This window comes from Epinephelus fuscoguttatus, linkage group LG3, assembly GCF_011397635.1.
Source record: "Epinephelus fuscoguttatus linkage group LG3, E.fuscoguttatus.final_Chr_v1".
NCBI lineage: Eukaryota > Metazoa > Chordata > Actinopteri > Perciformes > Serranidae > Epinephelus > Epinephelus fuscoguttatus.
In genome coordinates, this window is record NC_064754.1 from 18,968,917 (window position 1) to 19,095,143 (window position 126,227).

The 126,227-nt window shown below is 39.8% G+C and overlaps 7 protein-coding genes across 9 annotated transcripts; 4 read left to right on the top strand and 3 right to left on the bottom strand.

The window, feature by feature from the left end:
• The first annotated feature begins 4,912 nt into the window (after positions 1-4,912).
• synpo2b (synaptopodin 2b) lies at positions 4,913-16,258 on the top strand. The gene is made up of 3 exons (XM_049571523.1): positions 4,913-5,576; positions 6,455-8,514; positions 13,559-16,258. The coding sequence occupies exons 1-3, from the start codon at positions 4,928-4,930 to the stop codon at positions 14,084-14,086; spliced, it is 3,237 nt and encodes a 1,078-aa protein (XP_049427480.1). The 5' UTR covers positions 4,913-4,927; the 3' UTR covers positions 14,087-16,258.
• A 1,188-nt stretch (positions 16,259-17,446) lies between these two features.
• myoz2b (myozenin 2b) lies at positions 17,447-25,865 on the top strand. 3 transcript variants are annotated; one of them, XM_049572206.1, is made up of 6 exons: positions 17,460-17,588; positions 18,616-18,725; positions 20,558-20,724; positions 21,170-21,263; positions 23,895-24,057; positions 24,135-25,865. In XM_049572206.1, exons 2-6 carry the CDS (start codon positions 18,644-18,646, stop codon positions 24,358-24,360), a joined length of 732 nt encoding a protein of 243 aa, XP_049428163.1. In that variant the 5' UTR covers positions 17,460-17,588; positions 18,616-18,643; the 3' UTR covers positions 24,361-25,865. The 3 variants fall into 3 exon arrangements, with proteins under 3 accessions (XP_049428164.1, XP_049428163.1, XP_049428165.1); XM_049572207.1 differs by lacking the exon at positions 18,616-18,725 and having other exon boundaries at positions 17,447-17,588; XM_049572208.1 differs by lacking the exon at positions 18,616-18,725 and having other exon boundaries at positions 17,464-17,610.
• A 2,564-nt stretch (positions 25,866-28,429) lies between these two features.
• Positions 28,430-61,830, top strand: usp53b (ubiquitin specific peptidase 53b). The gene is made up of 17 exons (XM_049572193.1): positions 28,430-28,880; positions 32,370-32,566; positions 32,927-33,087; positions 35,210-35,302; positions 35,436-35,570; positions 37,473-37,586; positions 37,855-37,937; positions 39,803-39,911; positions 41,789-41,935; positions 42,649-42,798; positions 42,900-43,068; positions 47,933-48,055; positions 48,192-48,918; positions 53,018-53,079; positions 54,626-54,704; positions 55,423-56,261; positions 56,668-61,830. The coding sequence occupies exons 2-17, from the start codon at positions 32,473-32,475 to the stop codon at positions 56,742-56,744; spliced, it is 3,162 nt and encodes a 1,053-aa protein (XP_049428150.1). The 5' UTR covers positions 28,430-28,880; positions 32,370-32,472; the 3' UTR covers positions 56,745-61,830.
• A 1,025-nt stretch (positions 61,831-62,855) lies between these two features.
• fabp2 (fatty acid binding protein 2, intestinal) lies at positions 62,856-64,598 on the bottom strand. Its single transcript, XM_049571329.1, has 4 exons — positions 64,440-64,598; positions 63,751-63,923; positions 63,319-63,426; positions 62,856-63,049 (listed from the first exon to the last, which is right to left on the bottom strand). The coding sequence occupies exons 1-4, from the start codon at positions 64,504-64,506 to the stop codon at positions 62,999-63,001; spliced, it is 399 nt and encodes a 132-aa protein (XP_049427286.1). The 5' UTR covers positions 64,507-64,598; the 3' UTR covers positions 62,856-62,998.
• A 4,184-nt stretch (positions 64,599-68,782) lies between these two features.
• gucy1b1 (guanylate cyclase 1 soluble subunit beta 1) lies at positions 68,783-92,860 on the bottom strand. Its single transcript, XM_049571657.1, has 13 exons — positions 92,743-92,860; positions 92,343-92,416; positions 89,500-89,600; positions 89,291-89,409; positions 83,027-83,224; positions 81,694-81,924; positions 81,388-81,504; positions 80,236-80,369; positions 77,723-77,920; positions 75,030-75,267; positions 74,136-74,276; positions 72,543-72,697; positions 68,783-70,245 (listed from the first exon to the last, which is right to left on the bottom strand). The coding sequence occupies exons 1-13, from the start codon at positions 92,743-92,745 to the stop codon at positions 70,101-70,103; spliced, it is 1,854 nt and encodes a 617-aa protein (XP_049427614.1). The 5' UTR covers positions 92,746-92,860; the 3' UTR covers positions 68,783-70,100.
• Positions 92,861-95,271: 2,411 nt separating this feature from the next.
• Positions 95,272-107,074, bottom strand: gucy1a1 (guanylate cyclase 1 soluble subunit alpha 1). Its single transcript, XM_049571656.1, has 8 exons — positions 106,559-107,074; positions 106,242-106,309; positions 105,180-105,268; positions 104,371-105,086; positions 101,353-101,838; positions 98,768-98,911; positions 96,858-97,012; positions 95,272-96,569 (listed from the first exon to the last, which is right to left on the bottom strand). Exons 1-8 carry the CDS (start codon positions 106,826-106,828, stop codon positions 96,431-96,433), a joined length of 2,067 nt encoding a protein of 688 aa, XP_049427613.1. The 5' UTR covers positions 106,829-107,074; the 3' UTR covers positions 95,272-96,430.
• Positions 107,075-118,447: 11,373 nt separating this feature from the next.
• On the top strand, positions 118,448-125,287 carry ufsp2 (ufm1-specific peptidase 2). Its single transcript, XM_049571193.1, has 12 exons — positions 118,448-118,547; positions 118,741-118,831; positions 119,788-119,971; positions 120,070-120,136; positions 120,360-120,514; positions 120,656-120,848; positions 122,115-122,261; positions 122,391-122,555; positions 122,653-122,777; positions 122,877-122,953; positions 124,328-124,452; positions 124,559-125,287. The coding sequence occupies exons 1-12, from the start codon at positions 118,545-118,547 to the stop codon at positions 124,643-124,645; spliced, it is 1,419 nt and encodes a 472-aa protein (XP_049427150.1). The 5' UTR covers positions 118,448-118,544; the 3' UTR covers positions 124,646-125,287.
• The last annotated feature ends 940 nt before the right edge of the window (positions 125,288-126,227 follow it).

Genomic DNA, 126,227 nt, shown 5'->3' on the forward strand with positions numbered 1-126,227 from the left:
TGCTAAATGTGAAATACAGTGGTCTCATTTGCATGAGATACAGTGACCTTGTTACAATTTCCATTAGTACAAAGACTCACTCCTCATTTCAAGGAGCCAGGGAGATAACCACATGAATTCAGATCGAGCGTCGTATCTTTACAGACTGTGGGAAGCAGGGTTAAATTATGTTTTCAGTGCTCAGCACAGCTTCCCCAAAAGTGATGAATGACCTGAGACTGAACATGAATGACGCTTTTATATTGTGGGACGTTCATTAACTCCACAGTGAGGCCGTGAGGTCATTAAAAACAAATGCATTCATCTTTTTTGGAGCATTTATCACTGAGGAAATAAACAAAAGATTGATATAAAGCATCTTCACTTAATAAGCAGGGCAGTTTGCTGCAAGAAAAACAAAACAACTATGACAACATAAGTGCTTTATGAAGTTAAATCTAAGTGGAAATAATGATTGAAAGTGAATATCAGTGTGTGTGCTGCAGCTGGAGTTGCTTCTCCATTCCCATATTGCTTCTGCAAACCATGGTTTCAAACTTCAGTTCCATGTACGGGCATCCTGTCAAAGAACAGCAGTCTGACCTCATCTATTTACCATACAGCGGCTTTATAATGTGTCATTTTACCCTGATTTCTTTTAACCCTGTTTCATAACTCAATCTGACAGCAAACGCTTATTAATGCAACTTGTAACTGTAGTGGTTGCAAAGTAACATGCAGCACATCTGTGTTGATTTTGTATAAGGCGGTTTGCTAATGTCTTTCGGTGAAGTTATGACATACACTGACAGCAAGCTGAAAACACGTTTTAAATTACTTTAAAAATATCTACTATTTTTTCCTTAGGGTCAGGGTCAACATGCTATAGCCACACGATGCTAACTCAGCTGTGTCCAAATGGGGTTGGGGGCAGGAGTACCCTTTTCTCCTCTCTCTTTAAATACAGTAGCATACATGAATGAGCAAGGCTGCACTATGAGCAAGGTGACCTGAACCTGAACATCTGTAGTCTGCAACAAGTGCTCAGGGTAACTCCTCCACAGTCCTGCAGTGAAACCAGCAGGATGTGAAGTCTATAATGCTGGATTTTGATTGACGAGGATTTCTTTTTGGACAAACTTTCTTCTACAGTTGCTTCAGGAGTGAATAATGTAAGTAGTGGATAATGTTTGGCAAGTACTTTCTTGCTATCTTGATCCTCCTTTAAGAAGCTTTCTTGTATCAGAAGCCATATCTCTGTTTTATTCAGCATGCTGTTGTGAATTTCATTTAGTGAGATTTTCTCTGCTTGCTTTTGGCTTTGATGGACACTTCTATATAGTAATGAATGAACAGGTTAAACTGAATACTTACGCTTAAACTTATTACACTCTCTTTGGGTGTTTTATTCTTTTCGTATGGTTACCTCCTGCACCAGAATCTATTAAACAGTAAGATACATCTCTCTAATTGCTGCTGCACCAATTTAATTCTAGTTTAGATATAACTTCAGTCAAGAAATATCTGGTTTGGCTGTATATTCAGACTCCTGACATAAATAACTAAAACGTATTTGCTGAGGCTGTTTAAAACAGGTGCATGTTTCTCATTAGTGCCTAAAGTAAGGCGGTCTAATTGTGTAATAAATGGAAACATCTAATCCGCTAGAGCTCAATCCTCACAGGGGTCATCCCCCAGACCAAAAGTTCACCCGTTTGTCAAGGATGCTGACTCCCCGTCTCCATGGCTATGAGTCAACACAGTGAAATTACTGCCATACTAGGAAACAGAAACTCCCGTAGCACCAAAGTAAGGCTTGATGATGGTTTAGTGTTAAAACGAAGTGGAACCAAGTGTGAAGAGAAGCGTGGGCATGGGACAAAGAGTCCAGGGGTCTGTAGCTCTTAGTAATCCCAGAGCTGCATGTGTCATAAGGCCTCTATATAGCAATGATATAGCAATGGAATAAAGATCCATGCAATCTAAAGCAGTTAATCCGAGGCTTCAACAATCTTCAGTTGAGCAGTGTTGCACCACATGAAGCCATTCCACCTGCTGCAGATAGAAATGTGTACATGAGCTGTATGTGTGCAATGATGCATAGAAGTGTCATTATTTTCATTGGTGAATATTGCTCTTTGTTATCAATGATGGTCTGTCACTGCTCATAGAGTTGAGCAATAGTTGCCGTATTATACTGTCCTGTTCAAATGAATAAAACTAGTTTGCAGTGCAAATGCTCAGACATAAGTAGATGAGAGAAGGGCCAGTAAATTACCATTACAAAAATATGGTCAGCTATAGTATTTAATCTGGGAGACACCTTATGGAATTATAACTGGTTCTAGTGTTCAAGTATTATAGTGTACTTATGTATTGCACATTCGTATAGTCTATTGTACAGCTCTATTTGCTTATGATTAATAATATAAAAGGGAATTTGTTGTCATTTTCTCTTTTTTTTCCCCTCTAAAAATGCATGTTATCTTTTAATATTTTCCAACAGTGGACTCAGTGTTCCTCTAAGTGTGCAAACTGAAAAAAAAGAAGAGCAGGACTCATTTAAATTGGTCCAAATTTGTAATGTAAAGATGGATTCAACTGTGAAATAGTGTCAGTTTGTCTCTACACTTAAAGCTTTGTTCTAGAGAGCTGCTGTAAAGATTGCTGTGACAATATGTTGGATATTCATTGATCTACAATGGATGCATCCTCATGTTGACCTTTACCTGACCTCTGGTGCTGCCATTAACCCCCATGTCCTCTTGAACATTACTGAAATCCAAAGTGGCAGACTGATGTGAAAGCATTTCAGGCATATGTTGGAGCTTTTCTGAATAGCAACTCTCTGGCCAAAATGTCAACCTGTAATCTTACAGTAGGCAGATTGAAATTAAATCTCCTGTCAGCATTCATGCTTCCATTAGAGGAACAACACCTCTGAAGTTGCCTTTCCTCTAGCGCCACCCTCAGGATAAAAACTCTACCCTTTTGACCCAGCTATTTTTAAGGATCTAATAATAGCATTATCATTTTGTTTTTTTGTGACTTTGCAGCAAGTACAAGCTGCTTGCATGGTTTTAGACTTTGAGTGCTGTTGATTAAAGTCTGTTGTTTCTAGAATGAATTTAGGCGTATAAATTTTCTCTCTGAGTGACTTTAGTTGAATAATATTTGTAGGAAAGACACAGGTGGCAAGAACGGTCCTGTGACCCTTTGAGAAGTAGTTTTTGACGGTTTATTTCGTCACCCTATCAGGTCTCAGATAAGCTTTTCAGATGTGATGAAGAACTGATACGCATGTGCTTTACAGCCTATGATTTTTTTGTGTTACACATTATAATCTATTTATTGCAGCTGAATCAAAGGAGTATGTTGTAGACACTTTGAAAAGATAAATTATAGAGTGTGAATGTGAAGATTTTATAGCTCGCAATGTCTTTTTTTTTTTTATTCTGGTGATCGGGGGGTGAATTTATATAACTCATGGTCTGAAGTGTTATGGCACCACCCTCTGGTAGATGTCAAGACATGTGTTTGGGAATGGAGAACTTGTGTTTGCAGTGAAATCTAAAGTGCTGTCCCTGCTTTCCAAACAGTAGCAGACAACTGAAATGGCTTTTGTTCTGAATTCTGGCTGGTCTATAGATGAATATTCTGTCTAATATTGACAACATGAACAAACATGATGTCTGTATTAAATTTAACAGTTTCATATTAGGTTATAAAAGCACCATTTTATGTTCATGTCAGTTTACTAACCTGAAAATGGGGAAAGCAGCAAAACTCTTGAATTTAATGTCAGTTTCGGCCAAAATAATTGATTGGATGGAAAAACACTGACCGTTGTTTTGCACTATTTTCTGTTTTTAGTTTAGTTTATTTAAGAAGGGACAGCACATATTTAAAGGCTATTTTTCATCTTTAGTCCCTGTAGATGTTACATAAGGCTACCTAAAATACAACAAAGCACAAAAAAACAGAACAACAAAAAAAGAAAAAGCAAAGAAAGAAAGAAAAAGAAAACAGGGCAGGCAGTTTTAAAGACTTTGAACACATCGACAAGATATGATTTTAACATGACTTTTTAGTTACAAGAATGTAAGGATCATCAAATGTGTGATTTGGCACACATTTGATGATATAAAAGGACACACAATTTTTAAAAGCACTACAGGCTGTCATGGATTTTGACACAATAACTGATTACCAGAATAATTTAAGAGAATAACTTGGTAGCCTGTTTAAAAGATTATCTGTTAACACAATTTAACTTCAGTAACAAAACAAACACTGCTCGTAGTGAGGGAGCAGGAGGCTCAGTATTTCTACTATGTATAACACAAATTGTCTCTGAGATTCAGTTCTTAAATGGAGATGCTGATTGCTGGGCTGATATTTGTTGCAGTGATAGATGAGAGCTGTGGCGGGAGAGAAATCTCTCTGTATAAACAGGAGTACGGAAAACAGCCACCCAATTGTTTTGCTTATCCTCTTGGATGTGAATGCTGTTTCCCCCCTTGATATTACATACCATTCCATTTAGAGCGATGGCAGCCCCGATGAGACTGCCAGAGAAAAGCTGCACTTCCTATTGGGGATAGGAATAATTCAGATGGTAGTTCAAAATATTACGAGGTGTACTAATGCTGACATGTCTTGATCTGAAGAGTAAACACTTCAGTGAAGGAGTTTGTTGTCATGGTTGTTAGGATTTCAGGATTTCTGCAAGACTATCAAAGTTTGACAAATCATTAAACCTAGTGTTAACACTCATGTCAGTCCAGGATTGTTTTCTGGGGTTCATTTTATACAGATACCATGTAATATTTAAAGTGTGATACATGTGTAATTATTTTCAAAGGGCTCCTTGACCTGAAACACTTTGTTTGTGTCTTAATGAAGGTGTTATTGGTGACACCCAGGATATTGTGAAACAGCATTAGAGATGGAACCAGAAGTCGAAGACCTTGACAACAACGACAACTCAGTGCCTTGGTCAGGTTCAGATGGTTCCCAGGAATTTTGTGAGTCTTATAACGAAGATGATGCCAGTGATGAAGAGTACCCTTTAGACCCTCTCCCTGCTCTCAGATCAAACACAGATCTCGAGTCCCCAGAACGCCGTCAGTCACAGGACTGGGGACCTCCAGGTGAGCGACGCTCCCTGCGTGAGCTGAGTGGAAGTGAAGATGATGTTTCATACCAAGAAGCGGATGACATCTACCTCAGTGAATCAAGAGAGTCCATTACAGAGTCTCCTCACATCCAAAGATCACTGTCCCCACACCCTGAGCGCCCCGACTCGGAGCCACACGCTGGCCAGATAACACGTCAGCATTCCCACTCATCCTCCTCCTCTATTGGCCGTGCTGCTGATATGACCCTGGCCTTGACCCTGGCCACAGAGCAGCCCCAGGACCTAGGCAGTGGGAACAGGAGGGTTGAATCTTCAGAGGAAGGAGGGAGTAGTGAAGCACCTCCTGCTTCTGTCTTCTTTGGAATTTCAGATGAGGCTGCTGAGCAGGCAGAGAAGTGGAACTCAGAGTCTGACACAGATCTGTGCAGACCGGACAGGCACAGGGCAAGGTCCACACGTAAGTATCTATCTTCTACCCTCACTTGTTAGATTCCAGTGGACATATGAAGCGGGTGGTGCAATCTCTATAGCATATACTAAATGTTTTTTTTAATCATGCATGACTTATTAGTAGACAAGATACTAATTTGTGTTTGTTTTAAAAGCAGCCTGAGATGTGAACTAACTCTTGATAATAATCTTAAATAAAAATTTCTGCCTGTCATTATTTTTGTTGTTATACGAAGACTTTAATCGATAAATAACGTTTGCAAAGCACCATGGGTTCTGGTTATTTTCATGCTGCAACGTGGGGTCTATTTGAGGTGGACTTAGAGGGAGAATTCCCATGGCTTTAATAGTCAGAGCAGGATAAGAATAAAATATGACCATATGATGAGGCTGGCAGAAACAAATTTGACAGACACCAGCAAGTGTCACCCCGGCCTGTCACCCGATCCCTTTTCCAATCGTAACTTGACGGCAATGGAAAGTGAGCTCCTCACTTTTCTTGCCTCATGGACCCCCCCTAAGTTAGCTGTAAGTAAATATGATGCTTTTATTAGTGTGCTTGCTTCAGCAGGGGTAACTTTAATATTGCTTTTACTTGTGCTAAGGTGTGCTTGCTTCAAATAATAATAATAATAATAATAACGAAAATAACATAATAATAATAATGGTTGGTTTCATCTGAAAACTGAGATCAAACTGAATTGAATAAAATCCCAGAATATCTGTCTGTTATATGACTTTACTCAGCACTGATCAGTTAAATACTGTACCTTTAAATGCCAATTGACTGACAACATATCAAAATAAAATAATGTGTATATATTTCCATCTACACCTCCCTTTTTCCTTTCTTTTTCACCGTCCCTCTCTCTTCTTTTGTCCCAGGGCTCGATCACAGCGAGAGCCAATCGGAAAGACACGTCAAGGAGACCAAATCCAAATGTAAGCGAATTGCTCGGCTTCTAACGGATGCACCCAACCCTCAAAATAAAGGAGCCTTGCTGTTTAATAAACGCCGTCAGAGAGTCAAGAAATACACACTCGTGAGTTACGGGACTGGTGAGAACAAGCTTGACAGCGAAGACCAAATAGAGGAGGAAACTGAAGAAGTTAGATCAGCTGGTTATAACTTTGTGGCAACAAGTGAATCCGAGCTTGAGGAGGAGTATTCTGTTTATCACCAGCAGCATAATTTAAGTCTGAATTGGGGAAGTGTTCGAGAAATGGAGGCACTACCAGAAACGAAAGGAAAGGGCGTTCTGATGTTCGCCCAGCGCCGCAAACGGATGGATGAAATTGTGTCAGAGCGTGAAGAACAGAGGAATAAAGCATTACCTGTGGAGACGATAACAGAACACGAACGTACAGAAGCACAGAATATTTATGACCCTGAGGAAATGTATGTGCATGCTGATCAGGCTGACTACATGGATGCAAATCTTAAGCAACATGTAGTATACCAAGAAGATATTCATCAGATGAACAACCTATCGAATGTGCCAAGACCATTGGTGCCAAACAGAACTGCAAAGCCCTTCCTTGGATTTAATGTCAGCACAACTGCTCCTGTCATGCCTGGTGGCGATGTTCCAGCAATGAAGAAGCATGAATCAAGATTCAGAGTACCTGTGCCTATTAACACTAACCCACATGTTTGGTCCCCCACTGGAGACATTATAGCCTCAAGAGATGAGCGAATATCTGTCCCAGCGATAAAGACCGGCATCCTACCAGAATCTAAAAGGAAAGCTGCTAATAAACAGCCATCAGCGCAAAAATCTGATCCTCACCTTCAAAACAAAGGGGACAGGAGGTCTTACATTGAGCCTGAGGAGGACTTTTTTAGTCTCGGTGCTGAAGCTTGTAACTTCATGCAACCCAGAACAGTAAAACTCAAGCATCCCCCTCCAGTTGCCCCAAAACCTATCATCAACCCATCCTGCCCACCTTGGATGAGAAGGAGCCCCTCTGCCGAACCCTTTATTCCACCAAGAAGTCCGGTTTCACAACCTTCTCACAGTCCTGCGGGGCCTCATAGTCAGCATTACTCACCACAGCAAGACTGGGCTCAGCCTCAACAGATGGCCAACCACTGGGCACCAGATCAGACTCAGGCAACACTTCAAACACCTGCCAGTGCCTGGGCTCCGGCCTCTTCTCAGCTTCATCTTCAGCCAACCACAAATAGCTGGAGTCAACAGCCGTCACGATCCCCTGTGAGTATGCAGGCCCGCAGTCCTACTTACAGCCCACATCAACCAGCTTCACCCGCAAGGAGTAAGTTAGAAAGTGTCCCAAACTCAGTTGCTTCTTGCCCACCACAAGCAGGGAAACCATATGTCCAAATGTCAAAAGCATCGCTGTCTTCTCCAAAGGGTCGAGTGTCAGACAGAGGTATCAATCGGGCCGGTGATGGTTCAACTATGGCGGGAAAAGGTGCAGAGTTGTTTGCCAAAAGACAGTCCCGTATGGAGAAGTTTGTTGTTGATGCTGAAACAGTGCAAGCTCACAGAGCAAGATCCCCCTCCCCCACTGCGTCCCTCCCTAACTCATGGAGGTATTCCTCCATTGTCCGTGCCCCACCTCCTTTATCATACAATCCTCTTCTTGCCCCTTTCTACCCTCCATCAGCAGCCAAGCAACCCCCTTCTACAAGCCCCAAAATCAAGCCTAAGACCAAACCAAAACCTAAAGCAGCCCCAAAGCACCTCAACTCCTTAGATATCATGAAACATCAGCCTTATAAGTTGGACTCCTCGCTATTCACATATGATGCAGCCCCTGAGGCCAAAAGCCCCAGCCCCAGCCCCAAACCAACTTCAACATCCAAGTTTGAGGCTACCAAAAGCCTCAAACAAAGATCTGCCCTTTCTCGTTCTCCTTACAATGCCTCTGAGCTCGTTGTTCAAAGCGAGCCAGAAGTCCCTGCTAAGTCTCCTATATCGGTAAGTTCCAAACATTCTTCTGCCCGCCCGCAAAACACAAGATCAGCTGAGCCTCTTGCAACTGACAAGCACTTGGATGAAAAGCACACTGTCACGCCGCCTGCAGCCCCTCACACAGGCAGCAAGCAAGCACCGGCCACCCGGCCCACAAGCGCATCCTCCCAGCATTCATCTGTTGGTGACAACATAGCTTCAGCTTATTCTCCTGCATCTCTCATTGCTAGAGGCGCACTTCAAATGGCACCTCGCCCAAAGTTCTCTGCTAAGAAGCCAGCAGTGGCGAGCAAACAGTGGAGGCCTGTTGCTGTTCTTCATTAGCTCTAATACTGTATTTGGTCATGCGTTGGTGCAGACACCACTGAGACGGTAGAACACAGTTACATCTGCCCTGCAACTCGGTAGCATCTTAACTTAACAGCTGGAAATGGTTAGACGTTTGTCTAAATGTAGGTCACATCCAAAATAGTTTACAATACGCAGCTATGAGGGTATATTTAGCTGGAAATGTGAAGAAACCATGTTGAATGTACAGCAAAGCAAAGCTAACTTAAAACTGTAAATCAGAGGAATATAAACTAAAATAAATACAGAAATAAATAATTTTGCACAGATGTGGGAGGTGCATGTGTGCTTGAAAAAGGAAATGTGAGACTAGATAACGTTGAGTGATTCTCAGGAAGTGCTAATACATGTGCAATAATGTGTGCAGAGAGCCTCGTTCAACTGAGGTCTCTAGTTTGTTTTTCTTTTGTTGATTTTCTTTTGTAAAAAAAAAAAAAAAGACTACTTGCATGAATTTTTTATGTGTTAGTGGTTATCACTGGCCCCAAAAACTACACACAACAATAACATTTACTAACATATTTATTTATTAAATTAATTAATATTCTGTCATCTGGGATAACAGGAACTCACAATTATATATGCAAAATATTCTTAATTGTTTAGTGTGTCTGGGGAGAAACTGTCAATGCACTTCTATTTTTTTGGATGCACACAATTTGCAATTCCTTCAGTCTCATTCCAAACTGACATCACAACCGCTAAAAGCACTAACGTTAGTTGTGATTCTTAACCCTGATGACTTTAAATGTTTTTTTATGTGGATATATATTCTGCAGTTATGGCCAGTTATTTAACTGTCAGTAAAGTCATCAGGCATTCTGTATCCTCATCCTTGATGTAAAACACGAGCTACCACAGAGATTTGACGATTGATCCACATTGCCAGCAGCAACTCAAAATGAAAAAAGGAAACAGTTGTCGTGTTTGTGTTTATGTCTCTGTCTTTCAAACATATCACTGTTGATTGCACTTCTTGTTCTCAGCACAACCATGCTATTAAATTTCTCTTTCTCTCTACGTGTGTACTTCCTGTGTGTGCCACGAGCCTCTCTTTTTCTGCACCACTTCTTTTTCTGAGTCACCCATATTTCCTCCTTCATCTTTCTCACTGCCTCACACGGAATTTATTCATATTTACTGCACCTTCAGCAATGCCAGTTTTCCATGATTCACTGCTTTACTGGCTGTTTTTAATGAGTTATTGCTCATATTAATATAAAATGGATAATTGCTGAAGGTTAACACCATAACTGACCAGTATGACTTCATGTTTCTGGACTGATGTATTTGTTTATTTTCACAGCATTTCCATAAGACCACCTTTGAAGCTGTAGTTAGTAACTTTTATTAAAAAAAGAAGAACCATTTGTCATATTTGCTGAAACTGTCACTATATCCACGTCATATTATATGGTAAGACAGGTTATCGTGAAAAAAATCATGTTCCTCTGCCTCCTCGTATTGCTTATAATGGCTTTCCAGTTGAAGAACTCATCAGAGCTGAGGAGTTTCAAACACAGCTGTCAATCATGTCAATCACTGCCTGTGAACTGTGTTCAAACTGTCAAATTAGGCAGCTCTGATTAAAAAATAAGTCAAGATTCTGTCACTCCATGGCCTATTTCTCGCCTCAGATGTTTTCAGAATCATATTTTGGCGAGCTGTTTAGCTTGTAAGATGAGAAGGTTTGCTCGGGCTGGTGGGTGGTGCTTCGTTTTTGTTTGAAGGTTTTCAACATGGCGGCCATGTCACAAACATTCTAATTTTACAGCTAAACAGTACACTAAAATATGTTTCTGACATTACACCCATAAATGATAAATACTGGGTGCTGGACAGAAGAACAAATCCAACAGGATCCAATAGGTCAACAGACCAGAAACTGCTTTTTTTGTAAATTGATAAGATAAAAGATAAAACTTTATTGATCCCACACCGGGGAAATTCACATGTTACAGCAGTTCAAATAGCACAGATAAAAAAAGCCAGTTGAATGGCAACAGAATACTTACAGAATAAAGATAATATACAAAAAGATTTCAATCTTTCTAATCATAATTAGAAAAATATAGAATAAAAAGTACTAAATTTGGACACAACTATACACTCAGTACTATTTACATTATACACCTTTCACTTATGCACATATTGAACAAGAATATGTATATATGAATATATTTATGGATATATATTGACAGCTCTACAGGATGTGCAGACCTGTTGTTGTATTTTCGATTCTAGCAAATGCTATTAGAAGCACAGCTAGTGGGAGGAGGAAGCTGATAGTCTATGTGTCTCATGTACTTCTGTGTGGATGTGGTACCAGTTTCAGCAAATGTAACAATAACATATTTTTATAAAAGTTACCAGCTGTATCTTTAACTCTTAATAGAAAAAGGTTTGGATCCATGACCTTGGCCCTCAAAAGATAATCTGCACACTTTTGATGAGTGGTGCTGATAGTCTATTGAAGGGAAATCCACCCTAAAGCAGAATTTACATTTTGCTATACCAATGATATCTTGAATGCAAATATGTACTGTCACAGTAAAAGTATGTTATCTGTATTTATAGAATATATTTTTTGTTATATTTAAAGACAGGCTAGATTCTGTTTAGGTTTTGAGTGTATTTTATAGTTCTTAATACTCATCAATGTAGTCATTCACTCACAAATATTCTCCCCACACCCTAAGATCACTCAGCTACACCCAAAACTAGCACAACAACCACTGAGTAACAAATATTCTAGTATGGTATATTGGCATATCACTAAGTTTTTCTGCTTACTAGAAAGACACAAACACTAGTAAACTGAGCATAGAAATATACATTAAGAAATGGATTCTTTGTGGTGAAGGTTAAGTCAAACACAATCATGTTAGCTGTGAAAACTAGCTATCAATACTGGCTAATGGTGTGCCACTCATGTTTAGATATATGGTCAAATGGTTTATGCTGAGACAGTCACATTACATGGGTGTTTATTTCTTTAGCCGTTTTAAACCAAGAGAAACAACCAACACGATCAGGAGCTATTTCCTGTTTTTTTTAGTTTTTTTGAAGTTTATGGTTTATATGTTTAAATCATACTGCAGCTGGTAAAGGTTGCTATAGATGAGCTAATAATACGGTTGTTCCAACTGACATGTCTGAACTGCAGAACAGACAATATCCCTGTCAAGTACCCCTGAATACTGATTACAGTAGTGACCATGATTTGAGGAAAAAAAGGCTGCAGTCTAGGCTAGATGTACAATGAAACCAACATGTGAATTGTCCTGTAGGGTGGATTTCCCCATTATGCACATGACACAAAGACAAGTGGGCACAGATATAGCTCCAAACAAGGTTCTATAATCTTTTAGATGTCTTTGTCGTAGTAATATTGTCACTGTGCTTGATTTAAGTTTCTTGAACCAACAGCAGGTAAGTTCTTAAGTCTTCATTTGTTTTTAATCTTTGTTAATGTCAAATGCTGCTACACAGATCATACGCACGCATATATATCATTTAAACCTGTTTAGGGGATTTTAATAGAAAGCTCAGTCCTATAGTTGGTCTATAAATCTTGACATTTTTAAGTTGTTTTAGACAAATAAAAGGTCCTGTGAATGGGCCCTCCCCAAATCTGCAGCAATTGTTTTAAGTTAATAAGTACTGGTGAATATTTTGGTTCATAAAATATGATAATCATTGCATATATTTAGGATTCAAATGATCATTGCGGGGCGGCACGGTGGTGTGGTGGTTAGCACTCTCGCCTCACAGCAAGAGGGTTGCCGGTTTGATCCTGGGCGTGGGAGCCCTTCTGTGCGGAATTTGCATGTTCTCCCCGTGTCAGCGTGGGTTCTCTCCGGGCACTCCGGCTTCCTCCCACAGTCCAAAGACATGCAGATTGGGGACTAGGTTAATTGATAACTCTAAATTGTCCATAGGTGTGAATGTGAGCGTGAATGGTTGTTTGTCTCTATGTGTCAGCCCTGCGATAGTCTGGCGACCTGTCCAGGGTGTACCCTGCCTCTCGCCCGATGTCAGCTGGGATAGGCTCCAGCCCTCCCGCGACCCTCAAGAGGATGAAGCGGTTAGAAGATGAATGAATGAATGATCATTGCTGGCCTCCATGACACCATCCTAGCAGATGGGTCACAGAAAGCGTTCCCCTTTTTTCTCCCCTGTGGGTGGCCCTGCCAAAATCAACAGTCCCATTTAACAGAAAATGCATGTGAACAAATGTGACAAAAAAATGATTGTTTCGGTCAAAGGACAACTTATAAAGCACAACTTGCAGACTAATTCCAGAGAAATAAACAGGCTGATCAGACTCACAACAATGGCCACTGGGAGGAGGGTAGTATAAGGCTGAAATGTTCACTTCTTGCTGGATGTTTTCGCATTGTGTCCCTTTTTGCCCACAAAATAAATGGATTCTTTTGCATCTTAACAGCCTCTTATGTCAGTATGCAGGGAATTTTTCCATAAAATTGAAAGTTGTTTTCTCAAAACTATAATTCAATTGTTTGCACCCACTTGTTGACAAGCACTGTCATTTAATTTCAAACAAAACCTTAATAATAAACCTTACATAAATATTACATATACATGATTATTTGTCCAGGTTTCCATGAAGCCAGAGGGTGGCAGCAAAGTCTGCAACACTGCTGTAGTACCAGTCAACTAATTCGAGCTCTTCTTTCAGGGATATGGTAGAAGCCGCTCCCTGAGTCTGCCCAAGCGACTGAATTCGATGCCTTCTCCCAGACTCCTGTCACCTGTGAGCACACCAGGAATCCAGGCGTCATTTTTACCCACACAGAGGCAAGCGTCCTTTCAAGAAAAAGTCTACAAGCCACTGTCACCATGGGAGGCGGCATCCAGAAGCCCCATTGGCTCAGTGGATGATGCCTTTGTGTTTCAGGGCCTCTCGTCATCTGTTGCCACTAATGTCAAAGCCGCAGGGCACCGTCGGTCTCTGCCAGAGCCTCCAGAAGAATGGAAGCGTAGGGTGTCCCTTGATCCTGCACCTGTCAGTGCGGGTCATTACCGAGCCGCCCCAGCTTATCAGGCACCGTTCATGAGCAGGACATTTTCACCTGAGAAACCAGCCTTCTATGGGCCTCCCTTCAGACCTGCACAGCCTCTGAGATCTGCCAGCATCGGATACATGGGGCAAAGCTCCAGTCCAACAGTGTACTCTCACATGCATAGTGCAATCCACAGAAGTTAATACCACTAAAATGAGATCAGGCATATGTACATCAGATGAATAGAAACACTCTCACATTCTACATGGTGAAAAGTGTGTTGAACATGAAAGACAAACAAGTTAATTTGGCCCCAAGAGATGGAACATGTTTGCTTTATAATGATTACAAAAAAGGGGTTGTTGATGTGTTGGCTCAAACTTTTCCAATAAGTCTGAGAGGTCTGAGACTCATGAGAGGCATGTTTTAGACAATTTATTGTGTTTGTTTTAAATTGCTGATGGCTGTGATAAAAGTCGCTATCTTAATGGTACGAGTGGTCACTTGGTTTGAAGAGCACAACGACTTACTGTAGCTATTGTGTTGTGTTGAGATATTACCCGGCTAAGCATTGATGGGAGAGACTGCAGTTGTGTCAGAGATCATTTCAGAATTATTATTATCATGTTTTATCAGTTTTTACAGACTGGTTTAGGACAGAAGTGGACCATTGCAGTCAGGAAAAGTGTTTGCAAAGTGTTAGGAGAGCTAAAGTGAACGTGCAGTTGAAGAAATGTTTGGTAGATTGCCTTTTATAAAAATGTGGAGTGGTGTTGCTCACTGAAAATGCTGTTAATTTTGACATTGTTAATTATAAATATTTAGTGAGAAATGAGGCACTTTTTCCTTCTGTTCTGTGTGTCTGGCTTTTCAGTCATGTATCTTAAGTTAAGCTTTCAAACTCACTGTGATTGTGTCATCACTTCTGCACACCTGAATGTTTCATATAGAGATGTCCAATACACTTTCACTCATCTTGTTTTAATCTGTCTTTTCTCTCACTACTATTGCGGTGGCAATGGCAAGTATATTATGAGACTTAACATTTTGTATGTGTACTTTATATGTACTGCAGTGCATTCTAAGAAAATCCTGCAATAAGTGTTGCATCTTAAAGGAATTTTTTTACCTGTGAAATGACCATTTCTATATCAGTTACTCACTCTTGCTTTGAATTAATGAAGAAAATTTGTTTTTCTCGCATGCCTCCACAGTGAACAGAGAATCCAAAAAAGGAACATTCTCCATTAATTAAATAAAAAAATGGTCTGCATTTAACAACTGCAGAACTATATAAAAACATCCATTTTCCGGGTGTGGCTCAAGAGATACAGCGGGTCATCCACTAATTGGAAGATCAGCAGTTCGTTCCGAGGCTCCTCCAGTCCGCATTTCAAACTATCCTTTAGCAAGATACTGAACCCCTATTTACTATTGCATCGGTGTGTGAGTGTGTTAAACCTGAGAAGCAGGTGGCACCTTGCATGGTAGCCTCAGTATGAATGGGTGAATGTGACTTGTAGTGTAAAAAGTGCTTTGAGTGGTTGGAAGACTAGAAAGGCACCATACAAGTGCAGTCTATTCACCATTTACCGTCAACAAACTTACAGAACTCATGCAGCATAATCCAAGTGTCATTTATTCAGCCATATGCTCAGTAATATCCAAACATATGCATGTTTGCTAAAACATTACGATTTCAAATGTCAGTGCAAATAGTCTCATGCGAGGCCGAGAAGTGTGCCTTTTCACAGGCGTGCATTTTTACACCGCATAAGCAGATTTCATACACACAAGCATGCTACTCATAGGTGTTTTATATTGTAACGTTCTAGCAAAAATGCATGTGTTTAGGAAATACTGAGTGAGTACTGACTGGATAAATAAGACTTTAATTATACTGATTCATGTGTAAGGGTTTGTAAATGAATGTCTTGATATAGTTTTGCTGTTGTGTATTGACAATGACCCTTTTTTTGGATTCTTCATTCACCATGGAAGCACATGAGAAAACGTCCTCTTCATGAATTCAAGGTAAAACACAAGCTGAGTAACTGATATACAAAAGGTCATTTTGGGTGGTAAAGTATTCCCTTAACATCGACCTTTTTCGAACTGATGACGTATATGTGAGATTTCTCAATGGACAGAAGCTTTTTTGCCTTTATAACATATATTTTTAAGTCAGGAGGAATAAATGTTGCATGCATACATTCATGGCATAACCCACCTTTGATGGTACACTGTGTGGTGTCAAAGTGTAACAGAAACACAGATTCTGCCACTGAGTGTCAGGGTTTCAGTGTGACTGATGTGGCCATGTCTCTTGTTTTCATGTTTCTGGCCTAATTGTGGGGGGCTTTAACCCTGTGTGTGATGATTTTCTTTAGTAAAATGATGGGTTTTTTGCACCTTTTAAACACAAACTGAAAAATTAAAAGATATAAAAATGCTTTAAAGTGGTGTTTTTTGGCTTTAACTCAAAAAGTAAGCATTATTTTTGATTCATTCTCTGACCACATGCTACATTTCTTCTTTTATTTAGATGTTTATTCATTCAGTCATTCATTTTCCATAATTCATTATTCTGTTGCGGGTGGCGTGGGGCTGGAGCCTATCCCAGCTGACATTTGGCGAGAGGCCGGGTACACCCTTGACTGAGGGCTGACACATAGAGACTGACAACCATTCAAACTCATATGCACACCAATTTAGAGTCACCAATTAACCTGCATGTCTTTGGACTGCGGGAGGAAGCCGGAGTACCTGGAGAAAACCCACGCTGACGCAGGGAGAACAAACTCCACACAGAAGGGCTGTCCCTCCCCAGGGTTCAAACCCCACACCCTGGGATTAAACCAGGAACCCTCTTGCTGTGAGGCAACTGTGCTAACCACTGTATACACCATATTAATGTTATATGAATAACTTGTATATTATTGTTATATTTAACACATGCAGTGCTAGTGTAACTTCCATAACAAAGATTACATCAGGAACTCCTCTCATGTGTCAACAGAGTATTTTTTTCCACAAGAGATTAAATGTTCACTATGTCTGAAGTACGACGACGGGTTTAGCTGCCAGGGTAACGACCTTGAAGCTGCTTTATAAAAATCTTTTTGGCTGACCACTATCTCAGGGGTGAGACCGGACTCCCTCTTTAAACCTCCCTCGCTGGTCTGTATATCATTATTCAAAGTCAGTAATCGCACATAGTAACAGTACAGCTTGAAGAGAGGCGTACACACAAGTAGCAGCTGTGTACTAACAGTACTAATGACCTCCCTCACTTGAAGGTAACAGCGCCTCAAGATTACATCCACCCACAGAGACATGCTGACTTTGAAGACTCAACACAGGGAAGGAAATGTGTCTCTGGAGGGGAGTCCCCGCCTCAAAGAACATCAGTGAGCATGTTGTCCATCCTCCCCTCTCCCTCTCGCTCTCCGTCTCCCTCTCTGGTAGCTATCCTTGCCCCATGGTGTTTGAGAGTGGTTTTGAGTGTTTGGCAGGTTAAATTTAGCCTATTGATGTAAGCTGCATTCCATTCACAACAGACACAGAGACACACTCACAGTTTGGCTTTAGTGCCCGGGAGTGTGAAGATCAGGGAAGATCAAACTACCTTACTGTAGGTTGACCCCTGAGCCTCCGTGTCTCCCCTTCAAGGATACAGGTTACACAGTAGGGACACCATCACAGGTACGGAGAAAGCCTCTTCAAGGTGTGTCTTGTGAAATGCGGTTGATTTAATTTGGATTGAACGTTACATTAGAGCATTTAAGAAAGTGACTGTTGTGATAAATAAATTTGGCTTGGATTTTTATGAGTTATAGGAGTCACTTTCTTATGACCTTATGGAAATATGACAGATTATCAGTTTATCAGATCTTTAGAAATGTATGGCTTTGCTTTCTCTTTAGTTTGCATAGAAATGATTTTAAAAATGTCAGATATAATAGCTGCAAAGCCAGCAGATGGGCACAACTACCGAGTTACTACTTATTAATATTTAGTATTGTACCATGGAGTTTAATTTTCTGCAGAAAAAAAGTGTGATTGCAGGATGATATTTTAAGTATTATGTGTGATATTTTTGGGCTGCTGGACATTTGGTGTGTCCTGCTAGGCATACAAACCCAGATCACAATATTCACCCTTGACCTTTACGCAGGTGATTTATCTTGTGGCAACATTAATGGGAGATACCACAAACGTTAACTCATGTACTCAGATTTGCTTCAGTGGCAAGGACGGATTTAAGAATTACGTGCGTTCTACCGATGCAAGTACAATGGTGCTTTAGTATTACGTAATACATTGTAATCTATTAAACGAAACCTCTTCAGAGAGATGATTGTAACATGACGAATACTGACACGGCAGATTTATTTGACGGATTGCCCTCTGAATCATCTTTAAATTCCAGTAGATCATGACAGCAAATGGGAGATATACTTAAGTCTAACAAAACTATATAATGCTGGTGTATTATGTAACAGAAAACAATACAACAACAATACAGACTGAGAATTTCCCCCCCTTACAGCTGATGGAAGACGGCTTTACATTCACACAACAAACATCAAACTCTGTGTTTAGCTGTATCCTGTCAACATGTGGACTCGCACTGCACTGATGTTCTTGGGGTTGTACCATTAGGGATTAAAACTCCTCCTTTATGACTCAGGCAGAAAAACTACAGCCTGTGTCCTGTATGTGTTTCCAGTACTCCTGCCAACCTTGCCAAAGCCACAATGTCACAATTCTGTACAATGCCAGCTGAGGAGAGGAAGAAGTGTGCAGCAGCTATTTGCCAAGAGGTCCATGGTACCGATGGTATGATAAGAGCGGACAAACACACTGCTGCAACAGAATATCCATTGTGATCCGGGTTCAAATGTCACGGCTGCACTCCCGCACTTGCCATAAATAAGCTAATGGGGTGATTTACTACCTATGGTGACTAATCTTTTGTCGTTGTCCTTTTGAAAAGTCTATTTCTGGAGAGGGGAGGGAAGTTGTGAGGGCCAACTGTGTGTAGCCGTTTGGATAACGTGACGGTTTGTGACAGCTGGGGTACATACCGTCTGTCGTGGTGGATGAGGAAGCATCACGTCCATCCAAAACTAATTCTCAAGTACAATGATAACTCAGTTTCCATGACAGGGCTTACAAAATGGAAAAGCTGAATTTTCTGACACCTTTGATGTCATTTATGGACCCTCTCTTAAACCTTCAGCTGGCAAACTGATATCAGCGTATATTTATATTGTGTATGCAGCACTTTCCAGCTCTAAAACCAGGGTGGGATTAACCCACTATCCCAACCGTCTGTAACGACTCCAGCTCCCTCCCAAGTTAGTTTGTCGTAATTTGATGATACGGAATTTATAGCATCAGATGATGCATTACAGGCATTAAAGCAAGATTTTTTTGACACAGGACCTTTCTAGAGGACGGCCTAAATATGAGGTGAAAAGGCCATGTTGAGGTGCTCACTCTTTCAGTCTATATTGTGCTTTTATATTCCCAAACAAATGCGCAGTTAAAGCCTAGTGTGTAGGATTTTGTAGCATCTTGCAGTGAGGTTGCAGATTGCAAACAAGCAGCAAGCTCTAGGGCTGAAAAATGAAGCCAATGTGGAAATGCCAAAAGCTGCAGTTCCTCAAATGGCCACTTGAGGCTGGCTCCAGAAGCCAATCAGTCCCCATAGACCATGATGTTAAAATGTCCAACTTTACAGCAGAAATAAACATGTTTACAGCCTCATCTCTATAGCTAATTTTTTTATGATACCTGTATGGTGGATGATTTTTTTTTATATAACTCACCTTTTTACACATTCTATTAAGGCTTAAAGTAATGCATTATTAAGGGTGTGGCCTCTTTGAATGACCAGCGAGGCCTCATCACAAGCAATGAGTCAGATCCACCCCTTGCTCCTCCACAGCTCCACCATCTCGTCCAAATAGCTTCTGGCTCCAAAAACCTAAGGCGGTGATGGCCAAAAAACTGAACTTGAGGCTTCAAAATGGGAATCTATGAACCGACGGATGGCGTCACATTGGCTGTCCGTTATTTTATATAGGCTGTGACTGCAACCAACCCATGTGTCAAGCATGTAGAGGACCTACTGTGGCCAATGTGAAAACACAAATGGCGCTCTATGGAGCCAGTGTTATTTGTTTGTTCTGGGCTACTGTAGAAACAACTACGGACAAAGACCCGCTCCATATGTAGATACATACAGCTCATTCTGAGGTTACGAAAACCCAACAATTCTTATTTTCAGGTGATTTCTAAACTAAGGAAAACATAGTTATAAATATTACATACCATCCCTCTAAATCCAACACATGGAACCTTTCATCAAATCATCATTCATGCCACACCATAAACTCTGGGACCCCCAAAGCAGTTGCCCACCTTTTCCCATTGCTATCAAACCAATAACATCAGTGACAACCCTTTTGATTGGTTATCCTCTTTAAAAACATACCTTAACTAAATGATACATATTGGCCTTAGTGTTTCAGCAACTGTTAACACACACTGACTGATTAACTGATTGATTGGTTTGTTGATTCATTATTGTCTAAGCCTACTAAATCGACACAGATTATTTTCTTTTTCTTTACCTTTATCTTTATGTATATTTTTTTCAACAGGGGACACAATGGATCTCGGAAAGAAGCTCAGCACCCCTAAAGACATTATGCTGGAGGAGTTATCGTTGCTTTCCAACAGAGGTTCCCGGCTTTTCAAAATGCGCCAGAGGAGATCCGAAAAATACACATTTGAAAGTATCCAAAACGAGGCAAACGCACTGCTGAATGTGAGTCGATTCAATTCTGTCTTCTTGCACATTTTTGATTATCACTATCTGGAGTTCTGGCATCAGTGCTGTCTGCAGGAGAAAGTGTAAAATTGTCTGTGTATTACTCATTTAGCAAAATTATCAGGAAATATGCTCTTCAAAAAAAAGTGTTACAACACATGGGTGATAAGAGAGACATGTGCCTCGTGCCTTTTACATTGTCCAGCCAAATAGTTCTGAGAGGCTGTGTAGGCACTTTGCTGAGGAGCTGCTCCTCTTTATCAGTGCCTGCTGATGTGTTTCTGTGTCCGTGTGTATGTGCACGCGATGTAGCTATAAGTGTGTGTTTATGCGTGTGTATCAGTGCATGGAGGAGCAGCTATAGATGTGCCAGGTTTACATTTTGTTACGCAACTGGTAACCAAAGCATAACACATGTAATGTTTTTTATTCTGTTTCGCAGAATGACATTTCAACAGAGAATACACACACTGTGGAAATTAAAGTGGATGCACCAGCTGAAGGAAGTACTGAAAATCCAGCAGTCACTGTTACAGGTAATTATATTGTTCAGCTAGTGAGGCTGCTTATGATGAATCCAATATGGAGCATTAAGCTTTACAATGTAAATCAAGATTTAAAGGTCTAGTGTGTGGGATTTAGTGGCATCTAGTGGTGAGGTTGCAGATTGCAATCAACCGAACCTTCTCCCATGTGTCAAGCCTGTGGGGAACTAAAGTGGCTGACACTGAAATGTGAATGGCCCTATCTAGAGCCAGTGTTGGGTTTGTCCATTCTGGGCTACTGTAGAAACAATAGCAGAGTCCCTGGAAGACCTGCTCTGTAAGTAGTGCTTATTTTCAGGACACTATACACTAATGGAAAAAGTATTACATCCCATTTCAGCCAATATATCCCCCTACACATTGGACCTTTAAACATTAAAATATCAACCATAATCATGGGTAAAAATAAATGTGCTAACATTATCATCAGACCTGGTCATTCAAAGAATTCCTACTGTATTTCTTCCGCTGTCAAACTGTAAAAACATAAAAAATAAAAACCTAATCTGTTACGCTGCACATTCAAATAATAGTAACTGATTATGTAACGCTATCCTAATAATGACAACTGATATCATACAGTCATAACAGCTGGTCTTGTTTTGTGGCAACAAGCTTGAGTAAACAGCATGGATGTAACTCTAATTCGTAACACATCCTGAGCAGCATTAAATGCTTCATTTTATTTTGTTATATTATATTTTAATAGGCCAGCAGAATCCTGTGCCGATTCTTAAATGCTCCAGTAGGGTCTCATCCCATGTCGACACATTATATGATGAGTACCCACTTCAACTATGTGCTATTTTAAGGCCCCAGATCTCAATGACAGACAACTCAGTCTGCCTGTGTTCTCTAAGCACAGTCTCTATTCATAATCCTATCCACTCTTTAGCCACACCCCACCACCACCACCACCACCGCCCCCACCCCAGAAAACAGCTCAGCATTAAAGCTGGAGATTGTAACTTTTACTAAAATAACCTTGTCTCGTATTTGCTGAAACTGTCAGTATATCCACACAGCACTAAATGAGACAGATAATCTGTGTAAAGAAATCCTGTCCTTCTGCCTACTCCATTGCCTCATAGCAGAGACGCGTGTTTTATACTGCATGTGAATAAAACAACCAATCCAAGCTAAGGACTCTCCAACGTAGCTGTCAATCATGTCAATCACTGATCGTCAACTGCAGTCATACTGTGTTGCCTATTTCTTGCATCCAGTGTTTCAGAAACATATTTTAGTGCACTGTTTTGCTGTAAAGAGAGAAATTTTGTGACCCGGCAACCATGTTGAAAACCTAGCATTGGCCACTGGCCAGAACAAACTCCAAACTACCATTTTACAGCTAATGCTTGATTTATGCTTGATGCATCTGTGAGGGTTGGGAGTATCCGCACTGCCGAAGTGATGTCACTCCATTAGACACAGCCCTTCGTGGGTGTTTCGTGTAGTGGGTTTTCACCTGGCCATGCACATCTAACTTTTTCTACCTATGTGGACAGAGAGGGGTGGAGAGCCATGCTGTAGAGATGAGTTTTCGCTACACCACTCCCCACAGTTTGTTAGACAACACATTCTTACTCCGACCTCGTCACATATTGACGTTTGGTCATGGACTTTTCACGGCCACATACGACGTGCAAGGTACTCTGGGTGCGTTGGTCGATGACATTCTGGGACACCGCGTCAAGTTCAGCCTGTTACACGCATTGTCTTCTTTCCAAATACAGGTCCGTTTTCAAAGGAAATGTAACACGTACATACACTCTCTTTCAAAATAAATGCACTGAGTCAGTACAACACCGTGAATTGATGTTTTTTTCTTTCAACAACAAACACATGTGGTTGGGTTTAGCCAACAAAAACACGTGGTTAGGTTTATGAAAAGAGAACAGGGTTTGGCTTTACAATCTTACGGGACACAAACACCGCTCTCTAGGGTGAAAGTCGGTGTTTGTTGGACCCAGCCACAACCCCTCCCAGTTGTGTGACCCACCCCAGTCGGACTTTCATCGCCTTAACTTTTGTCCTTGCATTTCCCCCTGACGCTGCTGAGCACTGTTAAACTATAATGGCAACCAGCCACATATCATGCCAACATTAAAGGATGCTTTTTTTCATTGGTTTCTGACACTGCAAGTCACTGCCTAGCACAGGATTTCAACAACTTTGGAGTAAGACCCGGCTCTGTTAGAATGTCGGTTTTGCTGTGGGGAGAAACTGCACAGAGCATAAAAGATCCAAACGTACCTCATGTCCTTGCTAAAAGCATAAACAAGCCTTAAACAGTGCACTAGAATATGTTTCTGAAGTCAAGGATCTGCAGTGACAGAATCTTGATTTATGTTTGATCTGCCCGGTCTGACAGTTTAACAGCAGTTCATGGAGTGATTGACAGGATTGACAAATGCATTACAGACTCCTTCACTCTGTTTGGTTGTTTTCCAACAGCCACAGTAGATTGTAGTGAATGTCATTAGAAGCAGTAGGAAGAAAAGTTACTTGTTGTATATTTAACCTAAAAACTGCAACCCAAATCCTTGTGTTGCAATACTGGGACAATCCTCTGCAATGTGATTTCATGGTGCGTCTCTGTTTCTGTTTGCTCCATGACAGAAGTGACTACAGAGAAGGTAGATGCCACACCTATGCCAAAGTCCTACCACTCCCCGTGGGATCAGGCAATCCTCAGCAACCCTGACCTCGCCGAAACTCTGAAAGTGACAATGTCAGCACCAGACCCACGACCAGACCTTCCTGAGTACAAATGCTTTAACCGGTGAGAAAACTATGAGCACATTTTAACAAGCAGAGCACAACAAGTAGGCTGCCACTCACACTTGATGTCAATCACAGGGTTGCCACTCCTTTTGGTGGCTTTGAAAAAGCTCCCAAAGGCATCACATTCAAGCTCCCCGTGGTGGACCTGAACCCGCCCAGCTTCCCAGAGCTGCAGGAGCCGGGGATGAAGCGACCCACCTTCAACAGGACAGCCCAGGGGTGGATATCTGAGGGCACCCATCTGATCCTACCCACTATTACCTTGGAGCCCATCAAAATCCCAGAGTCTGACGACCTGTAGGTTGCTTACTGTAATCTGGCAACATGATATTGGCTGTAGTGTTCTGGCCCCCACCTCTGATGACAGCAAAATGGTCATTTTGTAGCGCAGTTACAATTCCTAACCAATATTTTGGGTTTTTCCCATTCAACGGACACAAAATGTTTCATGCATTTGATGACTAGTGTGTTTCCACTGATACTGAAAGCAAAACTGTAAATTTTATAAATGTTTAGCTGAATTGATGAAAATGTAATGTAAATAAAGAATGCAAAGTATTTATTGATGGCACCCAACTGGAACATGCAGTAAGTTGTATTTAGTGCATATAAGTGAGCAGTATTTCAGTTATATCTACTTCAAAAAACTGCATTACAGAAAAATACACACATAAAGTATGATGTTCTTGCTATCCATATATTATCATAAAATCAAATCTTAACCTAATGGGTAACTTCAGTATTTTGTACCCCTTTTTCCAAGTTTTTGTATCTGAATGACGAATAGGAGCAAAAACTTTTGAAATTCTTCCAGTAGTGAAAGTGGAAAAACAGGCTGCAATGTAACCACATGGGGCAATTGTGCACCATCAATTTACGTCCACTGAAAGAGCTTGTTTTTGCCATTGACAGGCTCAGACTGTTATTCTAAGTGTCTAACCACATCATGGAAAGGATCCCTACAGAAACAGACCTCCTTGTTAAAGAGTAAGATCCATTTTGTTTAACCAGGCACAGCCATGAAATCACCAAATTCACCAGACTCCATTTAAAGTCTACAGACACAAAAAAAACCTCACAAAAAACATCTTGGTTCATCTCTCCATTGTTCCAAAATCACCACCTCTAGTTTGGTTAAAATAAACCTTTAATTCGCTGGCTCTGTGCACTCTAAAATTACTGTTTATTTAAAGAGTCTGGTGGGTTGGTGATGAAGATTTTGGGGCTGTTTCTGATTAAATAAAAAGTAACTTTCTACTTTAACAAAAAGCTCAGCCTGTTTCGTGGGTGCAGCCCTCTCACTCAATATTGGACCAATTTAAAAAAATGTCGTCCCCATTAGTCACTTAGACACAGAAACATAAAACTGAGAGAGCTGGACTTTGATCTGCAATGGCATGGAACTGGTCCTTTGACTTTATAGGCAAATACATTTCATAACACACAGATCAATACAAAATGGATATAGCCACGCCTTGTTTGGAGTGGAAGAACACCGAAGAGTAGATTAAAATGTTTGTTCTGCATCGTTTTTAGACACATATGCACTACAAATGCTGACAACAGCAATACTGTGTTATTGTGTGATATTCTGGTGTTGAACTCACTGTGTTTCTGAAGAACTTGGCAGAAAACAGTCGCTCTGTGTGCCTTTACTTCCACAGTTTAAGTGTATTGCCTCCTCAAACATACTGTCTATTGTCTCTCTAATGACTAACTCAAAGGTACGCTATGCAGGATTGTTGGTTACCATTTCTAAACACGCTCACCAGAGCAAAGTAAAAGTAAAATCCAACTCCAGATTCACTCTTGCTTGCCATTTTGCCTCACTGTATTTGTGACTTATCGGCGTTGTGTCTCTTGGATGCCTGCAGCTGGCACAGTCTATCTTTAATACACACCTTTTTTATGCTTCTGAATGTAACTGCACATCCAGTTTAACAAACTCTGTATTTCAGATGACTGGAAAACATAGACGGGGAGAAAATTGAATTCAAGGCCAGTGGGGACTCATGAGCAAACCTAATGCATGAATTTCATTTTCCAAAACCTCAACAATCAAATGAATTTGCATTTCTATTAACACAAAATGGTTTGTGAGTCAAATGTGCAGAGGGGATTTTAATTTTTTTCAGCTGTGTCATTACTGTCACGATAAGAAATGTCCATTTGGATCATTTCAAATGAATTAATACGGCAGCTGTGTTTGTCTCACCCACTCCCTGAAAGATTGAGCTATTTTAAGACTTAACTTTGAGAGAGTCTTATGTAAGCAATGTCACAGCAGTACATGTAGAAGGTGATGTCTCACTTTCATGATAGTGCACAGGTATAGAGGAGAATACATGTCAGACATCCCAACATGTAAATCCTGTTTGTCTGTGATAGAAATCTAAAAACATGATAATAATAGACCTAACTGAACTCAAGTTACTGTTTAAACTCTGAATGCCCTCTTAGTCACTGATTTATAGTTGCTGAGAGTCTATTTAAGTCACTTTTTTTCCAGAAAGGCTGAACTCCACTCTGGAAACTGAAAAAAGAAAGAACAAAATGGATACAAAGAAAAAAAATCCTGACTCCAAAAATAAACTAAAGAACAGTAGAGTTTGACAGCTCATCTGAACAGAGCTCAGCTGTGCAACATTCAGAGGGTGAAATATGAAGCCTAAAATAAAAAATACCAAAAACACCTCACGCGTCTCAAGGGAGGTTTCAGTGCTATTGCTGGAGCCAAGATGGGATCAGAGAAAAGCTATATACAGTTAGACTGTACCATCCCATCGACACATGCTCCACAGTTTTCCCATATATTCACTTCAGTATATAGCACTGCAGAACATATCAGGACCTGTATGAAAATAAGTTTAGTTTCCCTACAGTCAAAGCGTATCACTGAAATAAAGGATGTGCCTGTTAAATATTCACAAACAGATTTCATTCTTGGACTCAAAATAAGCGAGAACTTCTCAGTGTAACAACTAACGACGAGTCAGATACACTATTTTTCACAGGCTGGCCCACATACTGAAGACACACTCACACACACACACTGTAAATTATCTACTAGGATCCACTGTGTGCATTGTATTTCAAGGAGGTGAGAAAAGCAGGAGGTGATCAACATGGCATGTGGCATAAGGATGGTAAACAGTGCGTCATCACATCACTCATTTTATCCTTAATCTGATTATTTTTGGGAATTTAATTATTCTTGCACTGAATAATGAAGCTTTGGACATTTTGGGCAGACCCACTTAAACAGGGATACTTAACTTGCTTTCCTCAGGGGCCACTTTTGCAAAATGACAGGAGGCCAGGGGTCATTTACTAAACAAACATTAATAATATCTAACAGATAAACAAATGAATAAATGAGGCAAATCCAGTTGCAGCAGCACCACCCAGGTCAAGTGTGTGCAGGGGCGTTTCTAGGATATGAGGACATGTGGGGCTTAGCCAGTACCTCTGTTAAAATAAATAAATAAATAAATAAATAAAAATAAATAAAGGTCTATTTTGATATTTCTGTGCACTCTGGCAGCTTCTTTACATTTGAAGTACAAAAATACAAAAAATAGAAATTAATTTATTTTCAGTGAATTAGAAAAAATGGCTGGTGGGGGCATCAGTGGCTTGGTGTTTAGATCAGGTGCCCCTATGCATAGAGGCCCTGTCCCCTGACTCTCTCTCCCCCCCTCACACTTGGCTGTCCTATCCATTAAAGGTAAAAAGCCCCCCCAAAAAAAATCTTTAAAAAAAGAAAATGCTCAGTGGGCCACCCTGCAGCATATCACGAGCCAGGTTTGGCCAATGGGCTGTAAATTGAGTATCACAGCACTAAAATTTATGTGGGAAAGAAACAGACACTCCAATCACTGAGTGTCATTTCTGCTGACTGTGGCTTGTGTGCACCATCAGTCGTCCTGTCTGCACGTAAAACCTGCTCAGCTCTGCAGGCTCTCCCTTCCAGGCCCTCCATCTGCCCCGATTTTTGTGAATCCGTGTCCTGTTTACTGCAGTCACAGAGACAGAGATGGTAGATTAAGAATATTATTGCTGTTTGATTGAAAAAAAAAAAAGCTTAATAGTGAATCAAATGATGAGAAAGAGGATGAAAGCTTCTTTTTTCAGTGCATGGTAGTTGTGGAATATTTAAACATTTGGTATTTCACCTTTAATCCAGATATAAAACAGTGTTCTGTTGTGTTGTTTGACATTTAAGTGAGAGCATTCACAGGAAATAAATAAAAAAAAATCACACACAGGCAGGGTTTAGTCCCCACAGTGCTGCATGATTATGAAACCAGTGCAGTCATGTGATGTCTTCTCTCATCATCATCATGACAAGTTGGAAGTCTGACCTTCCGCCAGCACACAGTTTGCCATGCAGGGATTGAAGATTGCAATACAGCAGCAGTGCACTTGAGGCTACACTAGGGGCGGAGTTTGACCTCTCAAGTCTCAAAACATCACTAATCCGCGTCGGACATTCACATGCACAGGCCATCACTGGCCCCGTTTGTGCAGGAAAAAAAGGGGACGATTTTTTTTTTTTTTTTTTACCGAAATAACACTGTCCCGCCCGGGTGTGTGTGGCAGCAAACAGCGGCTCGGGCTGCAGCCTGTGTGCGTGTCGGAGGGATTGGGAATGCTGCACTATGACAGATAGTGCGTTACATGCGTCTGGACATATCTGCAGTGTTTTCTAGCCAGTTTTATTTGGAGCATTCGGGGAGAAGTGTTGGGGATTTTGCGCGTTGACAGCTGGACCGCCCTGCGCCTTCATTGGAGGCAATCAAGTATCCGCTTCCCTTTAAGGTGAGTCGGCACAGCACTTGTTTTGTTAATGCCTCAATGCAAGTTGCCGCATATTTATGCTACAGTAGCTGACCGGGCGCTGTTCCCATGTATACAGTTCACCGCGGTGCAACGCTGGCAGCGTGTCTCCTGCTGTGGGAGCGCGCTCGACGAGGCTTTAGTTTTTTTTCTAAATGCAGGAAATCTCAGGATGATCATGCAGTCCCGTTCAGTAAATGTCCTCTTTATGAACCCGACTGCAAAGATGGGCGCTTATGTCAGACCGTATAGGCCTATACGGGCATCACATGTTGTCAGAGAGGCTGGTGCAGAAACACATGTGGGCACTGACACCAAATAGAGCCTTTACAGATGAGTTTACATAATGAAAACGCTGGGATATTTATAAAATAGGTCATTTAAATGACTGCAATCAGTCATTGCTTGATCATAGGAATTACACATAAGCCTATTAACAAAATAAAACACAAGATATGCCTGTAAAAGTTTAATATCCGGTTGAAAAATCACAATTTTTGTCTTTCTCGCCTATTAATCAGAAATACTCCCCTTATGTGTAAAACATTACACAAGTCAACAAACCAGAGCAGCATCAGATTAAGATAAAAATAATGTAGTCTCCTGTGGGACCTCTGTGCACGTCAGTATAATTAAAAACAAGGCTGCAGTTGTGTGTTTGGATGTTTCAGTGGTGGGGTTACCCTGCTGTTTACATTTGTACTCAAACCTGTAGCTTAAATTTCATGTAATTGAGTTTCAAAGAAGAAGAGCTTTTGTTTGTGTCTGTTATCAGCTCCATAATGCAGCTATTTCTTTTGTTGACACATTATCATATCCACAAAGAGAAAAGAAATAGCTGCGGATCAAAGCTAATAGAAATGTAAGCAATGCAGCACCACTTAAGGTTTTATTAGAAAATAGTAATAATAAAGTTATGTAATTTTTAAAAAATGCAAAAACTGTAATGCTTATTGTTGTTTTGTTCCTTGTCATTCTACCTCGGCAAATAATCTGTCAGCAGTGAAGCAGCAACAGGGTTAATTACAAATAAAAACAGCCCTAAAGGTGTCTGAACATCCATAAGCAAGGCAGTAATTATCACATATAGTAGGAGGACATAACCCCCCATTAACTTTCAAATAAGCAAAAAAAAAAAATCCCCCCATACATTGATAAAAAGTGATATAAATTATAGGTTTCGCAGCCGTCCATGCATGGAAAAACAGATTTCAAACCACTGTAAAAAAAATTCAGTTATTGAAACAAAAATCTGAAAATACACATATTGCATCTAGACAGCATGGAGATGTTGGTAATTTATTTTAACAATGATTGATTTGCTCCATAAGTGAAAAACTGATGTTTAAAATCGCCATTTTTACATTGACTCCAATTGTTCACATTAGAGCAAAATTCAAAATGCTGTCAAAAATTCAGTTTTTGAGATAAAATTCTGAAATTTGCCACACATCATCTACCATGACTCTAGAATTTTGTCATTTTTTCATGAACATTGAATATTTATTTAGCAAGAATTTGCATGTATATGTTTACAGTACCATTTACAGTCAAACATTTTGATGCACTGTAGGTCCAGTTTTTGATAAATCAAAAATCTGAGAAATGTAGTTTGTGTAGGACAGTCTGAAGATGCTCTGTAGCAAGTTTGGTGTCAATTGAGCAAAAATTGTGGGAGGAGATAGGTTTAAGAAGTTTTACAGTTTTTGAAAAGAAAAACAGAGTGATGAACTTCATAATTTTTGATAGGTTTAAATGTACAAAAGTTTCTTCAGTATTGGGGCTACAGTTTGATGAACGTTGTGAAGTTGTAGCACGTATGGTTGATTTGTTATGAATTTTCAAAGTTTTGAACTTTAGACGCTTGCTGTAGCGCCACCATCAGGACTATTGGCTTGAGTTTACAGCTGAGGATATCTGGCATGAGACTGGACCTTTGTGCAAAGTTTGGTGAGTTTTCACCCATGGGAAGTATGATTTCCTCAGAAGAAGAAAGAAGAAGAATACCTAGGATTACAATAGTGTCCTGGCAGCTTAGCTGCCCGGACCCTAACATCAACAACAACTATGACAGCTAAACACAAACCACTGTGCTAAACAATCATTTATTATAAACAAAATTCAAAGATATTCAGGGCAACAGCAGCTCAGTAGGGACTTGGCTTGGGCACCATAGGGTCGCCGGCTCAAGTCCCAGCACTTACCAAGTATGGAGCGTGGACTGTTAGCTGGAGAGGTGCCAGTTTGCCTCCTGATCACTTCTGAGGTGCCCTTGAGCAAGACACTGGACCCCCAACTGCTTGGGAAGCCTGTCCAAGGCAGCCTCCTCGCTCTGACATCTCTCCATTTAATGCATGTATAGGTCCTGTTTGTGCATGTGTGTGTATTTCGGGCCCTGAATTTCCCCTTAGGGATTAATAAAGTATATCTTCGTCTTCTTTAAATTGCTATTATTATTACTACTGGTTTTAGTATTACAGTGTACTGCAGTGGTTTGTCCAAGTGGTGTTGCCGTACCCCAAGAGAACACAGCCCGCATATTCAACTAATGATAATGTCTCAATGGCATTATATATATCAGACATAGTCAACAGATAGTCTGAGTAAAGTGTCAGCAATTTATGCTGTGCTGCGTGTGTTATTTATGTAGACAGTGGTAGCTTTTACAATTGCGTATTCGTATAGTATACTGTATAGTCGTACTTGCTTATGATAAATGATATATTATAGTGGTAAATGAGTTGAGGGGGACGACCCCCAGACCCCCTCCGGTGGATTTGGTCCTCTCCCCCATGTTGATTCCATGGCTACAGCCTTGTCCATAAGTCACCAGGTTCTCTTTCCTCCATAAGCAGGTCTAAAAACAGTTAAAATGTTGTCGTGGTCTTACATCAGCCGGTGTGGTGGTCACAATGCAGATTGTGGAGGCTCATGTTTCAGTGTTTCTGAACAAGTAGATACAACAGCAGTACATAGTGTGGGAATTAATCTAATTGAGTGTTTATTTGGCTGCTTTATTCACAAGTTTCTGTCAGAATGAGGAAAAACTGCTCGACTTGTGTTTATGTGCTTTTTTGTTCGTGTTATGCGAGGGTGTAGTTTTAATTTCAACACTGCTGGGACACACATGGTTGTTTGGGGATCCTCAGCTAGAAAAAAATGAGTTTTTGCTCTCTGGTGAATTTTTATGCACCAATTTGTGGTATAAATGTCTTTAATTATGTCAACGTAAAAGTCCTTTGCTACTTTCATATTTTTATTGGTGGAGACAAATGCGCAGGCTCTAAATATGGAGGGGGAAGTAGTATCCCCTGCGAAATCTCCATCTATGATGTTATGCAGTTCTGCAGCACAAATGCACTACTTTTGAAGCATTAGCTGGCTTTTCTGCTTTTAAGCCTCGCTATAGCTGCACTGTGGATTTGTGTTAGCACATTTATATTTTACCTCTTCCTTTCCATCTGTCCTCAGACATTGTCCAGTTGCCAGTCAATGTCCAGCAGCACATGGCTGAGGCTGCCTTGTGGCTGATCCTGACCATGCTTTCAACTAACCGCTCTGGAGGTTGGTGGGGATGAAATGGATGGAGCCCATGGCCAGACCAGCGCACCAGCTCCCACCTCCAAGCATGTCCGGCCGCAGCAAGTCTCCCCCCAACTCTGGAGAAGGTAGAGGACATGATTCATCTGGCGTCCAACCAAATCAGTCATTTGGATTAGTGATGTAATGAAAACTGAGTCCAAGATGAACTGAATTTCCATCCAGGGTTGCTTATTATGCCTCTAGTGTCATGCAATAATAATCACATTTTGAATCAGACATTAAAGGAAATGCACTGAAGTAAACAGAATTTAACATGTTTGTATGTTTAGTATGTTTTAAATGGGTCATCCATGTTTTTGAAGTTACGTTAAGGCTCCACATGGAGTGTAAATTGCCTAAAAGGGCACACAGACATAGACTGACACCTTCTACATGTCATAACCTGAGGGGTTTTCTTTCTTTCTTTTTTTTTTTGTTTTAATCAGTTGCAGGCTCTAACTCCATGGCATGGGTGAAGATGTTCAAAAAACCTGGAGGAGGTCTGAAAAAATCCTACCAGCCTGGGAGCATGCTGTCTCTCGCGCTCACCAAAGGCCTGCTGAATGAGCCCGGGCAAAATAGCTGCTTCCTAAACAGCGCTGTGCAGGTGAAGAACCATTTTCCTCTAGAACCTCTAAATGGCTGAAAACATACTTGAATTAAAGGCAGGTGCTGTTAGCACCCAGGTGTCCGTAGCCAAAAATGCTACTGGGACCCAGAGTGTAAGAAGAATACATAGTTATTTATGCTTGGGTGTATGTATTCCTGGGCATCCTAGCAATGTCAAAATTGGCTACTAGCCTTAACCATGACCTCTTTGGCCTAACCCAGGGGTCAGCAACCTTGGCCATAAATTCCACCTTCACAAAAATGATAATGATCAGTTTTGGTGGACACTGCCAAGGAGGTATTGATTTAACTATATGTTTTTATTGAGGTTATAGTTTACAGTTGTGTTGGACTGGACTGCATTACATTAAAAGGTGTTACTAATGCTTTGCCTCATTTGCAAATATGAGGGGGGAAGAATATTACAAAGACATTTCAATACAGTGCAACATTACTAATGGCTCTAAATAAGCATTCATTGATATCTTTTACCACAAGGTTGCTCCTCTGCAGTGAGCTATTCATGATTACTGTATGTGCTGCTTTAACTTTGCAGCGTTGGTGATGAAGACACACACACTATTAAATTCTCTGTTTTCCTTGTTTGGATTTGGGAGACACAAGACAAGCGACCTCCACTGAGGTTTAGCAAAATTTAGAGGAAAAGGCGCCAGGTTGTAGACGTGTGATGCACATTTTAGTTGACAAAAAAAACAAAGATTTAATCTGTGTATAGGCTATGCATTTTTACAATCAGAGAATGTGAAATCACTTTAGGCCTAGAACAATGATGTATGAATATTAAAATGGTAAAAAAAAAAGACAAATCCACAGGGAGCCACTGTAGAGAAGCTAAAGAATCACATGTAGCTCCAGAGCCACAGGTTGCGTACCCCTGCCCTCACCCTAACCACCTCCGACCTCAATGTGTCAACATGATGAGCACTAGCCAATCACAAAGAGGGGGCCGTAGTAACACGTTGTAGGGGTGGGTATAAATAGCCAAATAGCTGCAGTGTAACTGTTCTCAGCTGGGTGCAAATAAACACTACATATATTTAAAATAACTTCACTTGACCAAAACCGTCTCAGTGGTCAAACAAACAAATCAGCACCTTCTCCTTAAAACATTTGGCACTCTTGTCTTATAGCTTTAAGACACTTCAGTGTAAAGGTGAATGAATCATGTTCTCGCCACTAGAGAGCAGAAGCACACTCCAAAACAAATTCAGCATCCTTCTCTTTTGGCGAACATTTTTGGAATCATTATCCTAGTGTTACGTAGTCAGTAGAAACAGCAACATGAGTGGAGTCCTTTTTGCCACCGGCCAACATTTGCTTATGTTTTTTTAATTATTTGGTCTGTCAGCTCCTGAATAAAATATCTGTCTCTAGCTCGATTTTATTTATATTTGTTTTTTCAGATTGTTTTGCTATTTTTATTGGCAGAGTCTTGATGACGTGTGTGAGCTGGATGTGTTTTTTTTAACGTGTGGGTTGGCGAGAGATGCTGGGACTCAGCCACATGGACCAGAAAACCAAAATAATGAGATGAAAATGACTAAAAGCTGAGAAAGGCTGCAGAGTTGAGTGTTAACTTTAAGTGGGTTTGGCAGCACTATCAACCTTTTGGTATTACACAGAGTAATTTCATTCAATGGTTATATCAAAATTTTGTTTTTAATGGACCTGATGCACCAGGCTGACTGTCAGCTGTTACTCAATGTCAGGCTGTCGGTGAGCGTCCCTCGCCCTAGTTTTTCATTGCTCTCTAGCGCACAGTAAATATCCTTTGTTTTTTTAACATAGTTGCGGTGCTAACGGGCTAATTCATCCTGTTGGTTTCCCTGTTTCCCTTTTTCAGTGACGGATACAGACTACCGCAGAACATATGTGCTAGTTGGCTGGTGGCTGTAGTCTTGGCGGTGTGTTCAAGTGCAGCTCTTTGGTGGAGGAGATATGAGGCGATGCATCAGTCGGCCTTTGTTGACGCTAGTTCTTTGACTTAAGTTTATTGTGCCTGGGCCTTAAGATGTTTGATTTGAGCTCATGAAATCCTTGAAATGAGTTAATGTGCGTGTCTCTATTTTGATGTTTTTGCTGTTGTTAAACCTTCACAGGTGCTTTGGCAGCTGGACATCTTCAGGAGAAGTTTGAGGCAGCTCTCAGGTCACTTCTGTCTCGGTGATGCCTGCATTTTCTGTGCTTTAAAGGTTTGTATGTCTCTGCACTTTGAGCTAAACCTGGCATTATTTGAAGTATGGTTAAAGATATATCTCATTACTCGTTGATACTGGTTTTAAAATTATTATTATTGAGTAGCTGATCATTGTTTTTCCTCTCCAGAGTATCTTCAGCCAGTTCCAGCAGAGCCGAGAGCGTGTGCTGCCCTCCGACAGCCTGCGTAACGCCCTAGCCGAAACTTTTAAGGATGAGCAGCGCTTCCAACTTGGCCTGATGGATGATGCTGCTGAGTGCTTCGTACGTTGACACTGTGTCTTTTAGCGTTAAATCAAAGTAACATCCAGTGGAAGACCTTTCCGCAGTAACTGTGTATTAAATAATGTTATGGTACTTCCTCTTCCCCTGTGACACTGAAGGTAAGAAGCAGAGGCCACTGACAAAAGGTCCTGTGTAATCACCTGATTTATCTTCCACTGTATGTTAATTCTGAATTCTGGCCTCTTGCTTTGTAGCATATTTAAAGGGACACCAATTTTCAACCAGCTTTGTATCAGAATAATGCAGGTATTATGTATAAATTAACTGTTTTAAACTTCTCTCCGTCTAACCAGTACCCAGATCCCTCTGCTCAGTCAGTAGATTTTCACTGGCTCGAGGGCTGTTGCTCGAACTACAGATTGCACTTCCTCATTTTGTATGCCCGCTGCAACCTTGGACATAAATAGTTTTGAAGTGGCTCTCCCTCTCTTCAACTAAGACTAAACTCAGATCAAACTGTAAAACTCTACTGGTCTGATCAAATATAAACCAAGATTCTGTTACTGTTTTGCCTATATTTTGCCCAGTGTTCTCAGAAACATATTTTAGAGCACTGTTTAGCTGTAACTTGAGAGTTTGTGAACAGGAAGTTGGCCCGATACTGTTTCCTGTATTGTGGAAACAGGTGCTGAAAATATTGAGCTCAAACGGTAAAACTAAGCAGTGTTGGTAACACGTGAACGAAGATTCTGTCACTGCATTGTCTATTCCTCACCTTATCAGAAATATATTTTGGCTAACTGTTTAACTATAATTCAAGATCATTTTTTACCATGTGGCTACTATATATTTTTGGATGGGCAGCTCCAGTGGCACAAGGAAGTTACAGTGGGCCCCAGCGCGCACCATTATGATGGGCCCTAGTGCACACTATCATGCACATATCGTCTTGAGACTTGACATTGGATAATATCAACATACATATTACCCAGCAATCCTCATTGCATATCTGTATATGACAAAAATACCTAAGAAATTATTAATTTAATTTAACAATTTTAATAGCTGATTTTTAGATATAGAATAAGCATATTATTTTGTTATAGATGCTACTGACTATTTTACAAAAAAAGAAAAAACCTGACAGAGGTGGGTTTGCCTCTTTGAAGGGTATATATAGCAAATCACATTGTTTTTAATTTAATGAGAGTTCTTTTTTGAACCTGGGCATATTTTCAAGGTGGCAGTCACTCATAAGGATCCATTCTCCACCCAACCCCTCTGTCTCTATGGGCCCCCCACCTCACAGGCCCCAGTGCAACTGCACTGCCTGCTCTGTCTATATTTACAGCCCTGGGCAGCTCACGATTTGTCACCTACCAGCAGGAGCGTTTATTGGTGCCGTGTTGCCCCTGTGCATTCTGGTAGTCGAAGGTTTTCTACCTCTTGAGCAAAAACAAATGCCACAGTCTGTTTCATCTGCTTTCTCTGCTCATATAGCACCAATTTCAAAAGTATTTGCGTCTCTCTACTGCATAGACGGCCCAGTTTAGTGAAGAGATCGTCACTTCTTTCACATTCACTTTTGTGTTTGATCTTTGTCATGGTAGATTGTTTGTACAGTTGTTGTATAGTTGTTTATAGAGGGCACATGGTGCATGGTAACTCTGTGTTTATTGAACTCATGGGGGGAAAAGTAGAGACCTCAGTAGTTCAGTATGACTTCACATCACAAGCTATGAAAAAGGGACTCCATTTTAAAATCTACAGCCGTTTTGAGTCCAAATCTAACTGAATAATATGTTGATATTTTAAGTGTGTCACATATATGTTTGTGTGTGTTTAACTGATTAATTTACAGGTTGTAAGGAAATAATGCCGTGCAGCATGTTTGTTTGCATTGTTTAAATGTTACATTTGTTCTTATCTCTTACACATTAGGAGAACATCCTGGAGAGAATTCATCTACACATCGTCTCAGACACTGCAACTGATGCTTGTTCATCCAAATCCTGCATCACCCACCAGAAGTTTGCAATGATGCTTTATGAGCAGGTAACTAAGTTATTTGATGCTGTCATTTTATCTGCTAAAAGAACAAGATTTGAACAATAATGTGAGGTACATAGGGGCAATCACTGTGAAGTGGAATAATACTAAAGGGGCAATCACTGTGAAGTAGAATAATACTAAAGGAAATCCTCTCACATCTGCTCTGATTGTTAGAGTCATTGTTAACTGGTCACAGGAATGTGCACAGGTCTTTAGTAAAACTGAGCATGAAATGTAGTCTTAAAACTTACTTACAGTATTTCTTTTGCAGTTTGTGTGTCGCTGCTGTGGTGCGTCTTCAGACCCACACCCATTCACAGAGTTCGTACATTACGTGTCAACCACTGCTTTATGGTGAGTGCTTGATTTAGTGCCATGGCTTTAAAAAATGGGATACAAAAATCAGGCCACAGTGTTAATCCTGATTTAAATGTCAAAGTATTAAATATGGTTACTAGAAAATTAGTGATTGCAATTGTAAGCATCTTAGATCAATTTCCTTCCTGTCCTTTAGCAGCCTCACTTAAACATCCAGTGCTGATTATTATCAATGTGTCTATCTTTAAATATTCTCGAATCACTTAAAGCTAAATGAACGTTTTGTCTCATTTTTTGCATTTCTACAAGCTTAATGATAGTTCTGTCATCTTGAGGTGAACAGAAAAAATGCAAAGTGACCCTGCTTGGTTAACCAGTGATGTGTGGTGAGCCACATATAGTATATTTTCAAAGACTAGTCACGGGCCAGTAATAATCAGTCTGTTGGCCACAGTTTGCACCCACACAGGACTTTGGATGTGCCTGCATTAGACCAAGCAGTGCTAACAAAATGTAAACAAACCGCAAGTCTACCATTGTTGTTGTTATCGCTTCTGGCTCATATGCATTACATAAAGCAGATAAAGCAGATGTCCACACAGATAAACAGTAACTGAACATTAGAAAGCAGTTTAAAAGATCTCTGTTTTAGTGACTTAAAACTCCATTTGTGTGTGGACAAGAGGCCAAAACATAAAGGATATTATTGGTTTTTAAAAATAGCTGTGTATGTGTAGACAGGGCCTAACTATCACCTCAATAATAAACATATGGTTGAATTAACACTTTTCTGACAGTGTCAAAATATGTGCATATCCAAATTTAAACCATGTCATATTGATTTCCAGAGTGCAGTTTCTGTCTGTTACAGATGCACAAAAGTTGTGGTGACAAAGTGTACCCCAAAACTTCCCTAAAACTTTAAAAGCATAATCCCAGTTAAACACCTAGGCCCTTTTACTACCCTGGTGTGGCTACATATTTTGACGGGTTGTTGACTACCTCAGATTATGTGTCCATTCCTCAATGACCCTCTAAGTTATTCATATTCCTTTAGTCTACACGGGTCATCAGATCAAAAGAATCAAAAGGGTTTGTTAATACAAGTTGTTAGTATTGTTTTAACAGGATTTAGTGGGCGTGTGCCGTAATCCTCGAGTGCTGTAACTCAGTCTCTCTGTGATGCTCTGTCTGTCGGAGCTAGATCACATGAATGATTCATAACTGATATATTATCTGAAGCCTCATTTTTAAACAAGTAATGTTCATACGGGTTTAAATAAACAATTTGATTGTACTTCCATCTTTGCTGAGCAACAGATTTGTGTGAAAGGAATTGAAGTCCTGTCCCATGTGGACGCCTGTCCCAAATATAGGCCTGTTGATTTCAGCGATTTAACCCTTTGAAACCTGACAGCAAATTAGCCTGATTTCCTTTAAAAACACGGGAAGCTGGCAATGAGCAATGAAAGAAGAGATGACCAAAAAATTTAGCAAGATATTAGTATGAGGAAAAATAAACACAAGAAAATTAGTTTTAAAAAAAAAGTGTTTAAACATAATGATAATTCTGAAACATGATTTTAAAATGTAAAAAATAATTATTATAAATAAAGTTTTCCCTTGCTTTTTCCTACTTTCTCCTATTTTTAAAAATAATTTTCTAAATATTATTATTATTTTTATAATTTGTGGGTCATTTCTTATAAAGTTGCTCATTGCCTTTTTTCCCATGTTTTTGAAAAAAATTACACCAATTTGCTTAGGGTTCAGTGATTCAAGCAAATAATAGCCCAGGCTATTGATAGAAGTTTTATGGTATCCACTGAGTGAAAAATATAATACATTTGTATTTGGGACCAACTTTCATCTGTTGATTCAGTCTCTGTTTTTATGCATAGCCAACAGGTTGATCGCATGTTGGGGAAGAACGAGCGGCTCAGGTCAGACATGTTTGGAGAATTGCTGCAGGCAGCAAACAACACAGGTGGTGACCTCCGAAGCTGCCCGGTAAGTGATTTATTGTCACTGCTCATTTCAATGTAACAAATCAGACAACTTTACAACTTAGTTGCTCAGTACCTCTCCCTGTTCTGCTGCTTTGTCAAAACAACTGAATTCAACCATAACTAAAGTAAACGCTAACACGTAACACGGACACAAAGATGATTGTTGCAGCTATGCAGAGTACACTCTGTGCTTTCTGCTGTGACTCTGCACTTGAAGTGGCCAGAAGGAGACGGTGCCAGACTAGTGTTAGGATATAAATAGCAGTAAGGGGGTATACTGTTTTTCTCTCATCTGTATTTGTTACCGCTGTCTTCCTCCTCAGTGTGCATCAGTTGTGTGAAGCTGAGTGCTCTGTTCCCTTAACCCATTATTCTTCCCTAAAAAATGTGAGCTGTAGCACAGGTATAATGATACTGATGTGCAGACTGTCTGATTCTTTTTTTCGTCTTTGCAACAGTCCTTACCATGAAGCAAGAAGTCACAAGTTTTATTTCAGTTTTGTCTGTGTGTGTATGACAGAGATAAAGTCGCAACCTAGTGCTAACATTTGGGGAAATGTGCTCATTTATTTATCGCTGAGATTTAAAAACAAAGCTGCACATTTTATATCTTCCCCCCGTGTCTGCTCGGCTGCTTTCTGTCTTGTTAGTTTTGTTTTATTTATTTCGTGTAAAGCACTCTGTAACGGTGTTCCTCACTGCGTTCTGCCTTTTGATTTTGTTCCTGTATCTTAGCTTTTTTGTGTGTGTGTGTGTGTGTGTGTGTGTTTGTCGTATCAGTGTATCTTGTTACTAATGAACTTATCACAGACACATCCAAGAGTTGTTCACGCTTATAAAAAACAAGCTGTCAGTTTTGACTTAATTGGGCCAAGCTAATGTTTGCCAAGAAACAGAAATAGAAAGGCTCAAACTCGCTGCTCCTTGAAATGTCTCACTTTCTATTACTACACATCTTAAATACAGACATACCATTTGAATATAAAGCAGATTATGAAGTGTTGTGACACTGGCTTGTTGTCTTTGTGCTAAGATACATGTAGGCTGAATACAGAAGCCTACCTCTGTAATGAACACACATTGAAACTGACTTGAAATCCGTATTTTGTTTCCCCAACAGTCCCTGTAAAGGAACTGCTCTGAGAAAGTTCTTGTACTGTTGACGTAGGCTGAACTGCACCAACAAGGATTAACTTCTTTTAAGCCTGATTAAATCATGGTTAGAGTTTAGATTATGTTGCACCAAACGTAAAAAAAAACGAGCGTAAAACTGAGAAATATTAAGTTAAACTTGTCTTTAAATGTCAGTTTAGTTCTTACTCTAAATCTAGATTAAATTTAATTCTGCTGCACCAAAACTTTAAACTGTGATCCAGGGTTAACTTTAAACCTGCAGTTGCAGAGATTTAACTTTTACAGTGGCTGTCTTTTTGAGTTCCTCGAAGAACATTGAGAGACAGACTCAACCCACTTGACTTTAATGATGATGATGAATTCTTGTAAAGATACCGGTCTCTTTTTTTTTCACTGTGCTGTTGTCCCTTTTTTTTGTCCTCTATGATTTAGCAACATTGCTTCATTAAATCAGCCAGCAAGTTTTTCTCAAAGGAGGTAAAATTTGATCCTCTCTGCCGAAGTACCGAACAACAATGTGAAGTATATTGTTGCACAGTTACCCCCAATTCAACATTAATTTTTGATGGTGCAACTGCGCTCTGCTTAATTTTAAATCTAGATTTACTGATTTTAAACCTGATTTGAATAAACTCTGATTTGAGCTAAATTAATCCTTGTTGGTGCATCCCAGCCTTAATGTTTTCCATGTATGTACATTGTTATTAATGTGGACCACCATATGTTTTCCTTCATATTTTGCAGAGCGACTGTGGTCAGAGTATCAAGATCCGCCGTGTGCTCATGAACTGTCCAGAGATCGTCACTATTGGATTCGTGTGGGATGCCGAGCAGTCCGACCTCACAGACGATGTCATTCGGTCACTTGGCCCACGTTTGAACCTGTGTGGGGTAAGCAGAGATGGAAAGTAACTAAGTGCATTTACTCAAGCACTGTACTTAAGTATAATGGACTTTAGTAGTAGAAGTATTTTCATTTTATGCTAGTTTACACTTCACTACATGTCAGAGGCACATATTGTACATTAACTTCACTACATCTATTTGGCCATGTTAGTTGGGGGACTTTCCAGAACCAGGTTATTAATAAAAAATATAAATCAGCTAATGAATTATGATGTATTTTATACACCACTTCTGTATGAGTCTATACATTGTTTTTTATGGAAAATCTTGCATAGTATATCTTCAAGTAAAAGATCTGAGACCTTCTTCTACCACTAGAGCTGGAGCAAATCAGGACCACGAAGTTATCTTGTAACTTTATTGTGTTATCCTTGTCGTCTTTCACAATGTATGACCTTTTATATTTTTGATGTCAAATAAATCAAATCCTCAACCAAAGAAAATAGATATTTTAGTCCTTTTTGCACAAAAAAAAGTCACTCGTACAAAATGACAGTGATCCCAGCTGTCAGATATTGACTGATTTATTATTGTTGTCCAAACGCTAGTAATGATAAAGGTCAGTCTTTTTATATAAAGACTTCAGCAGCGTACCAAACACACTCACACTCACACAAAGAGTTTACTGTCAAAGGATTTAGCATCTGCCAAAGTGCAACACACAGAGATCAAACTTGTCTCATTTTGCTCTTTTTCAGCTTTTCAACCGCGTCACTGATGAAAACGCCAAACGCAGCGAGCTTCATCTGGTGGGAATGATCTGTTTTTCGAGTAAACATTACTCAGCCTTCGCCTATCACACCAAATCTTCAAAATGGATGTTTTTCGATGATGCTACTGTAAAGGAGGTCAGGAGCGCTACACTATTAATCCGCTTTATCCCAGTTCAAACGTCTCTGACCTGTTACTGTGTGTTACATGCTCTTATATCACACTTTGCTCTGCCCAGATTGGATCCAAGTGGAAAGATGTTGCCTCTAAATGTATCAGGGGACATTTCCAGCCGCTTCTTTTATTTTACACCAACCCTGAGGGATCTCCAGTGTCTAATGAAGATGCACCGAGACAAACCACCATGTGTCCTCGGTACAAAGCCCAAATAAATGGTGACGTGACAGGTAAGACAATCCTCTGATTATCAGCACACCTGAACCTCACACTTCTAACAGGCAATCAAAAGGTGTTTATTAAAAAATGTTTGAAAAATGAATATAGTTGGGGCGTTGGTGGCTTAGTGGTAGAGCAGGCGCCCCATGTACAAAACTGTTGCCACAGCAGCCTGGGTTCAAGTCCAGCCTGTGGCCCTTTGCTGCATGTCATCCCCCCTCTCTCTCCCCCCTTCACAGTCAACTCAACTCACACTCACTACTACTGTGTCCACTTAAAATCCACTCTGTGGCCAGTTTATTCATTATTGTCTTACATCAGGACACTTCCTCGTGCATTGCTGTTCACTGTAAACAAACCTTATCATGGATTAAACTGCTTAGACCAAAGGCAGTTGCAAAAACAAAAAGTAAATTAATGTCTCACTACTGTTTGTCAAAAGCTTTGGACTGCATGCATGACATGACACAGCAGCAACAAAATCAGATTCAATTACATCGTTTTTCAAGGACTGAATCTAGAACTTGAGCCGAGTAAAGGCTGGCTGTGCAGTCAAGGAGAAGTCTGTTATTTTTCATAACACATGTCAGGGTGGATTAACTTGATTTCCCCAAGCCTGTATGCCTCTAATTAAAAGTAAAAGTAATTTTTGTATTTATTTTGAAAGCACTGCTATTTTTAATTAACTCCTCTGTCAGATGCACTTTCTTCGGCCACCTTGGGATAAAAATGACTTCACTATTCCGTCAAATAGTAAATCTGCAGTTAATAATATATACATATGTTCATTAAGAACAGTGATACAGTGATACTTTACATCGTGACTGTACGGTATATATACTCCAATCAAACTGAAATATTACCTGTAGCAATAGTACAGACACTTTCCACATGCACTCTACAATCAGAAACAAGTGCTGACCCACACTATGGCAGCTTACAACCCACTACCATAACAGAATTATAATAATGGCTCAGTCCAGATTACCCCAATTTTATCACCCTTATTATTATAGACAGAAATAAAGGTTGTGAACTGAAGTGTCATAAAATTATCCAATAAATTAACCCTTAACGGCCTGTGATCATGCCACCGTGATCAGATCACGTGACGTTTCAAAGCACCATAACAGACAGAGTAGGACACCTGTAACGCTGCTGTCAACTTTGTTTGAAAGTTGAAAGTTTGCTGATTTGAAACTCTCTTACAGTTGGGTTTTTTTTTTACGTTGATAGACCATGTAAAACCAGAGATATGATAGTTTTAATTTGATGATACAAAAATATTTATCCGTGCGTAAAATTGGGATGAGATGGGATGGGCAGGTGTTGTTTTCTGGAGTACACAAAAGGAAGTCCAAGAGTCTCAGTGACTACGGTTACATGTTCAAAATATTCCAGTTTTTGCACTTATTCCATAAATGACAATATTCTTACTGAGCTGTTTACATCGGTTAATGAAAATGAATATTCTGCTTATATTCTCATTCACATGCAGCCATGCATCCTCCAGTTAATGTACCCTAACATGTCACGTATCATGTCAAAGTATGGAAAAGTGGAACAGCTGATTTTTTTTTTCCACCGGTGGCTGACTTGTTTGACTGTGTGAACACAGTCTCCATCTTTCATTCTTTCTACCACCTTGTTGAAAACATTGGGGTTGCGATATTTATACATATCCAAAAACCTATCGATGTTGAAATCTGTCATAATGTTTAAAAGGAGATGTGTTTCTTCTTCAGACCAAAAATGTTGGCTTTTCTTTTGGGCATGCATCTCCACCTCACAGCCTTGCAAACTGCTGGCAAGTTGGTTTGTATACAACATATCCATGACAATGCACAGAGACAGCCATAGACAGGCAAGAGACCGTGTGCCGTAAACTGCCATAAGAACACAGATTGAGAGGCATTTTCTGAATGCGCTGTATGCATGTTCAAAGAATTCTCCTAAAACCTGAATACTACCAGCATATCCCACATGTCTTTATCGGAAAATGCGTTATTCAGAACAAGGTATAATTCGATATATCCAAATAGAATATGCTGTTTACATGATCTGTATCAAATCATATTTAGAATAACAGTGGAATATTAGTATGCATGGAAATCTACCCTGTGTAACACACATGATGGTGAGGTAACATAAGGCAGTCTTCAGATTTTGTACCTAATAAAATGAGGTATTAATGCAGTTGTGCGCACGTTCAGGATTGTTTTTCTCAAAGGTGCAAATTATATTCATATTATAATAGATTATTTGGGTTATAACAGAACTTCTCACTGAGATGAATGCAGTGAGTATTGTCTAATAACAGAGTATATTTGCTTCCAGACAGCAGTGTGTCTATATTCCATTTACTACTGATGATTAAGATCATGATAGGGATCATCATAGGTGATCAATTTCAATTTGTCTAATAATTTCATTTCCATACATCCTAATCTATGAGAGCATCTGAACATTTTTTTTATGAAAGTATCACTAAGTAAAATTAAACACCAAAACAATGTCAGCAGCTATGAGAATAATGATTTCACAAATTACAGTTATGGTTTGCTTTGGGATTGAGAGAGTGCTGTTAAACCGCAGGCAGAAAGATTGTCCAGCCCTGTGTGCTGGCTTGAACTTGACATGAGGATGATGCCTCTGTTGCATGCAGATTACCACCCACGCCTCCCTCCCTAATCCCTGCTCCTGTGGCCAAGCGCACTCCTGCTCCTGCTCCACGGGTCTCACTCCTCCCCTAGACATTTCCAATGTTTGCCTCCATTAATTTATCTGCTTTTTTTTTTGTTTTTTGTTTTTTTTTTGGCAATGAATCCTTGCCTGTTTAGATGGATTGTTGTGCTTTAGTGTGGTGCCCAGATACTTTGACTGGCATGGGACTGGATTCTTGTTTTTATGAAAATAAGCGTAAGTGACTGATATTTTTTGGTTGCCTTAGAGTGAGATATGGCTTCTTTATTAATCATTATTATATCTATTGCATCCATTACTTGCTCTTTTGTGAATTGAGTTTATGTTCAGGTTTACTGATGTGCTGTTTTATGCTCTGCAATAGGAGTTTATACTTTCTACACTTACAACTTAAACCAACAGAGACTACAGCCCAGCAGTGTTATACTGTATGTGTATTACAAAGCCTAAGAGTCTGTGTGTAACTGCAGGCAACATGATGAAGTGTGTACTGGTTAATTACATTTGCGTTGCGGGGCGTGTACTCCATTTAAATCTAATATTTGTTTTCAGTGGAACTACTTAAATGTCAGCATTAGGCTACATGATCAAATCTGGACGTCCATAATACTCCATCTTACTCACTGCTGTTATAACATCCAGCAGCCATGCACATGCACACAATCATGCTTCAGAGAGGCTTCTTATTGTACTGTTGCTATATTTTATATTTTGTTGACTTATATGGAACATCTTCTTCAAGGACATACAAATTAAATAAAAATCTAAGGAGGAAACAATGCTAACATGCAGACAGGAGGAGTTGAGGGATAAATGTGAAAGACAGTGCAGCTGTCGGGTGAATGTGCTGATTTAGAGGCAGATGTTCACAGCATCTCTTGTTTCTCACAGTGACCTGCTTGCCACAGAGGCAAAGAAACACCACAGGGTTTGCAAACGTGGCAGCAGTGGTGTATTTTATCATTGCTAATGATGCTCTGGCATCTGTTCGTTGGTGAGTGTGTTTTGTCTCTGTCCTTGTTTGCAGCAAAGATACAAGGCAGGAGTGTCAAATAGCTGAACTGGAATTTGCAGTGAATGAGTCAGAAATGACCCGGCTGGGTAGCTGACCCTGCTACATCAAGCTACACGCCTCCAGTACATAAGACAGTGTGAATCTGTCTTAGCCCAGCACAAGATGCAGGACTATTATGTTATGTTCTAACACCTCTGATAAGCCTCATATGTGGTAAAATAGCGTGCCGCACCTGCTGAACATTACTTATGTAAACAGTCATGTCACAACCTAATTGGTTGTTTATACCTCATTTGCTCCATGCAGGTAAATATAAAATATAAATCATAAATTAAAGGGAAGCTTCAGTATTTTTAACCTGGACTCTGTTTTTCTGTGCTTTTGTATCTAAGTGACCAATGGAGACAACTGTTTTTTAAATTGGTCCAGTATTGAGAAAGGCCGCAGGCCGTAGTGTAGCAGGCTATATTGATCCATTTACGACTAACAGTGCTTGTTTTTGTCACTGACAGGCTCTGATTGTTGTAAGAGGTGTGTGACTACATTATGAAAACGACCCTACAGAGAAATACAACATTTTTCCTCACTTTTCGCTGGTCTGTTTTTTATCGTGCCCTAGTGTCACTTAAGCAGAAGTCTCATTCTGAAATATCACATGTGGTAGCTTGTTGCAGAAAAAACTATGGTGGCTGAGATAGTGAGAGTTGGAGAGAGGTGAGGTGGGAAGGGTTTGTTTTGTTGGAGGTTAGTATTTCTTAAGATTTCTTAATGTCCTAGCTGTATATCTAGCTGACTTCAATAATGTGGACAAGTCTGCACGATTCCAAAACGAGACTTCTCCTTGAGCGAGAAACCATTTAATTTCTCTATAGGGTCTTTTCTGTAATGTTGTTAGAAACTTATAGTAACAGTTGGGGCCTGTCAGTGGCAAAAACAAGCACTTTTAAAGGACATAAAGTGACAGTGCACAACTGCCCGTAGGGATTGTATTGAAGCCTCTTGATACTGGACCAATTGAAAATAAATTTGTCTCCATTAGTCCCTTAGACACAAAAAAATAGAAAAATAGAGTCCAGGCTTAAAAATACTTCAGTTTCCCTTTAAATAAACATCCACAAGCAGCCACTCATCTGCCTTTTCAATGTTTTTCTCCTCAGTGAAACATCCCCTTGGCAGTCCAAACAAATTCCAGGAACCTTTCATGGAAAATTTGCAGAGGCCGAGTGAAACATCGAAGAAGGACAGAGGGCATCGGAAAACGGACCCATCACAACACAAAGGTAGAGCATTGTGTCTGCGTCATAGGACACACTGATAATAGAGAGACAAAAGCAAAGACATACAGAGGCAAGCCAGAGTAGGTAACTCCTGTACGTCAGAGCATGTTAATCAACAATCCATGTTTTCTATCTCTAGAGATGGCACATGCAAGATCTTCGTCTCCTCCAGAGAATGGACCAAGGCCCTCTGTGGACCAAAAATCAAAAAGCTATCCACGCACTGAGAAGTCATCAAACCATTCAAGCAGAGGATCTCATGAGCCACGAGGACAGTCGTTCAGTACGCAGGGTGGTGGGCACAGTCGGAGGAACAACTCTTCCCCAAGTCGCTATGATCAGGACAGCAGCCAGGAGCAATGGGAAAAAGGTGGCAGCGAAGGAAACCGCAATAAATCTAAGTCCACTTGGAGGCCCATTCGAGAGGTGTTAAATGTTGACACCGTGCTGAATGAACTGGAGCAGCGCCGGCAACAGCAACACGACAGCCCGCGGCACAGTAAGCCTTCATCCCAGGAAAGAGTGCACGCTGAACAAAGCCGAGAGCGCGAGCGGGAACACGTACGAGCCAGGGAGGATCGGAAGCAGAAGTGTCTAATGACGATTTATGAGGATGAACAGCGGCATGAGACCGAGAGCCACAGCTCTGTGGAGTCAGAGAGCAGGGCCAACCAACAGAGGGGCAGCAGGCTGAAAGGTGGCCCCAAGACACTGCTGCGGAGTGATACCTGGACCATCCAAAGGACAGAGTCTGGCTACGAGAGCAGCGATAGACTCAGCAGTGGCTCCACCAATCCCGACTCACCTGGTGTTGATGGCTTTATTGTTAAAGACCAGAGGTCAACACCAGAGGCGCAGCTGCAAAGGTAAGAAATAACTGCATCTTGTCTTGAAGGACAAATGAAGGTATTACATTCAAGAAGTGGTAACAGCCTGAGTTATAGGGTCACAATTTTTCAAGACAATAGTCAGCTGCCCATATGAACACTGAAACTGGGTCTGCTTCCTTTGACCAGTCCTAAAGTTCATACTGGCCATTAAAGAGTAACTAAACCCCAGAGTTTTGGCTGAAGTGCCTCTACCCTGGAAATTCAAAAATACCTGTAGAACTTGGAAAAAGTATCAGCATGGGCAAGGCTGGGAGAGGAGAGTTGTTCCTGTTGTGGAGTTGGTTGGTGACGAAAGCTGCTACCACATACATCACCTGCCACCAGATCAGCCAGTCGCATTTAATATTCAACTGCAGTAGCTGAGTTTTAACCAGTAGAGGGCGGTTGCTATGCATATTTATAACGCTGTGTAGAACTCAAATATTTTGCACTGAAATGTTAGCCTGAGTGTCAGACTGAAGCTCCCAGAACCTTCAGTCTGACATGGCTTCCATTGAAGGCGATTTACAAGGGGGAGGGAGTTTGATTTTTCCCTAACCAATCAGTAGAGATTAACGACTCACCCAGAATCTGATGTCATTAGTATCCATGCCTCGGGGGTGCCGAAAATAAGCAAGCTTTTCACTTTTGCACAGAACAAGGACTGTGGATTTCCTCCCCAATCACTTTCATAGAGTACATTAGGAAGGGATCTTTGGATGGTCAGAATGAACAGGACGAACGATTTAAGGAAGCACAACCAGTGTCAGTGTACATTTGGGCACCTGACTATTGTTTCAAGATGAAGTTCACATGGACAGATATTTTTGTGAACTGGCTTTTTCCCCTCCTTCATTCTTAAAAAAAAAAAAAAAAAAATCCAGTCCAAACAAGCACTGTTATAAAAAATTTATGTCAGAAAAAAAATACAAAGACAATTGAAGCGTGGTCAAGAACATGCCAAGAGCAGGCCAAACCAACAGGCGGCAATATAATATATGTTGTATATATATGTATATATAATATATAATATCGTAGCCTTAAAGCCATACAAACAAGAAGGGTTTGCCTATCGGCAGCCTGAAAAAAGCTGTAAGCAATCCATTACCCATACGACTATACTACATAGTATGGCAGAAAAAAAATTAGTATGTCCCAAGACATAGTATGTCCTATGCAGTATGTCAAAAATACCAGGATGTTCTACTACATCTGGTCCAATTTTGCATTATGTAAGTCAGCATGCTTTTCTGGCTGTTCTGACCCACAATCCTCTGCACGGTGAAAGACACATCACAGCGACTTCTTTTTAGAAGTCGCAATGATGGATGACAGTGCATTCAGGTGACCAATGACCAGTCAATTAGTAATAATACGGATATTAATCATTTAACTGAATAAAATAATCGTAAAGATAACCAACAACAAACAGCCTGTATAGCCTATTTAATTTTACTATTGTGAATATTATATGTTAGAATCTACAATGTATGCAGTTATTACTTATGGCAATATAACAACATCAGAGCTGTCCGGGTTGACCTCTGTACATGGATACATGAGTAAGAGATACGTGAGAAAGAGGGTCAGAGTTCAGGGTGTAACGTTATGAGAAGGTAGCATGTCCTGTGCACACTGCATGCAGCAGTACATACATTTTTAGGACAGCTTGATTACCTACTTAAAGTAAAAAGAAAAAGTATGCGATTATTCTGAACACACCCAAAGAAGCTGTTACCAGAGGACTAACTGGGGTGGTGACCTTTTAATTTACTTAATTGTACTCATATGTGTAAACATGTAAAAAGTCCTGTTAGTGACGTTAGACTGAAACATAGACGCTTTTTAAATAAGATAATGTAACACACCACACCCTGCACCACAAAGGAGACAAAGTTGTGTGTGTGTTGCCTTCTTCTCATCTTGTACTAGCAAGGGTAGAGCCAGCACTATTTTAGTCACTAAGCTATTTTTTAGTGACCTATAATGCTGTTTGTGTGTTGACGGAAGGCCAACACACATTAAAAAAAAGAGCTCTGTTTACAAAAACAGTGTCTTTGTGGACTAGGCTTCAGACAGACATTAATGATTGAATTTCCTTTAAAAGTTCATTTCCATGAAAATTTGTCAGAAACCCTTTAATTCATGAAAGAAAACCTTGTTGGTTCATGAGGTTCATATTAGCAACAGTCCAGGTTTATTTGTTGATCTGTCCCATAAATAGCCTTTCCCATCCAGTAATTAGTCATTGGCTCCACCACATGGAAATAATAAAACTATTTTTATGTAATTAAAGATGACCACAGACTGCATGCTTTCCAACCAGTTCTCAGTACAAGTCCTTCAGTACATTTTTCCACCAGTGTGCTATTTTGAGATTCATGATATTTGATGACGCTGCCATGTGTGCATCATCACTCGGAAATACTTTTGATTTCTGTGGAAACTAGGCTAACGCTGGACTGCAAGAGGACACACTTGTTCCCATGACATTAACTTTCAAATAACTCGTACTTTACATAATGTCAGTGCATCAGGAAGAAAGGTGAAACCACACTATTGAAACAAACCTGCAATTTTTTATGATCTCTGCACAGATTATTAAATCCTTCCCCAGCAAACATCACACCTTGCACAGTTGTTTTAGTCACTTTTTTATTACTGTCCATGAAGATAAACATTTGTGGGTGGAGAATTTTCTTGAACGCTGCATGCAAATGGCAACATCTTATTAAAAATGTGCTCCTGAAATGGACTGAATGCCACAGAAGGTAAAAGTATTTCCCTTAAAATTAAGAATATAGTCAATAAATGATAAATGTCAGAGGTGTTATTAGTATTAAATTGGGATTTAGTGGTGGTTACTAGTTGCAGCTGTGTGTTTGTGCCTCACTTGTCTGCATTTATCCAAAAAAAAAAAAAAAAATTGCACTTAAGGTGACTGTAAGATGAAGTGGTACCAGGAACTACTGATGATAGTAGATCTCTTAGATTATGTATATACATTCATGTCTGATTATCACAATTAGATATCTAAATTAAAGTTTTTTAAGGTTCACGCTGCTTTTTTTGGGGTATTTGAAGAAGGTCTGGGCAATATCAAGGTATTACGGTAAAGCAGGGTATTAAGAAATTCGAAGATATGACTTTTAGTATGGTCAAAATTAGACACTTCTCTTTCTATCAAACTGATACAGAGATGCTGTATTGAGGTAATGAAGTGCACAGGATGCGCCACCAGAGGTCAGTGTCTGCTGGGCAGCTGAGTTGAGAAAGATGCCGACTGCGAGTGGTGGGGTTAAAGTTACAGGACAAGGGGGTGCAATATTTTCATACATAACTCTGTGAATTAAAGATGTATGCCAACCAAACTAGAGCTGATTATTGTTGAAACAGTGGACAAACTAACTAAGATGGTTTTGGTGAGTTTTGTTTTATTTCTGTGGAGACCAAGTGAGGTGGATTTTATGTTGCATTTACAAGGCAATTCAACTAGAAACAGAAACTGTGTTGTATTTTCCTACTTGATAAGTAAAATAGGTGTAAGTATATCTCCTGTCTTAACATTTTGTGAGATTTTTTAGAATTAATTTTATTAGATTTAAAAGCTAGGAAAGCTAAGAGGCAGTGGCAGTGGCGGTGGCAGCAGTGGGGACAGGTGTACACATACCTGTGCAAATGTGCTGGCAATCATCATTTGTTAGACTGACAGCTGCAGTTTGGAACATTTAAACACATTGCCCAACTCTAACGGCTAAACAGTGTCAAACATGCTACATTGACTTCTATGGCCAGCAGCTCAGCTTTTACAGATAAAACTCCGTCATGTAACTGGTAAAATGTCAGAAAGGTAAGGTATGAAAAAATAGATTCTGCCCGAGCCTAATTCGAATCCAGTTGGACCTAAGCAGCAGACAATGAATTTGAAATGCCTTCATGTCTGTCATTCTGCCAGTGTAAGAAAGACCAGACCATGAAAGTTTGTTCCTTTGTTTGTTGCTATGCTGACTGCTTTTTTCAAAATACTAATTGACTGATCTTGGAAACAGGATTGATTGAAAATGTGCTTAGAATAATTGTAGTCTTTTATTTTCAGTCTGCTGCACCAAAAAGGAGGCGATGCCAAATCAAGTATAATGTCCTCACCTTCACACAATGGTAAGTTCCAAGATTTTTAAGGGCTTATTTTATAGTGTTCATACTGTAATCAATTAGCAAATATATGGTTTATTTATTATGTTAAATTAATAATTGAAGGCAGTGTTTGTATTAAGCCATTATTTGTTTACACTAAAAGTAACATGATGTGACAATTAAAACATGAAAAAGAGCATAAAAGAACGTGTCAGGGTTGTATATGTATGTATATCTTACATCTAATCTGCAGTACTTCCAGATGACTCACAGGGAAGATAATAACGTAGTCATTCAGTGTAGATCAGATTTGTAAATGTAAGATTTACACACACCAGTTTTCTGTCAGTGCAAAACGTGTTGGGCATTTATGCACTTTGTACATAATTCAATAAGCGTGAGAAAGATTACTACTTTCTTTCTTCCTCTATGTTTCTGTTAGTGTAACAGATGAAGTGTGAGCTGATAATGTGAGAGTAATTGAAGATTGATTTTTGAGCTTGGACTGGCTCCTTTAACCTCTTAACCCAGTCAGCCCTGCACAGGCATTAATCTGATGATAATCCCACAAAGCTCATTCAGATAGCACAGCTGGACGTGGCTGCTGGCATTGTCATGAATATCTTTCTGTTTCACGCAGTACTACTTTGACTGTGCTGCACTTGATACTTTATCGAGGCTGTGTGTGTATCTGGAGCCAGTGCTTCCAAACAGACCTCTGAAGCTTTTATCCTTGCTTGGGCCTCTCCAGGGCAATGGCAAAGAAAAAAAATGACACATCTATTTTTAAAGGGAAGGAATTCAGCACCATGCTGGCTGTCACTGCGCTGGTGCACGGAGGGAGCGCGCAGACTGGTTCATCCAGCTGTGAGGAAGTTTAGTGTGATTAAGACTCTACTGCTGCCACCTTGTGTCCTGAGAGGGCATCGGTTTCACAGTCAGATGTGTAGATGATTTTGTCTCTGCTTGGTCTGTACTTTTTATTAATTTTGCTTTATTGTAAGAGTGTGTGTATCTGCCTAGTTTATAATTAGGAAAGAGGATTAGCAGTAAGTGAAAATAAAAGTGTTTAAGCTCTGATATTAATCTCCGAATTCTGAGAAAAATAAATCTGAATTATGAGATTAGAGTCTAAAATCTGCGATTTAGCAGAGTTCTGATTTAATTCTCCGGGTTCTGAATTCAGTCTCTAAATTCTGAGAAAACAAGTCATTAATCTCCGCACTCAAATCTTTTTTTTCCACAAGCCTCTAATCGTCCTCCTGTTTTTCTTTTTATACCAAATGTCTTCTCAGTTGTTGTATTCTTGATATTTTTATCTTCTGACATAGCTTAGACGCTTTTTGTGTTCTAATTTTGTCCTGATAAATTTAACTCTAAAGCGTAGGAAAGGTCAGAAGATAAAAATACATTACCTTTTGCACTAATTACAGTGTGTGAATAGCTGTTTGCCACAGTGGAGCAGACCTATCCAAAGGAAGACTGCTGAATAGCTTTTGATTTTTGATATTTTATTCTTTTCTCTGTCTGTCGCTTTGTGTTGATCAGCTTTGTTTTTTTTATTTTATAGGTAAACATCAACCCAAACCTCAGGGAAAGAACCATGACCAAGTTTTACATTCACATCTAAAGTGCAGTCCAAGTTCGAGGTAGTGCCCTTTGTTATAAACTATATCTAATTTGTTAGGGATGGGAATCAAGAGCCGGTTCCAAATTGTCCGATCCACTGGAATTGTGTGCCTCATTTGCACATTGCAAAAGAATGACCTCAAACTTGTGCGTCTTTGCTGCTGGAAACTTCCAAGAAGGAGTTATAGCAAAGAGGGAAATGGTCCTAAGAGTGAGTTCATTTCACAGAGAAAGATGACAACAGTGCTGCTTGTAATGTCTGTAAAATGATGATTTAAAGTAAGGGTGAAAATGCTAGTAATATGATTACACATCCCTTGACTCAACATGGGCTTAAATTCCAGGAATGTCATGTATTTGACACTCACACACCTTCCCAATTGAGCAGCACATCTGTTACTGAGGGTAAATATCCTGTTGTAGTAACATTAGCACCACGCTGCATCACGTGCATGCCTTTTATCTACTCTGTTTCTACACCATGTTCAGACTCAGAGATGATAAAAGAGTTGTGTTGATGCTGAAAAGCCGTGTAGGCCTACTGTTCCCAAACAGAAAATTGATCAGGAATAAAAAAGTGAATCTATAAAAAATCGGACTGATAAGCAGCATCAATAATGGAATTGGTATAAAAAAATCAGTTCCCATCCCTATAACTTGTTCTAATATGTGCGCATAAGGACTCATAACTTGGATTTTCGTTATATTAAATTACATTTCCATCATTCTCTTCTGTAGACGGAAATCAAAGTACACTTCCAGTTCTTCCAGAAAAGCAGCGTCCTCAGAGAGAGACTCCACTGGCTCAGATAACCGGCAGAGCGAACAGCAGGAGCTGACGAACTGTAGAGGGCACACTGGAGAAAGTACAGCCCTGAGGCACATTACAAAAACCAGCAGCTCAGAATGGAACAGCTCCGATGATCTCGCTCTCTCTGAGCCCGAGGACAGAGAAAACACTTACCGCAACAGCGAGGCCGTCGCCTCCGAATCCCAGTGTCCTCACATGACCCTGCCATACCACCCTCCCAGCAATGTGACTGCAGAACCACTCCAACTCCAACTAAACAATCAGCGTCAGCTCGGCACGTCAGGGTCGCCGCACCTTCGACCGACGCAGCGGACCTCTCCTCACCAGGGCGAAACAAGCCACGCTGTGTTTCGTCCGAGGATGCTCCAAGAACCATTTCCCTCAAGTCCTCGTCTTTCATCCACATCCTACGCTAGTCCTCACAGGAGGCCTGACATGTCAGGCCTCAGAACCTTCTCAGATGCAAGCTCCAAGTCAGGCTCAGACCCAGAGCGGAGCACTCCATCATCATGTGAAAGTGAGGAAAGACTGACTGGATGCAGAGTGGAACAGGCAGCGCCGGCTCAAGAGGTTTCTCTGACAACGTACTTCACTGTGGATAACTGTATGACGGAAACATACCGTCTCAAGTACCACAACCAGAGGCCTCTTGTCCTCTCTGCCACGGTGCCGCGGACAGTGGTTGTGACTGAGCGCAGAGATACCAGCCACACACTCCCCACTGACACATACTCACAAGATGTGCCAAAAGCCAGACCTGAAACAAGTAAGCCTCTCTAATATGCAAACCCAAATGTAGGGCAAACCATTGTGACAATATACTGTATATACTGTGAGATTATACACACGTAGCAGCTGTAGCAGCTACATGTTTCATATCTGGTTGTTTCAGGCCGTTGAGGACGATGTTGCAATCCAAACTGCAGGACCACTGTAAAGGAAAATTAAATTTTTAAATATTTCTGCATCAATGCTGGTTACTATATCACCATAAATATATATATCACAATCACAATATGAAGTGACATATACATAACGGAGGGTTTTATTTATCTTGCCCACTCCTACCTGAGAGTTTTTCAGTTGTTGTCTTTGTTGTGGTGTAAATGAACACACAGGGTGAATCGTAAAACATCATTTAAACAAGATTATTCTTTTTTTTTTCTTTACAGGCCATAATAGCAATAAACCCACTGCAAAATGGAACCCAGTGACAGCCAAAGGACTGGATGAACGTGGTTTTTTATGAGTGTTACTTGGTAAGGTTTGTTTACATGGATGGGAAGAGGTCAGTAGAGTTCTAACTGGATGCCAAAGAGTTTACAGAATGGAAATATGTCCCGAATGGCAACATCTCCATAACGAGTGGAATTTATTTATGCAAGCTTGTCACATAAGTAAGACCTATTTCTAAATGCTGTTGCGTATCGTCTGACGGATTATCAACTATCACGTATACTCTGCCGTCTTCCATTGTCCCGCAGTATTGCTGCAAAGAAGATTTAGTTTGAACCAAAATCAGGACTTTTTTCAGTTTGCACAAAAGGGTTCTGGAGTCTTTACTATTCTTTTTAATCTCTTTATGTCAAATGTTCATTTTTTTATTTGTGCAGGAGTTCTGCAGAAGTGCTGCGGATTTAAAGATGCACCGATATATTTAAAGACGTGAGAGATTATGAGGAGCCACAGAGTGAAATCACAGAATGTTCAGAACGTGGAAAGTTAAAGATACTTGATCAGATTATGATGTCATTCTACACAACTAAATAAAAAACTACAGGTCGAAGGTTTGTGTCATCAACAGCAGGTTTTAAGTCAGTGGTTCCCAACTGGTGCAGCCACGGGGTCCAGATTTCTCCTCAGTCATTAGTTTGAGGTCCACACGGTTTAATATATTCAGCTTCGTACTTGCATTTGGCCATGTCGTTGAGCTAGATGCTGTCTCTGTCAAGCAGCTGTCCATTAGTCACTCACACTACAGCAGGAAACAGCACTTAAAGCAACTCTTACCATTCTTGCATTTCACAAAGCACTTGGAAAAAATTTGAACATCCACAACTCCCACCTCCTTCCACCTGCAACTCCACTTCCCTCCAAAGGCCTACTCCCCCTCCTCAATTACATCCTCATTACGTCTATGATAGATGTAGGTGTTGGCAAAGTAACGTTAGCTACACGGAAGAGGAGAGCGAGTGTAACGTTACACCCACGACAGTCAAACGCAACCCCGAAGTTTTAAAACTCAATGGGAGTCAGTGATGACTGATGAGTTTTAGAATATGGTTACAGTGCTAACGTTAGATAGAAGCGTTAACATTACTAGTAAGTGGAAACGCACAAGGAAAATAACGTTGACCTACGCAACGCTACATTAGCCGTTAGCAACCAGATGCTGTGTTGTCATATATAACGTTATAGGCTATGTTACATTAGAGGCAAACTAAACTAAAAATACCTGTCCAGCAGAAACTCTGCGACCATCTCGTCCCTTTTTAGCTCAGGAGGAAGCTGCATCAGTCTTTGTCATCGCTTGAAAGCAGAGCCGAAGTTTTGGCTCTTCCAGCATATTTGTTGTCTCACAGACTCAGGGGCAGGGGCCGTATGAGAATGGTACAATTATGAGTTTTTATCTCTGGTGGAATTCATTTACATTTTAGTGTGCCATCAGCTTATTAATAACATTTTAACCGAAACAAAGAAAGGCGTAAAATTTCCAGAAAATTATATGTTGCTTTAAAATAAAAGCTCTTTGCTGGAAATACCCCGTACTTCAAAATAAGGCGTGCTTTTTTCTTTTTTTTTTTTCTTTACAAGCTTGACCCATTCGCGAGTCACTTCCATTCAGAAAGGACCTGCGACCCACTTTGGGACCACGACCCACCAGTTGGGAACCACTGTTTTAAGTAGTTCACTTATTTGCACCTGTCAGAGGAGTAATATCTGGGCAGCTTACTGACTTTATGCACATCGAGGGCTTTAGGTCACCAGGAAACAGACATTGCAACACTTCCATATATTCAGTTACTGATTTGTTTAAATTGTTATCATTTATCAGTTGTTTTACAACATTTATGTGTTAATGAGTGACTGAGGGCTGCCCCGTACCAGTCCACTCCTCTGGCTGTAAAAGTCTGGTGGCAAAGATTCTTCCGCCATCATTCATTACAAAGTATACATCTTGGAGAGGTTTCTCAAAATGTGATTTTGGATGACTGTGTTCAGTTTTTGGCAGACTCCAAGTTGTACAATTTGTTGACTGTGATGTTCTGTAGGAGGGGCAGCCCTTATGTTATTCAGTGGGTCACTATATACTGTGTCACCTTGTATATTTTACCTTCGATCGTGCTGGTACTTGTAATCCTTTTTTGTAATTCACAGTGATGTCAAATTGTATTTTTTCAGTCTTCCTTTTAAAGTAGACGGATTTAAACAGGTCTGTATTTGCAGGTATTTTCATAATGATGCCAATATAATTAATATGCCTATCTGATATTGACCATACAACAAAACAATTATTCTTGTTCGTAAGACTACTGTTCTGAAACCTGCATGTGGCCTTTACAAAGTCTTAGTAGCTGTGTGTACAGCATAAGCATGAGCATGATAATACCGGACTTTGAGTCCAATAAAACGTAAATTCTATTGGATTTTACTTAATTGTGATAAAATCTAGTCATTAAATAGCAAATTGTGCCGACATTTGATTTGGAAACTTTTGTAACACTTGAATGTTGTTCCCCTTCTCGTGCTCATGCAGCAACACATACGTTTGGTTATGCACCCATTGTAAATATGAACATGTGATGCAAATAATACGCTGGAAAACAAGTGACTGTCCGAGACATACTATGCATTCACTGAAAATGACTTTACGATTACTTTAAAAGCAGAATTTGGCATTTTTAAGGCTTTGTATTTTGTACATCCAACATTCCCGAGAGCACATAAAAATCAGTATAGGTCAATTTTGAAATATTGATATCAGTTTTCTTTTGTGCTCACTATATTGCCAAGTCTTTTCCTGCCATTTATGCATATCTTTTCACTGTGTGTTTTTGTCCAACCACAATAACCTTTGTCCAGGTATTTCTATTCTAAGCGCACACATTCAGTCACTAACTTTGCTGTGTTTGTGCTGTCTGACACTAAAGGATGGTGTGTAGAGATTTGTGTGTGTATGTGTGGGTATATGCCTGTTTGAGTTGCCACAACTGAACTTGTAATTTGAGCATCTACTTGGATTTGTCGTGGTTTGTTTACTGACATTGATCAAAGGAACAGTGTGTAAGGTTTAGGGGGATTTAGTGGCATCTAGTGGTGAGGATTGCAGATTGCAACCAGCTGAAACAGCTCTTGTTAGATTTCTGAAGTGCTCATTGTTCAGGTTTTTACTGGGAGCTGACCTACCCATGGAGGTCTTTTACTCTTCTAAACAAACTACCCAGGTGATTGCAACAGGTAGAAACACTGAGTAAAGCAGAGTCGAGTTACAAATCAAGTCTCCGAGGCTAGCCTAGCACCTGCTAATGAATGCTCACATATTTTCTCTGATAACCTAAGATCCAGATGTTCAGGAGGTTTCTACTAGGAGCTGAATTATCTGCAGGGGTCTCTTTCTCTCCAAAACAAATGGACCAGGTGATTTCAACTGGTAAAAACACTGAATGAATCACTTTCACGTTGAAAAATCAGTGTTTTCTAAAGGGGCTGCTAACGGTGGCCGATACGAAAACGCCAGTGGCCCTATGTAAAGTCACTATTTAGTTTGTATGTTCTGGGCTACTGTCGAAACATGCTAGAGCAACATGATGATCTCAGTGGACAAGGACCTGCCCCCTGTGTTGATATAAACAGCTCATGCTAAGGTAACAGAAACACGATTCTTATTTTTAGGTGCTTTTACACTTAAGAAAGCATACATATTATATTACTTTTCTACCAATATATCCCCCGACATCCTGCACACTGGACCTTCAATTCAAAGAAAAAGAAGGCTTTCAGTGTAACTGAGCTATCGAGCAGTCTAATTGTCCAAATAATGTAAGGATGCCTTTACACAAGATTGTGCTGTCGTAATTATAAATCACTCATTTTACCATTATGAAATATCTAATATATTCACTGGATGATAAAATCACTAAACTATTGAATTAGATGAAGCTCAGTTGGATCAACCAGATTATCTTCATGTTGTTTCACCTGCAATGTGATTTTCTTTGTGCGTGCGTGTGTGTGTTTTCTTATGTGACCTATTTATGGTACCTTTCCTGTTATTGAATTCTTTTCCTCATCTGTAAAAAATAGGAATCATTTCCACACCAGTTGTATTTTAAATTCTGAACTTTGTGTCTTCAGTTGTATCCAGAGTGCCTTGACATTTTTCAGTGGGACATATTATGTGAGTGAAACCACAGTGAGGGACTGAAGTTGAATGAATGAAAGGGTTGGAGGATGTCATGCAAAACCTTTTAAATATGCAATGCTAATAGTGACATATCTGATGACATGCCTGTGTGCATCATTGTACTGTGTGTGTGAGTGTGTGTATGTGTGTGAGGGAGTGACGGGAGGAGGGCGGATTTGTGACAGGTACAATATTCCTAAAAGCCCTTTCAGACTTGGAAGCCACAACAACTCTCTGGTCACTCTGCATCCAGCTGCACTGGCAAAAGTGTGACATGTTCAAATGTCATGCTTTGATGCTTGTACGTGCATCCCACCTTCCAGTTTGAAAGAGCCTTAATGTATAATAACTGACAGATTTACTTGGGTTATTATTAAATGTGCATGCCTGTGTGTCTGTTTGTGTGCGAGCTTGGAAAAAGAAGCTGATAATTGTGTTTTCCTCTTGCGCCCCATGATCCATAGTCTTCATTCATACTAAGGCTCTATATACTTGGGAGGCCTGTGACAAAAGGTCTTTATGTCCTGTGTCACATGACGTCACGGTTGGCATTGCATCAATCCATATCTTTTATCTTGTGCTAAATATACGGGGACAGCACCTAATTAGACTGTATTACATCAACACTCAAGAACAAAGACGAACTTTCCCCCATTATGTGGCTGATTTTATCTGATACGTTACTGGCTGATGTGTTGGAACTGTATGCCTCACTGAATCCTATTGTCATACCTCTGTATGTGGTTAGGATTTGGCCTGCATTACTGTTGAATTGAGTTGTCGGTGCTTCAGTGAATGCTTCATGACTTGTGTAAGTACAGATCAATTTAAAGAAACATATAAAATCTGTCTACACTTTATATTTTTGTAGATAATATATATTTATTTTTATTCATTGTTGAATAAAGTTTAAATTATTGTATCACTCTCACATCAGTCACTTCACTGTGTATTTTTTTAACTTAAGGGGATAGTTCGGATTTTAAAGTTGGGCTGTATGGGGCACTTATCCATAGTCAGTGTATTACCTACAGTTGATGTCAGTCAGCACGCCTCTAGTTTGAAGAAGTGTCAGTACTACCAGCACGGAAGGAGGGGAGGGGGCAGCGGCAAATGTATTTTAGCCACCTAAAAAACTGTTTGCGTGCTCTATTAGGAATATTTCCACCGCTGACAGCCTGTTCTGACAGGTAAGCCGTTAATGGCTTCAGTTCGCCATCTATGCTCTCTTCAGAGTCACCAGACTCCATTGACAAAAACACTCATTTTGGCTTGCTGAGCACAGGAGCTGCTGGTCTACCACTGCTTCGATAAATTAGTTTGTTTGTGTTATTGTGGGACTTTGGTGAATCTGAACTAACCCTGTTTAAAAGCCAAAGTCACACAGTAAACAAAACAGCTGATCGACGTAGGGATAGACCAGCAGCTCCTGTGTTCAACACTGTTAAATTGCTGTTTTTCCTCAATGGAGTCTGGCATTAAAGAGAGCGATATAGCAGCTTCAATTCCCGTCAGAAATAGACGGCAAGGTGGAGTGGTGGAAATGTTCGTAGTATAGCATACATTTAAATTGTTTATATATTTTTTAGGTGGCTGAAAATATGTTTTGTTGCTGACCCCCTCCACAGAAGTTCATTGCATAGCTTCCATGTCAGATTCCAGTCGGCTTCTCAAAACTGGGGGCATGTTGACTGACATCTGCTGTATGTAATATACTGACCATGGATAAGTACCTTACACAACCCTAATCTCTCAAGACAGATTCTGCAATTTACATTAAAGTTTTTTTTGTTTGTTTGTTTGTTTGTTTTTTACCTATGGATTTCCAGATTGACACAACCCCACCTCAAAAGATCCGAACTACCTCTTTAACACAAACCTCCACAAACCTCCCTGAAAATGAAAATTTTGATGGATACAAAACAGAAGAAAAAGAAACAGGCCAGAAGCATCAAATCTTTTCCATATACTTTATTGGCGTTACAAGTAGTGCATTTTTAACAGGTTATGTTGGTGTAAGTAGTTGATAATTCAACAAAATACTGCATGTAATCCTGATGGCAAACATCTCACAGTTAAGTTTCGTTGATCAGTTTGGTCTAACCCCTCTTGAAAATCCTCTTTGCATCCACACCTTCATAGTTGTAGCTCTGTTGACGAAAGATCATGTTGGTTAGGACAGTTACTATACAACTTATGCGTTTCTGCATCTGACTGAATCATCAAGAGGGTTTTCTCAGACAGAAATTCTGCATTTGAGGTCCTTACTCATAATATATTAACATACGTAATCAGAATTAGATACAGACATCCCAACTAAACCTAATCTCTGTACCCTCCATAACAAGGTCCCAAATGTTTAATAAAAAAAATGTCGATTTTTAGTGCACTAATTTGCATAGTTATAAATTAACCCCACCTGTATAAGTTCATCTCCTTGGACTACTCTGGTTGTTGTCAGTTGCTTTCCGTTGTCCTTTCTCATGAAGGTTCCCTTCATCATGTCTCCCTCCAAGGTCCATGCACCCTGCAGGGTGAAAAATGAATCAGTGACATGAACACTGGGTGGGAATAGTTTGTAGAAGGCTGGCAGTTTTATAGCTGTTCATGGTAGTGAGTTAAAAAATCAACAGGTTGGCACAATAGAAGTCAAGCCTTGAGCTAACAACTTGTTCTTGCAGCTCAGAGGTTCAAAGTCTAAAGTGACTGAAATAGCCAGCTCATCGCAAAGTGTTTAGAACTAAATGGATTGGAGACAAACTTGAGTCTTTTCTTGTAAAGACCTATTTCAGAGTAATTATCAAGTCTAATGATGGGAAAAGATGCCCGACTAGTAGCCCATTATGCTTACTGATAATTCTGTTCCATCTGCAAGGCTGTAGTCGAAGGTGACCCCCAGGGTGAAGTCTATTTCCAGGGTGCGGAAATTGCTGCTCTCCTTGATCTTAAACTTGTCTCCAGTCTGTTCGATGGTTATCTTGAGGTTATCGTGAGACGCCAGCTTCCTCTTCACCATGTTAATTCCTATCAATAGACACATCGGAATATGTTCAATAGGCTCTGAACAATCAGAGGAAGTTTGTCAGGACTTAATCACTTTTCAAGTACAAGAAGTTCCTTCGTTTGTGTGTTTGTAGACGGTAAGTGTGTATAAAAGTTAAATCATAAACATGCTCTGTAGGTCATTGTGCCATCAAGTGTCCTTTAACTGAGATTTGATTCAGTAAGCATTTAAAACGTTAGGATATTAACTAAGAACTTGAGTGCACACATTACAAAAACTTAAATGTGATCAAGTAAAACATTTGCAGGATTATTAGTTTGCTGCATAACTGATATTTTGACTTAGAAACAACTATATTTATTCAATTAAAACTAAATCAGAGCTTTATCAGATCTTGTGATTATATAATCTTACTATACAGAGAGTAGACATGGTAAAGACACTGTCATTTTTCTACCTATGCATTAAAATCTGCATAACTAAGAAATATGCTCTTCTGTTTCAGCATTTCATCAGCTCAGTTTGACATCACTCACCCATTTGCTCCATGAATTTCTCATAGTTATCATTGCGATCGATTTTCCAGGTGCCGTTGAAGGTCATGGTGGCTGTGAGGGTGAGCTGGGTGACTGCAGCAAGGAGGAGGCCGAGGAGTGTCTCACTCAACGTCTGCCACTCCTTTTAAACCGTGCACCCTCCTATCTCGACATCTCATCAAAATGCTGATGTGGCCGACTAAAGCTCACATTTTCTCCAGCCAATATCCACAGCTGCGGCTGATTGGGTAATGCTATGGTCTTCCTGGACAGAACAGCTCCACGCCCAGTAAAACACATTATGATACTTTATACTTGTTGAACAGCAGAGTGGTTGGTATCCTCTTTTACCTGCGTGTTTGTTTGTGCAGGGCGTTGGTCATAGCTTCACCATGTGTTCAGTGCAGAACAGTGATAGAGCGTGCAGCAAATACAAACATATTCTGAACTTTAACTTGAAACACAATCATGTGTTTAATGTCTGTTTTTTGGTCCCTGTATCTCAAACAGCATCACCACCTCCACCCAAACAATAAAAGACAAACCTTAACAATCATGTTGAAGCACATGCAAGTACAAGTTTTCCACTACTTAAATGTGACTGTGATGTCACTTTGGCAGACCCCTTATCACCGGGCCAAGATATTACTGCAATACATGTAATTGCTTTGTGCAAATACAACATTGATCAGTGTGGGTGATAATGTGTTTCCAGTGATACCTTTGAACTTAATCTGGCCATTGTTGATGAGCGAGACCTTTGATATTTGAAGTTAATATTACACAGTGTGTACACAGTATAATTTGTCATTAAGATGCATTAAACCTGGTATGATGCCTTTTATAGTCTGTCTGGATAAACACAACGCTGACAGAAAGTTTTGTTTAGTTTTTTGTAGGGCGCAAATGGATGAAGACACAATACTGGCTACAAACAAACTGCAGACTTATCTTAAAAGGGCGGGGAGGTAAAACAGCAAATGCACATGCAATAGTATTTCTTAAACACCCGTGCCAAGTATCACAAAGGGATAAATAAAACATGCCAGTTTTCTTTCTTATCTGCGTGACCTCTCATCTTACTATGTGGCTCAAGAGACCTTTGCCTGACCTTCACTTTCCCCTCAATGAATCTGCCTCTTATCAGACAAAAGACCTTTCTACCATGACTGTAGTGATGAAATTTAACAGGTGATCTTAAGACACACTGTACTAGATTGGGCCTTATTGAAGCTAATCTTTAACAAAATGATACACCACAATGTTTTATGCTAGTTGTAGTATCAGGTGTAACATTACACGCAAATTAGAGAGGCTGTCGCTGCAGTGGCTCAAAGTCTGTTTTAGTTGGTGCTGTATGTCTGTGAAAGCTGATCCAACAGTCAAATTGTGAAGGTTTTTTTTGTAGCATCCATCTAAGCATAAGGGTTTGGGGGCTGGAAGATCTGAAGCAGGCTTGAACTAGTTGGATAAATCACGATGGGGGGCTGAAAAAGAGGTGCTTCCACCTTCTTACCAACACTGGGGGGCTCTTGAGCAAGGCCCTTAACAGCTAACTGCTTCTAAGTAGATGCTCTGTTGCCATAAAATCAAATTGTGGTTGAATTGAGAACTTTTTGCATCGGAACACATTTGTTTTTGACTTCATTTTTAATATTTGATGAGTACTTTTACAGCTCTTCATGGCCAGGCTCCAGGTTACATTTCAGAGTTGATCCAATTTATCAACCTGTGCCCAGCCTGACAAAAAACTGCAAACTTTAACTGTCTGAATATGAACAGGGCCATTCAAGAAAAAAAGCATATCTCCCAACAAAACCTGCCTGGATAAATAAAGTTAATAACAATATTATTCATGCATACCACAAAGCCCTTTTCACAGCAGTCACAGCTCAAGAGGCAAAAAACCCCTACAACTACCACAATGCACTGGGTCACACCCGACCAATAAATGCTCATGCTGGTGGGTGATGTAATGCATGATTGTTTCCACAGAAACAACATAGCAGCCGGCTGGTAACAAAAACAATATGGAATTGAGGTAAGCTAAAATATGTTTATGAAACAGTTCTGAAACCCTTTTAGGCGAGATATAGGCAAAACTTTCTCAGCCTCAGTTTCCAGTACAGGAAACAGCCCACTTCTTTCTTGTATTACAGCCAAACAGTACACTAAAATATTTTTTGATGACATTTTAGGTGAGAAACAGGCAATAGTATCAGCAGTATCAGAATGTTGGTTTATATTTGATCAGCACTGCCTAGTTTTACCAATTAATCTGAGTTTTGTCTAAGTTTGAGAGAAAGAAGGATTTGGCCAGTTCTGTATGTGTGAGGCCCCTGACTCAAGGTTAGGCCATGGTTCAAAGGGTCACGGTTTGTAAATCCTGGTAAATAAATGTGCATTTGTGTACAGCGTGAGGGCAATGGCTGACTGGGACATGTGACTCAGACTCAAGCTAGCAAACTACACATTGGTCCGCTGTCCCACACAAATTCAACTAGCTAAGTAACGTTGCTATTGACTGCCTGCCGATAACCAGCCAGAAGAAAGTAGCACATGATGAGTCCACAAACACACCAAACATTCCCCGCTTTTATCCTTTCTCCTTCACTGTTTCCGTAGCACGACTGACGGGGTACTCTTGGTAGCCCTATATTCATCTAGGGGAGACTTAACACTTTTTGTCTCAGCACCTATAACTTGCTGAATTTTTCTGTTTCATATTTTTATTGATGTGTATACAGTACAAGAGTAACAGAGGCACTTACATATATCAGTGTACATTAGTGTGATTAGTCGCAAAGAAGTCCATAAATGGTTGCCATTTATTGTAGAATTTGTTTCCCCTTCTTGAATATCTAATTTTCTCTACTTTCAAAAATGACATAGTCTCTTTAATCCATTGTGTGCTAGAAGGAGCTGTTGTGGATTTCCAACTCAGAAGGAGGTGGCATTTAGCAATTACAGAGGTAAAAGCAACTTGCTGAATTTTTGTGTTAGAGCTCTCAAATATTGACACACAGTACCCTTATTTGTTTACTACAAATAGCAATGTTTCCAACTTTTTACAAAGGTGTAACTGGCTCATGTGCACTCATCAGATGCTTTGTACCTCATGTGGAGTGAGTCCAAAATATCTGCTGCCTCAGTTAAGTAACTGGTCAAGTCATTCTCTTGCTGTGCATTGAAGACTTTTTGACTGCTGTGATCGCCCACACAGGGCAGCTTTGTTGGTCCTCTTCCTCTGAGGATTTGTAATTACTCTCATCTGCTCAGTGTCCATGGCAGATTGAGTATTATTTGGGGAGAGACGTCACTGTCTAACCTGACTCATCTGCCTCACCTCATCTGATGCTGATTTTAGTACATGTACAAGCACACCCGTATCAGGTTTTCTTTCTTTTCCTGGCATTCTGAGAAAAGGAGTGAGACAGATAGATAAACTGTGTTTAGCTGTCATTAAGGTTAGTTGTAACACTTTCATGAGAGGTGTTACAACCATCCCCACCTCTGTCAGCCAGTGTTTAGGAAGCTGTAGCAGCATGGTAGTTTAAATGTCAGCAAAGATGAAATACCTCACATTTTACCAAAGAGGCCACTCTCTTCTTTTTTCTAAGTTATATAATTCTAATTTCAACACTATCAGTACTTTGACTCAGCACACTCCTTCACACAACCATGGAACTGAACATGCAAGGTCAGAAAGGAAGTGTCCATCCAATAACCATGTATTATGACTTATACATACCTTCAGTGTGTAAAAGTAAAGGACACCTTCACAGTGGCCCCATGCTTAGAGGAAAGTAATCCAGAGGGGGTCTGAGGGTCCTCCCCCAGGAGATCTGGAGTGTCAGACTCTTCATTTCCTGCATCCTGGCTATTTTTATGCACCAATTTGTTTTTTATTCATCAAGTTCAAAGTCCTATTTACTCTAAACATGAATGTAAAAGGACAAGAGAGTTAATTAAAGTGAGCAGTTGCATCAGTTATCTTAAGGATGAAAACATTAGATCACAGACATGGGCAAATGACAGTGTGGGATACTTTGTAATAACACCTCACATCTTTTAAGCATTAAATGGTTTGTCATAACTTAAACAAGTTTGCACCAACTTTGTGATGACCCCATTTTTAAATAATCAGAAGTTGTTATCTTCTGTATGACCACCAGAGTGCGCTCTTTACAAAATAATCTGCTGTATGTGATCAGAGATTTGCACTGACGTGCTGATTTTACAACTCTATTTTTAGTCTAAGTAAAGACAATGCATCTGTTAAATTTAGACTTAACAAGAGCCACAATGAGCAGATCGATAAGGCAATATCATGAAATCAACACTTCTTTAGAATAGTATTTATTAGTTACCTCTCGACAGAAACATTGTTAAAGTAAAACAATCAATGCACTCATACAGTACAAGAGGCACCGGTTTGTTTCTAATACAGGAAGCGGCATGGCTGGAAAATATTGTTTTCTAATGTGCTGAAGGACTTTGGAAATATAAGGTTAAAAAAAAGAGTGGTACATGTATTTATGTGAAATGAATCCAACACATACAGTACATAGTTTAACTTAAAGAGGCACAAAACATAGTGTCATCCATAATAGAGTTTACTTTACATATTCATATGAGAAAAAACATATAATATGGTGTTAACAATAAATATAAATATCTTTAAGACTATCTTAACATTGAGTAGAACGGAAAATGTGAATATTATTTCACAGAAGCAGACAAAAAGTGAGCAAAGAGGTGCAATCAATTTGTCAAAGTAGTGTACAGTGCTCATTTTTAAATATCTATTTTAATAATTAAGTGAACAGTTGGTGATGATACAGGTTCAACATGTACCATTTGTGGCTTTTTTAAAAATAAATCAACATGAAATACATCTTTGACGTGTAATATATGACTCTAGATAGAAAGAAGTGGTGAACACGGTGATATAAATCTATATAAATATAACAGCTATTATATCTAAATTCTTATTTCTTCTTATGATCGTGGTGCCAGTGTAACATACTCAGTGTAAAACTCTCACAGCAAATGAACAAATAAATGGATCCCTAAAATAGTGACAGTATTGTTTGGCACAAGCTTAAGTGTGTGTGTGTGTGTGTGTGTGTGTGTGTGTGTGTATATATATTTTTTTTTTCTTTACACTCATTTATTTGATTTAATAGACTTTAAATTCTCAATATAGAACAAATGCAGTATGACAAAATTAGCAACTAAAAATATTGAAGATAGATGGAAAATGTTTTACTTATCAAAACTGTTAATGATTTGTATGTACAATAACAATGTGAGAATATTTTGTCCAAAAATGTATCAAACTTGATTATCACTAACCTCTACTATTCATGGAACACTTCACTATTGTGTCTACGCTAAAAAATATATACTGAGGTCACAAAAAAAACAAGCAGGGAGAGCAATGGCACAGGTTTAAATTCACATTGAAACAGCTGTGGCTTATCATATTAAAAATATCTGTATGTCTGTAGATAGTTAATCATTTCTTTATTTCAGCTGATCCATCTCTCCCCTGCCTCAAAATGAGTGTAAGAAATTCTGACTACACAGTACCACACTGCAGCTTCTGTTACAGTAGACACTCATGGTGTTGTAGTGTTTAATCCGATCTGTTGAGCTTTAACTAGCAGTGGTGGACTCTGTGTCCATGGGATTCCTGGACAGAAACCACACCTTCATCGGTTCCTTCTTTCCTTTCATGGTTACGGGGCCCCGGTACTCCAAATTAAACTGAGGGTCAGCGTTCTCAGCAGACTGCAAACACCTGAAATACAATGCCAGCACCATCATAAATCACTCGTGCCGTATGGTCCAGGGGCATTCTGTATCCTACTTTTACTAACACATAAATCCATAGACCAAAACATAGCTACTGGTTTATGTTTTAAAATTGATGGTTGAAATGGAAATGGATGTTTGTCACGTACAAACGTGAGGTGCTTTTGTGCCCAGCTCAAAAAAGGAACTAGCAAACAGAATAAAATAGAACAGTTAATACAAAATATAATTGTTTACAAAAGCAAGTTTTGGAGCAGTGGTTCTTAAATGGTGTGTCATGATGCGAATCCAGGTGTGAGGTGGGATTTTGTTATAACCACACATTATTATTGTAATATTCGGCCTTTACAAAAACTTTAAAGACTTTTTAATTGACTGTATCATTATGTTGTGTGCACTCATTCCCTAATAAAGAGGCAAACACTACCTAAAAAATGTAATTAATCTGATTTAATTTAATAATAATTAAAAAAAACCTTTATGGGGAACCTATTTGTCGCCAATTACGTATGGGAATTATAAGTGTGTGACACATCATTTTATCTTACATTAGCTTTCATTATTTCCATTTAAATGGGTGTCTTATTGGTGCCTTGATGTCATTTTAAAAAGTTTAAATTGTATTCTTGAATCATTTTGTTACATATTTCATGAGTAATAGTTGCTTGTCAATTGTTATTTGATATTAGTAAATAAAAACAAACATTTATGTCATGATAAGAGATATAACACACCTCATATAGGCTATTGTGCACAGATATAAATACAGGTGTGCCTTGAGATTTTGAGGTTTTAAAGAAAAACAGTGATATAACCATGACACATACTGTAGGCACTGTGTGGCAGGTGGATGAATTATAATAGTATGCATTATGTGTAATGAGTTGGACAGGCCAGGGGTCCAGAGTGCGACCATTTTGGTTGCACATGCGATAACAAAATCTGTCAATGGTTACTTAACATTTTCAGGAGTCGCACTGGTGCATCTGCTATGTAGCAGGTCTGTCTCTGTGTGTCTGGGTGTGTAGCATATTTTTTCCCCGACATGCATTCTGCGAAGACCTGCCCTACTCTGCCTCTGATTGGCTCAGCCTTGTTATTTTCTTTGCTGACTGCAAATGGAGAAAAAAAAGAAAAGGCATGTGTGTATGTGTGAACCAAGCTGCAAACTCCCGGGCTGAAAATTGAAGTCAACACAGAAACTGCAGTTCTTTGAACAGCCACTTGAGGCTGGCTCCGGAAGCCTGTCACTCCCCATAGACCCCCATGCTAAAATGCCCAACTTTACAGCAGAAACAAACATGTTTACAGCCTGGTACGAAAAACGAGTTTTGTCTCTATAGCTAATTTCCCCCTTCGTGCCGTTGTGTCAAATGTTTGGGGGTAGATTTTTTTTTTTTTTTTTACTATCTCATTCACATTTATTTTTACGTTTATTAAGGCTTAAAATTACACATAATTATGATCGTGCCGCTTTGAGTGACAGGCTGCCTCCCAATTGTGACCTCGTCTTCTCAGTCAGATCCACCTCTCACTCCTCCACAGTGCTAGCCTCTCGCCAAAATATGGTCACTTCTGGCTCCAAATTAAAAAAAAAAAAAACAAGATGGTGACGGCCGAACTCGAGGTTTCAAAACTGGTGTCCCTACACCAATGGGTGATGTTCCAGTGGCTGCGTCCATTATTTTTACATTCTATGGTGTAAACGCGCACCCTGGACTACTTTTTGAGAGACAACCTTAAAACATACTGTACTGGTAATCAATATGAATTGTTTTTTTTGTCAAGTGGCCGTTACACCTGCCCCAGCCCTGAGAGGCCAAGCCCAGACCCAACATTACTGGCAGAGGTAACTGCTCCACCGCCTGTCTCCCCTGTCCCCTGGAAAAAAGCCTAATCCTAAACCTAAACGATAAGTGTGCAGTGTAACCAATGTAAAAGAAGTTAGTCAGGACCCTGTTTCAGGACCTGGACAGCCTGAGGGAGGAAACTACTCCTTATCCTCTCTGTTTTGGCTTGGAGACAGCGGCAGTGCCTCCTTAAGCACAGCAGACAGAAGAAGAGTCTGTTGTTTGGGTGACTGAGGTCTTTTATGATTCTCTCAGTCCTCATCCTGCACATTCTGGTCTAAATGTCTAGTATGGCTGAGACAACCTAACCATGTCTACTATTACAAATCCATTTTAATGCAGTTTAACCCAGATGCAAAGCTGATTTCTTTAAAGACAGGGATAAAATTCAAAACATGCCACTGATATGAAATAAGGAGGTGCTTTTACTCACCGGTAAGTATATTCTGAGACATTTATTTTACCCTTTTCACCAGTTGTTTCTGTACGACTCGTGAGGTTGACTGTATTTCCAAAGAGGCAGTATCTGGGCATCCTCTGACCAATCACACCAGTCACCACCTCTCCTGTGTGGATCCCAATAGTAATCTGGAAAGAAAGGACAATGAAAAGGGAGAGTCTTCATGCTATCTACTGTGATTCCACCATGTGTTATAATTTAAGTTAATAAATATGCCACATTTATCTCTATTTCTTGTCAAATACTGGCAAAAACAAGCTTAAATATTTAGATAAAATAAACAGCCCTGATTGTTAGTTATCTGTGGTAAACTCATTACTTTAAGCAGCAAGTGATTTATCTACTGACAAAAAATGCACAGTTTGAGTGTGAGAAAACCTACTATAGCATTTAATTACACCCGTTCAAATGTTGAGTGAAGCAAGGAGGTAACAGAGAGAGAGATAAAAAAAATATATGCAAGCAGCTGAATGCTTTTCTTAGATCACTGGCACAAATTCTTAAAGCTATCGACTGAAAAGGTGCAACATTTGGTGGGCGAATATAAGGTTTACTGTGCCAGAAATCACTCAGTGCATAAAATTAGATGTATATATATAATGTTTTGTTTTTTTTTTACATTTGCAATAAACTAGCTGCTCCAAAAGTAGCCCCAGGCAATCTACAGACTAATATTTACACTTGAACTTGCAGGCACTTCAGCGCTTGTTGTCTTCGGAGCATGAACACTCTGAGAGTGTCTGAGACAAATGAGAATCTATTTTTAGACACAGGATCGTGAGATGATTTGAGTCTGTTTCTGCTACTAAACCGGACTCCTCTTCTGCCGGTGCCATGTCCCAAAATAAACAGCCTTTTGTTAACCAGACATGATTTTCCAAAGTTAAGTCTCAACAGTCATTGATACAATAACAATCTTCAGCAGTCAGTTAAACAAAAGTCTGCTGTTTTTTATCCAACTTTTCACTGTGCATTACTTCAGCGCAGAAATATGTCCACACGCACAGATAAAATTACGCTGAAATCAATCAAGATGTCCGCGAGGGTAAAGCGTTGGTCGTATTAGGTTGGATGCCAGTTGGTAGTATCCGTCAGGTCTTACAATCAGAATATTAATATTCAGAGCAGTATTAGAAAACTGAGCTTCGAAATGCCTGTGCCAAAATAACAGATGCATTGCTAAAAACAAACTGCTAAAAAAATTAAATGTGTGAAGGAAAACAGTCTGAGAATCACAACAAAGACACACAGTACACAGGGAGGTAGGAAAAATCCAGAAGTACTGCTCACTGGCATTCATGCACACACAAACACACAAAAATCTGCAAATCTAAAAAAATTTACCTAAAGATTTTTGTGACTAAAATGTAAGCCTACAATTATATTAGATAATTATATAGAATCATACATTATAGAAATGAAAAAATATAATATACTATACATATATATGTATAAAGCCCATTTGGCATGTGTAGCTTAGCATGTGTACAATATATACAAATAAAAGTATCATTAAACAGCCTTATTATAGAGAAAACATTTCTGAAACTAAGAGTTTTATCACACCTGCACTGGTAGATCATCCACCTTAACTTGTCCGGCAATCTCCAGCATATCAAGAGCGAGGTGGCAGATCGACTTGGCGTGGTGTGTGCACGGCTCTGGCAGGCCGCTCACTGTCATGTACTTATCACCCACCGTTTCCACCTGTATAAAGACAAACTTTGTCATCCTTCATGTGAATTATATAACAACCTATTTTTGCTTCGCTTCACTTTTGGTCCTTGTAAAATCATCTGCTCCCACTGCGCTGCATCGAGGTTCTTTGAATGCACAGCGCAGCAAGAAATAAACTAAAACACCCTGGAATAAACACTTAAACACTTACATCAGCTTCAAGACATTCAGGGCCTCTTTGAGCCCCGCTAAAACCCTCGGACCACCTAGCCATTCAGCTCGTAGAGTAAATATTACTTCTTTTGGTGACCCAGTGCCTGAAGCCGATCCCCTGGAAGTGCCGAGGTCTGTTTGACTTCTTAAAGTGCATTCTTGTCTGAAAGCCTGGAGTGTAAATCTGCTGTGCGAGGCCTATAAAATGGCGCAGTCCCTCTGTAAAACTACACCGTGTTTAGAAGTTAGTACTATTCTTCTTATGGTGAAAAACTCAAGTCAACTGATATAAATACTCTCTCACTGACTTGTATGTGCATAATTGCGTAACATTATTCACCAGGAGGGTCGGTGTGCATCCCCGGTGCATTTAAGCTGAGGAAGCAGCACAGAATATTGGAGTTACAACCCCTCAAATTCTCAGTTTTAGATAGCAGACTTGATTTATTTTTACACTTTTTTTACACATTTTTACACACACAACATAGATCCTTCTCCTCTTATTTCTTTACTGGGAGAAATGTACACACATGCATGATGTAGTGTCATGGTAAGATTCTTGCTTCCAACCTTGTATACATAAGGGTTGTTCCGAGAGTCTGTCAAGATGTCAAAACGCGTGTAAACGTCGTTGAGCAGGTTGACTATCTTGATGGCTCCCTCAGCCGAGGCGTGCTTGCTGCAGAAGGCATTGAATCCCACGATGCCACTGAAGAGGATGGTCACGTTGTCGTAGCGTTTAGCCGGGACGGGCCGTTTGTGTCGCAGCTCGTTGGCAACAGATGGCGGCAGAACGGAATAGAGCAATCTAGTAGGGGAAGAAGAGAAATGAGCATTTTGAGCGAGGTGTATTTATGGTGCACTCGAGCGGCAGAGTAATGGGCTTGGGCTGCCAGACTGAAGTCCATCCTTTTGGATCAGCATTTTATGTGTTCACCCACCACCTTTTGGCCATTTTGCTATGCAAGCTGCTCCGAGATGGGAGGGTGGTGTTTCTATGGTAACTGGTTAGATCATGGCTGCCTGTTAAAAGCAAAATACCTTCTATGATGCGTCATATTTTGAGGACACATGATACATATAGAGCAGATGATGGTCACCACACAAAAATCTATACATAGAAGTAGAGTACATTCACCTGGGAGATGAGAGTGTGCATTTCTCTGTAACATCTTATCACAATCCACATTCAAGTGTTTCTCTCTCAGTAAGTAAAGCAGCATAAATGTATGTTTTCATTATCAGAAAACAGGCAGACAGCGCAGCAGCAGTTCTCTTAAATATTTAGAGAGGAGCCATAAATTCTTATCAATGTTTCGAGGCCCAAGGCGCCGTGAGACCGGAGAATGGCGAGAATAATAATATAGGGATCCGAGAGGGAGAGTGAAAGTCTGTTCCTATACGAAGATAGGGCTTCTACAGTCTTAATAAAGACCACGCTCCACCTCCGTGCTCCTCTTCAGCTGTCACCCACTGCTGTGCCAAATTACTATGACAGGCCCTTTTCTGAAAGCCAGAGTCAAAACCAACTGTCTTCACCATAACAGCAACTGAAGAGCAACATAGGTGAACCTCAACTTGAGTATCACAACAGATTCTGACCTTAGGTGGTCTTACTGTCATGTAGCCTCAACACAAAACTGCATGGGAGTGACACCTGTTAGTGCCCTGCTGTTTCAGTCCATCCCTGAAAGGGAATACTTAAAGAGACTGCTCTTTTATCTCCCTAAAAGACGGACTAATGAACAATCTGTGCCACTTATTTTTCCAACAAAGGAAGATGAAATAAGAACGACAGCACTGTTATTGCAGTGAGCTTGAGGATGACTCACAACCTACAGATAATCACAGGGCTTTGGTTTACAGCCTGTTCTTATTTCCAGGTCGTTAAATACGGCAGCTTCGTCAGTGGCCCTTGGTGTCTGATACAGATCACAAGACACCCTTTAGTGTTTGTGTGTACTGGACTTTCAACGAACTCCAATATAAACCCATCCACAGCAATATTAGAAGCTCAGAGGAACTGGCACAGTAGGGAAGGGGTTAGGGTGGATGGGCAGGTCAAACAACACAGGACTTTCACCCAGGAGACCACTGCTCATGTCACACGTGACCCCAAAAGTCATCGGAAGTTTAACCGAAACTATAATCTTCTCCTAAACCTAACTACTAGGGCTGGGCGATATGGAGAAAATTAAATAGAACGGTCTGGTAAGTTCAGTAAATTACATCACTTTACTGTATTACAGCCTTTTAAAACCACAAAAAGACAACACATACAATACCATGACAACCAAAATCTAAGACATATCATGGTCTTGATATCATATCAGTAGTTGGTGCCAAAATGTTATCTATGAACACCGAAGTTTATTTTGAAAAGACATGTAATGAGTGCTAACTGACATGTCCAAAACTGACTTTAGAGAGGTACCTAGAACGCCATAGTTTGAAGCGTAGGGCTGCTGACCAAGCTGTTGTATTGTAAGAGTTGGGAGTGAGAATGGGTTGACAACTACACATAATTCTGGCTGTAATAAATATTTTTCTTTAAGTTACTTGAGGGAAAAGTTTATAAATATCGAGGTTATTGCTTAAAGCAGTGATTCCCAACCTAGAGGCCGAGCCCATCCAAGGAGTCACGATATCAACCTAAAGGTCAAGCGTGCAGGATTTAAGGCTCATTTATGCTCCCTTTATGTACAAAAATAGATACGTCTGTTTCAAATGTTGTAAAGGTCACGGCCCTCATGCTTCCACGCTTCCTTTATGAGCATAGATACAGCCAATTTACACAACAACAAACAAGGGGACAGTGGAGGAGGTCGTAATATTTTACCTTTAAATAAGGACAGCATGGTACTAGATAAATTATTTATAGTTTTACATCATTATGCCTCTAAAAACATTTAAATTAAATTATTTAAGAGGGTAAAAATAACTCTTTGCTTGAAGGGTTCACAAGTCAACCTTGTCACAAGCCAAAAAGCTCAAATGGCTCAACTTTGACATACCCTACATATTAGCAATTGTAAAAATGTTGTAGTTAAAGTGGTGTTTAAGTGTATCTTGAAGTGTTTTTGAAATTCTTACATTGCTTGGGTTGAGTCACTTGAATATCTATCAGGTTGGAGGATCATTTCTTAAACTATTTACACAATACACATTAAAAGTATGGTTATAATTTTTCATGCACAAGAGAAGTTCAAGCAATTCATTGACTGAGAGAAGCTGCAGTTTACACCTGAGAAAAAGAGTCTAACCTGTCCGTCTTTTTCTTCTCGTCCTCCAGGGCCCTGAGTGTGTGCTGCAGACGATCTGTCAAGATTTCCAACTCTTGAGTCAACTTGTACTCCTCACGAAACTGCTCGCCCAGCAGTACCAGGTCACGTGTGGCGTCATGTAGCGGGATGTCGCTCAGGTAAAGCCCTCTGCGTGTGAGATCATCCAGGTTCATAACACTAGAAAAACAGAGACAGGAGAAAGCAGTGAGATACTCGTTGGTTACTGCTGGTGTTAACAGTGTCATTTTCACAGACGAATGGCAGAACATATCTAATGTGTGTCTGTGGGCAGAAGGAAAACTGCATTTTTTTCTTGCTCATGCTCATCTCAGGGATCAGTGAAAATAAACAGAACCTAAAATATGAACCACCACCAGTGAGATCAACATTATCCTCTCAGGGCCGAGCACACTGTCTCCAGATAAATGTTCCTCTTGTTAATAAGGGTGAGGCCAGACACTGTGCTGTATGAGTCTTATCTGCTCAGGTGAATAAGCATGCTTTTATGTTTCAGCCCATTATTTCCTGTCAGGCTGTAACCTTTTGTGAAAACACCACTCTTGTTCTCTGCAAAGTGTCTTCGATCTGTGAGGACAAGACCTCTTGAACCACGCTGTCCTGCATCCGATATTTCACTAGAAATGTCTGATTGGTTACAGAAGGGCCGCAGAGGCTAATGGAGGTCACAGCAGAAGATCAGGTGTAATTACCAGCTCACAGCTTTCTTTGTTTCTCTGTTATTTTTCTCTCTGATCATGTACCCATACATGTTTGGTTGTAAAGGCAACCTTTGAGCTATTGAGCTAAGTGTTTGATTGTGTAACTGCAACTGCATGAAAAACACTCTTATTGCCCTTTCTGAGATTATTTACATTTCTGAAATGCAAGCAAAACAGATTTTATTTGACATTTTCCCTATAGTTCATCAATCATTTCCTTGCAAACATTAAAGATAAAACTTATTGAGTCTTTGAGTACCATGAAAAGAGCTCTACAAATAAAATGTATAGCTATTATTATTACGACTACTACTCGATAGCAAAAACCATAGTCCATTGCTGTAAAAAAAATTAAAGGGGCACTACACCAATTCTCAACATAACAATCAGTTTGCTTATCACAAGATGATATCTTCTTTAAAATACTTTTAAAGAAGATAGCTTGCACAAACTGGGGATGTGGAGTTTGATTTGCTTAGGCATTTCACAGGCCAGAAAGGTCCAACAGAAGATGTTAACAAATTGCATTATGGGAAATGTAGGATGTTTCCCATAATGCAATCGCGAGATGACGTCACACACAGCCGGGAGGAAGTCAAAGGTAAGGGAAACACTTAGTATGCTATTTACAGAGATAGCACTGGCGATCTGAACCAGTCAGTGACGAAAAAAAGCATGTTTAATGTGCAAACTTCTACGGGATGCATTTGCCCCCATATCTACCTCGCGGCTGCTGGCTGCATCCGCCTCCCTCAATACTGAACCAATTTTAAAACGAGTTGTACCTATGAATCATACGCACACATACACATGGGGAAATACGGCCCAGGTTTAAAAATACCGAAGTTATCCTTTAAGTCTTAAGCCCAAAGACCATTTGTTTCTATTACACATCACAAACAGAATGGGCCATGAAAAAGAGTGTGAGAAGAAACATCACAGTAACGTTCATGCTCATAACCAAGTGGCAACCTCTGGGGCTGAAAAATAAAGCCAAGATGAAGTGCCAAAAACTGCAGTTCATCAAATGGCCACTTGAGGCTGGCTCCAAGTACATCCCTACAGAGCCCCACATTAAAATGCTTGACTAAATAGCAGAAATAAATACGCTTACAGCCTGGTACAAAACACGGTTTTGGGTATCAAAAGCTAATTTCACCCCTCATGTTTAACTGTACAGGGGATTAATTTTTTAAATAACTTACCCATTTACATTTTATTAAGGTTTAAAGCATATTTAAGGGCAGGGCCGCTTGAGTGACAGGCTGTCTGTGAGTTGCCACTAAATTCTGTGGGTCAAAACGACCCCTTACCTGTCCACAGCTTCACCCTCTCATCCAAATATGGTCACTTCTGGCTCCAAAACAACGAGATGGCAACAGCAAAAATGCCCAAAACAGGAGTCCACAAACCAATTGGTGATGTCGTGGTAGCTACGTCCATTATTATGTACAGTCTGTGCTTATACGTTTCCTACATATTGTCAACATAGTGGTACAGAAGGAACAGTAAGCAAAACCACTGAGGTTTAGCAAGACAACTTCACAATTTTACTTAAAATTCTGGTGTATGTGTGTAGTAGGTTTTTATTTACATATGAACAGAGCAGCGATGGCATTCATTTAAAGAAAATCAGCACCTTTGAATTGGAATTTCAGGACTTTATTTTTTGCCAGAAATTGGTGTGTTCCCATTCAGATTGTAAAAGAAAATCTGGTTTTTGGTGTGTGTATTTTCAGTCTGTGCTTCTGTCGGGACAGACTGTGGGTTTACCTGGGTGAGCAAAGAAAAAGGATGTTCTCCGCCTCTGGCAAGTAAATCATCTGTCCTTTCAATCTCAGACAGCTGATCTCCACCCCCGTCAGCTCGTCCTCATTCTCTACAGTCTCCACATTCAGCAGGCCCTCCTGTCAGGATTACATCACACTTATGAATATTGCATTATATGTTCTTCCCTAAATCTGCTTCAAAACTGGGCACCAGTTCAGCACACTCTTTATTTTTAAATCTGTATGTTTTAGTGCCTTTAGTGGCACATGTATCCTGTGTGTATATAAAAAATATCAACTTTTAAGTAGCATCCCAGGAATGGCAGCGCATTGAGACCAGTCTCTTCACAATGAGTACAATCTGCTTTAAGGCACAGAAGCTGTTATTTTAACACTGATGCATTTTCTCTTCCAAGTTTCCATTTGATTAATGAGATTTGCTTCACCTCTCTCTTCTGTCATTTCTCAGTTCCTCAACTTTCCCAGAAATATCTATCTTGCATGTCTAGTTTATCAGGACATTTACACCCTTGCACTCTATGATTCATGCATGAAGCTACGCCAGAAAATGCTACATATCAGTTTCTTTAATTGATTACACGCTCAGTGATCCCTGAATGACAACATTTTGATTAGAATTAGGAGTGTGCTATGCAGCAGCTAAAAACATCAGTGCACTTATCAGTAATACTTCATAAAACTATAAATGCATTCTGTCAGGTACAATCAAAACCGCTTTTTACAATCAAAGTTATAAGAATAGAAATGGAAATAGGAAGTATGCAAAAAATGTGCATGATGCTACAACATAATACAATATACATATAAATATAAAATATAAGAAAGAGATATGCTGTATAAGAAATGTATTGAATATGCACAAATATGTGCATCATACTACAAATGTGCTGAATATAAATGCAAGAGTAGGTCAGGTAAGAATTAAATAAGAGAGTATTGTACAGTGTAAATATTACAGTGTTTTGCACAGTTAAATTCTTAAGCACAATAATATAGACGGCTTCAAATCACTATTGCATGTTGTACAGATCTGCAGGTGTGTGTGTCCTGTGTAGGTCTGTTTTAGTGCATTTTGTTCCCTGGAAAAGTGGCGAATATAAACACTGACAGGACCTAAACCATATGTCATATCTACCTTGCTTCGCAGAACGAAGACGGTGTTGATGTGGGAGAGGATGCCATGAAAGCTGAAGTCAATGTGAGGGCGGACCAAAGAAAACACTGAAGGGAGGATACAGGTACCAGGCTGGAGCTGGGGAATAAGATAAAATGTGCGTATTTAAGTTACATGAGATTGAAAGTTATTGCTTTGTTATCTATATAATTACTGCTGCACTCTGGGCGTCCAGGACTAAGACAGAGACTTAGACAATTACAAGTCACACACATGCACACACTGCATGTAAAACAGACTTTCACATAATTGGCTGTGAAGGCACACCTGAGGCAAGACTCGATAAATGGCGTTCCCGCACTGTGTGAGCATCAGGTCTTTGTCGAACATGAGGTGGAATGGGAAGGCCTTGCAAAACGTGTACGGGCTGATCCGAGTCTCCTGTGTGCCGTTCTCCTCGAAGCCGTCCAGGTCCTCGTAAAACGCCTCTTCCTCCGAGTCCTTCTCCTCGATCAGGAACTTGATGTGGTCGCACTCCTCGCTTTTCGGTTGGATCATCTGCAGCAGGAATTAAATAACTGATCAAATATCAATGTTATTGTTGCAAAGACGACATAATTAGGTTACTATGATATTAAACATGCCTATATTGTGGCACAAGGTTACAGCAATAAGATGTTTTTTATTAATATTTCACTCACGCAATTTAAGTGTCATTAATATTATTCCATTAATGATGTCACCAACCTAAAGTCTGTTATTATAGAATTAAGACTGTGTAAACTGACGTTATTCAGAGGGTTTATGGGCATACGGCATGCTGACATCAAGCTGCTGTCTCTGCACCCTGTTGCCACAGCAACAGTGGCTAATATTTCCAGAAATTGGGTGTCACATTTGGAGCGTCTGCCATTTTCTGTTCTTTCATTACACACACAATTGCTGAAACATATTATCCTGTCTGTAGAATATGATTAGGTTTGGGAGAAAATGTCGCTCGCTTATGAAACGGAAGAGAAAACTCCAGCCAAAGTGCAGGGGAAGTCTTGGGAGAGCAACATGCTGCAGTTATTGGGTCAGATCACAGGCTGTGATTTGTGGGATTCACATTAACATACAAATAAAAATACCAATGATAGTTTATGATATTTATACTAGTTTGGGCAAAAGCTGATTAGCGTGGTTGAGTAAATGAGCCAAGATCTAAAATATGGATCTCTCCTCAGGATGAATTATCTAATAAACGTGCAGACGATGGCCAATTTAAATTCATCCGCAGTTTGACAAAGTTAAAATAAGACTGTGGAAGAAAAAAAACTTCCTGAAAGACTCCCAAGCTCCAGACTCTATAACTTAGATCTAAAAATATCCTCTGACTCACAGACATAGCCAAAAACCCGCTGCTGAACAGCAGATGCAGTGCTGTTTCCGTTCGGGTGTTTTGGAGCTTTCTTCTGTTCAATCTTCACATTATAACCTCTTCAATTGTATTTTGAGACAAAACATTACAGGCACTATGAGGCTTCATTGAACATTGAATCATAAATTAACAGCAGAACAGGGAAAAAAACAAAGTCATCTTCATTCATCATCAGCAGCAGAGTGAGCCATTAGAGCTTCGGGTCCAAAAAAGGAAACAGACAAAAACAGTGAAGCAGACCTTCATTTCTATCTCTGTTCCATGGATTTGTTGAGCGACGGTTTTAATGATGCCAATCACAATGTCTTGCAGGCCTTCTCTCTCTGAGTAGTAGTGCAGAATCAGATTGTTCCCCTTCTCCGCATCAGTGCAGCGGAACGAGGGAGCCCTCATCCCAGGATAAATGGTACCCAGGTGGTCGTGTAGAGCGTCCAAATTCTGAAAATTCAGATTAAAGATGAAATATGCAACATCCAATTAGAGCACAGCTAATTAAAACCTGACTGAGGTATAATGAATTAGATGATTATTTTACATAAATCACTGAAAAAAAGACAAAAAAGAAGGTTCAAAACTAAAGTAACAGAGGCTGAGATATCCTGACTTTAACCCTATGGGCCCTAGGCCTTTTTGGGGTATTTTTCCTGCCTTTACGTTTAAGCTCATATCACAGTCATTATAAAGGTTACATACACATGCTATATTTTAGGTTTTTTCAGGACAATCTGGACTGTCCAGATTTGCCATCATTACATGTCCTTCTATGTGCCTGTATTTTGTATTAAGTTATATATCAATGAAAAAAATCTGTGACTACATTTTTAAATTTTTACATGTATCTCACCATAGCAAGTTGGAAGAAGACATATTCTACCATATATGAAGAGGGGAGCCTCTCTGGAATCTGGCAATATAAGAACCATGATGCTGGGACATTCTGTCACTTCACAGCTGTCCAAAACATGTGGTTTGTGCCAGGCAGAAAATGATTGCCAGTATTTTTTCATTATTGCAAGAAATTCCATTGACTCATTCACAAGTCAAAAATGTGTGTTTTATTTGAAAGAAACATGCAATATTTACATCTAAGATAATAGAAAAATAGTAATAATATTATTCCTCACTATATGAAGTGACTGATAACAAGATCTGTATAATGGATTGTAAAGAAAGCATGATGGGATGACAGCACAATGATGTGTTTGGTATCACTGGAAAGCTCTGGTCCTGCGCTTTCATGTGATATGCGTGGCATTTCTGTGCATTCTCTGCATTCATGAGTAATCCATCCAACAGTAATGTGTGTGCAAAGCTGTATGAAAGCTCTGTTATACATAATTTTTTAACTTTTTCGGGGGGGTTTTTCGCTGTGAAAACATTGGACTACCAACAACTTGGCCTTGTCAGAAAGCTATGGTTCCGCTGTTTCACGTGATATGCGTGGCTTCTCGCTATGATGAACAGTTGCGGAGAAAATCAATAGAGAAGAACAGGTGTGAATTTAGACACACTATGCGTCGTTCGGGCCCGTAGGGTCAAGGGAAGAGAACTGGGATTAGCCCTAAATAGCATGGAAAACTATAGGCCTATAGCCTTAGCAAGCATTATATCTAAAGTGTTGGAGAAAATCCTCCTGAAGAGGCTTGAAAAATACATCACTACCACTGACAACCAGTTTGGTTTCAAATGTAAACACGGCACTGACGTGTATTTTTCCCTTAAGGGAAATTTAAGATAAATATAATTGTCAGAACTCCACAGTGTTCATGTGCTTTATAGATGCCTCTAAGGCTTTTGATCGCGCTAATCATGAGAAGTTATTCATTAAATTCTATCATAGAGGGATCCCTAACTGGATAATTAGAATTGGTGTTTACTGGTCTGCTCATCAGTCGATTAAGCAATATCACACGAGAGGGAGTGATGTTGTACTGTGATATCGTCACGGCTGTAATTGTCTTCGGCACTTGGCCTGCGGCTTCGTGCCTGCGGCTTCGTGCCTACGACCGAATCACAGCCGTGACGATATCACAGTACAACATCACGAGCTCGAGTGTGATATTGCTTTTATACAACAGTTCAACAGTTAAATAAGCAAGGCTGATTAAGAAATGTTGAAAAATGAGGACAAAATAGATAATTTAAGCATTTTATTTGTCTTCTGCCAACAAAAATAGTTCCCTCAGGACTCCGCTGTCACCGTTGCTACGTAACGCAGACATGGTGCGCCAGGCACTTACTCTTTATACACATTTATCAGCACGTTTCCATTAATTGTGCAGCCGGTGAAATAAGTCTGTGGTGACTGCATGGTGGACTGTCGCTTCACAGGCACAGCCGACTCTGCCTTCTGATCTGACAGTATGTTGCTTTTCTCCAAGTCATTGAGCTCCGCTGATGAAACACTGACAAACCTGGATGTGTGCTCAGATGGATTCAGCTTCTCCTCTCCCTCACCTTCCTCTGATGACCATTCATAGTTCAATTCAAAACTTATTTTAGGAAATAAATCCATATTTTTGGCTGTTTGACAGTGGATGAATTAATTAGCCTACAACGCAACTGCTGACCTAACTGACACTAACCGTCAGTTTTGATTTGATTGCTGATTGCAATCAGCTGTGAGGCGGAGTGATACATACACAGTGAAATAACCGTGATGTTGTACTCCAATATCATCACGGTTTTACTGTCTCCAAACCAATCAGATTGCAGGGCCGGAACTAACTGTTGTATAATGCAGGTTAGATGTAGTAAAGAAGATAGAAAGTTAGTATTTCCTGAATTCTTTTTATCTGGTGTTGCTCTTAAAGTTTGTCTTGAGATTAAGTATCTTGGTCATTACATTGTCAGTGATTTATCTGATGATAGAGATATCTACAGACAGTGTCACAAGTTGTATGTGCAAGCTAATATGCTTGCTCGCAAATTTAGTATGTGCTCAGTAAATGTGCAGATTGCTCTTTTTAGAGCATTTTGCACTCCGCTATATACTGCCCACCTGTGGCACTCGTATAGCTAGAGCAATATGCTGGCATGAGACTGTTTCTAAAACCTCCACGATGATGCAGTGCCAGCCAAATGTTTGTAAGCGTTGGTGTGCCTACTTGTCCTGCTTTAATATGAAATCTGATATATCGATATATGTGCAGCGCTCTGTCTCAGAGAATAGTGTCATTCAGGCCGCGGCCGACCCTGAGCTGAGCTCAGTCAGATTTTCATCCAGACTCTGGGGCCACTGGCACTCCAGCTTGTTTGTGGGTAAAGTTTCTTGGACTCTGTCCATTTTATGAATTTGTATAATGACGTATTGGGTATTTCTTATCTTTTTTTTAAAAGATATTTTTATATATTATATTTATTATATTGTATTTTTTGTACATAGATGATTGTTTGTTTTGTGTGGTGTGCTATGGACCTCTCTGTGTGTCCTTAGTAAAGTCATTATTATTATTAAATGTTGCTGTTGTCCCTGGCTTTTTATAAGTAGAGGAAATGTCCACTAGCCACTAAGCTATTTTTTACAATGTAAAATACCATAGACTTGTGCTAAAAACATTAGCATGTTGTATTTGTGGGGAAAATGTGTCCAGATAAAGACAAGTGTTTGTCTGTCTAGTGCCATCTAATTGGTGCATCTATGTAGTGGGCAGCGATGGAGACACTGTTTGAAATGAACATATTTGTTTTTGTTGGTGAAGGGAGCAGAAATGAGCCTTATAGTGCTGCATTTTTTTTAAGGTCAGGGATCTCGTCACTTCCCAGCATAGGAGGCTTGATGGGCGTGCCACTAATGCAGGATTTATACTTCTGCGTCGACGAACAGTCTACGCTGTATCCTACACAGTAGCGTGACATGCACCTCCCTAGAAATGTAACTACACGTCACCGTGACGCAGACCTCCTGTCTGTCTCTGTAAGCTGAAACCATTTCCCTCAGTGGTAACAAAGCTTTTATTTACTTTAACTTCACAGATAAGAAACAATAAATTGTGAAGACAATGAAGCCTCCACAAAAACAGCATTTCAGTCTTGTGTGTGATCTATCCTGGCTTCATATGAGCAGAGGAAATCTCTGCTAGTCGCTAGGCTAATTTATACAATGTAAAATGCCATACGCTTGTGCTAATAACGTTAGCATGTTATATTTGTTTGTGAAACGCGTTAACTATAGGACAGTTGTTTTGTAGGTGAACCATGTGAGCTGTAATGGAGCTGAATTTTGTGACGTTACCTTTGTTAGATTATTTTTTTTCCGGCAAGATGGCAAATGCAGCAGCACGTACAGCTGCTAGCAGTAAAGTTTGCTCACGTACAAAGCCTGAGATTTTTAAAACTGCTGACAGCAAAGTGATTGTGGAGGATGAATTTCTCTTGTTATCAAATGAGGACACTAAGTCAGGATGAAATTGTAATGCTTGCCGCGCATATCTTCCCCTTTGAGTGGATGGAGGAGTTGAAGAAGCTTCTCTTTCAAGTTGTCTGCAAACGACTTAACGCTGTGTTTTGCACAAGGTCCTCAGAAGGATATAAATAACATCAAGGCATGCCTGAAAGTTGTAAATGAGTGCGGGGAAGACATGCCACGATTTGCATCATACTATCTGGATGATCTCCCACCTGTTAAATTTGATAGCATCGATGTGTCGGCACTGCTTGGCAGGATTGATCAACGGAGCCACAAGGTCTCACAGATCCTTGTACAAGAGATAACACTTGACACAGCGGCAGCAAGGACGCCACAGACATCACAGTCCCCAAAATGGAGTGTGGTTGTTTAATACTGGATCCTACAATTCCCATAATGCAACACAATAGCATCTTTCCTATGACCCTCTCTGCCCTGTAAATGTTTACATATTAAAAAATTTGACAGCCACAGTTACGAAGGCAGGCTTTCTGTGAAAACTTCAAATGATGTGTGTCAAATGGAATACTTTTCCGTTTGGGTGCATAAGTGCATTCACCTTTAATGGCCGCCATGTTGACTATGTAGCAGAAGGGGCTGAACTACAAACACACTTTAAACTTTCAAAATCTCGGCCGACAACCGTGGTAAACACCAGCGCACTTTACAAATATACATATGTATTTCTCTCTACCAATATACTGTTGTCAAATATATGCAATCAGGTTATTTACTGGGAAAATATTGTAATAATTTCGCACTGAGAAAAATAATGCAAATGCTAACATTAGCTTGCTGGCTAGCTGACAGCGACACATTTTATCATCAGGCAGTGACGTTATATGTGTTGTGGTGTACGCTATATAATCTGTAAGTTTAAGTCACGTTTAGTGTAGGAGCCATGAATTAACTTAGTTTTGAGATGGCTAATATTTTGTATTGTTATATGTTTTTGGTTAGTGTTTTGGGATATCATTAATATTATTTATTATTTTTTGGTGATTGCGGTTAATGGGAGAGTTGGGTCACATGGATATGGGTGGTGACACTCATAATCTATATGAGCATCTCATATAGACAGCACTTTTCTTTGTTCCCTGTGATCATCTTAATTAAAAGTTTGTGCACGTTACAATAACTTGATTACTTTTCATTAATACATTTTTTTGACGTATTTCTGGAAGCGAATTTTTTGTATCAGACAACTTAACTAGGTTTGTTTGCTGCAGTCGCTACATTTGGTGTTTATGCATGTTAAAATGTCATCTTCACTGTGTAAGATTTTAGTGTTAGATTTGTGGTTTGATGCTTAACTAAGTCAGCCAGTATCAGCCACAGACATTCATAGATATAAAAGCATGCCGTGAAAGCATGATCATTCTTAACACAATAAATAAATAAATACAGAAGATACCAAGTGGGCAAACAGGAAGATGTAGCCAACATATAGTGGCAATCGTTTGTCAAATGTTGGTGATAATGCTCCATACGGTTCAGGTTTGGAAATGAATGATTAAGTTCACCTGCCACTGTGGCTGGTGGATTTTAAAATCTGCCAGCCTCTTAAATGATTACCAATAGATTTTTGTTTGTGGCTGGTGAGTGATGCATATCTAGCAGCCACGCATATTTTACCAGCATTTGGCTGGTGGCTGATGCTAATTTCCAGTCTTGATCTGGTTGCAATGCACTGAGCGGAGGTATTTAAGTTGTCAGATCATCCTCATTTCGATCGTCATTTCTGTTAAAACAACACCACCCTGTCAAAATTTGGACGCTATGTTAGTATACGCAGTGTATTATATGTACGCGCACCAACAGAAGTACCCAATTGAGACACAACAAAGGTCTCATGTCCAAAACTAAGATGACCCTGATGACTTCACCATGACATCATCAGGGTTATTTTCTTCGGAGTCAGAGAGGACATTATACAACTGTTTTTACTGGCTGAGCAGTGCTCCTGATAATGAGTTAATGGATGTTAATGTGTAAAATTAATGTCTTACAACATTCCAATTTTACAAACACGTTTGGTTAACATTTCCATCCAGCTGCCCTACATCAAGAAATGAGAGAAGAGAGAGAAAACCTACCTGCAGGAATTCACGAACATTTGATCCCAGCACCCGCAAGATGGTGTCATATCCCGACTCTTGGCAAAATTCGAAAAACATCTTCCCAAACATCTGCAAGATGGCTCCTGCATCGACCTCTGAAAAACAGACAGGATCTCATCAGTATTTTAACTTTTCTTTTATTCTTATTAATTATTCTATAAAACACCACATACACTGTCACTTACTGAGAACTTTGCTTGCAGCAGCAACAAGGTCGTACGTTTTGCCATCTTCATATATGATTCTCACGAGGAACTGACCCTCAATATCAAGCTGAGCCTCCCTCCTGAAAACAAAGTGAAGCCATCAATCAGGAGCAGATGTCACAGCAGAAGTAAACAGTCACTGGGAATTCTGTTTACAGGAGTAATGCAATAACAACTTATTTATCTCATTTGTGGCCAGACAGTGTGGGTGTCTTGATTTATATTACAGTAACAAAAACTTTCCATATTTCTTTGAAGAGGTTTTAGAACAAGAACAGACAATCAGGTTTAGACCTACTGCAGGTCCACCGGTGATAAGCACAGCTCCAAGCTCAGAGTGCACGTTGCTATTTATACATTTTACAACCCAATTTTTACAATTTTTTAAGATATCTTAATGAGGTTCTGATTACTACTGTTTAAAAAACAGACATGATTTACAGGCCCGAGCAGCAGCCGCCATTTTATCAGAATGTGTAACAGCTGTAAAAACATACCAAGCCTTGAAAGCTTTCGTAAAGAAAACAACAAGTTATTTTTAAATGATTCAGCTCATCAAAGGTCTGAAAACACAGCAAAATGATAAATTGTGCATTAAATAACAGTGAGTTACATTTGCAGGGATAACAAAGGGGATCTTTTTTGGGTGGCTGAAGAATGAGTACTTTCTTTGAAAACATTTACACAAGGCAGCAGCTGCTGTGTTTTTTTTTCTAATTCCTCTTTTTTTTTTTGAGGCAGGGTCACATGTAGGACAGCCAAACATTTCAACATGCCGAAAAACTGACATGTTGGAATGGGGCTTTAACACACTCACATATAACACATATAAAAAAACACGTATAAAAGCTTCATCGGTTTGCAAATTACGGTTAAGAAACAGCCTGACAATGTTGGATCATAAGTAAATTGGTAAATGTACAAAGGAGTGTTTTTAGGGTTACATTTTAAAGCAGGGTCATAGCTGCCATTGAGGTTATTCCTTTTGTATTCTTATGGGAATTTGGGGCTTTTAGCAGCTTCCACATTGCTTACATTCTGCATTGGTGGATGTTGTGTGTATAGTTGTAGATAGAGACCAGCACTGTCCAGTAAAAACAATACATCTCTTAATTTGGTGATTTTTAATTTTTCAGACAAACATCACAACTAACTGTTACTCAGAGGTGCAGTCAGCGATTCTAATCCAGTTACTAGCTGTCCAGTCTGTGTGCGCTTTAGAAAAATCCAGTGTTCAGCCCTGGCTCTGTAAATGGCAAACAGACTAAGTGGCTCGCACGACCCACACAACACTATTCCAGCCAATCAGCAACAGGGGGCGTTAGTGCTTGTGCACAGGTCAGGAGAAAGGCCATGGATGTATGGGGAGAAGGGCAGTGGGAGCAAGAGGGACAGTAAATCTGAGCCTCTGAAGGAGCACTGGCAGGAGGGGAGTATTTGTTTAGGTGTTGAGCTCAATATCCACAAGCTTTCTCCAGTATAGCTGACTCCGTCTTTAATGAATTGATAAAATTCTCCAACTTCTTGTGCTAAACACTAATTTAAATCCCATCATGTTTTTTGGAGTCATGTTGGGAAATAACAGTTACTAAATCAAAATGACTGAACAAAAGTTAATTTAACTAAGCCATTAACTGAAAAATAAAATATCAAAATGCAAATACTTAAAAATAAATCTGAGAGTTCACTGTAGGTGTGTTATTACATTTTTCCGGGAGATGCTGGGGCTCTGAGACATCAACCCAGTATTTAAAACTCTGGCTACAGCCCTGCTAAGTAGTTGTACTTTGCTTGAGTGCTTCATATGTTCTACTGCACATTTCTGCAGACACAACTGTACTTTTACTCCATTTCTTTATTTTACAGTAAGAATTAGTAGTTACTTTTTTAACATACAAACCATATTGACATTTTGTTATATGATTATTTTTTTAGATTAAACTACACTTGTGGAAAAGACTCCAACACACTGTCTAACTTGCAAAAACAATGATTTTAATGCTGCAGCGTTTCAGTGACTAGACCTTAATCAGGCAAACAGTGTTGTAACAAAAAAAAGCCATCTTAAGTAGGAGTGGCTGTGAGTTAGCAATTAGTCACATTACCCACATGCAGTTAAAAGACTAAATACCAAACATCAATTAGTGTAACAATCAACATTTTAAAAAGAAACATAGGAATTAAGAAGTAAAATTAAAAACTACTTGGTGACAATCTTAAACATACCCCAAAAAGTGTAGGCTAGATAGGTATGTCCTTATTTGTTAACTTGCATTCTCTAAAAACAAACACATCCAAATCTTGAAGGTACATTAAAAAATGAACCTATAGGGTTTGGTTTTGAGATTAAACTACACAAAATATATGAAACCATAGATAGTAGTCCTATTTTGGCCCACTACAGCATTTAAATGTTACTCACATAATGCATTAGTTATAAAAATAAAATAACAGTCACAGGCATAATTTGTCTGCATAATGTGGTTTCACTTTAAATAGCCAACTACATTTTAATAACTGCACTTGCATATTTTCATGGTAAGAATTTGAATGTAGGAGTATTTTTGCAGTGCTGTAGTGCTTTTTGGCAACAAATACTTTCTGGCTTGAATTCCAGCCTGCTAAAAGTTCATTTAAATGTGCTATTTACCAACTTTATGTGAGGTGAATGATTACAGTAAAGGCAGGTGTCTCTACCAGCTGACAGTGTGACAGCTGAAGGTGAGCTGCATGTACAACAGCCCTGTTGTGGTGTATCTGTCCACAGTGTAACCTATGATACCAACAGGGCCTGATAGTAAACACACGATCCACAAACTCACTTGATGTCTTCCCACACTTCCGGCCCGTAATTCCTTAAAACGAGGAGCTCCAGGGCGTGATTCACAAAACCATACTGCAAGATTATAATAAAAAAAACATCAGCAACGTGAATATTATTGTATGGAAACACGCGATGTGTCTGAAACACAGCTTGCTACGTACGCGTTTTTATAAAATATATGCTCTAAACATACTGCAAACTTAAAATAAATGCGCATGTATATTCTGTTGAGCAGTTAACATGCACAGTTCACTATAATAAGGGAATTATTGTGTAACAGCTACACAGCGGTCTAACAGGAAATGTCAAATGCAAATAGGCTAACGCTGCAGCACGTCGCGCGACAAACAGACTCTTCACCAGCATTAAAACAATATGTACAATCCTAATAAACATACCATGGTGACAGCAGCTCTTCTCTTTCCTTATTTTATGCTAAATCCGTTGCATCTGACTCAACCTTCATCGTTTGGTACAGATGCTGAGTGTCTCTGCGTCCATTCCCCCTTTTTCCTCTCAGCTACTGACTGACAGGGAGTCTGTCCAATAGCAGAGCAGAGAAGGTCCTACGTAGGCCGTCGCTGACCAATGAGAAGCCAGCTGCGTTGTCCAACTGATGCTGCTGGTGGATCTGAAATCACCGCAGGCAGCTTCCCAGTTTCTGACATTTAACGTCATGTTTTACACTCTGGACTTTACAACTAATGATAAATGCGTACTGTAACACAAAAATAAGCAAAAGATTTCTTTTATGAGGTAATTTGTTTGGCTAACGTTTAAAAAACTAGCTGATAAGATATGACTTATCATTTTGAGGAAAGAGTAAGCAGCAATACAAATACAAGTCCTGCATTCAAAATGCTGGTAAAACTAAATGTAAAATGGTTAAAATACAAAAGTCTTATTAGCAAAATGTACTTGTAAATCTGATAAGTAAAAGTAGGCCTATTCATTATGCATAGACTCCTTTCAGGAGGGAATAAAAGGCTAAAATACATAGTCATGGATCTATTTTATGATTGCATTCCTATTATTGATGCCTTAATGTCTAAATAGCAATTTAATGTTGTGGTAAGTCAAAAGGGAGAGAAGTCAAACAACTCTATATGCTTTAAGAGTTGTTTAATTACTAAAAAATACACTAAAGCCTACATGATGAGCTGGTGACGTTTTTGTTTTTTTTGTAAAATCTCTTGCTACAGCTGACATAATCAGTAGAGTAAAAAATGTTCTGTTTTAAAATGTAGTGAAGTAGATGTATGACATAATGTAACATAAAGTAAAGGTGTTAAACTCACCTGATGTACCTAGACCTAAGTGGGCCTATTCATTATGCATAAAGACTCATTTCAGAAGGGAACATTAGGCTAAAATACATAGCCATAGGGCTGTTTTTTTATTGTATTGCTATTATTGATGCTTTAACATCTAAATAGCAGTTTAATGTTTTTGCAAGTCAAAAGGGAGCAAAATCTAACAACTTTATTTGCTTTATGAGTTGTTGAATGACCACAAATACACCATACCTTTTATAAATAGCTGGTACTATGTTGGTTTTTTCATCCATTTATTTTTTATGTTTTGTTTTGTTGTTTTTTTTTCTGTAAAATTGCTAACCACAGCTGACAGATAATTAGTAAAGTAAAAAAAAAAACATACATGGCCAACAGCCTATTTTATAATTGCATTGCTATTACTGATGCTTTAACATCTATATAGCAGTTTAATGTTGTAGCAAGTCAAGCTACATCTAACAACTTTATATGTTTTATGAGCTGGTCATATGTTGTTTTTTCTGTAAAATCTCTAATTAAAGCTGACAGATAATTGGTAGACTAAAAAAATATCTTGTTCAGGGATACTCAACTTGCTTATGGGGGTCTTTCCCTGGCATTTTTTTTTATAAACAAGCTCATTTTGATGCTTTTTAAAATTTACTCTGATACCTTACTTACATTAAAAGTACAAAGAAATCAAACAATTCATTTTCATTCGGACTTTCGGAAATGTTTGGTGGGCCACCTGGCACCCATTCTCAGAACCCATCGGCTGTATTTGGCGTCTGACTTACGGCAGACGGCAATACAGCCTCTGGGGACAGACCCCCGATTTTTTGGCATTCCGGTTTGATTTGGGCGGAGGAGGCAAATTTCCATTTCCAACTTCCGTTTATATATAAGTAAATATGCTGAACCATTGAGATGGATTCAGAGTTTGCAGTGACGCCTATTATGTTCCGCCTCGTTAGTTCACCGCACAGACCGTTTAACCTGGCAACAACTGCAGCCGGCTCAAACATGATTGGTCAATATCACGCGGACTACAAACAGCCTACAACCGGAAACCAGGGCTTTTCCACTCTTCTTCCGGAGGCAAGATCTCCGGGGTTTGCCTACAGACTCTACATTCACTGAATGTAGAGTCTGTATATAGAGACTACCTGGCACCCTGTCTGGCCCACGGGCCACAAGTTGAGTATCACTGTGCCATAGTAATGTGCAAGTACCTGAAAATAGCAACTGGCCTACACATATAAGCACATATACTTGTATGAATGTACTTAGTTAGTTTCCACTATTTCACATCAAATCATAATGGTAAATGGACTGCACTTGTATGGAGCCTTTCTAGTCTTCTGACCACTCAAAGTGTTTTTAAACTACATGTCACATTCACCCATTCACACACTGGTGGACGAGGCTACCATACAGGATGCTACCTGCTACTCAGTAACCAATAGCAGATGTAATGGAAGAGCCATTGGGAGCAATTTGGGGTTCAGTATCTTGCCCAAGGATACTACGACATGCAAACTGTAGGAGCCAGGGACCGAACCGCTGATCGTCCGATTGGTGGACAACTTGCTTTATATCACAGAATATATTATACTATATATAATATATATAGAGTCACATGAGCATGTTGATGTCAATATTTATTGCGCATTGACTACATTACAATAATGATTAAAGCACATCATTATGAGGGAGAGTAGAACAATCATTGTATTCTTGTTGTGTTGTATTCCCACCATATAGGAAAGGAGTGCTATGAACCAAATGTAATAAATATAGTATAAATGTGTACAGTGGGAAAAAAGTAAAAAATACATGTATATTACTTATGTTTGGAAAATGCAATCTTGAAATGCTTTATGTCTCATAAATGGAAGTCTAAGTTACATGTCATTACAAACATTTACTGAGCTGGAACCACAAACCTCTGGAAGAAATTACTGACACGTAAATTCATATTGAACCATATCTAAAGGGAAAAAAAAGCAGGTAAAAATAATGTGAAATATCTGTGATCCTGCAGGTATATTTTCCTATAAGGCACCTGAATCTGCTCTGCATCACTTAAATTGATTAGAGGAGTGAATCTAAAGATTAAAAAGGCAGGATGTCTCCTAAATATTTGAATAACTCTTCCAAATTTTGTTTTGAAATCTCCCACTGAGACGCACAAAGCTAATTCTGTTTCAGTCTTCATTTCTTCTGTCGTACCAATAGGCAAAGGTGCTTTTAGCAGGTAGTTTGAACAGATGTGAATGGACCAGTCACATATTTACAGAACATAATCTTCAAATCTGTTTAGCAACATCACATTGAGGATCAACATCCAAAATGTATTTCTGAATCATGTTATGCAGATGACATATTTAACTCCTTACATCAAACCAGAAGCAGCTACTTTTTAAAAAACAGTATGCCCTTTTTGGCCACATTTAGCACATGTTTTATGTATTTTGTACCTCCTTAGGTATTAAAATGAACAAAACAGTCAAGAAAGCTACTTTTTATATCATAATAATTTGCAGAGATGACTCATTCTGGAAGAAAAATGAAGGAAGTGAGTTTTTCTCTGTGCTACAACTGTACAAATGGAAAATTGTACAGAAACAAGACTCATGTTTGACATCAAACTGACATGTCTGTTATTAAGCAGCTGCAAGAGTTGACTGACAATATCATCAATATCTAAACAACCCGAACCAAAATACACAAGGTGTTCGCACTGTGTTCACTGGATACGTTTATATTCTGTCATATCTAATGTTTTTTTGGGCTCTGCAGCAGCTCGACTTCATTTCAGAGTCAGTTTTGAAGTTTTGAAGGACGCCTCCAAAAAGTAACAAACACCAGGGATGTCTTCTGGGAAGTTGGCCGGAAGCTCCTGTCTGCTCCTGGGAACAAAGACAAACTCTGGCCGATCCTTCAGCAATCTGGGACAAAGAGCGCACAAATAAAACATGAATCTAAAAACAATGTGGCAAATTATTTGACACAAGAGGAAACACAGTGCTCCTCTAAAAGTTAAGTTTCCTGTCTAGAGCACTTAAGTTTGTCTTTTTCTCCTCCACAACCAGTTCAGGAAACAAATGTCATACGGTACTAACATCTGAAATTTACTTACTAAGCAAAATGTTTTAGAACGGACTTACAAGTTAGTATTGTAATTCTAATGGGAAAAAAATTATAATTTGCAACCTGGATTGGCTGTGTTACTTCACCTGTGGGTTGTAGGGCTAATGTTGATTTTTCCAGGTTGGCTGCAGGATTCAAACTTGTTGGCCAGTGTGACATTGTTCCCGAAAAGGCAGTAGCGTGGCATTTTCACCCCAACAACACCAGCCAGTACTGAGCCAGTGTGGAGGCCGATACGCATCTGAGGAAAAACACAACATTCAACATGATTCGGGCTCCTGCTCGTCTTTTATCAGGCTGTTTTCATGCACTGCTCGTACATATATCTGTGAACAGTAATGCACTAGAATCCTTTTACAACCCACGTAATCAACAAGGCTGCAATAATGTGACCAATATGCTGAATGGAGAAAAGAAGGAAGTAGTATACAGAGCGGAAGTCTGCTTAAGGAGAGGTGGGGTGGTGGATAGGTCAAACAAACACAGGACTTTCCCCAAGGATATTCAGTGTTAGGGACCGTGTGAGTCCAAGTCAACGTTCAGTTATTGTGTCACTGTCACTGTCGTCACCAAGTTTCTCTTCCTGAACCTAACCTATGTAACTTTACTTGCCTAAACCTAAAAACACCCAACCATGGAACTTTTTCTAAACTTACCCAAAATAACTTAACTCGCCAAAACTTAATGGGCGCAAATTTGCATGAACTACATAACTATACCTTAACTACGAAACATCATTTGTGGAGCACTAATTGGTTAGATATCGTACAAACTGTTGAATGAGGATACGTTGTATAACTACAGTACTCGCTAGGGAACAAATTCAGTGACTGAAAATAGTCCCGAATAAATAGGCTAGTTTGGGATGAACCAGACCTGCACCAAATTAGCACACAATGCATTACAGTCAGATTTGTGTCCGACTTCATCCCCGCTTGCTCTGACGTCATGCACACGTGGGCATAAACCTCAAGCTCAAGAGGCAGTTTTTAGAGCCAGGTGCTGCAGTTGCTCTCCACTGACTACAAGAACCAGGGCATGTTGGGAAATGCTTTCCTGTTGCCTAGACCAAAGAGCTGACTGGTTCTTAGTTTCAACCAAAAACACCACAGTTTGTAGAAATTCAAACTCTGTTTAAATTAAATATTTAATAATAGATTGTACGCTATTAGTCTCATATTGTTTAATCTGTAAACATAACTTGTGTGGTTGATGATAATAATAATATGCGGTCTGCAAACAGCAGGTAGCCTGCAGATGGATCTAACAGGAAAATATTTCTGTGACTTCTTGTAAATTCTTTGAAGGTTGCTAGAAATAGAGCATCTTTGCTGGAAACTGTCCGACTTCACTGCAGATTTTTGTCAATGCCATTCACTGCTGATGCCTGATCTTTCAACTTTCCCAGCGGCACGGTGCGGTTCATCTTGAAGGAGCCAAATAAGTTAATGCCTTTTCAAGGTGACCTCTAGTAGCGCTATGGAGTAATGTTTTAACATAGACTGTATAAATAATGGGCATAGCATACATGACATCACCCATTGGTTTGTGGACTATCATTTGAAGCCTCAAGGTCAGCATTTTGGCCATCGCCATCTTGGTTTTTTGGAGACTGGAGTGACCATATTTGGACGAGAGGAGGAGCAAGGGATGGATCTAACTCACAGTTCATGGCAACACCTCACAGCCTATTACCCAAGCAGCCCCGCACTTAAAATATGCATAACTTTGGGCTTTGATAAAATGTAAACTGGCAAGTTATAAAAATTTAAAAAAAAAAAAAAAAAAAAAAAAAAAAGAACATACAGTTGTCGGAAATGTTGACATTAGAGAGACCCATGCCATTTTTTTGAATTAGGCTATAAAGTTGGGCATTTTAACATGAGAATCTATGGGAATTTACTCTGTTTGGAGCCAGCCTTATGTAGATAGTGAAGATTATTAATAGGAAGTTGCATCATCCAGTTGAATGAAAGAATCAATACTTGACCCTCACCTGTATTGGTTCTCCGGTGGGCGTCATAACTTCGTCTGAAAGCTCCATCATCTTTAAGGCCATGAGTGCAATTTGGACAGCGTGAGTCTCGCTCTCCTTGTGTAATCCACCAGCTACGCAGTACGCATCACCAATGGTCTCCACCTGAATACAGTAGAGGATTATTAAAATGATTTCTAGCCTGGCAACTGAGACAGAGGACAGGACTGCAACATCTGTGTGTGCAGCCTCCTCCCTTTCTTCCTTATCAGGGAATCTACACAGAGCTCTAGTCATTTAACCCGAAAGTTTCAACTTTATTAAAAATCTACTTCAGATGTTCTTTGACAATAAACCTTGAGCAAAATGGCAAATGTGAAGTGGCTATTCATCAAAATCTCTTCACAGTCTGACTTGTGCTCTCCATCTTGCCCCAGAAGACAAAGGGCAGAAAACTGAGGAGTAATAAAACTTAAATTGTAATAGTACTTGATCCCTGGTCATATTATACACAAGTCCACAAGGTTTTTTCTTTCTTCTTCTTTGAACGAGTAAATCTGGACCGGAGAGCACTCAGCGGCTATGTGGCAGAGACAAAGTGAAACTATTTTTAGGCTCATACATGTGGAGTGGAAACAGGGTCCTGAAGGAACCTCTGACTTCCTAGCGTTTTACGAGATATTTGTCAAACATGCTGCTCTCTCTGTTATGCTTCCATGACACTTTGATTACATTATCCAACCTCCCCGTAGATTAGCAGCCTTTGGCAGACACTTGTGTAGCTGGTTGAGCTATAGTCTCAGTCTGTCTTTTGAAGCTGTGAAGGAATGGTGTATTATTTTACTTAAAAAAATTCATCATGTGAAGGCAAATTATTTGAGTCCATGCACCCTATGGGAGTACCTGATGTATTAAAATATTTATTTGTCAAAAGACAGAAAAGTGCACCTGTTTTTTTTTATCTGTAAACTACTGTAGATTATAAATTCTTAACATTTAGACATACATTTATTTTTTTCCAGTGTCATCAGCAGCCACAGTTACATTAGAAAAATTAAAGGCAGTTTTATGTGGTTTTAGGGAGCTACTGTACATACAGGGCCATAGCTACTGTACCATTGAGGACACTGAGGTCATGTGCTTTATAATGCTTTTCTAAATCAGAGGAGTTTTAGGGTGATTTCTTAAGTTAGATATCAGAATATCAAAAGATTTGACCGCCACAAAAAAGGCTTATCATTCTCCACCACAACTACATATTGTACTCATCAGCGTTCCAGCAGCACTGGGGGTCAAATTTACAGGAAATATAATCAAACTGTTTGATGAATGAATAAAATCTGAAATGTTTTGATTTCTTTAAATATTCCGGCTCCAGAGTTCTTAAAAATTTTGATGAAAAATGACTGTGAATTAATTTGAGCAAAAAACATCTAGCATAAAATTCTATTTACAAGGGTGTAAGTTCAATTTCAGTGTCGTAAAACAACTGCAGGATCATATAAAGTAGCTAGCCTATGATGACGTATAGACCTAGCATACACTATGTAACAAGTCAGTGTGCAGGAATGTTTGTGTTGCTTGGCAACAGTCTATTTCCAGTCCATTTACACAGCTATTTGTGCTGGCAGAGCCAAATAAATCTTTTAAATAAACAAACAAATCCAAATCTGATGTTGCTAATTACTCTAAATGAATACAGAATGTAAGATTGACATCACGCAGTGTTAAATTTTTTGGAAAGGGGCGCCATCTTGTGAGAATAACTAAAACACACTTATGATGAAAAAAACTTTTTGTTAGATGAGTCTGCTGAATTTCTTTAAGAAAAGAAATGCATAAATGTACACAGGTCATTGAAAGTCCTTGAATGTATCTATTTCTGTATGAAATTGCATTAAAATAGGATTTCACCGCGTGAATTTTCAAAATTTTCTCGGGGGAGAACCCCCAGAACCCCCCTTGAAATCTTTCTTTTTGTCACAACCGGACATATTACTGGATTTTTTAAGCAGATGATCAATACTACCATCAGACTGATGAAATTTACCTTGATCTGTGCCGTAAAACAACTATTGAGTGTCTATGGACATATGTGGGGCTTAGGCCTATAGATATCTCTTCTGTTTGCCACATGTGCATATTAACTCTTTTAAGGTAAAAAAAAAACAAAAAACGTGCCACCGTGTCCACGTATGGTCATGACCACGCATGCACAAGCAGATATTATGTCACAAGGTAAAATGTCGCTCAGGCCGTCTGACCAAAGTTGGCAATCCTGCTAATGTGCTACCTCCACTTACATACCCAAACCTTGTAAACTATCTCGTTTTTGGACTGAGTGCATACATAGTGGAAATAGAGATAACAGAGCATGTACCTCACAAGATGGCAGCCCTGTCCTGCATGGTGTGATGTACATTCACATTCTGTATAAATGATACTTGTGGAACTGTTGTATAAATGCTATATCACACCTAAGGTCGTGCTGTTGTACTAGACATCAGTATGACTGTGATTATCTTTGGCCTATGACTGAATCACAGCTGTGCTGATATTTAGTCGAACAGCACTCCCTGCTATGTGATATTCCTTCATTAACCTACCTTATAAACATCAAGCTCTCCACACTGGTGGTCAAACCTGGTGTACAACTCACTGAGCATGGTTATCACTTGCATCGGGGTACAGCGTGAGCAAACAGCCGTAAAACCCACAATGTCAGAGAAGAGCATTGTAACCCGGTCAAACTTCTTGGCCTGCACCGTTTGGCCCTGCCACAGCTGCTGCGCCACAGTGCCGGGGAAGATGGAGAAAAGAAGATCCACTGTCTTCTTCTTCTCCTCCTCCAGTGCCTGGTGAGCGTGCTCCAAGGCTGCCTTGGCCTTTCCCAGTCGCTTCTTCAAACCGTCCTGGGCTTTGGCCTGTTCGCCAACCAGCACTACATCACGCAGTGCATTATGTATAGGGATGTCTGACAGGTAGAGGCCGCGGCCTGTCAGCTCCTCCAGCTTGTCCACACATGGTGAGCCCAAGAACAAGATGGCATTGGACTCTGAAACGTAGATCATCTGACCTTTAAGGTCCATGAGCTGAAACAAAAGAATAAGATGAACAGAGATGTTCATTTTTGTGGAATTGGATAAACTTTGTTAGTTTCATGTAAATATTGGGCCTAACTGTCCTTGTAGCTCCATGACTTTGGTTTTTAAAAGATTAATTAGGATTACTGTCTTGGCTACATCCCGGAGCAAACGTCTCTTAGTAGTAGTATTAGTTCTTATTATTATAAGCGTAAATTTCCCACAGTAAAACAAGAAAAAAGTAATGTTTTTCCTCCTCAGTGGCATCTGTGCACTCGTAAATATACAGTGTGTACATAAATACACTCCATTAAGATAAATGTAAACAATTAAACATTTGACATAAAGAAAAGCAAACTTGTCATCTGTGTGGTATTTATAAGAGCGCAGCTGTATGCAGCTGTCTGTCAGCCACAACAATAAACAACACTGAAAGGATTATTTATGTTCTAGTGTAGCAGACAAAAAAAACACACATCTAATCCAAGCACATTTTTCTAGTCACTGTCAAAATAACTCAACAACTATTGAAAGGACTGCCATAAAATTTTGCCATGAGGTTGACATTTGGAGTTCAAAGTGAAATGTCTCACCAACTCTTGGATGGATTGCCATGAAATTTGGTTCAGGTATTCGTCTTTATTAACTGACCTTTAACTAAGCGCCACTATAAGGCCAAAGTTTAATTTGTCCAGTGCTTTGATTTATGAATTAATACCTTCAAAACTGACAACATCCCCATCAGCATCAACTGTGCTTTGTGACTAAAGCAAAGCTAGAAGTATTAGCATGCTAATAATCCATCTGGCTATCATGTTAAATATAGTCCATCATCACAGCAAATGTTAACACACAAAAGAGAAATACTGACTTAAATGATAATAATCAGGCTGTTCTCAGTGCACCAGAATTCATGTATCCTCCTGAGACCCTGTGTCCTCATATGAGGACATTACATTTTGGGTTTTTATTTACTTGACCTTATACTCCGTTTTGCTTAACATAGACCTGTTGTCCTCGTTCGTGGACACTTTCTTTATGCCATCTAGTGGTAGTAAGACCACAATACACTAATCCATGTAAAAACAAGATGGCAGCCGTCTCTGCCAAGACAGTCTGCAACTGATCCTGACACAAAAGTGGACAAGGTCCAAAACCTGATCACATTATATGGTTGAAACTTGTTTCTTATGATTAATAATGTTTGTAGTTCAGTATGGCAACATATCTGACCAATTTTAACAACACTATCAAGCTCATTACTCATTTGAAGACATTGGGACTTTATTATAGTCTCACTTGAGGACATTGGGACTTAATTTTCTTTGAAAATGTTTACTTTTTTATGCTTATTGGCTCCTCCTGATCCCAAATACCTTGGCGAAAATAAATAAGCATACCAAATAAAAGTTTAGGTCTCAGGAGGGCATAACCCACGTCATCACGAAGGCTGCAGTCATATAAAAAAATGTGCTGATGGGAGTAAAGAAGGGAGAAGTATAAAGAGTGAAGGTCTGCCTAAGGAGGCAGGTTGGGTGGTGGACAATCACAGGACTTTCCCCCAGGAGACTGGTGTTTGTGTCCCCGTTGAAACCAAGAAAACTTTAAGTTATTTTAGTGTACGTCATCACCATATTTCTTTTCCTAAACCTTACCTACGTAACATGACAAAACCCAACAATGATTATTTTCCGACACCTAACAGGTAGGGCGGCAAATACGTTGGGCACTAATTCGTTAGACATCATACGAACTGTTGTATTAGGTTACGTGGAAATAATACATGAGTAAAGAAAAACCTTGTAATTTCTCATGTAAAAGCTGGAGATATTAAATGATTTAATATTAAAACCAAAGACTCTATTTTGAGGCACATACTTCCTGCCCTTCTACATGCATTTCCTTATTATTCTGACGCCACCACCTCAACTGCTAAAGATCAAACAATTTTGACTTTTATCACTTGGTTTTCTTATCACAGGCTCACAGAGTCATGAGCTGCAAAAAAACAATAGCTAAAGGTAAAAATACAGCTACAGGAGTATTTTGAAATTTGTAGAAGTGATACATCATGATACCCAGATGGTAAAGACTGAGACACTTGCTGATTTTTACTTGTTTTAACTGGACTCTGTAGCTACTAACAGCAAAGCTACCATTGAGAGACTGGTGTTATAGTAAGTGGAAGCACCTCTGATTGAATGTTATAACACCACTGCCATGTGTACTCGCTGATACTTTTTTTTTCCTTGTGATGGCGACCAATTGCTGTGCACCCCCGCATAAATAGCACAAGCATGGCTGTGCCTTTGATGGATAAAATGGTTTGACATTTGCTTCTGATCTCCGTTGGGGGTATAATGTTGATCTCTACCTCAGGCCAAGTGCACCCAAGTACAACACTAATAAGCTCAACTGCTTATAAATAACATGATTTTTCCCCTCTATCTTACTATCAAGACAATGACTGGAAGACCTTTATTGCCTCAGTAGTCAGTGATGTCATTTTTCAAGTCGTATCTCCCAGATAGGCCCACATACCTTCCCTGTGTTGTCTGCGATGGAGACTCCATGCTTGATCCGAATGATAAACTGTGTGTTTAGCATGGTCAGGATACCTTGAAAGGTACATTTGATCTGGGGAGAGACAATAGAGAAGTGTTCTTGGAAGGTAGCAGACCGCCTGAGTCCATCCTTCCTGAACAGTCTCTTCCTGAGCCCATGTCCTATTTGCACTAGAACCAAGTCTTGGTCCAGGATCAGATGGAAAGGGAAGATGGTAGAGAACAGAGAGGTAGGAAGGGTCCCAGCTGAGGTAGCCCGCAGCGGACTGGGGCTCAGGCTTTTAGCATCCTTGACTACAACTGTGTACAGAAGACTGGGCTGCGGGCTGGACTGCAAGATGCTGTCTTTAGCACCGGGGGGGTCCATCAACACATCCACAGTGGTGTGATACAGCAGGCGGGCAGCAGCTTTAATGACTCCAGGGAAGAAGAGCTCAGTGGTCAGGCGGGGGTTGAAGAAATAGACAGTAAGCAGACCCACATCCTTGTCTAAGCAGAGCACCGAAGGTTCGTTTACACAATCCTCTCTGTCCGGGTTGGGCGGCGTGCTGCTCTGTTTCAACAAGACATTGAAGCTGTTGAGGAAATCATGGAGAGCTCCCCCCACTACCCTCAAAATGTGTCCGTCCTCCTCGTAACACATGTTGAAGAGCTCCTCGCCAAGAGCAACTCTCAACACTTCCATCTGGATTGCTGTCGGAAAAAGGGAAACAGGTGAAGAATACTCACCCAGAACACCCAGAATTTCAAAGTATAAATGTATAAATGCTTCAGATGTGGCATTACCTGTTTTGGCTGAGTACATGTTCATCATTTCCACTAAGTGCTCCGCGTCATCACTGCAACTCTGATAGTCTGTGCAGCAAGTTATTGGACTGTGAGATGACAAATATAAAAGTCAGACACATAAACCACTCAGTGGACCACATCTTTGGTTCAATACCTTAGACCAAGCATGGCAATATATCAATATTATACTGATATCTTGTTGTGAGACTAGATGTCATCTTAGTTTTTGGACATTGTAATATCGTTAGCGTTGTCTTTCCCTGGTTTTAAAGGATGCATTACAGTAAAGTGATGTAATTTTCTGAACTTATCAGACTGTTCTAGCTGTTCTATTATTTGCCGTTGCCCACTTAGCCATTACATCCACACTGGTGATGATTATTTATCAAAAATCTCATTGTGTAAATACTTTTTAAAGCACCAGTAGTCAACCCTACAATATCATTGCAAAAATACAATATTGTGATGTTTGATTTTCTGCATATTGCCCAACATCAGACTAGAATTGCAACTACCTATAATCTTGATTTTCAGTTAATCTGTCAAACATTTTCTTGATTATTTGACTCATTGTATTACCAAGGGGTGAAACAAACAGAAATTTTTTAATTTCCGAAAGCACAAGTCTTTCAGTGTCTTCCAATTGTTTGTTTGACCAACAGCCCAAATCACATTACCTTATTGTCATATATGACCAAAAAAGCTTGCAAATTCTCACATGCAACCAGTGACTGTTTGACATTTTTGGGAAATGGTTTGCCATTTGCTATAAAAATGTATTTTTCATCAGCATCGTCAGGGATTTCTCAGCAGCCTGTGTCACACCTTATTTTTGTTACCATCATTTCTATCAGTCTAGTATACATTTTGAGAGATTGAGGTAAACAGAGGGCCAAATGAGGCTGTAATATCTCAGCATCATATCATTTGGAATACATGCTGTGGCACTTCAGTACAGGCCTATAATTTGCAGCAGCAGCAGTGATGATTGTAGCAGTCTAGCAGGAGTAGTGTACTTGTTATTGGTGGCAGCTGTAGTTAAAAAAACACACGTGTTACCTTTCCGAGTCTCTGGTTTGATCTGATAGTCGCATCATTCGTTGGAGGGCAGTGTGCAGCCTTTGAAACTGTATGACAAAGTGTTCAGCGAGTTAAAGGTCATCGTCTGCTAAACAGCAGCTTTAATTACAGGAGCGCCCACAGATAAATAAATAAAAAAAACAGGGTTACCATGTTTTAATCTCAAGTGGTCATGGTGTCTGTGCGTTAAGGCAGACACGCGACGAGACAACTGCAGTGTTTTTTTCATAAATATCTGCAAAATACACTGTGGTAGTTGCATGATTTGAATATTAATAAATGTATTTTTGACTCACCTCGGGACATGCCAATTTGCGGATGCTCTCCCCAAGTGTATGCAGGTTAACTTTGGCTCTGCTTGTCTTCTGCTGAGGTATATCCTCACCTATTTTTCCGTGCACGTCCTTAGAAATAGGCAATAAATCCGCGGCGTCAGTTGAGCGCTCCTCAAAGTCTCCGAGCTCATTATTTTTGGCGCTGCCGCCGCTGCTGCTGCTGCTGCTGCTGCTGCTGGAGAATGGACACTCTCCTGATATCTTCAGCTCCTTCAGCTTCGCGCAGAACATCTTCCCCGCTGTATGATCTCCTGGCTCTGCTCTTCTTATCTAATTTCCGAGGCAGACAGTCCTGGTCGAGCAGCTGCTGTCTCTGGGAGAAATTCCATCATCTGGTGCGCTCATCCAGGATACCTTCCTCCTCGCGACCCGCTGATTCAAATGATCAGCACCAGAGCCAGAGACCACATACAATATTCATTGAAAACTGCACGGGCAAATGATGGCAGGCAACTATCATTACCAAAAGCCAATGAGAAACTGGGGAAAAAAGAGCAGTAGGCCAATCCATGCGCAAGTGGGGCTGGTGTAGCTCAGCAACCTATCAGCAATGAGAAATTATTTCCAGGCGACTCCTCGCATGCAGGGGACTTTTTTTTATACAAACAAGCCTATGGACTGGGTCCCATCATATAGACTGGTTCTTCCATACGCGAATATTCACATTTCTGGTATATTCACAAGGACTGCGAGTGCACGTGCCTGTGGTGCCCAATGGTGTGTTTGTAGATCTCATGATGATGTTGATTTTCCCATTGCTCCTACAGAATACTAATACTTTAACATTTTTATTTGATTTTATTTTAGGTGCCCCCTATATGTCTGACTGTCCCCATTATGTCAGGCACAATTGATTTTATTACAACACAGTGATAGCAGCTGTGAATGAACATACAGGCTACTTTCACACATGTTTTAACATTGTGTGCTTTTGTTTGCCCTGCTTTTGTTTTAATGCTTCATTGCACATCTGGCCTATTTCCAGTACTTTCATAATTCCCAATATTGTTTCTAGTATTATTTTTTTCTGCCACTTTACTATTATTTCAACTTATTTGTTTTGTTTTTTCTTGTTTTTCTATGGCATCAATGTGGGAATCTTGGTGTACTAGTGCATATGTATGGATTTCTTTGGAAAAAATTGTCCCTCTCAATATTTAGGACATTTCCATCATCAACTGGTGCATAAAAATTCACTAAAAGGCAGTAAATTAGGGGTTTGACACTCAAAATTTCCTTGAAGAGGACCCCACAAACCTCATGTGTCCCCCCCAATGTTGAAACAAAACCTAGACCCTTGTACTCATGCAATGACAATAAAGATCTTCTACATTTCCTATATTCTTACAACAGGTCCACAAGATTTTCTCTGAGAGAGGACTGTAGGTATAATATCCTGTGGGACCATCTCCTTCAGCTGTGGGTGGATTATGAGTGGGCCCCTGGGCACAGATATGCAAAAGGGGCGGTCAATAGGGACTTGGGTTGGCAACCGGAGGGTCGCCTGTTCAAGTCCCCATCCGGACCAAAATATGGAGCGAGGACTGGTAGCTGGAGAGGTGCCAGTTCCTCCTGGGCACTGCCGAGGTGCCCTTGAGCAAGGCACCGAATCCCCCAACTGCTCGGAGTGCCTCTCATGGGCAGCCCCATTCTGACATCTCTCCACTTAGTGCATGTATAGGTGTACAGGTGCATGTGTGTGTTCGGACCTGTGTGTAATTGACAACAGAGTGAAAAAATTTAATTTCCCCTCGGGGATTAATTTAAGTATATAAAAAAATAAAGACACCAACAGCATACAGTAAGTTAGGTCTGAAGACTACAGCTTCGAAAAGGAAAAGTAATGTAATGTGAGGGATCTCACCAGACCTCTGTAGCGCAAGACTACAAAACCCAGTCACTACAAAAATGTTAGCATTGTGTCACTGCAAATTCTGTTGAAATTTTATGTTTCACCAATGTTGTGGTTAACGTGTATTCAGATTTAAGCACATACTTGGTTGTAGTTAGGAAAAGATCATATTTTGGTTTAAAATTAATTAGGGGGCTTAATCCCAGCAGGGAAAGATGTGATGCCCTGGTTGGGAAAAAAAAGCTTTTCATGCCTAAAAAGCCACTGGCAACAAAGTAAAGGGTCACTACATCTGTGGCTCCCAACTGGTGGGGTCCAGAAGTGGGTCGCGGGCCCATTCTAAGTGGATCACAAGTGACTCACAAGCATGTCAAGCTTGCAAAAAACACACGTTATATTTGAATACAAGAAATTTCAGGCACATAGCTTTTATTATGAAGTGCCGTTTTCTGCTGCAGAGTGAGTGACTAACCGACAGCAACTTGACAGAGACAGAAAACTAGCTCAACGACTTGGCCAAATGCACGCATGATACTAAATGTGTTTAACTGTGGGACCTCAAGCTAATGACTAAGGAGAAATCTGGACACCATGGCTGGACCCACTGGGAACCACTGCACTATGGTGCCTAAAAAGCTGGTGAAACACAGCAATGCCTCCTTAAATCCCAATCACTTTTGTTGTTTGCTGGGCTTTAACAGTGGTCTGCAGCTTGACAGGCAAAGTCAACTCATACTCATTTGAAAAACACTGATATGATATGATAAACATGCAAATGTAAACTGTTCACACTCTAAGCGGCTGAGTTGCATTGTGAGTAATGTATAGGCACCAGGTTTTGACAAGGAAGAAGAAAGCCTGAAGTTGTTTTTAGGACATGTTGCCAAAAAGCTGCTACACATTTACAGAAACACTGATTAATGTGTTGTATCCTCATAAATAAATGAAATGGAATAACATTTACTACAAAATGAGCATTTACTCGCACTAACATGTCTGTGTTGAGGTCTTATATATGACAGAAAACACTACAGTGTGAGTGGAACATGAAGTGAATCTGATTAATTATATTCAGGACTCTTCAGGAAATGGTTCGGTGATGATTATACGTGTTAAATGATCATTTATAAAACTCGTCTCAAAAATAGATTTTATTGGCCCTGATGAGGCTACGGCGCAGCTTGATGGCCTTGTTTGGTCTGAAAAGAGCATTTAGTCGTAACACAATAAATCCATTTTAGAGCTTAAATAATGAACAGCTTTGTCATCTGGGAGCTTTCTGATTTCTCGCAGGATAACTCCGGATGAGCACGCTGCTTACATTGGCAATTGTTCAGCAACAAGGCCCAGGATGTTTCTAACCACAAGACAACAAAAAGTTTATAGGTTAGAGATTAAAGGGGGAATCCTTTCATTAGGCTTCAGAGGGGCCACCCTCCATGCAGTTGAAGATCTGCCCATTTTGAAATGTTATTCTATCAATGACACTTTTATGGTGCATTATGTTAAATGATGAGGTTGTGGTAATTAACATCTGAATAAGGAAGGTTAGGCGAGAGGCAAATAGCCAAATATGTCCCTCTGACAAAAATATCGACTCCATGTTGAAGCTTCCTGTTTACAGATTTTTGTTTCATAAATATGTTGTATTAAAAAGTGTAAATACAAGTCTCCTGTAAATCACAAACATGCATTACAATTATTACCCCTGCATGAAGAGAGGCATGAAGACTGAGGCCTCTGAGCTGCAGCTCAAGGTGCTGAAATTAAACCCTCCAGATAAATAAAGACATGAAATGCAAGACAGGGTGCAAAATGTCAACTTAAATAAATAGAGGAAAGAATAAGAATAAAGAATAAGAATAAAACACAACATCACATACTGTAAAAAAAAAAAGGGGGGGGTTTTAAGAAGAGCTTTAAAAGAAGTCACTGATTCTGCGAGTCTCATCTCCTCAGGGAGGTCGTTCCAAAGCCAAGAGGTCCTGATGACAAAAGCACAGTCACCTGTAGATTTCAGCCTCGACTCTGGAGCAGCCAGAAGGGCCCTATCTGAGGATCTAAGGCTACAAACTGACTCATGTGGAGACAACATTTCTGCTATGTACAGTAGCTTGGGGCCAAACCCAGATGAGCTTAAAAACTGATCAGTAGAATCTTATAATTAATCCTAAAACGAGCAAGAGACAATGGAGAGAAGCCAGGATTGGGACGATGTTATGTCGTCTGTTAAAACCAGTAAGAAGCCCAGCTGCTGCATTCTGAACTAGCTGGAGGCAAGAAAGTGACTTTTGGTTTTGTCACAAAACATACATTCAAAAATGGTTATCACAAACTGCTGTAACTCTGATAGGTCAAGCTTACTAGTGGTGAAAATATCTGCCTTCAGACACAGTCCTGAAAAAGGTTTATAAATTAGTTTGTTCTTTAATGAATCACAGTACATAATAAATAAATAAATAGAAAAACCGTGTATGTCCTGTTCTGAGCAGAATCTCCTTAATTCTTATTACATTTAAAAGGAGGGATTTAGAGGAAGTTCCCTGAGATGGAGCCATCGCTTTAAGTTGTTAGGATAATTGTGGGTCACCTTTAAACCTGTTGCATCCAAATGTGCAACACATTCTCACTCCGACCTTGTCACATAATGATGTTTGGTTTCCACGTCCACACATGACGTGCAAGGTACCCTGGGTGTGTTGGTTGTTGATGTTCTGGGACACCGTGTCAAGTTCTGTATGTTATATTCATTGTCATCTTTCAAGATACACTTCTGTTTTCACAAGAAATTTAACATTTACATACAGTTTCTTTCAAAATAAACGCACTACATCGGCACAACCTAGCGAATTGACTTTTTTCCTTCAACAAACACACATGGTTGGGTTTAGGCAACATAAGCAAGTGGCTAGGAAGAAAGAACAGGGTTTGGCTTTAGAAGCTTACAGGACACAAACACCGCTCTCTCGGGTGAAAGTCGTGGTTTGTTGGGCCCATCAACCACCCCTCCAACCCAAAGGCCAAGCTCACTGAGCTGATTAAGGTTGTTAAACACCTTACATGGTCTTAATTTTTTTCAAGGACTTACAAGCACATTTGCTCAAAGATACATTTACCATGTGATTCCTGTTCTGAGTTTAAGATGAAATAATTTGAATTTGACAGTGAAATGTCAAAGTCACTGCTTGACAACATGCCAGCACACAGAAAATCTATTTAATTCTATGTGATGGAGGTGCTCAAGAAATGCAAATGAGTTGCAGTGACGTCTTGAAGCAAATCTTGCGGGCTATCCTCAGGTCTCACACCGAAAAAGTGAGTCAAGTCGAGCAATGGAAACATGCTTTAGTGACCCATCAGCCATCAGGGAGGTGACAGCTGTCACTGCCTCCTCTCATCAAGACCCAGAGGAGATGGCACCAGCTGCACTGGCATGAACAAACCTCTTTGTCGTGATTATCTGCAACATGAACTTTCTGATCTGTGCCAAGATGGGACAGTGAATTAAGCTTCAGGACAGAGAGGTTTTATAGTACATTGTCATCTTGGCTCTGTGGCTGGTCGTGTTTTCTCAGACATGAAGACAAGAGCTGAAGAAGACAATGAATTCTGAAGCATCTGAGGAGCTGCATCAACAAAGAGAAGAGGTGCTAGGTGTAAAGACACGACACCTTCATGAGTAGAAGTGGGCAGAAGTCGATCACTGGAGTCCTTGTGTTGTTGCTGTTAGAGGTCGCTTATGGCTGACTGTGTTGTTGTAGTCTGAACATCAAGGTGTGGGGAAGGAGGAGGCAGCTCTCATCCAGGGCTGCAAGGAAGCAAAAAAGCTCTTGCATGAACAAAAAAGAATAAAGAGAAGAAGGAAAAGAAGCAAGAAAGTCTGGCAACTTTTCTGCTCTATGGAAACAGGCAGCTGTGGAAGACATAGTATAGACTTCCCTATAAATCTTTTAATATCTTAAAGTGAAAGTATGCAAGTATTATCAGCAAAATGTAAAAGCTGTGAAAGCAATAGCACTCACTATGTGATAAAATATCACCTCTTGATGTTGTATTGTTATATATTGATGCATTACTGGGGCTATTGTTATATAGTGTTGGAGAGGTTAATCTGTAAGAATGTATATTTATAAAGTGATTATATTGTAAGTAAATCTGAGTCTTCATTGTAACTATTAAGTATGCAAAACACATACTGGACCATAAATCACTGCACATTCTGTATTCAACATTTGCACTACCATATCTGACTTACTGTGTAGAAGTTTGGGGCAACACTTCCAAAAGCAACTTGCAACCATTAAACATCCTTCAAAAGAGAGCAATCAAGACAGTACACAATGTTGGATACGGGGAACACACCAACACACTGTTTTTGAAGTCACATGCATTGAAATTGTTAGATCTGGTCAAATTTAAAACTGCAATAATCACGTTTAAAGCGAGAAATAATAAAATAACTTCCGGGCAACATTCAAAAAATGTTTTGTGACAGGGAGAGAGGTTATAATTTAAGAAAACAATGTGTTTGTACAGCTAAGAAGCGTCTGTGTATTTCAGTGTATGGGGTGGACTTGTGGTTGCGTGATGAGTTGAAATGAAGCACAAGTAAATATTAAATTATTTTTTACAAAAAATATATTTATCTATTTATCTAGATGAGGAAAGGTTGTGTTAGGGGAGTGCATATTCATTTAGTAACACTAAGTGGTACTGTAAATAAACTGGGTTTGTTATTTATTTAATTGGTTGGTAAATAGACTGGGGGTAGTTGTACATTAGTTGAAACTAAACATGGGAATTTGTTGGAAGAATATATGAGTTAAAAGAAGAAATGTAAGAAAGGGGTAGGGACATATAAGTTTTACTTCTACGTACTCCTTTAGGGACACTGATAGATTCATTCATTCATTCATTCATTCATTCATTCATTCATTCAATAAATGTAGTAGAGTAAGATGAACAATATTTCCCTCTGAAATGTAGTGGAGTAAGCAGGAAGTGGAAATTCCTATGACAAGTTAAGTACCTCAAGTGCAGTACTGGTGTAAACGGTACTCCACCAACAAAACTGGTCGTAATATCTTCTCTTTTTCATATATTTGTCTCTCAGATGTTATCCCAGAGGTGAACCAGTTAACGATAGGGGATGATAGACGACCACAATCCAGCGCTCATGCCTCAGTAGGAGACCAGTGGTGTGAAGCTAAGGTCATTTTATATCCCGAGGCAAAAGACATGTATGTTACATCGAGATATTTCCACGGGACGCCCTGTTGCACTTTTTATGGTTAATTATGCTGCTATTTGTAGAGAAGACGACATCAAAAAGTAACTAATTCAACACCAACAGTGGGCATGCTGCATCAAGTACAAGCAGCTTTCTTCTTATTATTAAGGCACACATGTTTGTTTTATGCTTTTTGTTTACACACACAACCCACACTTAGATGCATGGAGAGTGCAAAAAGAATCTGTCCAATATTCCTTCTCTCTTTCCTTGTCCTGTCTCATGTGTGTCTCCCTGGTAATCACTTGTCCTGGACTATTGTTGAGAATTTTTTTTAAAAAGTGCAGGTAGCATTGTTGTTCAATGATGTCACCAAAAATGGCAACCTTCAGGAGCTTTAAAAACACCTGACAGTGCTGAGTACATTTTTGGTGACAGTCCAGTTTTGAGATTATGAAATCATTTTAGTGTAATATAACCTTTTCTCATGGAGAAAGATGATCCTTCCATTTATACAAGGACTTAATGTGCACCAAAACTGGATAACCACAGTTCCCATTGACAGAAGTATATATATATTTGCATTGTCTGAAATAGAGAAATAATTAGACTGACATGAACTTGTTTTATAAGCGTAGCTCGTGAGCACAACATGATCCCAGATGTTTTCAGCAACCACCAGTGTTGAGTTTATGAGTTGGACTGAGACTGTAAGCAATATAACAGTTTCTTTTCTCCTCGGATGTTACATAACCAAATGAATCCAAATATAAACTTTGCTTATATGTCTGTATGATGAATGTGCATTTGTCCTGTGAGTTTCCATAGTGCCTGCCATATACTCAGTCCCTGCACACACTCGTCCAAAGATCCTAATACTCTGTTTATGATACACGGAGGGAGATAGCTAATCTCATCACAAATCAAGCCCGGCACACTCAGTCCACAGGAACTCATCAGCCGTGACTTCAGACAGTCACAATGTATATACTCAACTGCACTCAGTTTAACAAGGAGAAACTTTTTTCAGGCAGATTGCAACATTTAGGCACATAAAGCCCCTTTAATAGATACTAACAGTAAATCTTCTTTGGTAATGTTGCACTTATGCTCTCTAGTAGATTTAATAGTGGATCTTTGGGCCAAAACCGGTCCATCAGACGAACTCATGCTGTCTTTTCCAGGTTTCTAAAAATAATGGTTATATCCAAAAATGTTGTTTAAGTGAAGGTACTATACAGTGCAGCCATCTAGTCTGTATGCTAAGTGCTAACACTACAAACCAGCCATTTGCAGTGGGCATGTTTGAGTGTGTTTATTCACATTTTAACTGACAACCTGCTACATTCGGACGATTGATTTTGGCCGCCTGAATGAGATAGGCCATTTCAGCTCCCAGTGCTCTTAACAAACCCTTAATGATTTTATCCAGGAGCAATGTTGGAACAAAACACGACTGACCTAAAGCTAACCTCATTTTCAACTCTGCTTCCGGGCATGTGCTTTATTTGACTTTGTAAGTTGTAGGTTTGAACTCAGTGAGGGTAACAGGGCTGTGACGTGAACTCGTTTCAGCAGGTCGTTTCATTTACAGATACTCATGACAGAACAGAATAGATCCATATGGCAGCTCTTCAGTAGCGTGCGTAAAAGTTCAACAAATAAAAGCAAATTAAAAAAGTTAAATAGTGTGGTATGTGCCAAAAACTGAGGAATATGACGCAAGTGTGTGTGTGTGTGTGTGTGTGTTTCAGGTTACAGTTCTCGGAAATAAGCTGTATTTGAGTGTGTTTGTTCTACTTTTTATTGTCCTGTAAGAGACTCAAAGTGAAACCAAATAACTACACAAAGGGACAAAACAAAACATGACCAAAGAAGACACAACATGACCTCAAAGAGACACAAAACACCTACTAAGAGATGCAAAATAACAATAACAAAAGAGGCAACATTGCCAGAAAGACTGCAGCCCCTTTTACACTGCCAGATATTTGGCGAATGTTGGGCTGTTTTGCCGGCAAGCTGCAAGCGTTTAGACACACAGAGCCGGATTGGCGACTTGATCCGAGGTGCCCAATATTCCGCCTCGTAGGGGAGACATATTGGCGGAACCCTTTTAGTTTAAAAACACAGAGGTGGCCTTCCGCCACGGGAGAGGCTGTTGACGCCACACGTGCGAGCCACTGGTGGTGGATAAACAGGAAACAGCTGATAGCAGGAATGAGCAGCGAGTAGCAAGAGGGAAATGCAAACCTGACAGACACTGTAAAGATGAACAACTGAGGAGACAAGGAATTGTACACTCTCCTTGCCCTCGCAATCGAAGAGGCCATTAACCGTCAGATGACGGGGACGGTGAAGGACGGGCCAACTTATGAGAGAATCGCCGAAGGACTGACCAGCCGCGGCTTCTCGTTTTGTTACTTGCTCACGCCCCCTATTGCCCAGAAAAAGGCGCATTCTGTATGAACAAAAGTAGACAGGCGGCATTTCGCTGCACTACCTGATTTTGTTTTTATACTGCCAATGCTGAACGAAGACAGATTGGGCTTTCCTGCACATTTGCACAATTCCTATATAAAAAGGGCTAGAGTGTCTTGCTCTTATGTAGCAAAGGTGATGGGGCCTTTTGCATATCTGTGCCCAAGGGCCCACTGTCTCATAATCCACCAGTGGCCTTTACCACCCCTTACAGCGTCTGCTGGTCTTCTTTGGTGCGGCTGCCGTACCACACTGCAGTAGGAGTAAACTCATAATTCATAAGCTCAAAAAACGGTCCTTTGTTTGGCGAAAAGCAGTTAATTATGTGCTGCTATCTGATTTGTCTAAAAGTGCAGCCTTTGATAATGATTGTGTTTCAGTTCAAAGACTCTGGGTGTTGATGTTTGCTGTGAGCCATAACACTTAGAGAGCTCCTACTTCTACATGCATAACGACTACATGCAGCATCTCTAACCTTGTGTCTGCTCACCCTCCCTGGCCCAGCACGCATGGCTGCCATGTAATAGCCTGAGGCAGACAGGCAGTGCACCATGAAACTGGGTTTAATGTAATACTCCTGACTCTTAATACACTCTTTGCATTTATTATCCTTGTTAAAAAGTACATATAAAATCCGTATAAATAGCTGAACAGAAAAAGATAAAAAAATATAGGAATGTGAAGAATGTTGATGCATGTTGTCAAGTGTTGCATAAGAAGGGTGACATGAGCACTGATGCTGGAATAATTAGATATAGTATGCATCACTCAATCCTCGTAAAGCTGAACCAGCAGCAGAGACACACTTAATACTGTATAAACAGCATCACTAGGAGACTGTATAGTGCATTCATTAGCAGTGAGCAGTGTGATTGACTAGAGAAATTTTGTAGCTATGGCACCTGTAGTAGGGTATTTTAAAATGATCATTGTGTCCCAAATGAAGGTAACCTGTTCTCATTTTCAAGTGCTTTTATTGTTTATTTCTCTCCCTACGTCTCCTAAAACTCACATTAGAGTATCTAACTATAAGGAAAGATGAGTCTCCGTGTTATTTGCTCTTACAAGGAATTTATTCAGTCAGTGCATTCTACATCTCTGTTAATATGACAACACAGAATTTTATCACAGCTCTTTTTATATGTTTGAATCCTTCTCAGTTGTCCAATCTTTTTGTTTGTTTGTTGTTGTTTTGTGACAGACTGTCTGAAAATGAGCCAGTGAATGTCCAAATATGCATTTAAATGTCATTGAGATGAAACCATAATGTGTATGTTTTAGTAGCAAAAGTGCAGAATAGGAAAACAAACAAACAAAAAAAAAAAAGTGATGTAACTCTTCTAAGAAAAGCGTGACAAAAACAAGGCTACAACCAGTTGTGGAAAGAAACTAAGTATATTTATTTAAGTCATGTGCTTACAGTAAGAACAATTCTGAGTTACTTAAGTTGAGTATTTTTAATTTAATTTGACGCTACTTTATATTTTTTTGTAGTTTTTCTCCACTGCATTTATAAGGTACAAATAGTTATATTTTAGATAAAATTATATTTTTGCACAATTTTCAAAGACACAAAATTACAAAAAAAGCAACCACAACAACAACAACAAAAAACTGCAGGGAGAGGTGACATACCAAACCAAACCAAACTAAACCCAAAAACTACATTAAAACTTCACAGCGTTATCAGAAACAAAAAAGTTAACACACAAAGAATAAAATGACAACATAAAAGTGATGGCAAACTAATAACAAAATATATAGTTAGTTAGTTAGTTAGTTAGTTACTAGTTGCTTCAATATTAACATGCATTTTAAATGTAATAATAACAATAACATCAATAACAATATGTAATGTACAATATAAAATAATGTTACAATGACAGGCCCCATTTTGGCTGCATCATGAGTACTTCTACTTTTAAAATGAATGTGTTTTACTTGTGACAGAATATTAGAGATATTTCTGCTTTTACTGAAGTAAAGTATCATAATAGTTCTTCCACCACCGGCTGTAACTTCGGTCCTGTGGTTTCCAGCCCACTGCATACAATTGTGTTTTATAATTTAGTAGTTTTTTCTTCTTTTTTTGTGAAATATTGGAGGCTTTTAGCGCACCGGGCCTTTTAAAAATCCATCTGAAATTCAGCTGAGAAGTAAAAATAACTTTCATTTCACCAGGCAAAAAGGTTTATGGTTGGGACCCACTGTGTTATACAGAAAAGCTTCTAATTACGAGTTACCCTGAATGCACCATAAGTGGGCGGGCTCAGTGTGGTCCAATAGAATGCAGCAGCCAGAGACACGTTGAAAACAGACATGTCAGCCTCCAGCGCCTAAACAGCAGCAGGTATCTGAGTGGTTTTACTGGACTGAGCTCCACAATGGTAAGTTTACCAAAAAGTTAGCTCAGCCAAACGTTTATGTCTCTTTCTTTTCAGCTGCGCCACCTTTACATTTAACCAGCAGGACACTGGCTGCGGCCTCTCGCTTCCGTGTTGTCAGGCTATGAAAACACAACAATTATCTTCACTATAAACTCTATCAGCTGGTTTATTTACTTCTCTTGTGTTATCTTAGGTTGTTGCAGACTCACAGTCCCCCGACACAGGGACCATCCTTCGTATCAGAGGCCGACTGGAGTTGAAATGTCAGCTAGACTGCACAGATGGTATGTTCATGGACATTTTACTGCAGTATATTTGAACGTAGTGGTTCTCAAAGTTGGATCCCATGAGGGTTAAGGGGATCCCAGCAACAGTGTAATTGTACCAGCATGATTTAAGTGCATACTTTGGTCACAGGGTTCACTTTCCTTGCTGCTGTGCCCTTTATCTATTAGTAAAAAGGAGATAGGCTACATCAGAGGAAAGCATTCACAACCCAGATATGTAACTTTCCTAACAACGCACCTGCAGGACCATAGTCAGGATTTTAGGGATGCAAAACAAGTCTTGAAACAAGTGTCTTCCATATTAGACCGTATAAACTTACTATATAAATACTGCTACAATATACAAATGTAATTTACCTGCTACATGTAGTAGGTAAATGCTGTCTCAAAGCCTTTCCCACAATACCAGGAATGTAAGTTCCCATTAAAAATGTCAAATCCCATCATCTTGATTTACATGTTTGGACTTAAACGGTTGACTCTGATTGTTTTTGGTCTTAAACAAATGTCTGAATGAAGCTTAAAACCCTTGAATGGGAAATATATGTGTGTGTTATGAAAATGCCTCCTCAAGATGGTAAATTTCCCTAAACCAAAGACTTAGGTGTCCTCACTGGTAGCCACAGAACTGGTGATTGTCTTATATGCACACAACAGAAACAAGCAGGTATGGAAGAAACAGGTAGAAAAGACAGCAGACAAGAGAAAGGCAAAATGCTGATGTTAAGATTCTAGTGGGACTTATTAGGTAAAGATAAATTAATGTCAGTAAAGTGCCATGCTACATTAAAGAATGTGCACCTGTTTCCTTTTGTGTCTTAAGATTGACTGAATGATAAGATGTATAACAATACACATGGCAGCAAGAATGATACCAGCAGGGTATAAAATGGACTGTGTTAACAGTGTAGTAGTTGTTTAACATCTAATGTCGTCTCTCTGTCTTCTTTCAGCTCCGCTCATGCACAAAGTCATCTCGAAAACATTTGAGGCGCTTCACTCTCAGGTGAAATCTGAATGCTGTGTTGTGACAGTTTGTGACAGTCCTGTTTTCATTTGGCCAAACAGAGGTGTTTATGCAACACCTGAAGAAATAACTCCTGACACGCTGTGTGAAGATCTACAGCAATGGATACAGTAAGTTCACTTTTTCAAATCTTTTCTGTCTTGTAGGGAACCCTCGGCTTTTTTTGATTGTTTGGCTGCATTGTAATTGAGAATTGTATTTATTTCAGGACAGATGACCAAGAGAGCACTGGCAAGAGATCTGCAAAAAAGAAACTCAAAAAAAGTTCAGGAGTGGTATGTACACCTTGTGTTTCTGGAGATGGGTTAACGTTGAGGTTTTTCCAACATGAACTGCACAGATAGGGGAATACCAAGTTGTGAAACACTGCAGAACACTCTTCTGTTTTGTCCAGAACCTAAAGATACTCAGGTTACTGTCACAGAAGTTCACCTATGTCTTGTTTTGGTTCTCATGTTTGTGTGTGCTTATGCTCATAAATTCACACTTGTCTTTCAGAGTGTCATTAACCTTCGCCTGATGACAGAGGCGACAAGGAAGGGCCCTCTTCCAGCCCCGATCCTCAGCAGAACAGTCCAGAAATCCCACTTCCTGTCTACAACTCTTCCCATGGACTGTGTCGTTCGGACCACCAGCGATGACACGATCAAAGAGTATGTCTTACCTAAAAATTAAATATCACTGACCAAACACCCAAACCTCTCTGCATCAGTGTCAGTAAACCTGAACTCACCACCAGCCACTTCCATGACTTGCTCTGCTCACTGTGAGAGATTTTTGTTCTGGTGTTGCAGTGCCTTCGAACGCCTGCTGGAGGCGCTAACTAATCAGCTGAATGAGATGGAGAAAGTGACCCTGCAATACATGAAGGGGACCACAATGGTGGTACCTGAGCCGCTCCACTTCCTCCTTCCAGAGCCAAAAGGACTGGTGACTGTAGTTTACCCAACAGGAGTGCCTGACAGCCAACTAGAGACACAGCGCAAGGTACGAACCACAGTCCACAGAGAGTCTTTAAAATCAAAACAGACAGAAAATATGTTCTCCTGATGTTGAAGCTGTTACTTTGTCATAATTCTAATTGCTCAAAGGACATATTCTACATTTATCTAACAGGTCCATTGTACTTGCATGAAGCACTGCCTAAGTTAAAAGCATAGACATCTTTGCATGAGGTACTTATCCATAGTCAGTGTATTACATGGATTAGATGGCACGCCCCCAGTTTTGAGAAGCAAGCAGGAGTACTGACACAGAAGCAAGTATTTTCACAGCTTTACCTTGCTGCAGACAGCGATTTCAAACGGGGAACTGAAGCTGTATTATCACTTTCTTCAAAGCCAGACTCCATTGAGAAAAAAAGTAATTTAACATTGCTGAACACAGGCGCTCCCGTTCTGTTGCTGCCTCAATCAGATCATTTTTTGTGTGTTATTGTGACTTTGGCATTTAAAGGGGTTAGTTTGGATTCACCAAAGTCTCACAATAACACAAACTAACAAACTGATCCAGGCAGTGGTAGATCAATAGCTTCTGTATTCAGCCAACCAAAGTTACTGTTTTTGTCAGTGGAGTCTGGTGGCTTTGACAAGAGTGTAAATGTTGAACTTCAGCCGTTAATGGCTTCCCTGTTGGAACAGACGGAAAGTTAAAGCAGTGAAAATACTCTCAATATAGCGTCCACTTCAACTGTTACAGATGTTATGGGTGGGACTTTTTTTAGGTGGTTAAAATGCATTTTGCACATGCCCCCCATCCAGCAACTTCACTGGCTTCCCATTGATTTCAAGATTCTGCTTCTCACCTTTAAGGCCCGTCATAATCCAGCCCCTTCCTACCTGTCTGAACTCCTTCATATCTACAAACCGTCTTGCACTCTTAGATCTTCTTCTGCAATCCAACTCACATCACCATCGGCCTGCTTGACTACCATGGGTTGTAGAGCCTTCAGCCGCTCTGCCCCTCGCCCCCGGAGCTCTCTCCCCCACGATATTTGCAATATTGACTCCCTTTCCACTCTCAAATCCCACCTGAAAACACACCTTCTTAAGCTGGCATATTCGGTCTGATTTAATGGCGACACACATATTGAGACTTCCACTGATAATGATTTTATAATGATGATTTATACCTAATATTTATAATTATAATTTTTGTCTAGTCATTTAATTAAATTTTATTGTATGTTTCAGAATTGGTTTTTTTTAAAATTATTTTTACATTTGATTGTACACAAAATCTCTGTCTATATAGGAACTGCATCAACAGTTTGAGCTACCCGATGACTGGCCCTATTTTAGAAGAGCCAATGCTTACCACTTTCCCAGTGAGCCCTACAAAGACGGCTACCTCCGAAATCCTCATCTGGTCCTCACACATCCCACGCTGGACAATGGAAAGGTGTGACTAATCAGCAAATTAAAGTCTGTCACACTCTATCTCCTCTTTTGAAGATGGATAATGAAACTCACTCTGCAAGGAAGAGTAACCTTGATTTATCTTTTCTCGTGTGTGTTATCTCTTCTTAAGGTGTATTTGGTCCAGGGGATCTACAGCTATCACCACTACATGCAGGACCATATGGATGACAATGGCTGGGGCTGTGCTTATCGCTCCCTCCAGACCATCTGCTCCTGGTTCCAGCAGCAAGGCTACGTAGAGCGGGCAGTGCCCCCTCACAAGGAGATCCAACAGGTACAGTCATGGTTCTGTAAATACAATACACTGCATTGCTATCACAATACAATAAAAATGTCCAAATGGCTGCTATAAATGGGCTCTCACCTTCCAGGCTTTAGTGGATGTTGGAGACAAACAGGCCTCCTTTGTTGGATCACGCCAGTGGATCGGATCCATTGAGGTGTCGGCTGTTCTGAACCAGCTGCTTGGGGTCACTTCCAAGATCATGTTTGTGAGGTGTGTTGTGTGACATCTATGGATTGCACCTTGGGTGATGATGTTTTCTATGTTTGTATTGTTTGGATTCAACTGATGATAAATGTTTGGACTCTTTAGTCAAGGGTCTGAGTTGGCATCCAAAGGCAGAGAACTGGCCAACCACTTCCTCAATGAGGGGACTCCCATCATGATTGGTAAGCTCAACTATTTCAGAACTGTTCCTAAACTAATCATTTAGGCCTTTTAATTAAATGTAAAGAGACAGTTCAACCCCAAATCAAAAATACATACTTTTCCTTTTGCCTCTGGTGTTTTTTACCAAACTAGATTATTTTGGTGTGAGCTGCTCAGTGTTGTAGATATCAGCCGTAGAGATGTCTGCTTTCTCTCAGATATAATGTAATAAGATGGTACTTGACTTGTGGTGCTTAAAGCACTGAACAAAATACATTTTAAAAACTCAACAGTTATCTCTCTCAAGAAAATCCACAGACCTTGTTGTGAAGAGTTTCATGTAGAAACTAGGTCAGCACCAATACAATACTGGGGTACACCTGTGGTGCACCAAGTAAGCAGAGTCTACACATCACTTAAAAGGCGTCCCACCTGGCGCTTATGCCAGATGCCCCTCTCAATAGACCTTTTTCACGGCAGACATTTTGACACGTCAGAGTAGGAGCAACACAGGTGTGTTCAATGACACTAATGACAGCTGCGTTCCACTTAGGGGAGACCCTGGTATTGTCCATGTTGGCTAAATGTTACTAGCTTACTGGGACACTGAATGGAACTCAGCCATCCTTAATGTTATCAATTTCACCTGTGCTTTTTCTACTGACACAAGTCAAAATGTCTGCTGTGAAAAAGGTCCATTCAAGCAGCAAAAGCAGTGTGTACGCCTACTTTGGTCATATGGCTGATACAAACACAACAGTCATTTAATATTGCGATTTGGCCCTAAATTGCCGAGTACAATACATTATGCTATCACAACTGAGTAAGAGCAGCCAGCAGGGGGTTGCTGGTATCATTTTTTCTCTGAAGCATCGTCACAGCCATGAGCACACCCACTATTTTCTTGCTACCGAACTACACTTGCCACTGAATCACCGTGCAGAAGGAAGCGTGCATCTACTCATGGACAAGAGGCTCATACTTGTGACGGCAAGAGATGTAAATAATAATGCCGTCCTACTTTGCTGAGCTGGAAAGTTAGCAGCTCAGTGGTGCTAGGTGAGCTACGTAGCAGTAGATGCACATTCCAAGGTCTGCACCTAGGCAAAGCAGAACATGTTAAAGTAGGAAAATCTGTTTTTGATTTTGGGGTGAACTGTCCCTTTTTAAAGAGCTTACACATCATTTGTGCATAAAGTGGTACAGAATCTTTAACATGAACAATAATAACACCTAAACTATAGCACTTTGGCCCCTCAATGCAAATTCTATATGGCTGATTTAGTAAAGGGAGGCTTTACAGAAACACAAACACAGCCTAAGTCAAATCTTAGTAAAGGTTTTTCCTAAGATGAACGCACGCAATCTTTTCATGTCACTGTTTCCTGTTGCAGGAGGGGGAGTTTTAGCTCACACTATTCTCGGTGTGGCATGGAGTGAGACCACCGGGCAGATCCGCTATCTCATCCTCGATCCACATTACACAGGAGCAGAGGACTTACAGGTTATCACAGACAAGGTAACTGTTAAAAGCATCTGCAGTGGCTGCATTTCTCTCTGTAAAGTACGTGTTTTCACATACTGCATTGTGTTGAATGTTATGGTTTGTGTATTATCTTTCACAGGGCTGGTGTGGCTGGAAAGAACCAGAGTTTTGGGATCAAACTGCGTATTATAATTTGTGTCTGCCTCAGAGGCCAAAGGTCATCTGAGCTCTCACAGCCTGTCCGACAGACATCAGAGACATTGGTAAAGTGTCTGCGAAACTTAGCAGTGACATAATAACCTGTCTGTTTTATGGAAATGTGTCCGACATTGCAAATTTGAGTAATTTTTGTAATTATGTTAATTTTATTATAATTTACTCCTTCATGAACCATTGTCTTAGCAACACAGGCACAAATACAGTTGGATATAGGTTGGTACTGAAAAGAGAAATTGGTCATGTCATGTTCTGTACTTAACGTACTCTCCATTATTTAATATGACAAAGGTTGGTTAAATATTTATACTAAATGGGCTGCTTTCATTCAGGAATACAATGCATCAAGGTCAACAGATTTTTATTTTCACTGGCTGATTTTACAAATGATTAAACTGTACAGTATATTTCCCCTCAATATGACTTTGTTCCTTTTTCAAATTTTGTAAAGTTACAGACTAGAGCTGAAACTTTGGATATTTTTTAAGCAAAAAAGGCCAAATATTATCTGATTCTAGCCTCACAAAGTATGAGGATTTCATACTTTTCTTTGTCATGTATGATAGTAATTTGAATGTTTTCTGGTTTTAGACTGTTGTTCAGATGAAACAAGAAAAATAAAGACATCACCTTGGGTTTGGGGAAATTATAATGGGCCTTTTTCACTATTTTCTGACATTTTACGGATACAGAATAATTGTTAGTTTCACCCCCTTTACAGACAACCATATAATACAAGCCCCCAACATTCATTAACACCTACATTGAAGGATTAGTCTTTTGTGTTCATTTGTAAACAGAAATGTATACTCATTTTTATGCATTCTGAAATATATAAATTTGCCAGTGAATACAGAAATTACACTAATCCTTATTTAGCTGTGGACCCCCTGGAAACATTTAAAGGACCCTCAGGCACTCTTGGTCCCACTCTGAGAACTAAGAAGCTGCTCCTGAATGCAGCCTGTCTGACACAGCCCATTATTGGAAAACAATAACTCCCTGTAATTGAGTTTTCAAAACCAGTTAGTTGTCAGAGTTGAATTGACGCTTTTCTCTTCTCACCAGTAGGCATCATAAAATTTTAATTTTCTTATAAGTCTTTATAGCTTAGACTGGACGGTTCATTTTGCAGAAACGTGTTGTCACTCTTTGTGATTTCTTTTCCATGGGCCGATTGTGTAACTATGGGACTGCCACAGAAATAGCCCCCCTCATTCAGTCCCCATTTCTACCCCTCCTGCATTGGCATGTAAATTCTATGACAGTGACCAGACACAGGTTTATACGATAGATTCACCCGATTCCTATTGTCCCAAGGACATCGGCATTTCATTAGTGTGTGTCACTTCTAGGTCTAACAATGTTATTAAGAGAAAAAGCGTGACAAATTGTAATGTCAGGGGACGCGCCTTCAGATAATCCCCTTTCTTGTTAATGGGAATGCACTAGGGGGAGCAGTTACTTTGGCATAATAGATCCCCGAAGGAAAAACTAAATGACCTCTTGTCTGTTCCTCTACCAGTTGTGATTCTTGATATTTTTAAGTAATTTAAACCTCTAGCTGACAAAGATGAAGTACTGCAGGGTAA

What these genes read in the sequence shown, in the direction of transcription:
- usp53b (XM_049572193.1), top strand. Translation starts at nt 32,473, where the DNA reads ATGAAATGGATGGAGCCCATGGCCAGACCAGCGCACCAGCTCCCACCT. An exon ending in TCCCCCCAACTCTGGAGAAG is followed by an intron (nt 32,567 to 32,926) that starts GTAGAGGACATG and finishes TGTTTTAATCAG; the next exon opens with TTGCAGGCTCTAACTCCATG. An exon ending in GCATTTTCTGTGCTTTAAAG is followed by an intron (nt 35,303 to 35,435) that starts GTTTGTATGTCT and finishes TTTCCTCTCCAG; the next exon opens with AGTATCTTCAGCCAGTTCCA.
- fabp2 (XM_049571329.1), bottom strand. Translation starts at nt 64,506, where the DNA reads ATGACCTTCAACGGCACCTGGAAAATCGATCGCAATGATAACTATGAG. An exon ending in GAAATTCATGGAGCAAATGG is followed by an intron (nt 63,924 to 64,439) that starts GTGAGTGATGTC and finishes GTCTATTGATAG; the next exon opens with GAATTAACATGGTGAAGAGG. An exon ending in CAGATGGAACAGAATTATCA is followed by an intron (nt 63,427 to 63,750) that starts GTAAGCATAATG and finishes TTCACCCTGCAG; the next exon opens with GGTGCATGGACCTTGGAGGG.
- synpo2b (XM_049571523.1), top strand. Translation starts at nt 4,928, where the DNA reads ATGGAACCAGAAGTCGAAGACCTTGACAACAACGACAACTCAGTGCCT. An exon ending in GCACAGGGCAAGGTCCACAC is followed by an intron (nt 5,577 to 6,454) that starts GTAAGTATCTAT and finishes CTTTTGTCCCAG; the next exon opens with GGCTCGATCACAGCGAGAGC. An exon ending in CTGCTAAGTCTCCTATATCG is followed by an intron (nt 8,515 to 13,558) that starts GTAAGTTCCAAA and finishes CTCTTCTTTCAG; the next exon opens with GGATATGGTAGAAGCCGCTC.
- ufsp2 (XM_049571193.1), top strand. An exon ending in TCAAAAAAAGTTCAGGAGTG is followed by an intron (nt 120,137 to 120,359) that starts GTATGTACACCT and finishes CTTGTCTTTCAG; the next exon opens with AGTGTCATTAACCTTCGCCT. An exon ending in AACTAGAGACACAGCGCAAG is followed by an intron (nt 120,849 to 122,114) that starts GTACGAACCACA and finishes CTGTCTATATAG; the next exon opens with GAACTGCATCAACAGTTTGA.
- gucy1b1 (XM_049571657.1), bottom strand. An exon ending in CTTTTTCTTTGCTCACCCAG is followed by an intron (nt 77,921 to 80,235) that starts GTAAACCCACAG and finishes CTGTTTTTCTAG; the next exon opens with TGTTATGAACCTGGATGATC. An exon ending in GAGAAGAAAAAGACGGACAG is followed by an intron (nt 75,268 to 77,722) that starts GTTAGACTCTTT and finishes TTCCCCTACTAG; the next exon opens with ATTGCTCTATTCCGTTCTGC.
- myoz2b (XM_049572206.1), top strand. Translation starts at nt 18,644, where the DNA reads ATGTCACAATTCTGTACAATGCCAGCTGAGGAGAGGAAGAAGTGTGCA. An exon ending in TCCAGCAGTCACTGTTACAG is followed by an intron (nt 21,264 to 23,894) that starts GTAATTATATTG and finishes GCTCCATGACAG; the next exon opens with AAGTGACTACAGAGAAGGTA. An exon ending in GAGTACAAATGCTTTAACCG is followed by an intron (nt 24,058 to 24,134) that starts GTGAGAAAACTA and finishes TGTCAATCACAG; the next exon opens with GGTTGCCACTCCTTTTGGTG.
- gucy1a1 (XM_049571656.1), bottom strand. Translation starts at nt 106,828, where the DNA reads ATGTTCTGCGCGAAGCTGAAGGAGCTGAAGATATCAGGAGAGTGTCCA. An exon ending in GCAAATTGGCATGTCCCGAG is followed by an intron (nt 106,310 to 106,558) that starts GTGAGTCAAAAA and finishes TTTGTCATACAG; the next exon opens with TTTCAAAGGCTGCACACTGC. An exon ending in GAGAGCTTGATGTTTATAAG is followed by an intron (nt 98,912 to 101,352) that starts GTAGGTTAATGA and finishes TACTGTATTCAG; the next exon opens with GTGGAGACCATTGGTGATGC.